The sequence below is a fragment of the Thalassophryne amazonica genome, chromosome 2 (genome assembly GCF_902500255.1).
Source record: "Thalassophryne amazonica chromosome 2, fThaAma1.1, whole genome shotgun sequence".
Lineage (NCBI taxonomy): Eukaryota > Metazoa > Chordata > Actinopteri > Batrachoidiformes > Batrachoididae > Thalassophryne > Thalassophryne amazonica.
The window spans coordinates 141,508,720-141,652,898 of NC_047104.1; the positions used below are offsets into that span (position 1 = coordinate 141,508,720).

A 144,179-nucleotide genomic window follows, 5' to 3' on the forward strand; every position below is an offset into this window, starting at 1 on the left:
ACCTTTTTAATTGAAGACATGTCTATCACTGCAAAATAAAAATGTGCAAGAAATGCAGTGACTTTGTCAAGATTTTTTTGTTTTATTAAATAATTTTGCATTATTATTTTTGCACACTCTACAAAATGTTTTCCCTGCTTATATTTGAGGTTCATTTCATGATTTTGAGATTTTTGAGATCTTGCCTGGCAGCACGGGGATCATACGTACTCTTACAGTATACCTCATGTACAACAGTCTGCACATTGTTACTGTGAATTATTCAGTGTTTAGTATATATTCATACATGCCGAAGTCAAATTCCTTGTATTCTTGTGGATACTTCTGATTCTGATTTAACCAGTGTTGTGATACACACTCCAACCCAAGAGGGGGCAGCAGTACACCTTAAAGCTTGTTGCCGCTTCTCAAGCAATACTAAATGAAGAAGAAACACAACCAGAAGTCAGCTGTCAAAAAAGTAACTCAAGTGTAAGCAACGCGTGAAAAAAGGTTAATGTTTTAAACTACGCCACTGTAGTATTCAGCCGTTATGTAATATTGCGGTGTTTTATTGAAAGATAATGCTGTTGTTCATGACTATTCTTTGTGTTTTGCTTCTGTAACTACGTGAGCTGTAGCTTGCTAACTGGCGTTTGTTGGCTAGTTCTGGAAGCTACCACAGCTACGTTAACATTAAAAGGCTAAGTGCTATTTATTTGTCCGTAACTAGTTGTTTAACGCAAAATCCCTCAGGGCAGATGTTTACGGGGAGATCTCAAAAACTATTTGTTGTCATGTTAAAAAGTACTAGCAGAATGGCTGTGTTGACATGTTGGCCCATGCGCATCTATAGTGTCGTAGAGGTGGCTAATTTATCATCAGAAATGTTGTGATTTTGTAGTTTGGACTATTTTCAAACGCGTGTCATAGCTAACGCATGCCCATGAATCGTTACTGATCAGGAGATCCGTGTTTTAACAAACTCTGTAAGTCGTGTTTTCGCTGTTTTCCTTTTAAAACCGTTTGTAGAGATGTTCAGAGGTTGTGAGCAGCTTTGAAGACTAAGCTGTGAGTCAACACACCGGCCAAGATGCCTGCAGTGTCCACTGGGCTGAAGGACCTTTACCTGTCCACATCTCTAGGAGACCTTAATAAGAAAGCTGACATTAAGCTGGACAAGAGTAGCACAAGAAGGTAATCTTTTTGGCAGTGGACATTTTGCCGGATACGGGAAGCAGGCACTTAGCGCTATTTGACCGGATCTCCTCGCTGATTGGCTAGTTCAAATGACGTCATTGCAGAATTTATTTCAACATAGCGGCACCAGCAAAATTGAACTGGACAATATTTCACCATATGTGGCACCAGCAAAATGGCAGGTTACGCTGTTTTGCCGGCCGTCTAAATTTATTCACGACGCGATGGAACGGAACGGCCGAGGTCGGGCAGGAACTTAAAGGCAATTGGAGTTTAAGATCTTATTTCACATTCATGACAGTAGCTCAATATTGGATATTAATTTTCATTATTGAAAATTGGCATATTTTACCATTTGCTATTTTTAGAGGTAGATTGATCGAAGGTTTTGCAGACATGACACTTTACAGAGGAAAAAAACAGGATGAACACACGTGCCGACATGGACTTCTGTATTTTCATTTTTATTCTGTCTTGAATTTGCAGGTTTTATTTATAATCCCCTCCCAACACAGAAGATTACCAAGACTGCAAAAATTATTTCCACCGTGCCCGAAATTATTTCCACCGCATGGCGAAAGCGCCGGTGACATAATTTTCGCCACACAGTGGAAATCATTTCGGGCACGGCTATGCCATGTTTTTGAGCTGCTTTTAGCGTCGGAGAATCCCTCGAGCTATTTCCACTGCGTGCAAATAATTTCGGGCACGGCTATGCCACGTTTTTGAGCTGTTTTTAGCATCCGAGAATTCCTTGAGCTGCTTTTAGTGTCAGAGAGTCCCTCCTGCAGTAGGTGATTTTCTGCTCCGATTCAAACAACTTCATGGCACCCAAAGCAGCATAGAATCCCTCCGCCAGTAGGTGATTTTCTGTTCTGTTTCAAATGACTTTATGGCACCCAAAACAGCATTTAAAGATGAAAAATTGGCACCAACACTCAATGCCGAGGGCGCCGCAACACGTCCTTTGAACTAGCCAATCAGCGAGGAGATCCAGTCAAATAGTGCTAGGTGCGTGTTTGCCGTATCTGGCAAAATATCCACTTCAAATCTTTTTCAGCATAATTGCGTGCAGTTAGTGAAGAGTGGTGTTTTTATCTACATTAGTGGAAATTACCTTTTGTTTTTGTGTGTGTCATAGCTATGTTCAGAGTGCTTGTAAAATCTTCAAGGCAGCTGAGGAATGTCGTCTGGACAGAGATGAGGAGAAGGCATATGTGCTCTACATGAAGTATTTAACAGTGTATGATCTCATCAAGAAAAGACAAGACTTCAAACTTCAACCGGTATAAAGTTTCAATCATTTGGAACTTTAAGTATTTGTTAAACAGTGGGATCAGCCACAACCGGGTATACCAGCAGCAGGACATAAAAGTGAAAAAATGTATATCTACAGATTTGCATAAATTAACACCCAACTATGTCCTCCTTAACAAAAAAGAGTTTTTGTGTTTGTTTTAGTGTCCGCATCCTAATTTTTCGTATTGGTTAGAGTAGTGTCCGTGGAATTTATTGTTGATTGAGCTACCATGTACATTATTACAAGTTATTCTCACAAAAATTTTACTTTTAATGCTTTCATGAATGTATCGAAGCTATCAGTAGTTCTAGTTGAAATGTCCAGGTGTATTATTTGAGCTTTCACATCTGTAACGCATGTTTAGTTGTAAAATGTTAGCACATACATGGAAAAACATCAATAGTTCTAAAGATTTACATTTTAACTACACAAGTGAGACTAGCTACAAAGATTAGACTAAGGAATACTTTTATTCAAAGTAATCTCATTATATTTCAGGTTCATATAGCAGTAAGTTGTCAGTCGTATTTTATTGAGGGACGACACTACATAGGGGCAGAAACTATGGCATAGGTTTCATGGACTTGTATGAATTAGACAAAGTCCTGCAATAACATATAACAACTCTGCTATGAAACAATATATTTATCTATACTGGTATAGAGTTGAAATTATTTTGAAGCTAATATTCTGCACATTACAGGAATGTGTAATGGGGACAGACACCTACCTAATTTTTCACATACTCGTGCATAATTGTGAAACCAGAGTTGGTGTTGCCAAGTAGGTTACCAATATCAAAAGTTGTTGTCTGAAATAAATCTAATAATGTTTTTAAAACAAAAAAGACAAAATAAGTAGAAGTTTAGATTATTAGTTTAATTTCAGATGAATGTTGTTATTGCTCATATAAAATTTTCAAATATTTTGTAACAGGAATTCAGAGTTCCATGGTAATGACTATTGTAACATACAAATACACACTTTTTTATATGTCATAAAGGAAATCTTAATTAAATGGTAAATAGACTGCATTTATATAACGCTTTTCCATCTGCATCAGACACTCAAAGCGCTTTACAATAATGCCTCACATTTACTCCGATGTTAGGGTGCTGCCATACGAGCCGCTCACTACACACTGGAAGAAAATTTAATTAACATTTTTGGTTCCCCCAAAAAGAGAAATGATTTATATAGTTCCAAAAACAATATCCATTATACAATACAGCTCAAATTGATTGATTTGAAAGCTTGTTGCAAGACAAAATGCGCCCTGATTGTGGCTGACCTTAGTGTAAGAAATTATGCATCTTGGGTATTTCTGATCAAACATTTGCCTAATTCCATGTGCACAGGACTACTTCCTAACCATGCTTGGACCATCCAACTTTAAGAAAGCCATTGAAGAAGCTGAGAAGCTTTCAGAAAGCCTGAAACTTAGGTTGGCAGTTTTGATTGTTTTTATATAACTCAAACTTAGAAAAGACATTGAAGGGGGAAAAAGTGTTGAATATTTTCTGATTTGTATTTTGAACAGGTATGAAGAAGTTGAAGTTAGAAAAAAGCTTGAGGAGGAGGAGAGACAACACGAAATGAAAAAGAGGGAAGAAATAACTGAGAAAGATGGCCAAAGCTCCCCCAAAGCAGCATCTGCTAACAAGAAAGATGTGAAAAAGGTAGAGATATCAAATAAGAATTCTGGTCTGCATTATACATGTTAAGTAACATGTATGCGACATGATTATTTTCATTTGTGTCCAGAGATCAAGAAACCAGTGACCACGTACAGATTTTATTTATTTTTATTTATGTCCAGATATCTAGGATCCAGTGACCATGTACAGATTTAATTTATTTTTATTCATGTCCAGACATCAAGGATCCAGTGACCAATTTAATATTTATTTATTTTGACTCAATAAAATGTTGTTGACATAGAAAACCTGTAAAGCCTACTTTTAGTACACATAAAATTCACAAGAGGTATTGATAAGGGACTCGATAAAAAATCTGATCAATAAGCGGAATCGATAATAGCATTGATATAGATAAAATCTTATCAATACCCATCCCTATTTATAACAGACTGCAAATATAAATTGTAAATTTCAAAAAACATGTACAAATGTAGCAAACAACAAAGTTATATATAACTATTTACATTAAAATGCAGGAAATGCTTCAGGCATTTTTTGTACAACTATTTACAAAACAAAAAGATGCCACACAAATTATTTGTGCAACTCAAAAAAAAAACCATTTCTGTCCAACACAAGCCATGTCACAGGCCTGACACATTGTCATTCCTCCTGTTGTCCTCCTGGAGGCAGCGTTGGCACCTAACTTTGTCTTTGGTGGGGTTTTTTTTTCTCAGCAATACCCCCACGTGGGGAAGTTGATCAGTCCATGTGGGGTCTGTGGTTTTGATTGGTTTACGTCATGCTTTTTTCCACCAATGATAAAGGGGAAGTCGTCGTCCCCTCCCCCCCAACCCAAGAAGAGTAATAAGGACCAACCAAACATATGGGTTGATTATCATTTTTGATTGGTTTAGGTTGTTCATTTTTCAACAAACGCTAAAGGGAAAGTCATGTTTTTTTCCCCCCTTGTAATTGCTCCTGCCAGAGAGGAGAGAGGGAGTGATGTCCCATTTGCGCGCATGCTGGATGAAGCACAGCACAAAGAACCACTCCACACATTACCATAATATTCAGGGAAAAGCCTGGTGAAAATTATTAATCATTATTCAAGTTTTACTGGATCTATCAACAGATTTTAAAATAAGATTAGCCTCCTCTGGAGCAGGCTAAAAACTTTAGTCAGCTAACGCAAAACTTTAGCTGACTCAGCGCTTTGTACAATGACTACCATCAAAAGATTAGTCGACTTAACTAAGTTTAGTCGACTAAACAAGATTAAACCACTTTATGAAACCAGGCCCTCAAGGCATCCGTTAAAATTCTTGCAGGATTATTCAAATCTGGCATTGATGTGCATGTAAAGAAAATGGTAGTTAAGTGTTTTAAATGAATGTAACCGGGATGAAAGTAACAAGCATCAATTGCATCTACATTGTTTGAGTCCCTTTTTTGTTTGGGTGTGTTTGTCAGGTGAAAGGAGAACAGAATGAGCTGATGACTGCAATTTCAAAAGGTAACGTAAATAACACAAAGCAGTCTGGTTACGCTTTGTAGTTCTTGGTGTCACATTGATCAAGCCAGAATTCTTATTTTTTGAAAAAAAAAAAAAAAAATTTTGCAGTGGGATTTTTTTTTTTTAATACAAGTTTTTCTTTTTTGTCATTAATTCATCAAAAAAAAAAAAAAAAAATTTTGCAGTGGGATTTTTTTTTTTATACAAATTTGCCTTTTTTTGTCATTAATTCATCTGACAGCACCAGGTCCCGCTGGTGGAATCACAGCTGAGAATCTTTTTCACATGATGAAGGACCAGGCTATTACAACTATTGTCATGGATGCTCGCAGCCACAGCGACTTTGAGAAATCTCATATACGAATCCCAGCTCAGACCTGCATCAGCGTGCCTGAAGAGGCCATCAGCCCAGGGTAATAAAGGAGTTTTGGTTTGAGGTCTTCAGGTCTGACTTTAGTTTTAAGGAAACTCAGTTCAAATTGCATCTAATCTGTATTTTGATGCTCTGAATATTTTATACTGAAAAATTAAATGTCGAAGCCTCTGCTGTCAGACTCTCTTAGACATCGTTAGTTTGTTTCGTCTGTGTACTGCTTTACTCTTCTTAGAATTTTTGATGATCGTGGTAATATTAATGTATTTATTAGCGTTCTGTCTTTATGACTCACTGTGTCATTAACTGTTTTTTACACAAAATTAGTCTTTACTTGATTTCATGGGTTGCACTGTAATTGGTTCTCAGAATCACTGTGAATCAGATTGAGGGGAAGCTTCCAGAGGAGTCCAAATATCATTGGAAACAGCGGGGTTTTGTGGATTATATTGTCCTGCTAGACTGGTGCAGTTCCATCACTGATCTGAAACTGGGCACCACTTTGCAGAGCCTTAAAGATGCCCTTTATAAGGTATGCGTGTCAAATGTTTTACAATTTACTGCATGCATACATGTGACTTCTAGCATTTTTGTGTCATTGTAGTTTTTGTCTTTTGAGTTTATGTTTGTGCTTTTGACAGTGGGACAGCATCACCATCCTGCGTAGTGAGCCACTGGTCCTGGAGGGAGGTTATGAGAACTGGCTTTTGTTTTATCCCATGTTCACAACCAACGCTAAAGTTCAGCCTCCCAGACAGAGCGTTATCAGCACCCTCCCTCAGTGTAAGTATCAGACCAGCACAGCATTCATCTCGTCGCTGTCACATCTGGGAATTGGAAAGTGGCGATACATGTGTAAAATTGTATCACAATATTTCATGGTATTTTTTGTGCTATAAATGATATGAAAGTAGTACCATTCATCACACTTAGCCATGGGTAAATAGGAGCAGCTGAAAGAACGTGTCCACAATACACCAGCTGTCCAAATATTTATGGACCTGACTATTTCCGTAGTTACCATCGCTTAGTAAGAAAAGCACTACAACATGTGTTTAACCTTTTTTGTAACAACTCAGTTGAAGTATGACACAGACGTGTATATTATGTCATAGTTTTTACATTGCTTGTCAGTTTTGGAACAAGGAACATTAGTCTCGTTTGAGGGTGAGTGATAAAGGGGTTAAATGAAAGAGCATATGACGTACTTCCGCGGACAGCCTCAGTATCATTATTCACATTAAATCTCCCATTTGTCTTGTTCTACTGTCTCCACTGGTAACTGGAAAAAACTGCACTTTTCATGACTGCTTCGGTGATTGCAGCCAAAAACAAATCAGTACACCATTTTTTCCATTAGAAGTGATGTTGTGTTTATGTCCCCGGAAGTGGTGAAATACCACGATATTACGCGTAAATTCAAACGAGACTGTGGTGCCCTATAGAGGATTAATCCTGGGCTGTGGATGGGGGTAATGTAATTATATGGAGAATGGGCAGAGGTGGCGTTTGGACCGGGAACCTTCTGCACTGGATCTGTTTTTGTTGCCTGTGTCACAGAAGTCTCAAACAGCTGTCATGGGTATCTGATACTTATGACAGTTACATTTTTGTGTTAAGATGGAACAAACAAGGATTATGGAAAACAAAATCTAGGTTTGAGTCTTCGATGTGCCTTCCTGCAAAATGCACCTGAATTATAACACTTTTCTTTTAAAGGTGAACTAAATGGCATTTTAAATATTAATATAATTCTATTCAGTTTATTTATATAGCACCAAGTCACAACATAAGTCGCCCCAAGGTGCTTCCCAGGGCTAAAGTCTGATCCCACTTCATCATGAAGCTGTATAATTGGTGATGCAAAGTTTGCTCTGTGCACAGTCTTTCCAGTCACAGAACACAGGTGCTTATAACTCCATGAGGGTTGTCATGGTGTCTTGGTGGCTTCCCTAACTGTGTTCTTTTTGTTATTCCTGTGTTACACACTCTTTCACTTGTCAGTTAGATAATTTGTGTCCCCTCTTATTAACAGTGAACTTCAGCTATCCATCCCTGGATGAAATAAAGCCTCCAAACCCACCAGAGCCTGAGACTAAACCTGAGCTGGAACCATCAGCTCCTTCACTAATGAATGGTGTTGCTCCAACAGACCACAACACACCTAAATCTGTGGTAAATGACAAGTTGCCAGACACCGTCTGTTCCCCCACCACAAACTCCACACATGCTGGACCTGAGCTTAGTAAGAAGAGCCCTGCAGCAGGATCAACCAGCCAGTCAGGTGCCACAGCCAAGGTCTTACCAAAGGTAAGTGCACTGAGAACTGGTTTTGCTGTGATTTAAATTTTCCTGGTGCTATAAATTGGCATCACTCACTGTATTTTAAAATTATTTAAACTTATTTATCTTTGTCACAGTTTGACCGAACCAAGAAGCCATCTGTCAGGTTGTCGGATGAAAGTAAGGCTAGTCAGAATGGTTCAGCAAAAGACTCCGCCCTTAACAGCCCGCTTGTCCCTGACCGTTCATCTAAACCACTATTCAGTCCCAGCACTACTCTGTCCAAAGAAGAACAAAGCCAGACAGACATGTATACTGTGAACGGGACAGAGAAGACCAAATATGAGCAGGAACAACACATCCAAGAGCCGCGTCCTGAAGAAGAGAGACAGGAGAAGGAACAGACGGAGGCAGAGTTGAAACAAAGGCCACAAAGGGAGGACAGTGAAAAGAGAAAGAATGAGGAGGCCAAGCAGCATCAGGAGAAGAGAATTGAGAGGCAAAAGGCACAAGAAGAGGAGGACAAGGAGAACAAAGGATGGGAGGAAAAAGAAAGAAGAGGAAAAGAGCAACACTCTGACACACCATTAAAAAGTACTTCTCTGGATTCTCCTTCTTCTAACCACACTGGCAGTGAGATGAAGGTGAGCTCTCAGAATTCTGTTATGCACCATGACCATTCTTTCCTTTCTTTATAGAAGTTCTCTCCATGTAATACGGAGGTGTATCAGAAAGGACATCGGCACAAAACTTGTGCCAACATGTAGATCCAGCCCACATCTGCTGTGGTGACCCTGAGCAAAACAAGGGAGAAGTCAAAGGGACTGACTACAGAAGTTCTTAAAACAAGTGGGAGTTAAAAGTAGAATTTTCTTTCTGTGTATCACAATTCAAACATGCATTATTCCAGTTATCAAAATGGAGTCAATGCTGGAAATCCAGCCTTGATCTGAGATCTATGGATTTAAAAATAAATAAATAAATAAAATTGAAAACCATTTTCATCAAATTAATATTCCAACTGGCAACCTAATCTCATGAATTAAAATTTTCCTAAAATATGAAAGATTTTTTCATTTATTCATTCATTTTCTGCCCCTTGCCTGGGTCTGGGTCTTGGTGGCAGTAAACCAAGCAGCTCCTCCCACGCTTCCCTATCCTCATCTAAGTCCTCGAATGTTTCCTGGGGGATCCCGGGGCATTCCCAAGCCAGCTGGGAGATATAATCCCTCCACCATGTCCTGGGGTGTGCCTGGAAGACCTCCCTAGGAAGATAACTAGGGGCATCTTCACCAGATGCCCAAACCACCTCAGCTGGCTCCGTTTGATATGAAGTTGTAACGGCTCTACTCAGAGTCTCTCCTAGTTGGTCAAGCTTCTCCCCCTGTCCTGGAGTGTAAGCCCAGATACTTGATGGAGAAACCTCATTTGTGTTGCTTGTATCTGCAACCTTGTTTGAGTCATTACCTGAAGTTCATGTGAGGTAAAGTGTAAATTAGCTGAGAATTTGAGCGTGTCACCTTCTGGCTAATTTTCATTCTTCACGATGATTCAGTACAGAGTCTGTACATCATCACCTGCAGCCCCAGTCTGGCTATCGATCTCACCCTTCAACTTGCCCCCACTCATGGACAAGAGCCTGAGATATTTGAAGGCTTGGGCTACTTGGGGCAGCACCTCCCACATGGCCCAGAGGGGACAGTCCACCCTTTTCCGACGGAGGATCATGGTCTCAGATTTGGAGGTGCTGGTCGTCATCCTAATCACTTCACTCTGCCTAAAACCTGCCCAGTGCACATCTGAACTCAGCCAACAGAACCACATCATCCACAAAAAAGCAGAGCTGCAACTCTGAGGTCACTGAGGATTTTATTATTATTATTATCATTATTATTATTATGTTTTTTACGTCAGCTGTGAAGTTTGTTTGTAAGGTATGTAAGCTAAAAGGCAACAGTTCTTAAAAATAACTGATAGACCAAAACACATCAACAGCTCAGCCAGCTATGTTGATGATATTTTTTTTTACACATAGTGCTTAAGTGTGATTCCAAATCCTTACAGTTAAAGTGCGTGTTTTGTTTGAACAAAATAATTGAATCAGAAATCCTCTTAAATAAAGGCATATGGTTTGATGATTGGTGATAAAGAATATATGGTCATACTAAAAATTCAGAAAATTAATTTAATTAATTTTAGCTTATATAGAGCCAGATCACAACAAAGCTGCCTCAAGGCACTTCACACAACTAAGGTCTAACCTGACCAACCCCTAGAGCAAGCACACGGGCGACAGTGGTAAGGAAAAACTCCTGATGATACTGAGGAAGAAACCTCAAGCAGACCAGACTCAAAGGGATGACCTACTGCTTAGGGCATTCTACCAAAAAGGTTTACAATACAGAACACAACACAACAACAATTGATGAGAGTCTATGCAGGTGTCCAGTCGAGCCACTCGTTGGATCTGTTCGCATCCATTACAGAAATCATCTAATCCAAGATCCAGCTGCATCTCAGACAGAGAGAAAAAGGAAACAATCAGTTGGCCAGAAAAACTACTCTTAAGATATAATTTGTCAGCATTTAGGAACAAGAAAGCAGAACAGATACTAAGGTGATTCACTAACTGACCCAGACTTTAGATAACATTGAAATTCAGGAAAACTTTCTAAAATTCTTTTACCCTTACATCAAAGGTTCACTTTAGAGACATTTTAAAGACTTTTGTGGTGTGTCTGTGTGCGTTTCTTGATTCTACAGAGGGATCCTCTCATAAGAGCAAGAAGTGAGGAGATGGGGCGGAGTGTACCAGGTCTGCCAGATGGCTGGATGAAGGTACAAATTACATACACATACAGTACGCTTGTGCATTAGCTGCTGTTACAATGCAGGTGAATTGTTTGAGAGAGTTATAGAAGATTGACATTTCTGGTAATTTCTGTATTTCTTGTTATCAGCTGCCTGATTTTATTTCTTTTCTTGCCTTTTTTTAATTTGACTAGTTCCTTGACACAGTGACAGGGACCTACCGATACTACCATTCCCCAACCAATCGTGTCCACCTATACCCTCCTGAGGTTACTGTTCCCCAAACCCCCCCTTCCACACCACCAACAGTCAAACAGAAACAGCAAAGACGGGCTGAGCCAGACCCCAACCGCGAGCGAGAACGGGACCAGTCCAAACTGAAACGTTCATACTCCTCCCCTGATATTAGCCAGGACCTGAGAGAGGAGTCCCAGAAGAAAGCCATCCCCCAGACCGCTGCGGCTTCCATACCAACCATCAACAGAGAGACCAAGTATGGCACACTTAGATGTATTATATTCCTAATCAGGGTATTGCATTAGTGTTTCTAGGTGAACAAAATACGAGTATGCTAAATTATAGAGTTTGTATTCAGTTTTGCACAACTGTTATTTAGAATTATATTTGAGTGAGTCCAGTGGAACTGTGCTTAGAGTTTAAAAGTTTGGAGCAATATTGTTGATACATGCGCTTCAGGTTTTCAGAATTGTGTGCATAGTTACATTTTTGTGTATATACAACCGGGGTTAGGGGGTTATTAATAGCATGAACAGCTGCACAAAGATATTTTCTTTTAATCATTACTGTTTCAATAGGGCACAAGGATACTTTCTTTCCCCCTATAGTTGATGCTGACAGTTATTACAGATAGATATAGATTCACATAAAAAAAGATAAACAAAAGCACGGATGCATTTTGATAAAAGCTGTTGCCATGTTGGACAAAGATCTCTAAATACTTTGTCCAGACATGTTGTTGAAAGCAGTGTTTGTTGCATCATGCAAATTAGATGGCTGCCAAAGATCTCATTTACCAGAGTGTGGTGTTTGAAACCACACTCTAGTGTTTGCTTTGACCTCTGAGGATTAACTGTTCAATCAGAATGGAAAATTATCTTGCATGCTGTATTTATTTATATCTAATGAGACATTCATGCCATGGTCTGCTGCTGCACTACTTTGAAATGTGGTGCTTTACAAGACAAATAAGCCAAATAGCCAAATACAGGTGAATAAATTGTTACAGGGTTGAGTCCTGACTTCTGTGTGTCAACAGAAATCATAGGTTGGAATCTAGTCTTTAGGGTTTGTATAGTAATGTATGGAAATACAGTCGGCAGGTTTATTTTTGTTTTAACTGCATTTCTAATCTACAAGGATTTTTTTTTTTTTTTTTTTCCAAGGTGAAACTCCTTCATGAACATTGTAAGATTAAATTGTTCTTTTGCCTTCTCCCCTTTATGTTTGGGGTTGTCACAAAGGATCTGGTATTGATCCACATGTTCATTTGGCAAAGTTTTTTTTTGTTTGTCGTCCCCCCACATGCCTTTTCTTACACAGCTCCATTATAAAATCTCACCCACAGGTTTTCTGCCTTTCTGCCCCATGTTAACGTGCCTGATCAAAGTGCCATGCCAGGCAGGGCACTTCAGAAGTTCTCGGCCTCACCAAGAAAATGTTACTGGAGAAAAATTGTTCTTGCAGTAGTTTTCTGAATAGTGTCCCATAAATTCAATGCACTTGGTCCACTTGGTCACTCTCTTCACGGAAGAAGCTCACATCTTGAGCTTTCAAATACTTTTGTTTCCAGGTGTGCCCGATAGCTTTTTAAAGTACCCTTGTTTGTTGCATAAAGATGTCCATCTTCCATCAATCTGAAAAGGAGGATTTGTAGCTGCTGTTTTATGAAAGATTGTAAAACATTTGTCCATTTAATGACTTTTAATAACACTGCTGCACACTGTCCATGTTGCATATACTGTATGATTTTATGAAATAGTTGCTCACTAAATCAATTTTGATTTTGAACATTTAGCATAATCAAATCAGCAGCTAAAGAAGGTTCCACAAACTGTAACTGGACACACAAGTTAGTTTTGCCATGCTAAGAAGTGTTTGCCCTTCTAATTCCACACACACATTTTTGTATATGTAGTCATGTGAAGTAGTTTGGCACCCTTGTATTACATTTGAAAATTTTGCAACATCAAGCTTAAAAAAAAAAATCAAGATTCTTTATTAAAATGTCTAAAATAATGCATTTTATACTCAAAGTGAAATAAAATGAAATAAAAACAAAATCCAAAACTGGTATGCATAAGTATTGACAGAAATAGGAACAAAGTCATGAGTAAACATATACTTTTTACTCTCCATCATTGGTACATATTAAACCACTGCATTCTTTTGTATTCAGTACTTTTCTCTTCCATCTGTTCAATCTCAATCCGTTTTCCGCTAGGCCGAATACTGCTAAAGTGTATTCTAAAGTGGAGAACGTGCGCCCATCTGCTGCCAAAATCCGCAACCTAAATCCTACATTTGGAGGTCTGGGATCATCTCTGACTGGCCTTCGTAACCTTGGCAACACATGCTATATGAACTCCATCTTGCAGTGTTTGTGCAACACTCCTGCCATGGCTGACTACTTCAACAACAATTATTACATGGAAGACATAAACAGGTCTGGCCACAGATAACTGGAATTACTTGCCATCAACTATATATTTGGTGTGATGAGGCAGCTGAATGATCACAGATATCTTCTACCTCTGTTTCCTCCTGTGCCAGGTCCAACATTCTTGGTCATAAAGGTGAGGTGGCAGAAGAGTTTGGCGTGATTATGAAGGCCTTGTGGGCAGGTCTGTACAAGTGCATCAGTCCACGGGACTTTAAGATCACCATAGGCAAAATCAACGAGCAGTTTGCTTCCTATGACCAGCAAGACTCACAAGAGCTGCTGCTTTTCCTTATGGATGGTCTTCATGAGGACCTCAACAAGGTAGTTTACACAGCTTTTAGCAGGCAAGCAGATTAGGAATTCACAGTGTAGATAGCTGCTCGCAGCACAAAAAAAAGGTTATTTAAATGTTTCATTTATAAGTAAGTATATTGTCTCTCAATGAAACATTTAAAAGTAAATTGTTCAGACAAGGTCTGCTCTGCTTTGCCTTATGCTTGCACCATATGTTGTTGCACATTTGCCTTTAATGATTATAAACTTAGTCTTTTATAATTTTCCTTTTTTCCCTCCCCTTTTTTTATTCCCTCCACTGGGTTTCATTTTGATGGCAAATTAGAGAGTAAGTAAATAGTTGTGTGTGCTTGTTTCTTTTGGATCAGTGTGGCGTTTGCATCTGTTTGGTCTGATGCGCCATCAGAACCTTTTGTGCATGTGGACCTAAGATGCGCATCATTGCCTGTACTGACCGACTTTACTGGCTTCATGTGCTCTTGAGCAGCAGGGAATAGAATGATTTGTAGGAAAGACTGAAACCTGGTTTTAATGTGGGGTAAAAAAGAGATGTTCAAAGCCATCTTTCCACCAATTTGCTATGAATGAAGTTGGTTTAGAGAAGACAAAGAAGGATGGACGTACAGTACTTCCAGACAGTATTCACAGCACTTCACTTTTTCCTTATTTTGTTACACTACAGCGTTATTCCAAAATGGATAAAATTCATTTTTCCCTAAAAATTCTACACACAATTCTCCATAGTTACAATGTAAAAAAAAGTTTTTTGAGATTTTTGCAAATTTATTAAAAATAAAAAAATCAAAGAAATCACATGTACATGAGTATTCACAGCCTTTGCCTTGAAGCTCAAAATTGAGCTCAGGTGTATCCTGTTTGAGATGATTCTACAACTTAATTGGAGTCCGCCTGAAGTAAATTCAGTTGATTAGACATGATTTGGAAAGGCACACACCTGTCTACATATAAGCTCCCACAGAATTGACCTGAATCCCATTGAACATCTCTGGAGAGATTTAAAAAATGGCTGTGACACTCCCCATCCAACCTGATGGAGCTTGAGAGGTGCTGCAAAGAGGAATGGACAAAACTCCCCAAAGATAGATGCACCAAGCTTGTGGCATCATATTCATGAAGTCTTGAGGCTGTACTTGCTGTCAAAGGTGCATCAACAAAGTATTGAGAAAAGCAAACTTTTTCATATTGTCGTTATGGGGTGTTGTGAGTAGAATTTTGAAGGAAAACATTAATGTACTACATTTTAGAAAATGGCCGTAACATAACAAAATGTGGAAAATGTGAAGCGCTGTGAATACTTGCATTGTATATTATGGCAGTCTCTACTTGCTGTCGTTTTGACCCAGTCCGTCCACCTTTACTTAACTTCTTGACCTCATGACTTAGTATGCAACACAGTTCTTATGTCGCTCCATCTCATCACCATCCCTTTTGTGTGAATTTTAGACCTGCCTGCCATCAGGGTGGCCCAGTCTGTCCACTTTGTCTCTCCACCCTAACTGATAATTAAACTCATCTATAAGATAATTTACAAATATTAACCTGACTTTATCTTACTGTTACCTGCATGCAAATGAAACTGAAAGAGATGACATAGGTGCCGAATAAAAACTACATCGTGAACAAAAATTAAGTATATAATTCCCATTGTAGTCCAGCTCTTCTTAGTGTTAATTGTAATGTTTTGCAGAAATCATATTTGGGAGCAGTGTTTCGTGCCTGCCTAAGCTCTCAGTTTGAGTTGTTTCTTTGGACCCTCATGTTGTTTGTCTGCATCTCCCAGGCAGACAACAGAAAGCGATATAAGGAGGATGACGATGACAATGATCATTTGGATGATCAGACGGCAGCAGACCTGGCATGGAGAAAACACAAGATGCTCAATGAGTCCATCATTGTTGCACTGTTCCAGGGTCAGTTTAAATCCACTGTACAGTGCCTCACCTGCCACCGCAAGTCACGCACCTTTGAGACCTTCATGTACCTGTCACTGCCTCTGGCCTCGTCCAGCAAGTGCTCACTGCAGGTCAGTTAGATATGACAAAGCGGCAGCTCTTCTTAGGGTCTTTCATCCTAAAAAAAAAAGTCTGATTGGCAAATTAAATGGGTTTTTTTTTATCAAATATTTATTAGCAAGGTTATACAGCCACGCAAATCCCTTTAAAAACAAATTCATGTCATTGGCCAGTCTTTTCAAAGTTTTAAGTGCTCAAATTTGAATTATATTTTATTATGGAGTGCAGTGAAACATTAATAACATATATATATATATATATATATATATATATATATATATATATATATATATATATATATATATATATATATATACACACTCAAAAATATAAACGCAACACTTTTGGTTTTGCTCCCATTTTGTATGAGATGAACTCAAAGACCTAAAACCTTTTCCACATACACAATATCACCATTTCCCTCAAATATTGTTCACAAACCAGTCTAAATCTGTGATAGTGAGCACTTCTCCTTTGCTGAGATAATCCATCCCACCTCACAGGTGTGCCATATCAAGATGCTGATTAGACACCATGATTAGTGCACAGGTGTGCCTTAGACTGCCCACAATAAAAGGCCACTCTGAAAGGTGCAGTTTTGTTTTATTGGGGGGGGGATACCAGTCAGTATCTGGTGTGACCACTATTTGCCTCATGCAGTGCAACACATCTCCTTCGCATAGAGTTGATCAGGTTGTCAATTGTGGCCTGTGGAATGTTGGTCCACTCGTCTTCAATGGCTGTGCGAAGTTGCTGGATATTGGCAGGAACTGGTACACGCTGTCGTATACGCCGGTCCAGAGCATCCCAAACATGCTCAATGGGTGACATGTCCGGTGAGTATGCCGGCCATGCAAGAACTGGGACATTTTCAGCTTCCAAGAATTGTGTACAGATCCTTGCAACATGGGGCCGTGCATTATCCTGCTACAACATGAGGTGATGTTCTTGGATGTATGGCACAACAGTGGGCCTCAGGATCTCGTCACGGTATCTCTGTGCATTCAAAATGCCATCAATAAAATGAACCTGTGTTCTTCGTCCATAACAGACTCCTGCCCATACCATAACCCCACCGCCACCATGGGCCACTCGATCTACAACATTGACATCAGAAAAACGCTCACCCACACGACACCACACACGCTGTCTGCCATCTGCCCTGAACAGTGTGAACCGGGATTCATCCGTGAAGAGAACACCTCTCCAATGTGCCAAACGCCAGCGAATGTGAGCATTTGCCCACTCAAGTCGGTTACGACGACGAACTGGAGTCAGGTCGAGACCCCAATGAGGACGACGAGCATGCAGATGAGCTTCCCTGAGACAGTTTCTGACAGTTTGTGCAGAAATTCTTTGGTTATGCAAACCGATTGTTTCAGCAGCTGTCCGAGTGGCTGGTCTCAGACGATCTTGGAGGTGAACATGCTGGATGTGGAGGTCCTGGGCTGGTGTGGTTACACGTGGTCTGCGGTTGTGAGGCTGGTTGGATGTACTGCCAAATTCTCTGAAACGCCTTTGGAGATGGCTTATGGTAGAGAAATGAACATTCAATACATGAGCAACAGCTCTGGTTGACATTCCTGCTGTCAGCATGCCAATTGCACGCTCCCTCAAATCTTGCGACATCTGTGGCATTGTGCTGTGTGATAAAACTGCACCTTTCAGAGTGGCCTTTTATTGTGGGCAGTCTAAGGCACACCTGTGCACTAATCATGGTGTCTAATCAGCATCTTGATATGGCACACCTGTGAGGTGGGATGGATTATCTCAGCAAAGGAGAAGTGCTCACTATCACAGATTTAGACTGGTTTGTGAACAATATTTGAGGGAAATGGTGATATTGTGTATGTGGAAAAAGTTTTAGATCTTTGAGTTCATCTCATACAAAATGGGAGCAAAACCAAAAGTGTTGCGTTTATATTTTTGTTGAGTGTGTGTGTGTGTGTATATATATATATATATATATATATATATATATATATATATATCCACCTTGGATCCTGAGTGAAAACAAGTGAGCAGCTGAAGGGACTTAATATAAATAAATACACACACATATAGTTTTTTTTTTTTTTTCTTTCACCAAACAGGGCTGTGAAAACTCCGCAGATCAGAGGAATTCCGCAGATTTCATCATGGGGAGGTGTTAGTGTTGTACTCTGTAATTATCATCATCACTGACTTTTTGAAATGCCTATTCACAACGCGTTTCTTTTTTTGTGACATCGTGCAAGTTTTATAAGTCCCCGGACACTGATCTGTGTGTTACAGATACAAATCTGTGTCCTCGGATCCGCGGAACTTCGCGGAGGAAAAGTGCCACTCAAAGCGTGGCTGTTATGACAGTTGTCGTAAAGCGGGACTGCTTGGTTACTTTGGCGATGCTGTGTGGCTCCTGTAAGACGCTTAAGCTAAATGTAGCATGTGGACATCGCAAACTTTTAGAGCTCTGAAGTTTTTAAAACAAGAATTGTGCAGCCTGTCTGTGTCACGGGCCAACGTCGGACAGAGCGAAGATGGTGAGAAAGACGGTTTGAAAGAGTTTGACAAGGATGAGAATCCGTGGAATTGTCACTGGCTTCATGAACACACCTGAAAGATAAACGGGAAAAGTGAACTGTGATATCAGGAAACACGGTAAGAATTTTTCTCTCCCTGGAAAATAAACATTGTGCTGTTCAAACAGGATTTTAGACAAGATTATGTGACTTTTTTATTATTAATCAAGACTTTCTTTTATTGGAGAACAGACATTGTGGCTTTGAATGGATTTACATGAATTTACACAAGAATCTAAATTAGTTTTTATTAATGTAGAGTTTTTTCATGGGAAAAAAAGACACTGGATTTACGGGAATTTACATAAGAATGTGTGACTTTGATATTTTTACCCTGATTTTCAAAATATTCTACAAACTTTAGCTGTGGTTTTTGAAATGCTATAACAGTCTTTTCAGTCTTCTTGAATTTCATGTAGTTTAATTGTTCTGAGTTCATGTATAATTTGGATTACAATTAAAAGGAAAATCGTACCAGGTCCTACTTCCACATCATATTCTGTTATTTCAACATGATCATTGACAGTTTAAATGAAAGGTTGAGTCTAGGATCATTTTAATATGCACTTCTTTTGAGATTTTTTTTTTCTCTCAGGAGATGCTGAAAATGTATCATTACTAGATACAAAATTAATTTGGTTTCTGCGGCCCTGCGGGCCCTAGACCCCGACTCGACCCCCTGAAAATTTTCCTCGGATTTCACAATTTTCATTTCACAGCCCTGACCAAAACATCAAATCTAGGTTTGCATCTCAGATGTACCTTCTGGCAAATTGTAGCTGAACTTTCAGGTCTTCTTTTTAATCAAACCCTCTTCTGTCCCACTTCATCATGAAGCTGTATAACTGGGGATACAAAATGCAAAACTTGCACTGTGCGCCATTTCTGCAATCACAGCCACAGAAGCCTGTAACTTCTTCTGGGTTGTCTTGGTGGCTTTCCTCACTCTTCTCCTTCTTGTGCAGTCACTGTTTTTGACAACTGTCTACTCCACACAGATTTACCATAGAGTGCCATACTGTTTGTATTTCTTCATAAATGATGTAAATAAAGTTCAAAACATAGTGACTTGGAAATGTTCATGTATCCATCCCCTGACTGGTCTGAAGAAAACTGGCAATTAAACTGATTATTTACAGGTATTATACCAAAGGGGTTGATTACTTGTGCAACCCACCAGCTTGGCTTTTATATTTTTAATTAATTTATTTGAAGTTGTAGAGATTTGCTTTCAGTTCGAGTCTAACGCTGCCTTCACACCGGGCGCGACGTGAGCGACAGCAGCTACAGGTTGGCATGTAATCCCTATGGAATGACGCGTCTTGGCACCAAGTCACGCAGCGCGACGTGAATGAAGCGACGCGAGTGAAGTGATTTTGAGCGATTGGCGCATTTGTGGCGCGATATTGCGTCGCATCACGTCGCGTTGCCCTCCTCAAGTTGAAAAATCTGAACTTTTTCGTCTCATCGCGCCGCGATGACCAATCAGGGACTGAATATGTAGTGATGTGGAGATGTCTGGAGTTTGACTGAGGATGTGAACATGTCCTGTCCCTGGTAGCAGCCTGTGAGCAGGACTTATCTCTTTTGTCCGTTATTTCACAATTATGACAGAGTTTTTGGAGCGAACAGCAGCCCCGCAGCAGGCAGCAGAGTTTCTTTTTTCTTTTTTTTTTCTTTTTCTTTTTATTGTTTACATGTGCACGGGTGAACGGGACAAGAGGTCCTCAAACTGGGTCCCGCAGAGGCAGAAGGACCGCTGAAAGCAGCCGTCATCCAGACGCAGCTCCTGCAGCAAATAATGATACTCCCTGAATTGGGAACGTCTCATGACGTTTGTCAGCTTTCCACAACAACTCGCTCTGTGTGATCAAGGTCCGTCATGTTAACTTGACTGACAACCAGAGCCAGCGAGCGGAATGGAAGCTTCTTCTATTTGATGATGCACCTTGGCGAATTTTCGCAGCAAAAGCAGAGCGACACACCGGGCTATGTGGGGCGTCTGTCGCCATGCGACCCCCGCAAATTTGTGGTGTCTGATTGCGCCCGGTGTGAACGCAGCATAAGGAAGATAAGCCTGATTTCCTTTTTGGATTTGAAATGCTATAAACAAATTAAAATGTGTGAAATACCAAGAGGCTGAATATTTTTGCAAGCCACTGTACATATATGTGTGTGTGTGTGTTTGAAATTATGGTACTTTATAAAATATCTGTAAAAAATAAACTTTAATCTTATAGCTATTTACCATACATTTTATTTAATACAGTGTTGGTCAGCTCCCCTCTTCTGGACCCAAGTTGGAGCCCACCTGCAGACCCAGATATTTTATGCCCCACCCCTGACAGAACAAATGTCTTACTGAACTGGGATGTGGTCCCCTGGTCATTTAGTGGAGATAGGCTCTGCCTAGGGTAAAGCAGTAAGAGGTGTAAATTTGGCTGAGGTTCAGGATTGAGAGCCATTTAAAGTCAGCTGAATTCAACGTTTCATTCTGCATGGCAGGATTGTCTGAGGCTGTTCTCCAAGGAAGAGAAGTTAACGGACAACAACAAGGTGTTTTGTCGACATTGCAAGGCCCACCGAGATTCCACCAAGAAATTGGAGATCTGGAAGGTCCCTCCCATTCTGCTGGTCCATTTAAAACGGTTGGTGGTTATGGATGAGCTTGTTTTTATTATTATTATTATTATTATTATTATTATTATGCAGCCCAGAGAACTGCAAATTAGCTGATTTACAGAATAAAATCTTTAATTTAGTTTTAATGCATGTAGCATGGATATGGAACATTTCAATTATTTCTTGGTTTGAGAATTTCTAGCATCTTTATGTGTTCCACTTTTTTGAAAGTAGAATTTATCACTTCCTAAATCAGTTTATTTACAGTGCTACTGAAGGAGTGGGGGGAAACTGTTAAACTGCCCTTCTTGCACATACTGAAACGGTAATCAAAATGAAAGTTGATGTACAAGATATAAGGTGCATTAAATAAACACTGAAATACAGTTTTGCCTTCCAAGTAATTTTAAATAGGCATTTGTTTTGATGAATGTTCCATAAGGAGTCCTACTTCTACTTATTGTGTTCTGTAATCGGCTCTCCTGGCCTAGAGGCTAAAGCAGCCTGCTCTGCTGGTTCTTAGTGTTGTCATGTCTTTAGTTCTGAGCAATTACATCTAAGAAAAGGTTGCTCAACTCATAGGAATGATGAACAAGACTGTTGGGCGGGGGGGGGGTGTCATTACAACACTACTACCGGGAAAAGAAAAACAAGTGACTCTGAAATTAGGGAAGTTCCGCATATCAATTTAATTGGGCAGCGCAGTCTCCTTTGAGGGCGGGTGTTAAAGGGGTAAAATATGACACATATGATGTAATTTCTCTACTTCCAGGAACAGGTGCGGCACTTTGTCTGAGATTTTGGGTGAATTACATGCAAAGAAAGTGAAAATGCAAAGAAAAAGTGACAGTGCGGTGGGAAAGTGGACACATGTGGTTTGTTTATGACCCGGAGCTCAAGCATGTCGAGGCGGTTTTGCAGGCGACAAAACATAAATACTCTGATTAGCTGTGTAGGCTAACACTCACCAACACGACCTCTTACATTTGCCTCGTCTTCTCCACTGGGAACTGACAAAAAAACTTGACGCGACTGTTTCGGTGATTACAGCCGAAAACAAAACAGTACACCAGTTCCCGTTAGACTTAACACTGTTTGTGGGAAGAGACTAATCCCTGGGCAGAGTGTGGGAGTGTCAGCACAAACCATTTGGAGGATGGGGGTTTCAGTGGAAACCATTTTAAACCGGCACGTTGTAAACCGGCAGGTCCGCTAGGTGACAGTAAGTATGCTTTTAAATTTACCGAGCCAGGCTGAATGGTTTGTGCTGAAACTCCCACACTCCACCCAGGGATTCTCTGCCGTGTTCATGCAGGTGTTGCAGACTGAACGGTCTGCCCCTAATAATTGGTCCGCCCTATGTGGAAATGATTGTTGTAGGAAAGCTTCAGATATCTGTCGCTGCGATAGATGACTGGAGTGCAGTTTGAAGCAGAAACGAGATGGCAAGCCGTGAACCACTGCTTTATGACGTATGCGCAGTGAAAGCAGGGTGGACCGATTTTTTGGGGGGGGGAGCTATTCAGTCAGCGACACTGGCTGTCCCCAGACGTGGCCAAATCCCGCGATATGGGTTCAGACGAGACTGTGCTGCCCTATTTATTAATAAGGCACCCAATCACAACATAGGTTGCCCCCAAGGCTTATCTAGGACAGATGTGTTTTTATAGTGTTGCTGTGCTCTGACTTTGTCTTTTACGTAATGTCTGCAGCTTTTCTTATGAGGGCAGATGGAAGCAGAAGCTGCAGACGTCTGTAGACTTCCCTCTGGACAGTCTGGACCTGGCCCAGTATGTCATTGGACCTAAAAACAACCTCAAGAGATACAATCTTTTTGGAGTTTCTGTAAGTAGTTTATCCAACTGAATTATAAGGGTTTGTAACATCATAAAAGTTAGAATAATTTTCACATGTACAGTGTGCTAAAAAATAAATTAAAAAACATAATTGTGGCAGCTCCAGTTTTGGTGGTGTTGTGTATTTCTGATATGGGTCCAGTCCTGATACGAACACTCAGCCATCAAATGTTAAATCAGTCAGAAAGGTTTACTGATGAAACCTTGTGACTTGATATTTTCTGTGCACACAGAATCAGTCTGATTTTTTTCATTGATGACATATTTCTTAGAAATATAGTGAAACAGTATTCAGTGATGATTAATTAAATAATTTAATTGTGCCCTGTATACATTTTATGTCACTGTTTATTTTTGTCATTGTTGTTTACTGAAGAGTAACAATACAAAGCATGACACTATTCACCACTTGTGCACCAATTGGTCCCTTTTCCCCAACAGTGCATTGGGCAGAGTGACCACTGAGCAGCACCCACATCGTCATTGCCACTTGAGGCTCCAGTGTTGAGCTCTCTACTGGGTGTTATACAGTATTTTTTTTTTTTTTTTTTTTTTTTTTTTTTTTGAACAAAAGGATGAACATGTCTAATCTAAACCCAGGTGGTTTGTGGGCCTGGTATTTATTTATAACACACAACATTTGGTCACTTATCATGCTACATCTCTTTCATCACAGATTATTGAGGGCCATATTCCCACACGCTGTGAAAAATTAAGATTTGACTGAATCTTTCTCAAGAAATTATTTTACAGATAGTTTGTAAATAGAAATAACATCAGACAGGCAGCATAGTCAGGAACTTTACAGTTTAATTCATCTAGATTGGTTTGGAACAAAAAAGTATGTTGTTCACATTTCTTATTGCTGTGTTAAATTATTTGCTCAGTAAGAGACTTTTTTATTTGGCACAACCGCTGTAAACGTTTTTGCGGACTATAAGTCACGTATGAGTCATACCTGCCAAAAAACTGTGGAATCAACAGGAAAACTGGCCTGTCAGTTACATATATTTTTAAAAAATGCTACTGCTTCATCCAGCAACAAGCAAAATTAAATACAAGCATTATTTATTTCTAGCGCAAGCAGAAACTAACCAGCTAATTAATGTTACTGTACAAGGCACAAATAATGAGTAAACTGCTTATTGTGGCCATTGAACAGAAGAAAACATTGGCGAACAACTAATCCTGTGTATGTTTACCGAACAATGTAATTAAATTAATTTTTTTTTAAATCCTAAACATTTTTAAAGTATAGTTGTTAGATTTACCTTTGCCTTGTCCTTCTTGTTGCTTTTCTGTCTGTCCCACAAAGTCTAAACAAATGGAGTGCCAAGTAGAAGGTTATTCTCTTTATCAAAGAGTGTGGTCTTTCAGTTTGAGGGCATAATTTATTAATTTTGCTTGTTCTCTAATACCCAGTCCATCCTCATTCACATCCTGTTCTTCTTGTTTTATGGTGGATGGCATCCAGCTCAATGGTGCATTACATGGACCTTCTGCTTCAATGTGAATCTCAGTACCTCATTCAGATCATACAGCAGATTGACACACGTGTAGATGGTGTCAGCTTGTGACTACAGATGACAGCACAGTATTTTGTCATATAGAGGTTGCTTAAAAATAAGTCACAGGACCAGCCATACAAGTAAAATAATGTCACATAGTCGTACTCCTGTTTTGAGTCCTTTTTTAAATGCCCAAATTCTGTCAATAAACTGAATTCCTCTAAGTTATGGACAAAATGGAATATTTAAGGCTACCATCTTGGGCTTTGAGAAACACTGATCGTTTTATGGACCGAACAACTAACAGATTAGTCCAAAAAACAATCTACAGATTAGTCGATAATTAAAATGTTAGTTTGCAGCTGTGTGAAATATCTTAGAAATTTATTTTCTGTCTTTTTGTATCTCAGCTGTGTGCAAGATTTCGGGAGTGCCGATAAGAAATTCAGGAGTTTTATTGTTGCACACATCCAAGGTGCAAAATAACACTCATTCCTTTTCTGCTCGACTTCCAGAACCATTACGGGGGTTTGGATGGAGGCCACTACACGGCGTACTGTAAGAATGTTCTCAAACAGCGCTGGTTCAAGTTTGATGACCACGAGGTGTCCGACATCACCACCTCATCCGTCAAGTCCTCTGCAGCCTATATCTTGTTTTACTCCGCGCTGTGACGGAGCTGTAGGACTTTATGATGGCGCTACACCAGAGCAACGACACTCAAGCCTCGAGGTTGTTTGCGTTTTCTTCTTAAATCACAGCTCTGGCGACCTGTGCACTTGGTATGAGGTTAGATGAGTACGTGCACGCACACGAGGATGCACTCATCTAGCTTGTTTTGGTTGGGGGAGAGGTGCAGGTACACCGTGCGATGCTTGAGCTGCTAGAGCTGATAAACATGCTGCCTGTTCATATTACTGATCATGCTGAGACTTAACAGATACTCCTTTTACTCTGACTTCTACACCTTGAGGTGTTGTAGGACAAACAGCTAGTTCAGGTGATCTTTAATTTTTGTTGCACTTGGTGTGGACGACTGTTGCAGAAGTGATCTTCAGCTTTCTGGTACTGTGTATGCACAGGTTAACACTTAGACAGCATGTACATATTTAACATTGCTAATGTTGCACATTCTGTATGTACATATTTTTCTGTTCTGTGGCCAAATTTACCTTGTGTTTTGGAAGGAAGAGTAGCGGCCTTCATCATACCATCTTGTTTATGAGGATGTTTCGTATGTTTCTAAGGTAACATTAAAGGCATGAAAGCAGATTAAATGGTATTAAAATGGATTTACGAGGCTGTGAGCACAGAAAGTAATTTGGGCGTCCTAAAAGGCAGTTGGCTTGTGCTCATTGATATTACCCACATTCTTACACTTACATCATATGCAATCTGTTTAAAATGTTTATGTAAATACAAAGTTTGGTCCATAGTGACACAATTTGTCATTTTTGCATCTGTACGCCAACGAAATGGAGATGAATTGAAACAGTCGCGATGCTTTCATAGTGTAGATGTCCAGCTTTAATTCAAGGGATTTAACAACAATATCACAGTAACCATTTAGGATTTACAGCCAGTTTTGCACATAGTGCCTCCATTTTCATAGAGTGTGAGTAATTAGACAAATTAAATGTGAGGATTATTGTTGATTCAAATCACATTCATCTTTAGATAAATTGCAGTGGACACATCAACGGTTCCAACTCACTGAACATGTCTTGGATTTAAATTTCAACACTCAATAAATACATAGTAAATCTGTCAGAAGTAGCTGCTTTTCAAAAGTAAATGGCCATACTAGAAAGAGATGAGTGATGAATGCTACCAAGGTTCCCATAACAATTCTGAAGGAGTTATAGGCTTCTGTAAATAATAAATGGACTGCTTGTATGGTCAAAGCTCTTTACAGTGATGCCTCACATTCACCCATTTGCACACAAACACACACAGAATAATAATAAATGTTGTGTCTGATGATTTGCAGATGTCCATGCTGGATTTGACGGTCGCAAATTGAGTTTTACCAGTGACGCGTTAGCAGAGCCGGTAAAACGGCTAGTTGTCGTGAACATCCGCAAATCATCAGACACAACTGGGTTATTCCCATTCTAATCCAATTCCATTGTTTGCACAATTTATTTTTCTAAGTAATTCGGTCAACGAATTGTTGCGAAAGGGCGTGGGCGGCTTGTCAAAGCTTACCGTACCAACAGTGTGTTCATGAAAATTCTGTGAGCAGACAGACAGATTTCTCCATCTCGTCAGCTGCATTGAGTTAAATCCATCAAGCGATCCAGTTAAATCCATTAAATCCACACATTTCTGCATCACCGTCCCTGCACTAGTTTCTGTCGCTCTTTGCTGACAGCGCCATTCATGACACCTGCGCACTAACACGGTCAGGGGGCAGAGTAACACATCAAATGTGAAACGGTTTTAATATTTTGCTACCGTCAGTGTGATATTTCATGGTCTGAAATCTCACACAATTAACCAATCACATTCGTGGAAAAAATGGAATTGGATTAGAATTTAATTTAGAATACACTTTACATTCGTAATAAATCTCAAAGTGCTACAGAAGTCAGGGTGCTCCAATGCAAGGTGTTCACTACACACCGGGAGCAATTTTGGGATTAAGAACCTTGCCTAAGGGACCCGAGTGTTTTGTTTTTGTCACCTCCTCAGTCTGACAGGGATTTGAACCGACAGTCCCGGGAGCCCATCACAGTTTGACCATCACCTCCCCTGGAGCTGATGAAACTGTGCACATTAGAGAAGTGGAAAAAGATCTTAATACAAGAAAACAAAGTCTGGGCTTGAGTCTAAAGTTTGTAGTAAATTTGCAAGATTTCACATATCTTTAGGGAAAGTCCTTCTGTCACTCCACCATGAAGTGATGTAACTGGTGATGCAACAGACAAAAGTAGCTCTGTGCAGTTTCTCCAGTCACAGCCACAGAATTCTGTAACTCTGAGTTTCATAGGTGTCAGAGTCGCTCAGTTTTTGTCATGTTCATGTATCCATCCCCTGGCTTGTCTAAAGAAAGGCATCTGTAAATGGGAGGATTTTAATTTTTTTTAAAAAACAACACAACTTGTATTTAGTTTTATGACCCCTGAAAATCTCGGGACTGTGTACAAAAATGGCAGTAATTCCGAAATGGCTAATGTGATATTTTATTGTTTCCCTTTAATTAAAGCTGAAAGTCTCACACTACAAGCACATGTTTTATTTCAACTCCATTGTAACATTGTTCAGAGGCAAACTTTACAAAAATGGCATGACTTCCCGAATACGGACCTGACTGAATTGTTCAAAATCTGATGATTAATAATGATGGTGAAGTCTCGTCAGTCTTGGTTGGTTCAGCTGGATCCGTTATCGTGTTGTTATTGGAATCTTCTTGAATGACGTGTGATGCAGAACTCTGGAGAGGAAAGTTTTGGTTTGGTGTCTTCATTCAAAAATCAAAATCATCTAAATCTGCAGTTTAGATTGAGTTTTGAACAGCCTAATTGTAATTAAGATTATATTTAAATTCAGTGCTGAGAGACAGAAGGCCTGAAATAGACTTTATTTGCTTAAATTAGTGCATTACTGTCTGTGTTTGCTGTCAGGTTTCATTGAAGAACAAGCAAAATCACAATACAAATAAAAAATAAGTACTCCTGGGAGGACCATAGATCTAAAGGGGCCAGGATCTGATTCTCTGCTTCCTGACTAGTTACTTTTGCTGAACTGAGATCATAGTAATATCTTTTCTTGTACATTGTTTTTTTTATTATTTCTTGTTTAGTTTCACATATAACAAATATATTAACCTCAAACTCAAACTATTTATTAAAAATCTTTCAAATTAGTGTTTGTGTGTGTGACTGTTTCATGATTATTTTCAGCCTTCACCTTTAACACATTCAAACATGAAATGAGTCAAATATGATGTTATTGTGAAGGAGAATTAAAATGCTAGTACATATTACAGAAAGAAAGAAGAGCAGAGCGCAGACCGCCAACCCTGCCAAAACCTGTCCACAAAGTTCAGGTTAATGGTTTCATCCGGCCCTTGAATTTTTTTTTTTCCTTGTTTTTGCGAGATCATTTGGTAAAAGTGTCCACATGAATCTCTAGTGTTTGTTCAGTTACAGTGCCGCTGTATGTGCTAACAAGCTGGCTTTGTTAAAGCTGCCCTGAATTAAGGAATAACCCTGTTGTGTCTCAATTTGCGACCGTAAAATCCAGCATTACCATCCGCAAAATCATCAGACACAAGGGAGTTATTCCCATTCTAATCCAATTCCAACATTTGCATGGATCCGTGTCCACTACTGAAGGCTACATCTTAATCCACAATATAATATAGTTTGATAAAACTTACGCAGACAAAGGGTGTGGTCTGCTCATCAAAGCTTACCGTAGCAACAGCGTCTTCATGCCAAACTGAAAATTCTTTGAGCAAAATCCAAATCAATACTTTCGTACGGTAGCTTAAATTCACCCATTTCTGCATCGTCATTGCTACGCCACTTTCCTTCGCTCTCAGTTGATGCCATTATTGGCATCTGCATAGTAGCTTGCGCGCAGCCAAGGTGCGGAGTAATGCATCAAATGTGAAACGGTCAGATATTTTGCCACCGTCTACCTGATATTTTATGGTCTGAAATCTCACGATTAACCAATCAGATTTGCGGGAAAAAAATGTAATTGGATTGGAATGACATTTTAAATATTAATATAGCGACCAACAAGTTTTCTTCTTCTCCAGGAAGCAGAATTGTTCAGGGAATTTGCAGTGACAGCACACTGCCATAAATCAACACTCAAAACTTCATGCAGATGTTTTTATCAGATTTTATTTGATGGTGAAATCTCTGTTGATGTTATCTGGCACTGTTTTTGCCTTTTTTTCTCTCTCTCTTCAACACAGACATCAAAGTGTTGCATATGGGCGTCTCGCTGATTCAAACCACTATTGTTTACATACCAATACGTAACAAGCAGGTACTTTTAATTTTTAAAGGTTTTTTTTATTTTATTACTTTAATAATGTGGAACTTACTGTAGTCCTGTCACAGAAATGATGATTTAATCTTTAGAATAAACTGCCCCAATCCCAATTTTTTATTTATTTTTTTCATTGGAATGTGCTGCAGGCTTTAAATGCTGTACTGGATTTATATTAACATATGAAATAAAGTTGACCACACAAAACACATTGTCTGCAGTGAAATAGAAGTCAATATAAGGATCACGTTTTGTGTTTTCCATATCGCTCCAACTTCTGATTTGTCATTGTCAACGACATATTTGTACTGCATTTGACTGTAATCCTTACAATTGTTGATGTATCTCATTTATTAAGAAACATAAATACACAGTAGAGCAGTCGTAGCTACTAATAGCCAGCCACACACTCAATGATACAATGTGATAGTGCCATATCGACGCAATGCAGCAGTGTATTGCAAATAGAACTGCAGATCACAGTGTAACCATTATAATGTATGCGGGGGGGGGGGGTACACAGCCCTTCACAGGTTGTCCCATCTGCGGCCATTGCAGTTAAATCCCAGGTAAATATGGAATGAGGACACAATTTATTACTAAGTCCCTTCGGCTGCTCCCTTGTTTGCACTCGGGGTCGCCACAGCAAATCCAAGGTGGATCTGCATGTTGATTTGGCACAGGTTTTACGCCGGATGCCCTTCTTGACGCAACTAAAAATGCTCATCTGTAAAATAAATCTGATAAAATTATTTCCCACATTTGATTATTTTCTGCAGGCATGATAAACATCTGCATGATGCCAAGTTGACAGCTGCACAGAGAACTGACACAAGACCATGCGTGAGAGAAGTTATTACTGGATGTGTATCTGGATGACTATAAACACAGAGATGCTGAGCAGAGCGTAGATTTTGTTTGCTCAGAGAGAAAGGTGCAATCATCTAGCACTGTGGGGTTTCAACAACACAACTATGCATGTGCACCTCACAAATCCTCTACAGAAAACCAGTTTACTTTGGCCATGGGTGAGTGTGCAATTGCATTCTTGGCGTGCATTCTTGTCTCGTCATTTTGTAGCGCAAGGCTGGATTTAAGATATTTTATGGAAATTGGGTGCTGGGTGGTGGATTCTTCAGAATCCATGGATCTTTGGCCTTCTGAAGGGCTTGCAGCTGTAAAGAAGTATGTAGGCATGTGGTGACTGTACAACTCGGTCCTGGACTTCTTGGACAACTGCGTCATCAAAACAGTTCCAGATCCGGGTTAGTGCATTACGGCACAGAGCTGTGTAGTGGCCCATGTTTAGATGACCCGTGTGGTTCTGGAGAAAGAAAAGATGGTTAATAAGACAATATCCTGCGCACACAAAAACGAACTGGGGACTGTGTCCAAAATCTACACAAACATTTGCCACTTCACAATATCTATGTATTATATCCATCATCTATCAGTTATATCTATGTGATATATATGAGGTGAGATTGAGAAGTTTTGAGCCTGACCCAGAAATAGTAGGCCGTGGCTCTCCATTTCTGGAGAATGTGTGAAGCTTTGGCTCAGTGGTGGAATACTGAGAAATGTTGGTTTCTCAGAATGCAAAGGCTCAGAACTTCTCAGTCACCCTTCAATTTCAGTTTATTACATTTTATACAGCTCCAAATCACAACAAAGCTGCCTCAAGGTGCTTCATACAAGTAAGGTTGAACCTTACCAACCCCTAGAGTAAGCACACAGGTGACAGTATAGAAAAAAAACCCCTCTGATGATTTGAGGAAGAAACCTCAAGCAGACCAGACTCAAAGGAGCGACCCGCTGTTTAGGCCATTCTAACAGTTACAAAGTTTTTACAAAGTTTTACAGAGCTGGAACAAATTCAGAAACATGAATCCCTTCTTCCTCCAATCCTCCAAACTGTGACTATCCAGGGTTGGGACCAGGAAGCAGAGTTGTAGTCTTACACACCTCTCTGCAGCTTCTCTCCCCCTGCCATCCCCTCATTACCCCATCCCCGTAGAGACGGTGCCTGCTCCCAGACCACCAATAACCAGCAAAAATCTATTTAAGCATAAAAATTCAAAAAGAAAAATAATATAGCACCTTCAACTGCACCACAGACTAAAACAGTTAAATGTGGTCTATTAAACATTAGATCTCTCTCTTCTAAGTCCCTGTTAGTAAATGATATAATAATTGATCAACATATTGATTTATTCTGCCTTACAGAAACCTGGTTACAGCAGGATGAATATGTTAGTTTAAATGAGTCAACACCCCCGAGTCACACTAACTGCTAGAACGCTTGTAGCACGTGCCGAAGCGGAGGATTAGCAGCAGTCTTCCACTCCCGCTTATTAATTCATCAAAAACCCAGACAGAGCTTTAATTCATTTGAAAGCTTGACTCTTAGTCTTGTCCATCCAAATTGGAAGTCCCAAAAACCAGTTTTATTTGTTGTTATCTATCGTCCACCTGGTCGTTACTGTGAGTTTCTCTGTGAATTTTCAGACCTTTTGTCTGACTTAGTGCTTAGCTCAGATAAGATAATTATAGTGGGCGATTTTAACATCCACACAGATGCTGAGAATGACAGTCTCAAGACTGCATTTAATCTATTGTTAGACTCGATTGGCTTTGCTCAAAATGTAAATGAGTCCACCCACCACTTTAATCATACCTTAGATCTTGTTCTGACTTATGGTATGGAAATTGAAGACTTAACAGTATTCCCTGAAAACCCCCTTCTGTCTGATCATTTCTTAATAACATTTACATTTACTCTGATGGACTACCCATCAGTGGGGAATAAGTTTCATTACAGTAGAAGTCTTTCAGAAAGCGCTGTAACTAGGTTTAAGGATATGATTCCTTCTTTATGTTCTCCAATGCCATATACCAACACAGTGCAGAGTAGCTACCTAAACTCTGTGAGTGAGATAGAGTATCTCGTCAATAGTTTTACATCCTCATTGAGCACAACTTTGGATGCTGTAGCTCCTCTGAAAAAGAGAGCCTTAAATCAGAAGTGCCTGACTCCGTGGTATAACTCACAAACTCGCAGCTTAAAGCAGATAACCCGTAAGTTGGAGAGGAAATGGCGTCTCACTAATTTAGAAGATCTTCACTTAGCCTGGAAAAAGAGTCTATTGCTCTATAAAAAAATCCCTCCATAAAGCTAGGACATCTTACTACTCATCACTAATTGAAGAAAATAACTATTAGAGAAAAAATTACTCATAACCATCCCAAAGACATATCGTTATCTTTGGCTGCTTTCAGTGATGCCGGTATTTGGTTAGACTCTTTCTCTCCGATTGTTCTGTCTGAGTTATTTTCATTAGTTACTTCCTCCAGTCCATCAACATGTCTATTAGACCCCATTCCTACCAGGCTGCTCAAGGAAGCCCTACCATTAATTAATGCTTCGATCTTAAATATGATCAATCTATCTTTATTAGTTGGCTATGTACCACAGGCTTTTAAGGTGGCAGTAATTAAACCATTACTTAAAAAGCCATCACTTGACCCAGCTATCTTAGCTAATTATAGGCCAATCTCCAACCTTCCTTTTCTCTCAAAAATTCTTGAAAGGGTAGTTGTAAAATAGCTAACTGATCATCTGCAGAGGAATGGTCTATTTGAAGAGTTTCAGTCAGGTTTCAGATTCCATCATAGTACAGAAACAGCATTAGTGAAGGTTACAAATGATCTTCTTATGGCCTCAGACAGTGGACTCATCTCTGTGTTTGTTCTGTTAGACCTCAGTGCTGCTTTTGATACTGTTGACCATAAAATTTTATTACAGAGATTAAAGCATGCCATAGGTATTAAAGGCACTGCGCTGCGGTTTTTTGAATCATATTTATCTAATAGATTACAATTTGTTCATGTAAATGGGGAATCTTCTTCACAGACTAAGGTTAATTATGGAGTTCCACAAGGTTCTGTGGTAGGACCAATTTTATTCACTTTATACATGCTTCCCTTAGGCAGTATTATTAGACAGCATTGCTTAAATTTTCATTGTTACGCAGATGATACCCAGCTTTATCTATCCATGAAGCCAGAGGACACACGCCAATTAGCTAAACTGCAGGATTGTCTTACAGACATAAAGACTTGGATGACCTCTAATTTCCTGCTTTTAAACTCAGATCAATCAATCAATTTTTTTTTTATATAGCGCCAAATCACAACAAACAGTTGCCCCAAGGCGCTTTATATTGTAAGGCAAGGCCATACAATAATTATGTAAAACCCCAACGGTCAAAACGACCTCCTGTGAGCAAGCACTTGGCTACAGTGGGAAGGAAAAACTCCCTTTTAACAGGAAGAAACCTCCAGCAGAACCAGGCTCAGGGAGGGGCAGTCTTCTGCTGGGACTGGTTGGGGCTGAGGGAGAGAACCAGGAAAAAGACATGCTGTGGAGGGGAGCAGAGATCGATCACTAATGATTAAATGCAGAGTGGTGCATACAGAACAAAAAGAGAAAGAAACAGTGCATCATGGGAACCCCCCAGCAGTCTACGTCTATAGCAGCATAACTAAGGGATGGTTCAGGGTCACCTGATCCAGCCCTAACTATAAGCTTTAGCAAAAAGGAAAGTTTTAAGCCTAATCTTAAAAGTAGAGAGGGTGTCTGTCTCCCTGATCTGAATTGGGAGCTGGTTCCAGAGGAGAGGAGCCTGAAAGCTGAAGGCTCTGCCTCCCATTCTACTCTTACAAACCCTAGGAACTACAAGTAAGCCTGCAGTCTGAGAGCGAAGCGCTCTATTGGGGTGATATGGTACTACGAGGTCCCTAAGATAAGATGGGACCTGATTATTCAAAACCTTATAAGTAAGAAGAAGAATTTTAAATTCTATTCTAGAATTAACAGGAAGCCAATGAAGAGAGGCCAATATGGGTGAGATATGCTCTCTCCTTCTAGTCCCCGTCAGTACTCTAGCTGCAGCATTTTGAATTAACTGAAGGCTTTTTAGGGAACTTTTAGGACAACCTGATAATAATGAATTACAATAGTCCAGCCTAGAGGAAATAAATGCATGAATTAGTTTTTCAGCATCACTCTGAGACAAGACCTTTCTAATTTTAGAGATATTGCGTAAATGCAAAAAAGCAGTCCTACATATTTGTTTAATATGCGCTTTGAATGACATATCCTGATCAAAAATGACTCCAAGATTTCTCACAGTATTACTAGAGGTCAGGGTAATGCCATCCAGAGTAAGGATCTGGTTAGACACCATGTTTCTAAGATTTGTGGGGCCAAGTACAATAACTTCAGTTTTATCTGAGTTTAAAAGCAGGAAATTAGAGGTCATCCATGTCTTTATGTCTGTAAGACAATCCTGCAGTTTAGCTAATTGGTGTGTGTCCTCTGGCTTCATGGATAGATAAAGCTGGGTATCATCTGCGTAACAATGAAAATTTAAGCAATACCGTCTAATAATACTGCCTAAGGGAAGCATGTATAAAGTGAATAAAATTGGTCCTAGCACAGAACCTTGTGGAACTCCATAATTAACTTTAGTCTGTGAAGACGATTCCCCATTTACATGAACAAATTGTAATTTATTAGATAAATATGATTCAAACCACCGCAGCGCAGTGCCTTTAATACCTATGGCATGCTCTAATCTCTGTAATAAAATTTTATGGTCAACAGTATCAAAAGCAGCACTGAGGTCTAACAGAACAAGCACAGAGATGAGTCCACTGTCCGAGGCCATAAGAAGATCATTTGTAACCTTCACTAATGCTGTTTCTGTACTATGATGAATTCTAAAACCTGATTGAAACTCTTCAAATAGACCATTCCTCTGCATATGATCAGTTAGCTGTTTTACAACTACCCTTTCAAGAATTTTTGAGAGAAAAGGAAGGTTGGAGATTGGCCTATAATTAGCTAAGATAGCTGGGTCAAGTGATGGCTTTTTAAGTAATGGTTTAATTACTGCCACCTTAAAAGCCTGTGGTACATAGCCAACTAACAAAGATAGATTGATCATATTTAAGATCGAAGCATTAAATAATGGTAGGGCTTCCTTGAGCAGCCTGGTAGGAATGGGGTCTAATAAACATGTTGATGGTTTGGATGAAGTAACTAATGAAAATAACTCAGACAGAACAATCGGAGAGAAAGAGTCTAACCAAATACCGGCATCACTGAAAGCAGCCAAAGATAACGATACGTCTTTGGGATGGTTATGAGTAATTTTTTCTCTAATAGTTAAAATTTTGTTAGCAAAGAAAGTCATGAAGTCATTACTAGTTAAAGTTAATGGAATACTCAGCTCAATAGAGCTCTGACTCTTTGTCAGCCTGGCTACAGTGCTGAAAAGAAACCTGGGGTTGTTCTTATTTTCTTCAATTAGTGATGAGTAGAAAGATGTCCTAGCTTTACGGAGGGCTTTTTTATAGAGCAACAGACTCTTTTTCCAGGCTAAGTGAAGATCTTCTAAATTAGTGAGACGCCATTTCCTCTCCAACTTACGGGTTATCTGCTTTAAGCTATGAGTTTGTGAGTTATACCACGGAGTCAGGCACTTCTGATTTAAAGCTCTCTTTTTTAGAGGAGCTACAGCATCCAAAGTTGTCTTCAATGAGGATGTAAAACTATTGACGAGATACTCTGTCTCACTTACAGAGTTCAGGTAGCTACTCTGCACTGTGTTGGTATATGGCATTAGAGAACATAAAGAAGGAATCATATCCTTAAACCTAGTTACAGTGCTTTCTGAAAGACTTCTAGTGTAATGAAACTTATTCCCCACTGCTGGGTAGTCCATCAGAGTAAATGTAAATGTTATTAAGAAATGATCAGACAGAAGGGAGTTTTCAGGGAATACTGTTAAGTCTTCTATTTCCATACCATAAGTCAGAACAAGATCTAAGATATGATTAAAGTGGTGGGTGGACTCATTTACTTTTTGAGCAAAGCCAATAGAGTCTAATAATAGATTAAATGCAGTGTTAAGGCTGTCATTCTCAGCATCTGTGTGGATGTTAAAATCGCCCACTATAATTATCTTATCTGAGCTAAGCACTAAGTCAGACAAAAGGTCTGAAAATTCACAGAGAAACTCACAGTAACGACAGATAAAACTGAAGTTATTGTACTTGGCCCCACAAATCTTAGAAACATGGTGTCTAACCAGATCCTTACTCTGGATGGCATTACCCTGACCTCTAGTAATACGGTGAGAAATCTTGGAGTCATGTTTGATCAGGATATGTCACTCAATGCGCATATTAAACAAATATGTAGGACTGCTGTTTTGCATTTGCGCAATATCTCTAAAATTAGAAAGGTCTTGTCTCAGAGTGATGCTGAAAAACTAATTCATGCATTTATTTCCTCTAGGCTGGACTATTGTAATTCATTATTATCAGGTTGTCCTAAAAGTTCCCTGAAAAGCCTTCAGTTAATTCAAAATGCTGCAGCTAGAGTACTGACAGGGACTAGAAGGAGAGAGCATATCTCACCCATATTGGCCTCTCTTCATTGGCTTCCTGTTAATTCTAGAATAGAATTTAAAATTCTTCTTCTTACTTAGAAGGTTTTGAATAATCAGGTCCCATCTTATCTTAGGGACCTCATAGTACCATATCACCCCAATAGAGCGCTTCGCTCTCAGACTGCAGGCTTACTTGTAGTTCCTAGGGTTTGTAAGAGTAGAATGGGAGGCAGAGCCTTCAGCTTTCAGGCTCCTCTCCTCTGGAACCAGCTCCCAATTCGGATCAGGGAGACAGACACCCTCTCTACTTTTAGATTAGGCTTAAAACTTTCCTTTTTGCTAAAGCTTATAGTTAGGGCTGGATCAGGTGACCCTGAACCATCCCTTAGTTATGCTGCTATAGACTTAGACTGCTGGGGGGTTCCCATGATGCACTGAGTGTTTCTTTCTCTTTTTGCTCTGTATGCACCACTCTGCATTTAATCACTAGTGATTGATCTCTGCTCCCCTCCACAGCATGTCTTTATCCTGGTTCTCTCCCTCAGCCCCAACCAGTCCCAGCAGAAGACTGCCCCTCCCTGAGCCTGGTTCTGCTGGAGGTTTCTTCCTGTTAAAAGGGAGTTTTTCCTTCCCACTGTCGCCAAGTGCTTGCTCACAGGGGGTCGTTTTGACCGTTGGGGTTTTTCCGTAATTATTGTATGGTTTTGCCTTACAATATAAAGCGCCTTGGGGCAACTGTTTGTTGTGATTTGGCGCTATATAAATAAAATTGATTTGATTTGATTTCTTATCTTCATGATATTTATTTAAATTGTACAACTTCAGACTTTTGTGATTTTTTTTTTCAAACTCATAAGTTTTATTTTGAATCACAAAAACAGCAGCTATTTGGCTTCTGAACAATTCTGTTGATGATCCTAAACTTATATATACTGTAAATGCCATTCTGTGTAGATTTACTCTCGGTCTGGCGAGAGCAAATCTACACAACTCTTAATCATGACCACAATCATAATACAGGGAGTTTCAAACAGGAAGTGCCAAATTTTGAGTTCAATGTGAAACAGGAAATGTCAAATGTTGAACACTTCCTGCATCTACACTTCCTGGAATGACAGTAGGTGAGATCTCATGGGATGTCAGGAATTCAGTGACAAATTGTCACTGAAACAGGAAGTGCCAAATTTTGAGCCCACAGTGAAACAGGAAATGTCAAATGTTGAACACTTCCTGCATCTACACTTCCTGGAATGACAGTAGGTGAGATCTCATGGGATGTCAGGAATTCAGTGACAAATTGTCACTGAAACAGGAAGTGCCAAATTTTGAGCCCACAGTGAAACAGGAAATGTCAAATGTTGAACACTTCCTGGAGCTGCAGCCAGGCCCCCAGACCGCCTTTTTAAGTATTCGTCTTTTTTTGCCTTTCAGCTTCTGGGGGAGCTCCACCCCCCAGACCCCCCTAATTACAGTTCTCTTAACCCCCTGCCACTTTAAGCATTTTTTTTCCCCATGTCAATCCAGGAAGTGTCGACCTAGGAAGTGTTCAAGATTTGACATTTCCTGTTTCACTGTGGACTCAAAATTTTGGCACTTCCTGTTTGGGACCCTGTACCATGAGCGAGCTTCGTGCCACTGAACGTCGCTTCGCTCATATTAAATATTTATTATACAAAAAAATTGCAGATTTTTTTTTATGTCTGCTGATGGCTTAGATTGCTGATGACAACAACAGTTATGCCGACGGTGAACACGACGAATGTGTTTCTTTTACTCACCACTACAGCGTATAAATAGTATGAAGACGACGAGGTGGTCTTTCCTGAACTGGACAGAAATGGTGTGAGGTCAAGTTTTCCCGTGGAGAACGTGACATTTGTCCTCAGTTTCACCTGGTTCTTCCCTTTACAACCAAATCTGCAGTGGATGAAAAGAGTGCAGTGAATAAAATCTGTAGCATTGATTGACTGTTTTTCCAATATAAATGATAATGCCGACACTTCTCCAGTCTCTCCAGACTTTATAATGGGTTAAAATACCCGCAGCAAATCTCTGCTAAAATACTTCATAAATAATGCATGCCTTCTCATGAATCAATCCAAACAAATATGGTGCATGTCTGTGGTTTTTCCAGCTCATCATTTGTGTTGAATTAATGTCGTGGCATCACATGTTTTTAAGCATTGTGCTCCTTGGTTTTGATATTTTGTCATCATCCACACATGCATTTTGTAAAGCTTTTAAGTTACAGTCGATGCACAAACACCAACTACAGAGCTGTTCCAACATTACTGCTGCATTCAGCACATATAAAACAATATTAACTTCTTTGTGCAAGTTTTCCTGTTTTGCTTGGTTTCCGAGCCGTGTAATGGCAACATTATATGTCATACCAATGCCATGTCGTCATGGCACTGGTTTGGATTCAGTGGATCAATTAAAAAAACATATAAAATAGAAGACGTTAAAAATCCAACAAAGGGAGGTGCGTTTTATTATTCAGGTTAGTGACACGCTTCTGCACGGGTTTGGAGTCACTGGGTTGCATGATATTAAAGGTAATGAGACAAATCAATAACTCCATACAAAAGTGATTCATTTTCATAAAAACCATATGAAAAATAGAAGGTACACTAAAACCCAGTAAAAACAGGTGTGTGGTATGATTGTAGATAGATTTCAAGTCACTGGAATAAATAACATAGAAGGTATTAAAACTAGCAGAGCAGGTAGCTGAGTGGTTAAGTGCCCTGCCGATGTGTAGACTTGGGTTTGAATCTTGCTTATGCTACATTCCTGTGTCCTTGGACAAGATGCTTAATCTGCAATGTCTCTGTCCACCTACCTGTAAATGGGTATAGCAGCCTTGGCTGGGAAGTAACCTGCTATGGACTGGTGTGGAAGAACTCTTACGGATAGCTTACAAATGCCTATGTTTCATAATGCGTCATTTTCATGCCCTCATAGAAAACCGAAAGCTAAACGGCGTTTTGTCTGTGTGGAACAACCTTGCATGCTTGGCCAAGACTTATGTTCCAGACAGTAATCAGCAATGATATTATTTTGTTCCCAACTGCTTTCCCTGGGCTCGTATTTTCTAACTGCTGGGATGCCTCTCTGAGCTCAGTGCCTGTAACCACACCCCTGGGCCGGGTTATGCTTTCGGGACTTAAATGTGCTAACTGGGGGAAGGTTTGCCTTTTCACCCTCCTGCAGACTACTTTTGTACTGTATGGGACCGGTGGGGACTTCAAGTTGGATAAATTATCAGAAGACCATCGGAAGACTTGGTGTTTATTTCATAGTGTCAACAGGATGGGGAAAACATTTTTTCACAACACTGGCATCCTGTCCGAGGGGACCCTCGTCCACTTCATGCCACAGACACCAGAGATCAGCACTGGCCTCCGGACCTGTAAGGACTTACAACTAACTATATTGAAACTAGAGAGTCAATAACGTAGACCTCATCTAATTTTATTCTTCAAACTATTTTACCACACGATGTAACTGAAGAAACCTATGACTTGCTGTCAGTCGGGGGAGCTTGGGGGGGGCTTAAGCCCCCCAATAATGCTGCCAATAATGTGAATAGCGAATGACATATTTGTGGATCTCAACTGCAGTTTTGCGCTGAGAATGTGTCAATATTGCGTAACTGAGCAAAGTGATGAATGTGTGTGTTCAGTGATCCACCGATGCTGAATCACCCTTCGCAAACAGATGTTTCAGTTTTGCAAATAAACATTTATTTGTAAAAACCCACACACAAGTTACAAATCAGAAATTTGTGTTTGTGGATCACAAAGCACGTGTACAAATCAAAGGATATTTGTAAATCACCCTCTGTGCATTTGCAAGCATTAATGAGACAAATTTAACTCCATACTCCAATAATTTAGGTTTCCTAAATATTTATTACGGCCACTCTTAAAACTTCACTTATCTTTATTTATACCTATGTGCAAGTTTACCGAACTTGCAATCATTCTAAGTGATGTGTGTGTGCATTGATACCACATTTTAGAGGAGCACGGGTGACTAAAACATATACCTTGTTATTTATAAAGCAGTTTACTATATATTGTTCATTTCAACAACATTTTGTGGAGCTCCTCCAACTTTTACCACAGCTCCCCCTCAGCCCCCACCCCAACAAAAATTTCCTGTCATTTTACCATTTACACCATTGACCATTGACTACGGATGGAAATGAGCATTTTGCTATAATCTGGCATATTTACATGTAACAATGTTCATTAATATGCATTGTCCCATTTCAAATAAATAAACATACACTATTGTGTAAATACTTCTGAATGAAACCTGAACTACCAGGTAAAATGTTTATGGCAGTGTGTAAACTGTCTTGGGGGAATGTGATTTACACACTGCTGTGAATATTTTTGCTGTTAGTTGAGGTTCTCTTCCAAAATCTTCATGAGAATTTGTAAATTTTCTTACTTTCATGAGTGTTTTTCTCAGCAATTATGCACCCCAGGAACATGCCCTATTTGGGTGAGTTTTCCTGTTTAGGTCCACATTTTCCCAGTTCTTCAAAGACAAATTGCGAACAGTGTTTAAATGATGATAACAAAAAAAATCAGAAATAAAATCTATCAGAAACTAAATGAGAATAGGCACTTTTGGGTGAATTCCAATGTTTTCATTACCAAGTCAATGTTTCCCCCAAATTCAAAATTTCATGAGGAGGAATTGTGAACAATCAAAATGATCTAATTCTAAATCCATCAAGAACTGAAGGAGATGGAGCATTTTAGGCGAGTTTCATTGTTTTCACCACAAACAGTCTATATTTTTCCCAAAATACAAAATTTTTAAATTCTATGAGGAAGAATTGTCAACAATGCTTAAATGAAACAAACAAAACCATCTGACAAAATCCTTCAGGAACTGCAGCAAAGGAGCATTTTGAATGTGTTTCAGTTTTCACCACAAAAGTCTATATTTTCCAAAAAGTTCAAAATTTTGCATAAAAGAATTATGAAAAGATTTGATTAGATGAAGCAACAAAACCAACAGAATCAAAATCCATCAAGAACTGTAATTTCTCCCGGCTCTTTATGTAATTTACTGCCCCTTTCCAAAAACCAAACCATTGTATTCCTCATTTTGGATTTATTAAAGGTCACAATGAAAACCAGACCGGGACCTTCACAGACAATGTCCATCTTGTGAAAAGGCACACGAAGTAGCTTGTGCAACACTTTTGTACAATGTGGGTGTTAACAGTGGGTGTAGTTTAGTCTCACATTTCTAATATTACTGGCTCTCACAGATAGGGGGAGCCCTTCCTCTATCGAAAACTTAGACATAAATGATAGAAGTAACACTTAAATTTCTCAGAACTTCCAAACAAATAACACAAATACTTGATAGCGAACATAAAATAAAGAATTAGCACAGATTTTATCTAACAGAACTGAAGGAGGAGAAACATTTGGAGTCAGTGTCACAATTTCCACCATGAAAAATTCCACATTTTCCTGAAAATTTAAAATGCAAAACATGCACTGTGTACAATTTCTCCAATCACAGCCACATTAGTCTAGAACTTCGTCTGGGTTGTCTGGCTGTCTTGGTGGCTTTCCTCACTCTTCTCCTTCTTGCACAGTCACTCAGTTTTTGAGAACTGTCTACTCCATGCAGATTTACCACAAAGTGCCATACTGTTTGTATTTCATCATAACTGATGTAAATAACATCCAAGTTTTACCATCAGAGAGCCTCGTCCACAACCACCAAAAGACTCCAAGCTGTCATTGATGTTAAAGGGGGTAATACACGGCAGCCTTTCTTCACCTTTGGACGGTGAAGAAAGAGTGTATTAATCGTGAGTCACTGACTCGGGAAAGTGTGCAGCAGTATACTGAGACATCGTATGAGCTTCCAAAAGAAAGCTTTCAAACCATTTTGAAGTAGTAGCAATAACAGACACACTGAGCCCTTATTTAAGAAGGTTAAACTTCATCTTTTTTTAAATCCTAATAATTATGAAATTACTGACTCTGTAGTGTAATGAAAATGGATGTAACTTTTAATTTTTCTGATTATGTTATGAAGTTGTCAATAAAATTTATGTATCACATCAGGTGGCAGTAAAAGACATTTGCAGCAGTAACAGCGCCACCTAGTGTATACTGAAGTATGATGGGAATGACAGATTATAATAAAGTGAGACTGCACGAAATTCAAGGCAAGACTGGAAAGAAAGTGTAATAAAAACATGTTGACATCTGTTTGCAGTAATTAAGAAGCAATGCTTTCACAAAACTATACTGTTTTTATGCTTTTGGGGGGGGGGGGGGGGGGGGGGCCCTGCCTGAGCTCTATTTTCGGCATCAAAACGGGGCCCATAGCACCTGAACCATAATGGCTGGCACAAATGTGATGGCAGATTTAAAAATCATGGAATCATGGCTCAGAAAACATCTTCAGATCATTTTCAGTGACCTACCTTGATGAAATATGGATGAATAAAGCAGTGCTCAGTGACAATGCATTGAATGTTATACATGGAAGCTGGACAGATTCATACTCGCGAGGCGAAAAAATGGCATCTGGCGGAAATTGGTGGTATATCACAGATTGGCGGTTCTAATTAACCGCAAACTGTGGGCAAATAAGGGGATTTGTGAAAGAGACATGATGTGCGTCCATAACTACAGAGGACATGAGAAGATCGAGAGCGTAGAGATGATGAGTGAGGTGAGCAGATCCAGAGAATATTGAGGACAAAAAAATGGAACCCCCACACTTAGTATATAGATTGTGGCCAGCCTAAGGCACACCTGTGCAATAATCATGCTGTCTAATCGGCATCTTGATATGCCACACCTGTGAGGTGGGATGGATTATCTCAGCAAAGAAGATGTGCTCACTAACAGATTTAGACAGATTTATGGACAATATTTGAGAGAAATAGGTCTTTAGTGTAAAATGTTTTAGATCTTTGGGTTCGGCTCAAGAAAGAAAATGGGAGCAAAAACAAAAGTGTTGTGTTTGTATTTTAGTTCAATATATCTGTGGTGAAAATTTTGTCAAAATCCATGCAGTAGTTTTGACGTAATCCTGCTAACAGACCGACAGACAAATAAATACACAAGAGCAGTCAGAGATTTCTGACTTCCGCCAATCTGGATCCGGATCAGCTCCAAAAGTCAATGGAGTCTTCCATGCCCTAATATCTATCTGTGGTGCAAATTTGATGATAATCCGTAGTTTTGATGTAATACTTCAAAGCCTATAAAGTTCAATCCTGAGCCAGAATCCTGATGCGGGTCACCTCCAAAATTCAGTGGAGTTTTCCATGCACTAATCTGTGCTGAAATTCACTTAGGGTACCAAAATAACACTGCATGGAAAAATAAGCATAAAAATGTTCTGCTGGTCAGTATTAAGTTAATTTTACGTTGGGTACAAGTCCAGGCACCTATAACGTACCAATTGGTGAAGTAGTTTTGATGTAATCCTTCAATCCAGAATCCAGATCCAGATCACCTCCAAAATTTAATGGAGTCTTCCTTGGCCTAATATGTACCTGTGGTTTAAATTTCAACAAAATCCATGCAGTAGTTTTGACGTAATCCTGCTACAGACAAATACATTTTTAAAAAACACCAATGATTTTATTACATTCATGGCGGATGTAAAAATTCTATTTAAGTATTTTGTCAAGTCAAGTTTATTTATATAGCACATTTACAACAAGCAAAGCTGCCCCACAGGTACAGAATACAAAATCCAAACACTAATAAATATAATAAAAATTTAATACAGAAGTGCAACTCTGCCGAGGTAATGAGGGCGTGTGCAAAGAGATCAGTCTTCAGGCGCAGCTCAAATATTAAAAGGAAGACTGTTCCACAATTTGGGGGGCAGCTACAGAGAAGGCCGTGTGTCCTCTGGTTTTTAAACGTGTTCTTGGCACGTTTAGAAGCAGCTGATTGGTGGACCTCATCATCCTTAAGGAAGCATAAAAGGACAACAGCTCAGAAAGATAAGGTGGAGCCAAACCATTCAGGCATTTAAAAAACAAGAAAAACATAAACACAACACAATTTTGTGTGTATGTTTTTGCTGAAATCAATCTGTTGACTTTGAGATTAAGGAGGGTGTTTTTTTTTGTTGTTTGTTTTTAAGAAAATGCATAACGACACACTGCCCATTCTCCATGAAATATAGAGTTGCATCTGGTGTAAAACTTGTGCCAAATCAACATGTAGATTTACATCATATCTGCTGTAGTGACTCTGAGCAAAACTTGAGAAGCCAAACTTTTTTTTTCATAAGATCAAATGAAGGGTTATCAGGAGTTGGTAGGTAGAGGTGGGCAGATCGATCCTAATCGATAATATCAATACCAATGCTGGTATTAATATTGAACGATCCTCGTGTAAAAAGGTCGATACTCTAGCTTTTTTTTTCTCTCCTGCACGCACTGACAGCTGCACACGCAGATTCATCAAAGTCTACTCTCTGTCTGTAAGAGCAGCGCTGCGCTGTGTCATACAACACAGAGCAGTGCACCCTCCCCCCTCTGGTCTTTTGTTGTTGCGCCATCACGTGGCTCAGCGGCACCAGCCAACAGCCATGCAGGTAGGCTCAGCCTGGCCCGCCCACTCAGCGCTCTCCTCGAGTCAGCCCTCTACCTCAGGAGATTTTGTTTTAAGTTGTGTTGAGTGATATTTTTTAAACAAAAATGTTGATTGTGATAATAAAGTATTTTGTTGTCACGTACAATGTTTGGCGAAATTCTATCCTAGGTCTTTTGAATCCTTTGGATCTATGAAGCTTAAATATGAAAAAGTATCGGTATCAATATCAGCGATACTGGGCCTGTATTTACTTGGTATTGGATCAATACCAAAATTCCCGGTATTGCCCACCTCAAGTGGTAGGTTTTAGGGTCATGATGTCATCAGAACACGGACTGTCAGCAACCGTCTGTGATTGAGGGGCAACATCAACTGACCTCACAGGGGCACATTTTAAACACAGTCACAAAGATTACATTAGTAACACATGATGCCATCATGGTTTAAAATCCTGCGGGGCAGCAAGGTCCCCCTGCTCAAGCCAGCACATGTCCAGGCCCGTTTGAAGTTCACCAGTGACCATCTGGATGATCCAGAGGAGGCATGGGAGAAGGTCATGTGGTCAGATGAGACCAGAATAGAGCTTTTTGGAATCAACTCCACTTGTCATGTTTAGAGGATGAGAACAACCCCAAGAAAACCATCCCAACTGTGAAGCATGGGGGTGGAAACATCATACTCTGGGGAGGCTCTTCTGCAAAGGAGACAGGACGACTGCACCGTATTGAAGGGAGGATGGATGGGGTCATGTATTGCGAGATTTTGGCAAATAACCTCCTTCCCTCAGTAAGAGCATTGAAGATGGGTCATGGCTGGGTCTTCCAGCATGACAATGACCCCAAACACACAGCCAGGGCAACTAAGGAGGGGCTCCGTAAGAAGCATTTCAAGGTCCTGGAGTGGCCTGGCCAGTCTCCAGACCTGAACTCAATAGAAAATCATTGGAGGGAGCTGAAACTCCAAACCTGAAAGAGCTGGAGAAGATGTGTATGGAGGAGTGGACCAAAATCCCTGCTGCAGTGTGTGCAAACCTGGTGAAAAACTACAGGAAACGTCGGAGCTCTGTAATGGCAGACAAATGTTTCTGTACCAAATGAGATGGTGGGGAGCTTCATTCATTAATGTCGCTAAAATAGACATATTATTTAATGTTGTTGTAAATTACATTGATCATTCAATAAATCTATCAATCTCAAGAATATAGAAGTTTCTCTTCTTGATATTCTCCTTGAATTCTAATGATATTTTCATGTTAATACCTTTAATAAACCCATCTATATGTACTATTAAAGCCTACAATAGTTTGTCATTAACAAATCACGTCAGGCTATTTAAAATACCTTCATCTCAAGACCTTCATACACCCAAGTAATTATGAACTGTGGCTGTATCACATACAATCGACATTATATATTTACATCAGCCTACGTCGATGTTTGGTCCAAGGCTTTGCCTTAAGTATATTAATAATAATAACAACACTAGTGTGTATATGATAACAAGAACCTAAACAATTTACAAATACATTAAGACAATAAATTAACATTACAATATTACAAGGCTAGATTTTATTAATTATTAATTACAGATAGATATTAGGGCATGGAAGGCTGCCACTGCATTTTGGAGGTGATCCAAATCCGGATTGGCAGATGCCAGAAATCTCTGATTGCTCTTGTTTTAATAGAACATATAACCTCAAGTGTAGTTTTGTTGGATACAAACTTTAACATCTGAATAACTTTAATTCTGAAAAGGTGAACCGAAGACCCTTTTAAAAATAAATACCTGAATGGAGCACGTGCTGCTGTCTGTTGGGATGGGCAGCGACAGCATGGTGAATTTCTGCGTGCTGTCCGCCTGGTGGTCACAGTGCATGCAGAGGGTCATGTAGCTCAAATGGCCCTCAAACAGATGTGACACAATTGTGGAATTCCCTGTTGCCTTGGTATTGTTTTCATGCAGGTCCTGCCTTGGCCGGGGTGTTGGGGGGCACACGTGGCATCTCTCAGCCTTGCACAGACATGAACACAGGTTCACTATCAATTAAATGTCATGGTTTTGCACAGAGATAAAAAGTGATGGACGCAGACCTTTTTGAGGTCATCATGGAGCGCGTTGAGGAGGAGGAGCAGCACTTCCTGGGCGTCCTGCTGGGAGTCGTTGTTGAACTGTGGGAAGACGGAGCACAGCACGGACCTGGCCTCCACAGCGGAGCAGCTGGAGCTCTTTCCAAGCCACATGGTCTCCAGCAGGCGGACAAACATCTCAGCCACCTCACACTTACACCTGCATGATGATGAAGTCAAGTCAGATTTATTCATGAAGGATGCTCAAAACTGGAAAGACACTCGAAGAGCACCGCCCTCCATCAAGGTCAGGAGGTCATTCATCTGTGTTACGTGCTTCTACTCTCACTCAAATGGGAACGTGTGTCCAAACGTTTGACCGGTAGTGTACGTCTGAATATAATAAAAGAGATCAAATCTTGGCTTCAGTGTCCTAAGTGCCTTTTGGCAAACTGAAATTTCATGTTATCAGTTTAAGAAAATCCTCTGTTTCACTCCACCAGGGCTGAAGCACACTGCATGTGTTACTGCCGCGTTGCATGTTGACGTTCATTTAGGTGGCCATGCTAACAGATCAAACCTTCCACAACACCAAAATGACGGAAGCATCCCGGACACGTGTCTCATGCCACGGGCCGGTCACCACACACCTCTGGAGCCTATTTTTCTCCACTAAAATAGACAGAAACCTGATCTGTAGATGTCATATTATTGTCAACATTAAGTAATTAACACCTTTTACTGGACTTTCTGTGACTGTGAATGAACTCTGACATGAAAAATATAAAGACATTTAAAAAAACATTTCACTGACTGATAAAAGACTGCTGTCAGGTTACAAGAGGTCAATTCTGCTCTTCACTCTTCCAGACACTCCTCAGATAAATCCACATGGAGCTCTTTGACTCACAATATTTGAATTTGTATGAAACCTGAGAAGTGTCATCACAAAATGTTTTGCATTCATTTTACTACATTGTGCGCTCATTTTGATAAATTGCAAGCTTGTTTCACTAAATTGTGCACCCATTTCAAGAAATTGTGCTCTCATTTTACTATATTGTGTGCTCATTTTGCTAAATTGTGCTCTCATTTTATATATTGCATGCACAATTTACTATATTGTGCACTCATTTTACAAAATTTTACTCTCATTTTACTATACTGTGTGCACAATTTATTATATCGTGTGCTTGTTTTACTAAATTTTGCTCTCATTTTACAATATTGTGTGCACAATTTACTATACTGTGTGCACAGTTTACTATATTGTGCACTTGGTTTTGGTCAATTGTGCATTCATTTTACTATATTGTGTGTGTACAATTTACTATATTGTGCACTCGTTTTACTATAGTGTGAGCACATTTTAGTATAGTGTGTGTTCATTTTAAGCATTGTAAAATGAATGCACAATTTAGTAAAATGATGACAATTTCTAAAACAAGGACAGGCTTTAGTAAAATGAGGGCGCGATTTAGTGAGCAGTTATAGAACATTGTGCACACAATCTACTTAAATGTGACCACAATTTGTAAAATGTGCACACAGTATTGTCTTGACACATGTAAACATGAGCACGTTGCCTACGGTTATCATCACTTACCAACATGAACTGTAATATTACAGATAGCCTGTTTGCAGCCCAAATCTCCATACAATAGCTTGCTACAGCGAACAGTGAGAAAATGTCAGAAATCACTAAATGTTAGCACAAAATATATATTTTGAGAGCTCAATTTAGGTCTATAACAGGGTCATTTTTTGTTAACTCAAGCGCTCAATTAATGGAAAAATGTGCTCAAAAATGATCATGACCAGAAAAAAATTTCACTTTAAGTGACTTTTCCCAGATTCTACAAATTAGAAAAATGAATTAACAAAGAAAAAGCTGATGGTCAGTCTCTGTGCAAATGGCGGCACGCACAGACGCATTCAACAAAACTATTCAATTTATTAATAATATTAGCTCAACCAATAATTTGCAACACTTTTTTTTTTAACCAAAATCGGAGCAACTATATCTTTGGACCCCTGTACAAACTGAAATTGACCTTTCTCACCATTTTTGCTATTTTTTACCCCATAACTCTATAGAATTCAGTCATAGATGGTCCAAACTATACATTTTTGAAATCTTATGATCAGACAAATAATAAGGAATACCTTTCAACATGACTGGAGTGTTTTTAAATTTTGGCCCCTGTGTAATTCTGCTGGCTGCCCATTGAAAATTCAAGTGGACTCTGCTTTTAAGGAGTATTTGAGTCTAAGTAATATTTGTGCCAAATTTGGTGCTTCTATCACCATTTGAAGGATTCCTCTGTAAATATTCTCTTATCTGCTGCACTAAATGTCTGGTCCATGTTTACCTTGCCAGCTCTTTGCGTGTGTCCTGGTGAAGCAGGTGTTCCACAAGGGGCGCTGTGGCACACAGACACTGTAACACAGCATTTAAGTAACAAGAATTCCCAGAGTTGTCCAAACCACACACGCCTGCTTGGCTCCACATGTGCAACCTCATCGTAGAGGTGAAGCCTTGTTTCTCGTTTTCCACAAGCCGGTTAGAGGTGTTGGTGTTTGTCCTGCAAGAACAATGACGAAACATTGAACCTAAACTTTGTGTTGCTGGCGGAAATAACCAAAAACTAGACCTTTAAGCAGAGATGAGGCTTTGACATTTCACGCAATTCTGACTCCTGACAAAGCAGCTGTAATTCTCATTTACTAAAATTTTGTTATTTCTACCTGGTTCTTTTTATGTAAAATTCTGCCCCTTACCAAAAACCAAACCATTGTATTCCTCATTTTGAGTTTATTCAAGGTCACATTAGAAACCAGGCCTGGGACCCTCACAGACAGTGTCCATCTTGTGAAAAGCCCCTAAAATGAGTCATACAACACATTTATACAATGTGGGTGTTAACAGTGGGTGTGGTTTAGTCTCACATTTCTAATGTTACTGGCTCTCACCAACAGGGGGTGGTCTCCCCTGGACACATGATAGAGTAAAACAACATATTTCTCAGACCCTCCAAACAAATAACACAAATAATAGCTAACATAAAACAAAGAATTAGCACAGATATTATCTAACAACTTCTAAAAAAGAGGCCAATAAACATGGTCGTCTTTACACGGTTGATGCTTTGGAGCATCTTCACACGTTTTGTCACTTGATCTAAACATTTTAATCCTGTTTTCTTGAACAGAATCACAGTAGCCAACAGTAACACTCACCTTTTCATAGAAGCATTTGTGACAGATGTCTCTGTGTATACGTTTGTTTGTATGCGTGACAGGATGGGAACAGAGACGTTGTTGTCCACAGCCAACTGAGATGCCAGAGTCCTGGTGAACTGTGTCAGGCTGACGTTCCTGCCGGAGCCCTGGTTCTGCAGTGTGTGGAGCACAAACGTGTTGATGCACATTACGTGTAGTGTCACACAGAAACCTGGGAGAAATAAATCAACGGCTGACCCCCTTAGGTCCGAGAGGGTAAACAGACCGGGTCCAGTCCAGCCCTGCAAGTGGGCTACGAGCTGAGACGACGGGGTATCACGTACAGGGTGCTGCTGGTGTGGAGCGCCTGACGGTGGTGAAGAACACATGGATGATCCCACCTGTTTAGCAGATGGAGCAAAGTGAACTGTGATCCCTGCATCGGAGAAGGAAGACGCGAGTCGGCCCTCTGTCCGGGCCGAGCCGTCGAGCTCAACCAGGTGCCCGGGGATGCAGAAAGGTTTCAGGAGGTGACCGAACACTTGCTCGACTACAGGCTTCCCACTGCTCCTCCAGAGCTGCATTGGACAGTACAGATACATGTTACAGATGAAACCTGAGCTTAGGTCACAGAGCAGGGCGAGATGGAGAGGACAAGGAGCGTGCTGGTAGGACAGACTGTACTTCTTCACAGTCAGGTTCTGTCCAGGTGTGTACAAGCCCCGGTAGCGTCTGACTAAGTGACCACAGAAGGCACCGAGTGCTTCCAACTTATCCCCATCCTCCAGTCGGGATAAAGAGAGAAGGCTGGTCTGGAAACTGTTCCTCTTCAGGACTCCCTGCCACCCATCCAGAGTTAGAGCCAGCTCAGAGTCTAAAGCCCCGACATGTCCAACAGTCAGGCTGCTCTGGAGGATAATGGAGACCCACGTTAATGTCTCGGCATATTGTCCCTCTGGCAGATAGGTGCTGACCTCCCGGTTCTGGCTGTGCGATGGCCGGCCACCTCCTGTCTTCCCAGGAGCAGCAGCTCTCCTGGCCAACTCCCAGACAGCTTCACGGTCCAACACCTCCAACAGAAGCTCTTTGGCTGAATGATACACCGGAGTACTGGGGGCAGACTGAAACCTGGTGACTGGATTCACTTTCTTTGACCTAAAGAGGTTTGGAAAACGCAATCTGTCCCTGTGGGCTTTTCCAAGCCTCTCGTCCACTAGGTGGCACTCATCAGACGTCCAGGAACACTCCTTCACTGACAAAGCCTTGGCCTTCATCCTCGGCTCTTCTCCCAGTTGAAGGAGGAGCCTTAGTGGTCGTTTCTGTCATAAAACAAGTTGCTTAAGCTGAAAGAACAAAGTCACTGAAACAGATGTTCTAGTTTCCATGCAGCCGGTTTGTTCCAAAAAAAGCAAGAAGACGGTCAGTACGCACAGAGAGGTGCTCCTTTAATGCTGCAGGGTGAGTGATTGCATCGATGTGGTGAAACACTCGTGAGGATCAGCTGCAGGTCGACTGTAGCTGCACAACCGTGTCATAGCAACAGATACACACACACACATACGTGTTCACTGCAGTGCAACTCTTTCTGCATCTTCTTTGTCAACATTTGCATTAGAGGAGGAACAAAGTGTGCAAGTTCTCTTTTTGCTTCATGCAAGTTATCATCAGATCTCTTTCGCTCCACTTCATGGGATTACTTTGTTTATTAAGATGACACACACACACACACACACACATACACACACACCCCTCTTTATTTAGTTATCTATCTATAGATGGATTTTGGTGGTGTACGTAAATCCATAAAAGAAATGTGGGCGTGACTGAGGCACTTTTGATTGAGATATAATGCAAAAGGTACACCAAATGGGCTTTTCAATATTAAATTCAATGCCCCACAAAATCCACAGTCCGGATCAGATCCAGATCAAAGTTTGTCAGGTGATACTGAGTGCCAGTCTGTACCTCACTTTCAAATATGAGAGTGATTGGGACATATTTGATTAAGATATAATGTAAAGTATACATTAATGGGGTTTTCAATGTTAATTTTCAAATGGCCACAAAATCTGTCATTTGGATCAGATCTGTATCAAACTGTCAGTCGATAAGGGATACCATCCCACACGACACTCTCAGATATGAAACAAATTAGATTTTTATTTATTTATTTATTTTGATGATTTTTTTTTTTTATTTGTTCAATGTTAAAGATAGGAATTTTTCCAATTTTCCAAGATTTTTCCTAACTTTGACCTTTAACCTATGACCTTGAAAATTTAATCACTTCTTGCCTATCAGGATATGAATCTTCAGTAAAAATGTCATAAAGATTTATGAAAAATTGTGGGCTCCAGGCTGTTCACAAACAAACAAACAAATGGGGCAAAAACATAACCTCCTCCAACTTCATTGGTGGACGTAATAATAATTTAATCAGTTTGAAAAATTTGACCCTCATGTCACAACTTGGTACCCTGTTGTGTGTTGGGGGGTTTGGCTGGACATTTGGGTGCTGTTTTCTTTTCTTTGCTCTCCAGGTGGTATGCAAACTGTTTTTTTCTGTGGAGAAGGTGCTGGCGGAAGAGTCCTTCACCCTCATCAGAACTATTGGCTGCACCTGTGGAGGATGTTCACGTGCAGGCCTAACAACTTGCAGCACCTGTGGATGATGCTCACGTGCAGACTTAAAGACTTTCAGCTGAAGCAGATAATGAGATGGCGTTCTGCATTTAAGCCATGAGTGATTTGAGCAGAATTGCCGGGAACTCGACCTTGTGATGTTCGGTTGTGAGACGCTGAGGACCGCGCCAGGGTTTCACACATCGTGCCTGTGAAGGAGGACGGGTGAGGGACACATGCTGTCAGCACACATCAGAGGTCATTATCGTCTGAATAATCGTTAATAGTAATTTGCCGTTTTGTTACGCAGTATATTTGAACATTGATGAGAACTGTGCAGTTTGCTTCTCACTGCCGTGGCATACGGATTGATGATCCTCCACCTGTTGTGAGAAGCTGCTCATTTACATAAGGCTTAAATTCAGACCTGAATGTGTTGCTGATAGTGTGTGCCTCTGAAGGATATTTTGACTTACCTTCTCCGTCCTTCACAGAGTCAGTTTGTCGTATTCACCTGGGGGGTGTTCGGCGGTGAATCTGAGTCCAGAAGTGCCGGGCTTTGATCCATTTGGGTGCTGGAGAGCGCGCCGTCCTTCACCTTGCCAAGACAGCTGACTATTTATGTTGTACACGGATTATTGCACATGAGGGGGAATAAATTTGTTTCTTGGAACTGCTTTCTGGTTATTTAGCACTGGGCCATTGTCAGATGCTGACAATGAACTGACAAATCTGGATGAACTGTGCACGTAGACGGGAAGACGTTGCATCAGAATTTTGGCTCTCTGTTGGAACTGTTTACACAGAGACTGCTACCTGCTGCTTTGGACTTTGAACTAACAGTCTTTTTCAAGACTTTTTTACTTTTTTTTTACTTTTTCACCGTGCTCCAACGCCTAAAGAAGACCTCTAACGGTCGAAACATCGCGACGGAGCACTTTCATCAGCTAACTTTCATCAGCGTTGGCAAGCTAACTAGCTTGCTAACGCTTTCGTTTTTATTTTATTTTTTAGCACTGTTGTCGTGCGTTACCTGTGCTGCTCCACAGCGTGTCTGGTGGATTTTTATTTTTATTTTAGCACCGTTGTCGTGCGTTCGCTGTTGCCGTGCGTTACCTGTGCTGCTTCATGGCCTGTCTGGTGCCTTAACTAAAGCACTCCTTCTGCTGAATCACCTCTAAATTAGCTACTAGCTCTTAGCTGATTTAGCATGGCGGCTTCTCCTGTCTCTCCCGTACTTTTCTGCTCTGGGTGTGAAATGTTTAGTTATTCCTCGGCCTCCTTTAGCAGTAACGGTACTTGTAATAAGTGCAGCTTATTCGTAGCTTTGGAGGCCAGGCTGGGCGAATTGGAGACTCGGCTCCGCACCGTGGAAAATTCTACAGCTAGCCAGGCCCCTGGCCCACGGTTGCTTAGCCGCCGTTAGTTCCCCCCTGGCAGATCCCGGGCAGTCGGGAAAGCAGGCTGATTGGGTGACTGTGAGGAGGAAGCGTAGCCCTAAACAGAAGCCCCGTGTACACCGTCAACCCGTTCACATCTCTAACCGTTTTTCCCCACTCGAGGATACACTCGCCGAGGATCAAACTCTGGTTATTGGCGACTCTGTTTTGAGAAATGTGAAGTTAGCGACACCAGCAACCATTGTCAATTGTCTTCCGGGGGCCAGAGCAGGCGACATTGAAGGAAATTTGAAATTGCTGGCTAAGGCTAAGTGTAAATTTGGTAAGATTGTAATTCACGTCGGCAGTAATGACACTCGGTTACGCCAATCGGAGGTCACTAAAATTAACATTAAATCGGTGTGTAACTTTGCAAAAACAATGTCGGACTCTGTTGTTTTCTCTGGGCCCCTCCCCAATCGGACCGGGAGTGACATGTTTAGCCGCATGTTCTCCTTGAATTGCTGGCTGTCTGTGGTGTCCAAAAAATGAGGTGGGCTTCATAGATAATTGGCAAAGCTTCTGGGGAAAACCTGGTCTTGTTAGGAGAGACGGCATCCATCCCACTTTGGATGGAGCAGCTCTCATTTCTAGAAATCTGGCCAATTTTCTTGGATCCTCCAAACTGTGACTGTCCAGCGTTGGGACCAGGAGGCAGAGCTGTGGTCTTATACACCTCTCTGCAGCTTCTCTCCCCCTGCCATCCCCTCATTACCCCATCCCCGTAGAGACGGTGCCTGCTCCCAGACCACCAATAACCAGCAAAAATCTATTTAAGCATAAAAATTCAAAAAGAAAAAATAATATAGCACCTTCAACTGCACCACAGACTAAAACAGTTAAATGTGGTCTATTAAACATTAGGTCTCTCTCTTCTAAGTCCCTGTTGGTAAATGATATAATAATTGATCAACGTATTGATTTATTCTGCCTAACAGAAACCTGGTTACAGCAGGATGAATATGTTAGTTTAAATGAGTCAACACCCCCGAGTCACACTAACTGTCAGAATACTCGTAGCACGGGCCGGGGCGGAGGATTAGCAGCAATCTTCCATTCCAGCTTATTAATTAATCAAAAACCTAGACAGAGCTTTAATTCATTTGAAAGCTTGTCTCTTAGTCTTGTCCATCCAAATTGGAAGTCCCAAAAACCAGTTTTATTTGTTATTATCTATCGTCCACCTGGTCGTTACTGTGAGTTTCTCTGTGAATTTTCAGACCTTTTGTCTGACTTAGTGCTTAGCTCAGATAAGATAATTATAGTGGGCGATTTTAACATCCACACAGATGCTGAGAATGACAGCCTCAACACTGCATTTAATCTATTGTTGGACTCTATTGGCTTTGCTCAAAAAGTAAATGAGTCCACCCACCACTTTAATCATATCTTAGATCTTGTTCTGACTTATGGTATGGAAATAGAAGACTTAACAGTATTCCCTGAAAACTCCCTTCTGTCTGATCATTTCTTAATAACATTTACATTTACTCTGATGGACTACCCTGCAGTGGGGAATAAGTTTCATTACACTAGAAGTCTTTCAGAAAGCGCTGTAACTAGGTTTAAGGATATGATTCCTTCTTTATGTTCTCTAATGTCATATACCAACACAGTGCAGAGTAGCTACCTAAACTCTGTAAGTGAGATAGAGTATCTCGTCAATAGTTTTACATCCTCATTGAAGACAACTTTGGATGCTGTAGCTCCTCTGAAAAAGAGAGCTTTAAATCAGAAGTGTCTGACTCCGTGGTATAACTCACAAACTCGTAGCTTAAAGCAGATAACCCATAAGTTGGAGAGGAAATGGCGTCTCACTAATTTAGAAGATCTTCACTTAGCCTGGAAAAAGAGTTTGTTGCTCTATAAAAAAAGCCCTCCGTAAAGCTAGGACATCTTTCTACTCATCACTAATTGAAGAAAATAAGAACAACCCCAGGTTTCTTTTCAGCACTGTAGCCAGGCTGACAAAGAGTCAGAGCTCTATTGAGCTGAGTATTCCATTAACTTTAACTAGTAATGACTTCATGACTTTCTTTGCTAACAAAATTTTGACTATTAGAGAAAAAATTACTCATAACCATCCCAAAGATGTATCGTTATCTTTGGCTGCTTTCAGTGATGCCGGTATTTGGTTAGACTCTTTCTCTCCGATTGTTGTTTTAGAATTCATCATAGTACAGAAACAGCATTAGTGAAGGTTACAAATGATCTTCTTATGGCTTCGGACAGTGGACTTATCTCTGTGCTTGTTCTGTTTTACCTCAGTGCTGCTTTTGATACTGTTGACCATAAAATTTTATTACAGAGATTAGAGCATGTCAAAGGTATTAAAGGCACTGCGCTGCGGTGGTTTGAATCATATTTGTCTAATAGATTACAGTTTGTTCATGTAAATGGGGAATCTTAAAGTTAATTATGGAGTTCCACAAGGTTCTGTGCTAGGACCAATTTTATTCACTTTATACATGCTTCCCTTAGGCAGTATTATTAGACGGTATTGCTTAAATTTTCATTGTTACGCAGATGATACCCAGCTTTATCTATCCATGAAGCCAGAGGACACACACCAATTAGCTAAACTGCAGGATTGTCTTACAGACATAAAGACATGGATGACCTCTAATTTCCTGCTTTTAAACTCAGATAAAACTGAAGTTATTGTACTTGGCCCCACAAATCTTAGAAACATGGTGTCTAACCAGATCTTTACTCTGGATGGCATCTCCCTGACCTCTAGTTTGATCAGAATATGTCATTCAAAGCGCATATTAAACAAATATGTAGGACTGCCTTTTTGCATTTACGCAATATCTCTAAAATCAGAAAGGTCTTGTCTCAGAGTGATGCTGAAAAACTAATTCATGCATTTATTTCCTCTAGGCTGGACTATTGTAATTCATTATTATCAGGTTGTCCTAAAAGTTCCCTAAAAAGCCTTCAGTTAATTCAAAATGCTGCAGCTAGAGTACTGACGGGGACTAGCAGGAGAGAGCATATCTCACCCGTGTTGGCCTCTCTTCATTGGCTTCCTGTTAATTCTAGAATAGAATTTAAAATTCTTCTTTTTACTTATAAGGTTTTGAATAATCAGGTCCCATCTTATCTTAGGGACCTCGTAGTACCATATTACCCCATTAGAGCGCTTCGCTCTCAGACTGCAGGCTTACTTGTAGTTCCTAGGGTTTGTAAGAGTAGAATGGGAGGCAGAGCCTTCAGCTTTCAGGCTCCTCTCCTGTGGAACCAGCTCCCAATTCAGATCAGGGAGACAGATACCCTCTCTACTTTTAAGATTAGGCTTAAAACTTTCCTTTTCGCTAAGGCTTATAGTTAGGGCTGGATCAGGTGACCCTGGACCATCCCTTGGTTATGCTGCTTTAGACGTAGACTGTGGGGGGGTTCCCATGATGCACTGTTTCTTTCTCTTTTTGCTCTGTATGCATCACTCTGCATTTAATCATTAGTGATCGATCTCTGCCCCCCTCCACAGCATGTCTTTTTCCTGGTTCTCTCCCTCAGCCCCAACCAGTCTCAGCAGAAGACTGCCCCTCCCTGAGCCTGGTTCTGCTGGAGGGTTCTTCCTGTTAAAAGGGAGTTTTTCCTTCCCACTGTAGCCAAGTGCTTGCTCACAGGGGGTCGTTTTGACCGTTGGGGTTTTTCATAATTATTGTATGGCCTTGCCTTACAATATAAAGCGCCTTGGGGCAACTGTTTGTTGTGATTTGGCGCTATATAAAAAAAAAGTTGAGTTGAGTTGAGTTGAGATGCTGGTTCGGTTCTCTGACCCGCGTCTGCACATAACAGTACCCTGTCGTAAAGAAATAATCGTTGTGTTTTTCATATCCACATCACTGTCTGTGTTACAGTCTAGAATTTGCACAAAGAGTGCAATGAAAAAGCCTTTTTATTTCACTGCATTAACACATTATGGGTTTGAAGATGGGATGGATTCCTGCAAGAGCTGCAGGGCCCTGAAGGAAACAACATGACTCTGCTACCTGCACTGACAGAAAGTGTAACGCCCTGGTGCTGCACCTTAAACAGTGAATCACTCACTGTGCAGATCAGCTGCTGGTGGTGTCTGACATAACTAGGGTTGGGATGACTAATGAAAATCTTTAGTCGATGAGTTGGGTACCATTATTCACCGACTAGTTGACGACTAAATTTGACATTGAATGAATTAAGCCAATTTTGAATCTTCATGGTGAAACTCAAATGTGACATTTATTTTAACAAATATAAGCATAAAATCACAAACACAAAAAGCAGCATTAGCATGAAGACGATACCTGCCTTCATAGACGAGCCGTTGGAGCTGATCGGTTCACCTGCCAAGATTCACACTGTCTTCACTCAGTGATAGGGCAGAAAATAACTGAAACAATACTTCACATGGTGATACAAGCACCAAATCCAGCACAAATTCTCCTTAGACATTGCTCTTTTGAAAAAAAAAGACGACGGGCAACTTGAATTTTCAATAGGCGGCCACGTTGGGATCAATTGAAGTATTACACAGGAGTTAAAATATAAAAATGCTCCAATCATATTGAAAACTATACCACATTATTTGTCTGATCATAAAGATTCCAAAAAGGTATAGTTTGGACTATCTATGACTGAATGTTATGGAGTTATGGGGTAAAAACTTTAAGAAGGTGACAAAGGTCAATTTCAGTTTGTACAGGGGTCAAAAGTTAAAGTTGCTCCAATTTTAGTAAAAAAAAAAGGTGCAAATTGTTGATTGAGCTACTTGGATTAATAAATGGAATAGTTTTGACTGTGTTGAATGTTTGGTCTCTAAAGTAAAGGTCAAATAATGTTGACGTCCATTGAATTCTATGACATGTGACATATGTTACCCCGTAACGTGATAACTAAGCATGACACATGGTTTTTGAAACCCTATTAACTCAACCAATAATTTGCATCACCTCTGAACAAAATTGGAGTAACTCTAACTTTTGACCCCTGTACAAACTGAAACTGAACTTTGTCACCATTCTTGTTGTTTTTACCCCATAACTCTATAGAATTCAGTCATAGATAGTCCAAACTATACCTTTTTGGAATCTTTACAATCAGACAAATAATGTGGTATCATTTTCAATATGACTGGAGCATTTTTATATTTTGACCCCATGTAATTCTTCAAATGACCGCTACGTGGCCGCCAATTGAAAATTCAAGTGGCCCGTCGGTTTTTTCAAAAGAGTAATATCTAAGGTGTACTTTTGCCAAATTTGGTGCTTGTATCACCATTTGAAGGATTCCTCTGTAAATATTCTGTTATCTGTTGCACTATGAATATACTCAATATAGAGCGCTCCAATGTGTACATCGGAGATGATGAACTGCAGTTAGTTAAAGAATTCAAATATTTGGGAGTGTTGCTGTACTCGACACTCTCCTTTAAAAATCATATTAAAATGATAACTAAAATAATCATATACAATGTGTTTTGTTGTGTGTTGGGGGGTTTGGCTGGGCATTTTGGTGTTCTTTTCTTTTCTTTGCTCTCCAGGTGGTATGCAAACTGATTTATTGTCTGTGGAGAAGGTGCTGGCAGAAGAGTCCTTCACCCTCATCAACGTAATGTGCAGCACCTGTGGATGGTGCTCACGTGCAACCTTAAAGACTTTCAGCTGAAGCAGATAATGAGATGGCGTTCTGCATTTAAGCCATGTGTGATTCAAGCAGAATTGCCGGGAACTCGACCTTGTGATGTTCGTTTGTGAGATGCTGAGGACCGCGCCTGGGTTTGACACATCGTGCCTGTGAAGGAGGACGGGTGAGGGACACATGCTGTCAGCACACATCAGAGGTGATTGATTGTCTGAATAATTGTTAACAGTAACTTGGTATTTTGTTACGCAGTATATTTGAACATTGATGAGAATTGTGCAGCTCACTTCTCACTGCCGTGGCGTGTGGACTGATGACCCTCCACTTGTTGTGAGAAGCTGCTCATTTACATAAAGCTTAAATTCAGACCTGAATGTGTTGCTGATAGTGTGTGCCTTTGAAGGATATTAGTTGTAGCTGCTGACTTACCTCACCTTTTCTATCCTTCGCAGAGTCGGTTTGTCGTGTCCACCTGGGGGGTGTTTGGCGGTGAACGTAGGTCCAGAAGCGCCGGGCTTCGATCCTTTTGGGGCGCTGGAGAGCGTGCCGTCCTTCACTCTGCCAGACTGACGTAGTTTTCGTTTGTACACTTTGTATTGCACAGTAGGGGGAAAAATAAAATTGTTTTGTTATTGGAACCCCTTTCTGGTTGTTTTAGCGCTGGGTTCCATCAGACGCAGGTCCGCTCCTCAACCCGCGTCGACACATAACAGTAGTTCCCGGCCATTCCATAATGGACCCAGCGGCAGAGGCGGTTCCGTTTGCCGAAAGAGTTCAAGAACACTTGGAGAAAATATGGGAGCAATTACAGTATCTCGCAAACCAAATTAAACAAACAGATGTCCGCGTTACGGAGCTTGCAGCGCAAGCCGTTCCGCTTCCTGCTGCTCCAGCTGCGGCACCATCGATACCGGTGCAGATAACTCCGTCACCCAGAGATTCGGCTTCCGAATTGATTAGTTGTCGTCCGGAGCCTTATGCGGGAAACATTGAAGCCTGTGCTCCGTTTTTGATGCAATGTTCTCTGGTTTTTGCTCATACCGTTGCCCAGCGGTTGCTGAATCTCAGGCAGGGGAGGCGGAGTGCGGCGGAATATTCTGTGGATTTCCGAATTTTTTCTGCTCAGTCCGGTTGGAATGCCGCAGCATTAAGCGGAGTGTTTGTGGTTGGTTTAAATGATCCATTAAAAGACGAGCTAGTAGTCCATGACGAACCAAACGATTTAGATGAGCTAATATCTTTGGTGATTCGTCTAGATGATCGGATAAAGGAGCGTGGACGCGAGAGAGGGCGGACATCAGAACGGGTTTTTTCGTCTCGGGGCTTTCCCCGACACAGGTCTGGGCTGCCTCTTCTTCGCCCCACTGAGACTCCTCCGACGGGACCTCTGGCTCCTCTTGCGGATGAGTCCATGCAGCTCGGACGAGCTGAAGTCGCTATATTGCCCCGTCATATAAGCGTCAAGAAAAATTTGGGAGTTTTTCTTTTCTTCCCGGGGTTGGATGGGACGGTCCCCTGGGGAGGTTTTGGGTGGGTTTTATGTTTTTTCTTGTATGTTGGGTTGTATCAGGGACTGTTTTGGGGTTTTTGTTTGAAGCCAGCCGGCCTTCCAGCTGCGGTGCCCTGTCCTGCTGTCTGCGGTGGACCTTGGGGGCGTTACGCTGTCTGCTTCCTGACGAGGACCCTGGAGGGAAATGCTGTTCTCGGGCCTGGTCTGTTCGGTCGCCGGGAGGCTTCCCGTTAAAGGGGGGGTACTGTTGTGTGTTGGGGGGTTTGGCTGGGCATTTTGGTGTTCTTTTCTTTTCTTTGCTCTCCAGGTGGTATGCAAACTGATTTATTGTCTGTGGAGAAGGTGCTGGCAGAAGAGTCCTTCACCCTCATCAACGTAATGTGCAGCACCTGTGGATGGTGCTCACGTGCAACCTTAAAGACTTTCAGCTGAAGCAGAAAATGAGATGGCGTTCTGCATTTAAGCCATGTGTGATTCAAGCAGAATTGCCGGGAACTCGACCTTGTGATGTTCGTTTGTGAGACGCTGAGGACCGTGCCTGGGTTTGACACATCGTGCCTGTGAAGGAGGACGGGTGAGGGACACATGCTGTCAGCACACATTAGAGGTGATTGATTGTCTGAATAATCGTTAACAGTAACTTGGTATTTTGTTACGCAGTATATTTGAACATTGATGAGAATTGTGCAGCTCGCTTCTCACTGCCGTGGCGTGCGGACTGATGATCCTCCACCTGTGAGAAGCTGCTCATTTACATAAAGCTTAAATTCAGACCTGAATGTGTTGCTGATAGTGTGTGCCTTTGAAGGATATTAGTTGTAGCTGCTGACTTACCTCACCTTTTCTATCCTTCGCAGAGTCGGTTTGTCGTGTCCACCTGGGGGGTGTTTGGCGGTGAACGTGGGTCCAGAAGCACCGGGCTCCGATCCTTTTGGGGCGCTGGAGAGTGTGCCGTCCTTCACTCCGCCAGACTGACGCAGTTTTCGTTTGTACACTTTGTATTGCACAGAAGGGGGAAAAATAAAATTGTTTTGTTATTGGAACCCCTTTCTGGTTGTTTTAGCGCTGGGTTCCGTCAGACGCAGGTCCGCTCCTCAACCCGCGTCGACACATAACAGTGTTTAACTTCAACCAAACAAGGAGGTCAATGACAGATCAAGCGGCTATGATGTTCTTGCACTGTATGATTTTTTCTCATGTAGGTTACTGCATAACCAGCTGGTCTCTCACAGGTGTGACAATTTTAAAACCGATTGAAAGGCTTTATAAAAGAGCACTGAAAATTTTAGATAAAAGACCATTTTCATATCATCACTGCAAAATTTTAACAAAGTATAACTTACTTAGTTTTGAAAATTTTATAAAATTTAAAAATGCTTGTCTAATATATAAAATTTTACATGGGTTGGCCCCTCCACCTCTTACAAACTATATTAAATAGAGAACAGTTGGTCCGAGGGTCACCAGGGCTATGAGTAGAGGGGACTGTGAAGTGTCTGTGCGAAAAACAGCTTTTGCACAAAATGTTCTGTCCTACAAAGGCAGTGCCCAATGGAATGCTTTGCCAACTACAGTGATAGAGGCTCCAAGCTTTAAAGCCTTCAAAAGTCGCTTAAAGGAGTGGCTCAAATCAAATAAAAAATGTGAGCATTATGAACTCAATTGTAGAAACTAAGAAGAACTGTAGGGAATGTGCAATGCACTACAGCACTTTATAAATTATTGTTTTTAAAGTTATGGTTTTTAAAATATATAAATGTATGAAATTAGACTTGCAGTTTTAATTAACTTATTCTAATTGAATTGTACATATAGTTTTTTTTGTTGTTTGTTTTTAACTGTGTCCTCCTTTGACTGAATTTGTGTAAGCTAACCTTCATGCTCAGATCATGTCAGTGTCCTTTTGTTTCCTGTTTTTTGTATAGTTAGTGTCTTGTTGTAGTAGTTGGTGACCCCTATGTAATGTAGTCTGTTGTATTGTAAGCTCCTGTGATGTTTGTGTATTTTTACTGTAAATTGTTTAATTCTTATAGTCTTTCGGGGACAACAGATGGAAATTAGCCCATGGCTATAATCTGACATATTTACACTTTATGTGTTCATTAATATGTGTTGTCCCTTTTAAATAAATAAATGAAATAAAAATGAAAATGATGGGAGTGGTGGCACCTCCAGCAGGTCTATTCTTTTAAGGGTTAAATGATTTTGACTAATCAACAACAACAACAACAAAAAAAAGCAGTTGATGAGTCGGCTGTTAGCTAGTCATAGTCGATTATTACTAACTGTCCCATCCCTCGACATAACTACCACACCAACATGATGACTGGCAGGTTTTTTCCTGCTGAAACAAACTAAACCCATCATCTCCAAGGACCAAAATGGAAATAAGTGTGAGTTGCTTTATTGTGAAGGTATTGTATTTATTTTATACAACGGCATTTTAATAATAATAATAAAAAATCAATCAATCATCAGGTTGTCTTCTGGCTGCCCCCATTTCATTCAGGGTTACCAGCAGACGCAGTACAGATATGTGTTGGGATTTCCTCAAGTTTTACACCGGATGTCCTTTATGACGCCACTCCAGTCTAACGCACACAACCGAATGATATACCTTTGTGATCACAGTGGGGTTCCAACACCAGATTAATCATAATTGAGTCAGAAAAGCCAGAAAAAGGGAATTCCCCACTGCTAGGAACATCTTTCAATCTGGACTTCATCTTGTTACGAGGACGAGGTCAAAAACAGTGGGGAAATGAAACAATGTAACAGGTGCATTGGCTGTGACTAACATATCTTTGTGGCCATGGTGAGGTTCAAACACCAGATTGCACATACCTGAGACTTGGTCTTAAGTAGGTAGTTGCCACACAGATATGTCAGGGCTTGACAATAAGGCAATTTATGCACTGGCCCACAGTTACTGAAAGTTACTGGCCCGGATGAAAATATCACTGGCCCATACTTTCACGCCTGTGCCGAACCGGGGGGTAACTGATAAAAAATTTTTAAATCAACACTCAGACATTAGAATTGGGTTTCCTTAATGTAAAAACACTTGAAAACAAACACAAAATTCTTATACTACATGATAAAAACCTTAAAGTGAGTAAACTTTGAAAAAAATGTCAGTAGGTAACTGATAGGAATTTTTTCAACACTCAGACATTAATACAAAAATAAATTTATTTCTTGATCATTTACAAAATTAATATGTTAAATTTCATAAACCAAGTTCCCTTGCTAATGTTGTCACCGTGGGGTTTCCACAAGGGCATACTGATTAGACTTTTAAACTGGCGTATACCACATTGTCTACCAGGACATGGTATATTTATACTTACTTGTTAGCATATTCTGGCATGGCCCTACAAGTTCCACAGAAGACAACCTCACTCTCCTCATCACGCTCCAGCCATGGCCGTCTTTTCTTCCAGGAAGTTTGCCAAGTTTTCCTCACCCTTTTCTTCTCATATTCAGCATCAGCAGCCTTCCTCTTCTGTGCTTGTTTTGAGGGTGATAGCTGTTCTTTCCTTTGCTTTCCTGGTTTCTGCCCAGGGACAGGAGGTTTCAAGAAATTCATAATATTCACTGCGCTCGATCTTGCTTAAGCGAAAATGACGCGTCGATGTTGAAGCGAAATTTGCGCCACATCAGAAGATGCGCCTGCAGACGAAGTTTGTCTGCACTTGGTGCAACATGTCCTGTCTCTGGTAGCAGCCTGTGAGCAGGACGTATGTCTCTTTTGTCCTTTATTTCACAACTATGACAAGAGTTTTTGGAGGAGCAGCAGCCCCACAGCAGCGGGAGCGGAGTTTCTTTTTTTTATTGTTTACATGTGCGCGCGTGAACGGGACAGTTGGTCCTCAAGTTGGGTCCTGCAGAGGCAGAAGGACCGCTGAAAGCAGCCGTCATCCAGACGCAGCTCCTGCAGCAAATAATGATACTGCCTGAATTGGGAACGTCTCATGACGTTTGTCAGCTTTCCACAACAACTCGCTCCGTGTGATCAAGGTCCGTCATGTTAACTTGACTGACAACCGGAGCCGGCGAGCTGAATGGAAGCTCCTCCTATTTGATGACGCACCGGGGCGAATTTTCGCAGCAAAAGCAGAGCGACACACCGGGTGAAGGAGGCGCGTCCGTTGTCACGCGACCCCCGCGAATTTGTAGCATCTGATCGCGCCCGGTGTGAACGCGGCATTAGACTAATAAATCTGCCCAAAGCGATTTTAAGTCTTACTGGCCCATACGGGCCAGTGAAATATGAACTTCACTGGCCCGTGGTGGCCCGGAACATGTAAAAAAGGCCGCCGGGCCATCGGACCAGTGCTATCGTCGAGCCCAGTATGTCATCTGGTCACAAACGTACGACCTACCCTGCTTAGCTCCTGAGATCTGAGAGGATCAAGAGTACACAGAGCAGGGTGGTTGTTTGAAGCTCATCCTCGTGGCAATCCCTCTGTGGTGAGGAAGATCATCTCTTGACCAATTCCCGGATGGGATGGTGGAAGCAGACAAATCTACATCCAGGGTCGATCTAGAGACGCCTGTGGGTGGTTTCTTGCTTCACCAGAGTCCTGTTAGCCATCTCGTGATCTGAGTTCCTGTTGGGACTTCATGGTTACCATAGCAACCATGGGGTACCCAAGGTCCCCACAACAGGCCATCCCCGACTTGATCTGTTACCTGCGTGCCATGACGCTGAAGAGGAGTTGGATTTAGACACCCTCTGTTTGAAGCTACCCGCTCCATAAATAGGCCAAACTGTGACATCACCCTATCGAGGTTTAACCCCGCATTAAAGTTTTGGCCTTTAACATGTTTTTGTAACTGATTTTGACCTTTTGACATAAGTTACAAAAATATTCTATTTAATGAGAAACTGATAACACTGTGTCTTTTTGATCACATACATAATAATGTCTCACGCTCAGGCGTCACCTTACCATCACTGTTAACTGTCATGCAGCTGCTCAGCATATAAATCAAAGAAAAAGAAAAAAAATACAAAGTACAAAATACAATCACACTCACTGCTAAGATGATCTCTCTGTGCCAATTCCCACCTGTCAGTGGATCTCCAACTTCCTGACGGACAGGACACAGCAGGAGAGGCTGGGGAGTGTCACATCCAGCACACAGACATTCGGCACTGGTGTCCCTCAGGGGTGTGTGCTCTCCACACTGCTTGTCTCCCTCGACATGAATGACTGCACCGCAGGGACCCCTCTATTAAACTCCTGACATCAACATCATTGGACTCGTCCAGGATGGTGATGAGGCTGCATACAGACAGGAGGTGGAACAGGTTGTCCTCTGGTGTGGTCAGAACAACCGGGAGCTGAACTTGCTCAAGACGGTGGAGATGATAGTGGACTTCAGGAGAACTCCCCCCCCCCCCCCCCAAATCCTCAACAACACTGTCTCTACTGTGGACACGTTCCGGTTCCTGGGATTCACCTAATCCCGGGATCTGAAGTGGACCTCCCACATAGACTCCATCAGGAAAAAGGCATAGCTGAGAATGTACTTCCTTAGCTTAGGAAGTTCAACCTGCCCCAGGAACTGCTCATCATCCATCACCCAGTCTGTCCTGGGCATTTCCATCCCTGTTTGGTTTCCCTCTGCCTCCAAACAAGACAGGCACAGACTTCAACCAGCCTGCACCCCATCCAGGACTTATTCCAGTCCAGGACCAGGAAGAGAGCTGGTAACATCTCTGCAGACCCCTGTCAGTACATCAAAACAACCAGACACGGGAACAGTTTCTTTCGACAGACCATCACACTGACAAACAACTTAACCTGCCAAAAAACTCACTAATTCATATACCTCATGTACAACTTCAATCTGTTTGTTTCTCCTTTGCAAACATTTTTTGTGTTATTTAGTGTTTAGTGTATATTCCGTACGGAGAGACTACAGCTCAACCGGAGTCAAATTGCTTATACTCTTTGAAGACTCTTGGTGAATAAAGGCTATTCTGATTCTCATTTCCATTACTGGACAGAGCAGTCTGTATTTTAAAGTGAGAATATGCACACCTTGAAGATCGAAAGGTCAACTTTGTTATGGGAAAACACAAGGAAGTGTTGCTGCAAGTGGGAATAGATGCAGGTGTCTGTGTCAAAAATGGCCACATTGTGGGAAATGTGGTCAGATGATTAAGCCTCTCTCTCTTACTCCTTTCCAGGCTGTCTCACTCAGAGGCCTGCTGTGTACTTACACCTCTCCGAATACACTTGGTAATGCACTGAATTCTGGTAGGATCCCACACACATAATGTCAAACCATCTGTAATATTCATACAAGTGAGAATAATTGTTTCATATAAACTAAAGTGAAATATCACATCTCAAGTATAAATCACAATGGCCCAGCTGATTTTTCATAAATATTTTATAGGGGAGCAGAAGGGTGGATTAGTGGTTAGCACTGTTGCCTCTTAGCAAGGAGGTCATGGGATCGATTCCCACCTGTGGCCTTTTTGTGTTCTCCCCGTGTTTGCTTGGGTTCCCTTCGGCTTCCTCCATTTAAAAAGACATGCAGGTTAAGTGGGTTGGAAACTTTGAATTGTGCATGCAGTTGAATGTTTGTGTCTATATGTGACCCTGCGACAGACTGGTGTCCTGCCCAGAGTGTACCCTGCCTCATGCCCTGTGACTACTGGGATAGGCTCCAGCCCCCTGTGACCCTGAATTGGAGTAAGTGGGTATAGAAAATGGATGGATGGATTTCATAGGGGCAAGTTTTAACGCAAAGCCAGTACGGTACATAATGTTTGATTGTGTTCATATATCTACTGACCATCATCGTTCACCAGTCATGAGTTCAATTCTTATACCACTTCCTGCCACTAAGAGACACTGAGTCATGACTGTCCTATCAGGTCTGAAAGTTGTGCTTCTTTTGAACGGCCACATTTACAACCCCTGGCAATAATTATGGAATCACCGGCCTCGGAGGATGTTCATTCAGTTGTTTAATTTTGTGAAAAAAAAAAGCAGATCACAGACATGACACAAAACTAAAGTCATTTCAAATGGCAACTTTCTGGCTTTAAGAAACGCTATAAGAAATCAGGAAAAAAAAATTGTGGCAGTCAGTAACGGTTATTTTTTTAGACCAAGCAGAGGGAAAAAAAATATGCAATCACTCAATTCTGAGGAAAAAATTATGGAATCACGAAAAAAGAACGCTCCAACACATCACTAGTATTTTGTTGCACCACCTCTGGCTTTTATAACAGCTTGCAGTCTCTGAGGCATGGACTTAATGAGTGACAAACAGTACTCTTCATCAATCTGGCTCCAACTTTCTCTGATTGCTGTTGCCAGATCAGCTTTGCAGGTTGGAGCCTTGTCATGGACCATTTTCTTCAACATCCACCAAAGATTTTCAATTGGATTAAGATCTGGACTATTTGCTGGCCATGATATTGACCCTATGTGTCTTTTTGCAAGGAATGTTTTCACAGTTTTTGCTCTATGGCAAGATGCGTTATCATCTTGAAAAATGATTTCATCATCCCCAAACATCCTTTCAATTGATGGGATAAGTGTCCAAAATATCAACGTAAACTTGTGCATTTATTGATGTAATGACAGCCATCTCCCCAGTGCCTTTACCTGACATGCAGCCCCATATCATCAATGACTGTGGAAATTTACGTTCTCTTCAGGCAGTCATCTTTATAAATCTCATTGGAACGGCACCAAACAAAAGTTCCAGCATCATCACCTTGCCCAATGCAGATTCGAGATTCATCGCTGAATATGACTTTCATCCAGTCATCCACATGCCACGATTGCTTTTCCTTAGCCCATTGTAACCTTGTTTTTTCCTGTTTAGGTGTTAATGATGGCTTTCGTTTAGCTTTTCTGTATGTAAATCCCATTTCCTTTAGGCGGTTTCTTACAGTTCAGTCACAGACATTGACTCCAGTTTCCTCCTATTCGTTCATTTGTTTTGTTGTGCATTTTCGATTTTTGAGACATATTGCTTTGTTTTCTGTCTTGACGCTTTGATGTCTTCCTTGGTCTACCAGTATGTTTGCCTTTAACAACCTTCCCATGTTTGTATTTGGTCCAGAGTTTAGACACAGCTGACTGAACAACCAACATCTTTTGCAACATTGCGTGATGATTTACCCTCTTAAGAGTTCGAAATCCTCTCCTTTGTTTCAATTGACATCTCTCGTGTTGGATCCATGATTCATGTCAGTCCACTTGGTGCAACAACTCTCCAAGGTGTGATCACTCCTTTTTAGATGCAGACTAATGAGCAGATCTGATTTGATGCAGGTGTTAGTTTTAGTCTTATAGCGTTTCTGAAAGCCAGAAAGTTGCCATTTGAAATCAATTTTTTTTATATATATTGAAATGACTTTAGTTTTGTGTCATGTCTGTGATCTGCTTTTTTCTACAAAATTAAACAACTGAATGAACATCCTCCGAGGCTGGTAATTCCGTAATTTTTGCCAGGGGTTGTAGAGGTGAACACATCTTTGTATTCTCAGTGAAATAATTCATGATCAGTGGGACAAGGACAAGCATATCTCTACAACCAAGAAGCCTAGATGGATGATCTAAAGCATGTATTTGTGATTGGTATGTATGACCATACGAAGTCAGTCAAAATCCACCATCACAGGCACATGTATATTTACCTCTAGATTTAGATTGTGATGTGGAGCATGCAGGGTACACATCAGCCCTCTGGTGCCTTTCATATCATTTTCAATCTTTCGTATTTTGCAGATCTTCAAAATCCACCTCATTTGTGATCCGATGTATCCAAGACTGATGTAGCTTTACAAACTTTTGCATGCACAGACTTCATTATGTTGTTCTAACTTACTGAATACTCTGTTAAACTTGTACTGTGCATAGCACTAGTTAAGCATCTCCAGCTCAAAGCTGCCCAAAGACATTCTGCTCCTAAATTGTCAGTTATGGTAAGAACATATAGTTTATCATGGTGGTGGTATAAGCTACAGTTTATTAGCCATTGAAAGTAAACTAAGGTGATTATAGCAAACATCTTATGGGTGTGTCATCCACAGACTGTCAGGTCTGTAAAATGAATGAACAGAGCGTCTTAAAGAGCAAGAAAGAAAGGAAACAGTCACCTCTTTGCCAGTAATTTTATTTATAATTTTTTGTAGAACAGGGGAACCAATGATTACAAAGAAAAAAAAAAAAGTCTTCAAGTGTTCTACATGCTACACCTTAACCTAATTCATCATGCCTGCCTGGGGGGAAGTAAATGGAAATTTTTATAAAAACGTACAATTAAAACTGATGGACAGTATACTCACCATTAACTTTACTTTAAACGTACCTCCTCCTGTCTCCATGCACGCAACTGTTTACATTTAGATAAAAAAAAAAAAAATTAAGACTTTTAGGTGCTTCTTTATACCATAAAGCATTTTTAAAGACAGAATGCACCTACAAATAAAAATCAACACAAAGAATAATATCCATGAGGATAATATGATGGAATTGGAAAGCTTCAACCTGTTACAACAAAACAGATGATTCTTCACTCACCACGAAAACAAAAAACCTGCTCGCCAATTACTGCCGAAACGAAAATGGACGCCCGTCCAATTCCTCAATCTTCAATAATCACATTGAAATAACACATTTTTGATGAAATAAATATCACACATCTACTAGAAATAAATAACGGTTACTGAAATACCTCACTATGTCAAATGCTAAAGTGAGAAATTTACTGTGGGTGACCACTTCATGGTACGAGGATGGTTGTGTGTGTAAAGCACTAGTGCGGCTTCGAGCGCCTCTCGCAGCTGTTACCTTGAGGTAGATAACACATTTACATCAACGTCTACAATAATGGCTGCTGCTGGCATCACGTGTTAGATTTACAGTATGAAAGGGTTATTAAGGAAGCCTTCTTTGGGGAAAAATGTTACAAAGTCAAAACAAACAAAGCCACCTATCTCCACCCCAACCCCTTCTGTTTTTGTATGTCCCACCCTCCAAAAGGCTGATGCCATTTTCAAAGCCTTCAGACACATTATGTCCAATGTTTCCTTTCATTGAACCCAGTGAAAACCTTACAGCTGTTATCACGGATCCTCTCCACTTATCTTCCAGCTCCTCCTTTCATCTACAGTACTCAAGTGTGTGAATGACGTGCCAGTCCAGCAATGAAGCCCCATACACAATGACCCATGAAGGCCTGGTGATCAAGGCTCAGAGTGATGACAAAAACTCTTCCAATATAAGAAATCACCCGTCCTAACGCATTAAAAAAAAAAAAAAAAAAATTTTTAAAACATAACCGTAATAAAAAGTTATGAAATGATTCAAGTATAATATTTACCATATCAAAAAAATAGAACTGCTTAAATTTTGCACTGTGAGCAATATTCTAATTAAGATGTTTGATGATGTTGCTGTATGTTTTGTGGGCAATCTGTGGTGAGCATTTGACAGGACAGGGGCTAAAAGGCGTCTGGATGGACTTGAGAGGCAAGTCGTCGGTGCCGTCAAACCCCGGCAGGGCCAGAGAGTCCAGCTGCATATTAAACACGATCTCCGTGTTCCTGCTGAGGAAGCTTTCATCCAGATCTCTCTCTCCCCCCTCTGAGGGATCAGACTCTGGGCCGGCCACTGGGTCTCCCACCTCCTCTTCCTTCCGACTGAACAGGCGGTCCAGGTAGCTGGTGTAGGTGCTCTCCTTCTGGAAGTGGTCCTCTTTGCGGATGTCCCAGCAAGCTTCGTCTATCAAGCAGCCGTTCTCCACAACCTGCTCACCACAGCCAAAGTTCTCCCACGGGCAAGCCGGCCAGACTCTGTCCCCACCGACAACCCCGAACCCCCCTCCTCCGAGCTGGGCAAGGTTAACCAGACACTTCTCTTCCTTCTCCTGACTTATGGACTTTGACATGGAGCCTGAGCGAGGAACCTCCAGCTGAGAGACTGAGAAGTTGAGCTCATTCAAGAGGCCCACATCATTCAGCAGAGCCACCTCCTGACAGGGATCTGGCTGCAGGCTCAGTTTAATGGTGCTGGCAATGAAGGAGTCAAAGTCAAAGCCTTGGTTCTGCTGGCTTGGGGGCTGCGTTTGGTATTTCTCCTGCTCTTTGTACTTCTCCACCAGACTCTGAGTATTCTCCACTTCCTGCAGTGCAATCTGCGCCTTCACCAGCCCATTCTTCTCACACTTGGTCTTGGCCTTGCGGTCAGCTCTCTCCTTGTTCTGCTGCTCTTTCCAGTTGGAAAGGTCAATGATGAGTTTGGGCTCATAGTAGTGGTTAACTTCAGTTTCCCTCCATATGAGGTTGTCCAGGTAAGAGGGAGACACGATCTTGTAGTTACATGTGTGACTGCACTGCAAATCGCAGTATTTGTTCTCGTGATGCTCGTCCTGCCAGGAGCGGTCTTGGGAGAACACAGATGAGCAGTCAAAAGATGGCTCATCGAGGAACTTCTCCCGATCGACATCACAATATTTGCGTGGATCCACCTAAAAACACAGAGCAGTCACCACTTAAACTTTTTGATCTCATACTACACACCTGTCCACTTTGGGTGGAGGCCCCAGTATTTTCCATAGTATAACTTGCCAGTTAATACTGTGGTACAACTTGAAAAATCCATGTTTGTTAGTAATCATTTTCCCAGGAATCAGCTCACTAAATAAAATAAATGCCAGTAATAAATGTAAAATCATCTTAAAAGCACTGTTAATACAGAAAAAAGTGCAATATACTCTGGAAAATACAACACACTGAATGATAATTTTGTGATGCATCTACCATAAAGCCAATTAAGTAATTAAGCTGTTCTGATATTTTGGAGCAAACCCTCCACCAGTAGTCAATCTAGTTCACACAGTGAAAGAGTAGAAGAGAATAATCCCGAGTCTAAAAGTATATGGGACATTTTAAGAAACACACCTGGACCACCTCATCGTCTGTTACATCAGAGAGGGCCCTGGGGTCAACCTGAACTTCATCTGGGTCGTGGGTGCTGTGCAGGTTCCAGTCAGCCTCTGACATCTGGCTGTCATGATACCTGTGACGGAACAACCAACGTCATTCCCCAAAGATACACGCGAGCCAACAAACTCCACCAGAAAACAGAGAAAGAGCAAATGCAACAACTGAAACTGAGGTCAAACATAGAAGGAACAAAGAAAAGTGTATATAAGACCACTCCTGCCCCCCAGAGCAGGTGTTCGGTGGTCCAGCATATACCTGTCATAGGTGTGGCTGTGGCTCTGGTCCATGAGGAGGATGTCGTCTACCTCATCCTCAATGTGGAAGGGGTGTAGAGAGACAGGCTCATCCAGGGGGAAGGAGTAGTCAGCCATGTAGGGGTGGGCCAGGGCTTCTTCAGCAGTCAAACGGTCCATGGGGTTAAAGGTCAAGATCTTCTCCAGAAAATCAAGAGCTGCAGAGAGGAAGTTGTTCGTGAGAACAAGTAGGAAACAAGATGATAATAACAGACATCTTAGAGATGAGGGCGGGGGCAGTTAACCCACCCTGAGGGCTGACGTCAGGCAGCAGCTTGGCCAGCGGAGTGTGGGGCTTGGACATATCATTATGTATGAAGACGGGGATGACAGTGTGGAGTTCCTGTCGGTCTTCATCTCGTAGTACTGGGATGGACTCCAAAATCAACTGCATCTGCTCCAATTCATGAGCTCCTGAAGCAAACAGACAGGAGTCAAGAGGAACGCACGTCAGTTACCCAACAGGTCACAAATGCAAACATTAACACTCAGCAGGAGGCTAGAACTTTGTACACATCTGATTGGGAACAGGATCATTGGGAAGGAAAAAAAACTAAACAAAACAAAAAACAGAGTAGGCAAGGCACGTACCTTCGGCAGCACTCGCCTATCTTTAATTATTAAACAAATGTTAACAGGATTACACAAGAACACTGAAGTGATTTTTCTTGAAGCTATGCAAAGGACCATTAACATTTGTAGCAGATCCAATTTAGAAAGCAGGCACAGGAATTTTTTCTCCCCTTTCTTTAGCATTGCCAAATCCAGCATTTTTCAATATTTTTATCCATCTTTTAAGATCATGTAGATATTAGCATTCTACATATGGCTGTTTTAATGCCCATATGTGCATTATCTCTTGAGATATTCATGAAGGTGCCCCTATCATGCAACGTTAAAGACAAAAAATTTCCTGGATTTTCCCCTTTAAGTAGATCCGCTACAAAAACAAATGGAATCTTCACTGGCCTATAACCCACACTTCCAAGTTAAAAAAAAGTTTTTGTGTAATCCTGCTAACACAGACAGACAAACCGCACTGAAAACATTAACTCCTTGGTGGAGGTAATTATTGAAAAGACTTTCACAATTTCTGGCTTTAAAAAAAAAAAGAAAAAAAAAAGAAAAAAAGTGCCATCATGGCCAAAATAAATGGCACTAAACCACAGATGAATTTGTGCAATGAAGCAGAGCAAGTAACGTTCAAGAGAGACCATTGCAAAATAGACCATTCTGGGTGTTGATAGAGCTATTATACAACCCCTGGCAAAAAATTATGGAATCACCGGCCTCAGAGGATGTTCATTCAGTTGTTTAATTTTGTAGGAAAAAAAAGCAGATCACAGACATGACACAAAACTAAAGTCATTTCAAATTTCCTCAGAATTGAGTGATTCCATATTTTTTTTCCCTCTGCTTGGTCTAAAAAAGTAACCGTTACTGACTGCCACAATTATTTTTCCTGATTTCTTATAGTGTTTCTTAAAGCCAGAAAGTTGCCATTTGAAATGACTTTAGTTTTGTGTCATGTCTGATGTGCTTTTTTTCTACAAAATTAAACCACTGAATGAACATCCTCCGAGGCCGGTGATTCCATAATTATTGCCAGGGGTTGTACAAATAATGAAATGTTTTTATATTGAAGCAATGGTAAGAATATTTCATGAGGTGAAAGATGAAATGTTCATCTGAAACATTTCATCTTTCACCACATGAAATATTTCCATTGCATGAAAAAAAAACAAAAAAAAAAAAAACAAAAAAAAACATGATTTGTTTTACAGAACTCCTAAAATAGATCCTTGTCATTGGATAGTTTCACCCGAGGCCAACATATGGCCATGGGGTATTGCGAAGACCTGGCATCCGTCCATGTACAGCAGGGCTATTCAACTATATTTTTCCGGGGGCCAAATTTGTCAGAATACTATGATCTGTGGGCCGGACATTCTCGTGACCTGTACTATTACTCTCGGATGTACAATTGAGACATTTCTTTTTCCCTTTTTATTTAACAGAACATCAAAAGTATATACTAATGAAGTCACTGAGTGTGAGAAAGTGCAGCAGCCTGTTAAGATCACATGCGAAAATGTCTATTTTTTATAAAAGCAGTCAGCTTTTCAACCACAGCCGCCAATGTTTTATCCCTCGCCCGAAGACTCAGACCATTCAAATGATGCATGATATCACTTAAAAAGCACATTTCTGAGACAAATTTCTCATCTCGCATTTTTGTCAGAAATGTTTCAGCTTTCTTGTGCTTGCATTCACATAGAAAGGTGATAATTTCCTCCCTCAGTTCACAGACCACCTGACGTTGTGTAAAAGTAGGTCAGAGTGCTCAGCTGACATATCAACAAGTAGTCTGCGAAACAACCTGTGCTGATGACTGGATGTTGCTCTGATAAAGTTCCCTGCAGCAATCAGAGTCCATGGTACTTTTCAACTCACCACTAAGCTGAGAGGACACTCTGGTGAACGAGACAGTGGACAGACTGTAGTTTTGGTGCAACAGCAGACAGTCGTGCAGACAGTCCTTTGACCCTTCCTGCCATCGAAGGAGCTCCATCTGTAACCAGCAGGTTAATACGCTCCAGGTCCAGTCCATTGTCTTTAAAATAGCAATAAGCTTTTGGAAAATTATTTCCCCTGTTTGTCCTTCCAGTGGAATTAGGCCCAACAGATCCTCCTTGAAACAATCACCATTGAAAAACCGCACATACAAACAAAGTTGTGCTGTATTGGAGCTGTCAGTTGACTCATCCACAGCCAGCGACATGAATTCAGCTTTCTTCAACTGAGTTAGAAGAGTCTCGAAAACGTCTGTGGCTAAAACATCCAGTCGTCTTGCAGCTGTTGTATCTGACAGAGGGATTGACTTGATTGAAGACATTACCTGCTGTTTTAGCTTGTGCGCTACCAGCTCATCGACGGCAGCTAATATGCATTCTTTCACTGTTTCGGAGTCAGCATTTTCGTTTTAGCAAGAACCCGCAACACGCAGGGATGCTGGTATTGTCTTCTGTTGCAGAGTGCATCTACGGGAGAAGATTGCAGTGCTTCACTTGTAGTTCATATTAAGTCCTTTTATTTTTATTTGATGAGCATTAGAATCCGGTGGATATTCACTGTCAAAACGGGAGTGAGTCATAATGAAGTGCTTCTGCATGTTATATTCTTTATTCACCGAGCAAGTCAAAACACAGCAGGCACATAGGATTGCCGTCAGCATTTTCTACGTGCACATATTCATCAGTCCAGTCATTATTAAATCTTCTATTTTCGTTGTCAACTTCACTTCTCTTCTCCTTTGAATGTGCCCTGTTGTCTTCTTCATTCGAGTTTATTGGCGGTTTGCAAACCAATACGGTACATTACCGCCACCAACTGTTCAAGTGCCCGCAATGCCTTCACGTGAGGTGGGGCTGTTCGGAAACAGTGCTGATGTGCCGTAAAGGATTCAACGTGACGCAAAGCACCACAAAGTGGCGTAAAATGCCGAATGTGCTTTGTAGCAGCTTTTTATCATGTATTTATTAATATTTATGGGTAAATGGGCCACGGCCGGTCCAAACTTAAAGGCCCGGTTCTGGCCCGCCAGTTGAATAGCCCTGATGTACAGCACAAGTCCAGTTCAATTACTGCCAGAGTCTTCAGATTCACAGGGAACATTCTTGGGACACAGATCTTGGACACATTCAAAGATGGCCAACCTTGACCTATTTTAAGACGTTAAAATGTCACATTCATTTTATGGCATGATCTTACGGATGTTAGTGTGGTCACGTCACTTGATCTCACGAACATTAGCACGGTGACGTTGCTTCCTGGTGTCCTTAGGTGCTAACTTCACTTTGTTTTTGGCTACAAATAACACCTTTCTCATATATTATGTAAACGCTAGGGAGAAATAAACACTTCTAAAACTGAAAATGCTATTTTTGTAACCTAATAACATCTCTGGAAGGATTTACAAAACATTTAGCGGGCCTTAGCGTGGTGACATCGCTTCCTGCTGTTGCTACGTGGTAACTTTGCTGTTTTTTTTTTTTTGGCTACAAATAACACCTCTCTCATACATTATGTAAATGCTAGGGAGAAATAAACACTTCTAAAACTGCAACTGCCATTTATGGAACCTAATAACGCCTCTGAACTGAATTACAAAACAATTCATGGACATTAGCGTGCACGCCAACACAAAACTTCTATGGATCTTATTAATACCTGAAAATGCACAGACTGATATACAAATATTCCTTGATTTGCACAACTTCCGTTCTTGCCAAAAGCTTATATATGTGCACACAAAAAGCCTCCTGCAGACACCGTTAAAATGTAAATATTGTTTTGATTGATTGACTGATAGATAGAAGGGCTTTATTGAACATGTACAAATTGTACATAAGAATAGGATCTTAATAATTAATTAAACTGCAAATTATAAAGAACACAAGGCTTACACGGCCGAGGGTATTTTAGCATTACATTATATTATTAATTTATAAACAAGAGAAAAGGGACTTACATTTTGGTGTGCCTCACTGGTTCTTTGAGGTCAAGAGGTTCCAAATAGTCCAACATGAACTTTAAATATCAAACCAACCCAATCCAAAATTAAACTTATCAGCTTTGGTAGCATTAACATCTCTCACGGTCTTAAAATGACAATGTAGTCTGTACCTGATGCCGTGCATTAACCTCTTTCGTGTACAGACTGCTTTCCTCGGTCCAGCGGAAAAACATTTGTCAAGCTCTTCATCAGACAGGACTTCTTCAGCTAGACACATCCCAGCGAATACTGCAAATGCCTCCATACAGTTTCCGGCGTAGTGGATTTGTTTTTTGTCTTAGAAGAATGAGCACCCTTAATAAGCTCGTTCAACTCATTGTCTGTCACCAAAACAAATGCCATGTTTGTTTTTAAACTACGCACCACCACCGTGTTTTAACGTTAAGTAGGTAGTTGCGATGTGCAATGGTAGAAAACGTATGGAACCAAAATTGCACAGTAAGTGGAACCAAAATTGCAAATGGGATGAATAGCCAATATCATGTGACATATAAACCACCAACCAAATGACAAGGATATATTTAGGTGTTCATATAAAAACTAATAACAGCACTTCTCGTTTGCAGTGTTCAATTCAACTGATTTAAGCAAACGAGCTTGCTGCAGTTGTGTTCACACGCACAATTTACTGGCAAAAACCTTTGAGCGCAAATACCAATGATCATGTTACACAAATCAAGACGCACTGTTAATTTAGCCTCATTCGACTAACCTTTAAAAAGTACCTACTCATATTTTTGTGAGATGTTACACCGACTCAGATGTACAGAAAACTGATCATTTACCTGCAAAAAGCGTTTTCCCCGTCAACATCTCAGCAAAGATGCAGCCAGCGGCCCACATGTCGATAGCTTTGGTGTAGTTGTTAGGAGAGAGCAACAGGTGGGGAGATCTGTACCATTTGGTCACCAGGCCTTCAGAAAGATGACCCTGTGACATCAAAAACACAATCAAATACAAATACTCATGGTTTGATATGCATTTTGTCACATTTTATAACCTAAATTTGCCTCAAGACTAAAAAAGGTAAAAACTTTGCACTTTCCCAAATATGAATAGCATCCATTTATAAAGGTTCCCCTTTTGCTCTGTATTATTGCTGGTGACAGACACCTGAGAACATGCAGGACTTCATAACTTCAGCCTTGTCTTCTTGACGGACCTGCATCTCACTATTACATATGCAGCACAAGAGCCCAGATTAAAAAAAAAAAAAAAAAAAAAAAAAAGAAAGGTGGATGAAAGGTCATGAGACACGTGCAGTACTGTCAGCAGTCTGAGAGAGAAGGATAATCCCCCACCGCCCCACACACACACAAAACTGATAATGTCCATGCTCAGGAACAACATGCAGGCTATCTGAGCAGTCATGGGACAGTCGCACTATGAACACAAAGGAAACTGACCTGTGTGCACACAGGGACGGGCTAGTGGTAAAACGACACCCGGCCTACTCCCCCTCTCCTCCAAAATGGTCAGCTCACTACTGAGATGTTTCGAACCTAATTCAGCCACAACTGCCTGATGTCAGCTATCATGAAGTCTACCTTTTCTTGATGAGCATGTAGTTCACATGCCGTCTAAGCTTGTGTAACTCCATCTGTCCAGGTAGCCATTAGACAAACTGGTAATCTATTCGCCCGTATGTTCCATACCAACACACAAAACACACACACTTCCTGACAAAGTGTTCAATATTGTTCTCGGACACCAGCAAATTAATTTTATGATCTTTGCAAATGTGGGACATGTCATCGTGTATGCCGCAGGCCTCGCAGCATTCTCAGAAAGATTTAGTTTAGCCTGAAATGAGTGTCAGGCCATTGCGTAAGGCCAATACCGCAGGCGACGGACTCTGAACTTTATGACCGGCTTAATCTGCCTTGGAGTTGAGGGTATGAAGTGCATTCAGTGAACATTCCAGCTCAGACACAAAGTGGGCCACTATCCTTAATGTCTCAGATCCAAGATAAACAGGCATCAAGACAAATCAGTCCAGCCCGACCTTTAGCTATAAGGACCCTTCATGTTTCAAACTGGAGTCAGCTACAGCAACATGGCACAGGTTTGCCAACAGTGGATTTTTTTTTTCTTTTCTTTTTTTTTTATATATGCAGAGTCATATGATCTGCAGCCCAGCTTCCATTTCCAGGATAAACACACTAGTGTAAGTCAAAAGACATGCCCAACATGACACGCTGTACAGTAGATGACTTTTTACGTCAGCCAAGGACGTAATAAAATCACCTGCATTATTTGTCTGTGTGTTAGCAGGATTGCATCAAAACTACGGTACGGATTTTGACAGAATTTTCACCACAGATACATATTAGGCCATGAAAGACTCCATTAAATTTTGGAGGTGATCTGGATTAAGTTTCATTTTATATAGTCTGAAGGATTACGTCAAAACTACTTCACAGATTCTCACCAAATTTTCACCACGGATACATATTAGGCCATGAAAGACTCCATTAAATTTTGGAGGTGATCTGGATTAAGTTTCATTTTATATAGTCTCAGAGGGTGAGAAAAAGAAAGAACAGTAACAGCACCAACAGTTTTTTATTAATGTTGTCAAAGTCCTACCATCGACATTAATGCTTGTCCGATTGTCCGGGACAAGTGTAAAATGTGATCAAGTAATAGCTCTAAATTGTTGTCCGACCGGACAAGTGGTGTTTTTTTTTTCTTGGTTTAAAACGTTTAAATCCTTCTCGCACCTCGCGAGAAAGTGTCTTCGGTTTTTCCTGCCACACTCTACGCAGCGGACAATCGGAAAACATGATAACACCGAGCTCTCCCCAGACAGTGGAACAACGACGCCACGCCATCAGTGTTCTGACAGCGCCGTCACACTCTGCCGTGCTCTCAGGTCGTTTTTAAAAATTCAGCCAGGCTGTTTGTGCAGAAGTGGCTGCCCCCCCCCCCCACCCCGCAGACGCTGCAGCGGAAAAAAAACTCTGTCAAAGTCTTCACATAAAACGAGCTCCTTCTGGATGTATAGCTCCAGAAATTCATTTATAGGCTTTATTTTACTGTTGAAAGTCTTCATGTTTCCAAAGTTTGCTCAAATACGGTGTGTGTGAGAGAGAGAAATAGTATATGTGGGATGAGTCACATGTCATTGTGAAATGACCACACAGTTTACAAGTTATACAGAGAATGTTGCACATATGAGTCAGGCTACAGTTTTTGATTTAGGTTTTATGGTTAACTGGTTATGCTAATTGCTCATTTGCAGCAATAAAATACCTCTTTTTTCACCATATACGTACACTCAACAAAAATATAAACGCAACACTTTTGGTTTTGCTCCCATTTTGTATGAGATGAACTCAAAGATCTAAAACTTTTTCCACATACACAATATCACCATTTCCCTCAAATATTGTTCACAAACCAGTCTAAATCTGTGATAGTGAGCACTTCTTTTCTGAGATAATCCATCCCACCTCACAGGTGTGCCATACCAAGATGCTGATTAGACACCATGATTAGTGCACAGGTGTGCCTTAGACTGCCCACAATAAAAGGCCACTCTGAAAGGTGCAGTTTTGTTTTATTGGGGGGGGGATACCAGTCAGTATCTGGTGTGACCACCATTTGCCTCATGCAGTGCAACACATCTCCTTCGCATAGAGTTGATCAGGTTGTCAGTTGTGGAATGTTGGTCCACTCCTCTTCAATGGCTGTGCGAAGTTGCTGGATATTGGCAGGAACTGGTACACGCTGTCGTATACGCCGGTCCAGAGCATCCCAAACATGCTCAATGGGTGACATGTCCGGTGAGTATGCCGGCCATGCAAGAACTGCGACATTTTCAGCTTCCAAGAATTGTGTACAGATCCTTGCAACATGGGGTCGTGCATTATCCTGCTGCAACATAAGGTGATGTTCTTGGATGTATGGCACAACAATGGGCCTCGGGATCTCGTCACGGCATCTCTGTGCATTCAAAATGCCATCAATAAAATGCACCTGTGTTCTTCATCCATAACAGACGCCTGCCCATACCATAACCCCACCGCCACCATGGGCCACTCGATCCACAACATTGACATCAGAAAACCGCTCACCCACACGACGCCACACACGCTGTCTGCCATCTGCCCTGGACAGTGTGAACCGGGATTCATCCGTGAAGAGAACACCTCTCCAACGTGCCAAACGCCAGCGAATGTGAGCATTTGCCCACTCAAGTCGGTTACGACGACTAACTGGCGTCAGGTCGAGACCCCGATGAGGACGACGAGCATGCAGATGAGCTTCCCTGAGATGGTTTCTGACAGTTTGTGCAGAAATTCTTTGGTTATGCAAACCGATTTTTTCAGCAGCTGTCCGAGTGGCTGGTCTCAGATGATCTTGGAGGTGAACATGCTGGATGTGAAGGTCCTGGGTTGGTGTGGTTACACGTGGTCTGCGGTTGTGAGGCTGGTTGGATGTACTGCTAAATTCTCTGAAACGCCTTTGGAGACGGCTTATGGTAGAGAAATGAACATTCAATACATGAGCAACAGCTCTGGTTGACATTTCTGCTGTCAGCATGCCAATTGCACGCTCCCTCAAATCTTGCGACATCTGTGGCATTGTGCTGTGTGATAAAACTGCACCTTTCAGAGTGGCCTTTTATTGTGGGCAGTCTAAGGCACACCTGTGCACTAATCACTGTGTCTAATCAGCATCTTGGTGTGGCACACCTGTGAGGTGGGATGGATTATCTCAGCGAAGGAGAAGTGCTCACTATCACAGATTTAGACTGGTTTGTGAACAATATTTGAGGGAAATGGTGATATTGTGTATGTGGAAAAAGTTTTAGATCTTTGAGTTCATCTCATACAAAATGGGAGCAAAACCAAAAGTGTTGCATTTATATTTTTGTTGAGTGTTATATGTTTCAATGTTGTTTTATGGCAACTCAGCACTTTGATAAAGCAATGCCATTTGAAATAATTATTTTTGTTCTTTATTATAAACTGTTTTATTCTTTATTATTTTATATTTCAACAGCCAAGGGACATTTGACAATTTGTTGATTTTCAAGTATTTTAAGTTTTCAAATAATGTTCTGTTGTTAAATAAAGTGATAAAGGGGGTGGTGGCCAAGTGGTTAATGTGCTTGGTTTCAGTGCAGAAGGTTCCGGTTTCAAATCCCACCCCCGCCACCTTTCTCCATGTAATGTGGAGTTGCATCAGGAAGGGCATCCAGCGTAAAACCTGTGCCAATTGAACATGCAGATCCACCTTGGATTTGCTATGGCGACCCCGAGTGCAAACAAGGGAGCAGCCGAAGGGACTTACTGTTAAATAAAGTGATGGAAGGAGAGAAAAATTGTTTCCCTGGCACATTTTTTTTTTAAATTCCCCGCTAATACGATTAATCGTGTCGAAACCCCATCAGATTAATCGATTACCCAAATAATCGTTTGTTGCAGCCCTAGTTTTGAGTAATAATCCCACATCAATGCACAGAAACAGCAAAGGAAATGCACGACTATAAGGAGAGCAGAAACTCAATGACTGCTTGTGAATTCTTGATCTTGAGCCACCACATTAGGCTTGCCTCGAGTATCAGTTCAGCAGAAAGATGTTCATTCTCACAATGGAAAGTTTAGACAAAAACAGAACTCTTAACCATTATGCAGTAAACACAAGACAAATCTAAGAAGGATTAACTATGAGTGTCATATTTAAAACTTAACGGCACAAGTTATTAAAAAAAAAGTGCAGTAGTAACCAGCAGCTTGTTGCCTACAACAGAAACTGAGGGTCACAGGAGGACAGTACTTTATTTAGAAAGGACGTTATTCAAATAACATGCAGCCAGCTGCTCCCTCACACCCACCATGCTAACAGGACAGAGAAGCTGTTAAAGTAAACTTGCCCCCAGTGATTCCATCCAGTGACCAGCCGACACTGAAAGCATGAAATAGGTCTAGTTCTGTTTGACAAAAATTCGGCAACTGGTGCCATGAAAATTCAGTAAGATATATCTTATATATTATATTCCAATTCTAAGGTGGAACTATGCTAGTATACTAAGGTATATCTAAATATCTAAAAAGGAAGAGTAAAATGGAAGAGTAGAGTAGAGCCACTTAGGTGCCCAGTCTTGAGAACCAGGGATGGTAGGTTTAAACCTTGTCTGACAGTACATGTTTTTTTTATATGGATTTTTCCTTTTTTCCTAAGTCTATCTTAATTTGAACTCCAATACTCTACCTTCCCATTCGTCCAATGTTCTAGTATCTACTTTTTCTTTTTTAGCCCAATGTTTTTTGTAATCCTTAATGGCTTTTTTTTTGTTTAGTTTTTTTACTATTATGAGGTTTGTGTCCCAATTAATTTTTGTTCTCTAAATGATGGTCCTTTACTAAGTTAGTAATTTTCTAAGCTTCCTGTTCTCAATTATTCTAAGATTACCGGTTATTATGCGTCCTGCTGGCTCGTATTTGAAATTAGACGAGTCGCAAAATTCAAAGGCATATAAATAATTTAACTCATGAACAGATTCAGGTTTTGAATCAAATTATTGACCATGTAGGACTTGTTTCAGAATACATACATTGGCAGGTGGCTCTCGGTAGGATTTTCCCTAATTTTGAATAAGATTTGACATGATAACAGAAGCTATTAAGTACAGCTACTTAGAATAGATTTGAGAAAGACCACTTTACCATTAAATTTATTTTCAGAAAGCATGACAAAAAAGGTAGCGCCTGTTCTGCATTATGTACACATTTTGTGGAGAAACCTGAGAAGTTTTAAACGCAAGCAGGCCTAGACTATTGTTACAAAAAGAACACAGCTCAGGGCTATAATCATCCATTTACATGGGCCTGCCTGCATGTTTGTGTCTGAAAACTTTCCACTGTAAAAAGGTACATACAAATAAAGTGTAGTTATTACACACACTGAAACAGAACTGCCTATAACATCATTCCACACAAAAAAGCGAACTCCAGACAAGCAAACTGTCCTTTTCAACAATCTGTATCAGTACTTTCCCCAATGGGGGTGGTTTCTGCTTATACAGAGGTGTGCGTGTGTGTGTGTGTGTGTGTGGGGGGGGGGGGGGGGCACATAGTGGGGCCTGGTGTCAGTGTGGGAGTGCTGTAAAAATGGGTAGGTGTTTACAGTCACACAACTGTGAGAAACTCTTCTTCCTGACAACACAAATAAAAAAGCCTTCCTAACATCAAACTCAAAGCTGATTGGAGCACTAAACCATTGCATTTGTGTACAATCATGGAAAATAAAGTATGTGTAAATGCCTCACAGTGGTTTATGCAACATGGAAGGCTTTGAAAGACGCTTTGCCAGGAAACCACATGACTCACTGTTACTACTGCCTCAACAGCCAATCGCCACTCCGAGCCACGTGTGAACGTCAGACTGCCTCACTGCTAGAACATCGGTGGAATTCCCAGAACTACGTCACCATATTCCACTGACTGCAATTTCCTTGAACTAAACCAAGGTGATAGAAAGAGGCAGACAATGCAGGCCTTCTGAGGGGCTACAATGACACTTTGTAACCAAAAACCTGTAGTAAACTATAAAGACAAAAATCAACATTTTATTATTATAGCTATAACACTGCTAATAACACATTCTGCTTTGTACACACATGATTCCATCAGATCTCAGATGTGAAACAGATTGGCCTAAGATTGCCTGGGAAGACCAATGGCTGCATGTTTCTCTGTGTAGAACTGGAGTTCCATCAGGAAGGGCATCCAGAGACAAACTTGTGCTAAATCACAACGAGAATCTGTACTGGAGCTGCTGCAGAGACCCTGAACCAGGGGCAGCCAAAAGACAAACAAGATTACAATGTATTTCTTGTGGCACTAAAGTACAATAGTGCATTACAGACGTGGAGGTTCCAAAATTTAAAGGAGAAAATAAACAAATAATTTCCACTCAGCATTTACTTTGGAATTGTTTTCATGCCTGGTGGTAGTGAAACTCAAATAGACAGAATTAAGTTATGTTAACCTGTTAAGGTTAAACATCCTGCAAATGGAAAAAAAAGGAAGGAAAAACATGCATTCTGGTATGGATCTTCAAAAACAAATCAATATTATTAAGGTTTTACCATTATTTGTTGTCATTAGGATCAACTAACAAGCACATTTGTGGGTCATTATTTAACTTTGTGGCTGAGTGTGAAGTTGTTTCTGCTTTTTTTTTTAGGTCATGTTAACATGTACTCAGCAGTGTTTAATCTTGTCAGCCAATGGAAAAGTCCAGCTAATAGGTTTGTATGTTCTACAGCCACACATATCAGTAGACTATAAATAGATGCGATACCTCCAGGAACCGTGTCCTCTGCTTCCTGCTGTGAAGCCACTTTACCTTTGGGAGTACGGCATTACAGGGTAATGTCAGCATCATGTGTTAAAGCAGCAAAAAGCAAAAAACACTGTAATGTCTGCATGTCTAGTTCATACTGCACTCCAGGCAAACAATATTTCAGTCATAAAAGCCCATAAAAAATACACACAGAACACATAGGCCAGGAGACGGCAACAAAGGACAGAAGTAGTAACTAGCCATTGCTGCCTACCTTGTGAGAGTAGTGGGGGTCCATGATGCGGGCCAACCCAAAATCCCCAATCTTCAGTACCAGGTCCTCCGTGTTGACAAACAGGTTGGCAGGCTTGAGGTCACGGTGCAGCACATTTGCAGAGTGGATGTACTTGAGGCCTCTTAGAAGCTGGTACATGAAAAGCCTAGCGTGGCCCTCTGTGATAAGACCCCTCTCCAGCAGCTGACACAGATCTGTCTCCATGTACTCTTGTACAATGTAAACTGAATTGACTTCTGTCAGAGACACCACGTCCTCAGTTAGCCTGCAACCATTGGGGCCCAATGTCTCAAACACCTGGATGATAAACAAGAAGGGCCCATATAAGAAATACTAAACCTAGATGCAAGTTCATCTAATCATCTACTAAATTCAGGTAAAAGGCTACTTATGCTTGCTACTTTACTAGATTAACTCAAGTACAAAGCCATCTCTTTGACCTTACCTTGACAATGTTGTCATGGTCAAGGCGTCTGATAATCTTGATTTCCCGAAGGGCATGCTTCACACTCTGGGGGTCAGTCAAGACAATTTTCTTTACAGCTACACGCTTGTCACAGTCGGTATCAACAGCGGAGAACACCAGGCCATTTCCTCCGTAGCCCAGAGGCTTCAAGTCCATGTAGCGAGAACCCAGGTCAAAGCCATGGATGTTCATCAGTGACTCAAACTTCTCTGCCATGTCAACCGTTTTGGGCCTTCAGCAGTTTAGTTTCAGTTTTGAAATGAAAAGAATGCGATCCAGCAGAGTGCCCCAGTAATGTGAAGACTAAAATAACGTGACCCCTGGACTGATGACCACTGATTCCACCCCAGTCTGTCACTGTCAGATGGTGGGAAGTAAACAGCAATTGAAATGTCTTTCCATGTTGTGTAAAGAGGATAAACTTCACATTTAATTTCCTCACTGAAAGCTGAGGTGTAGATATCCTTAACTCCACCCTTATTTGACTAGTGTTTAACAAGCGAATGCAGAGGGGGATTTGGTGCCAAACCACTGAAATTGCATTAAACTATGAAAGCCTGTAGTTGCATCCTCACAGTACAGATACATTCAGTGTATGACTGGTCCTGAGCAGCTTCATACAAAATGTGGCAGATGTACTTTTTCCTGATTATTTTTATCTCAAATTTCTCTGTCTCATTTGCTGGTCCAAGAAACTGAAATTAGTCTGGCCTGGAGTCTTCAAAGTAAATTTTCACCCTCAGTGATCAGGTGGCTCAAGCTCGCCACAGTCGCAATCAAAACTATCCTCCATTTTACTTGAATATAACCTGAAAAACAGAAGAGAAAGGAGAAAAAAGGCAAGAATAAATATCAAAGTCAGATGAGAGATTTTACACCCAATTTCAATTTATTTTCATTTATATAGAGCCAAATCACAACAGAGTTGCCTCAAGGCGCTTCACACAAGTAAGGTCTAACCGTACTAACCCACAGAGCAGCAGTGGTAAGGAAAAACTCCCTCTGAGGAAGAAACCTCAAGTAGACCAGACTCAAAGGGGTGACCCTCTGCTTGGGCCATACTACAGACCTCCAATCAGCTAACATTAAGATTGAGCTAAATTTTCCAAATACACAGTGAGATCCAGTCCAGGGATGCCCCGATATGCCATATGCCCCCCCCCCCCCCCGCCTTTTTTGCACCCCAGCTTGATCGACATCATTTAATACAGAGCAACAGCAGATACAGGGTACTGACTGGATACTTGCATTTCCTAAAAACAAATAAAATAAAAAAATTTGGCTACACTTAAGTCATCCATTGTACGAGGTCTGTCCAAAAAGTATCGGACCTTTTTATTTTTTGCAAAAACCATTTGGATTTGAATCACGTGTGATTGCATCAGCCAAGCTTGACCCTTCGTGCGCATGCGTGAGTTTTTTCACGCCTGTCGGGTGCGTCATTCGCCTGTGAGCAGGCTTTGTGTGAGCTGTGGTCCACCCCTCTCGTCGGATTTTTATTGCAAATAAATGTCTGAATGATTTGGAGCTTTGCTGCATCAATTTTTTCCAGAAACTGTGAAAGACCTCCAGCTGGACACCATTCGGAATATTTAGATGGCTTTCAGCGATGATTTTATGGGGATTACACAGATTAAGGAGTGCTCCAGCCAGTTTAAAGACCGCCCACAGCATCAGAGCACGGCACGCTCCGAGCGCCGATCCACAACCAGAACTGAAACAACCAGATCATTTCCAACGTGAAGGCTTTGTTGATCCGGGACGTAGTCTGACTTTCACAAAAAAGGCAGAAGTCGTGGACATAAGCACTTTTTCGGCACATTCTACTGTTACAGGAGTTTTTTTTCATGGAAAGAGAAACGGAGGATTGTGCCGCCGTGCCGCGGGACAAAACCACCTCCGTGTTGGTCTCACAGGACGGCTTTCAGGCGGCTTCCAGTTGCTTTTCAGTCGTGTGAGTATCCGAGAAATTGTGCATGAGTTGGACACGCCCCAACATGTCCTGTGAGGCTTCATCACGGCGTTGCTTTGCGCCATGCGGCTCTGCCGCGACACGCGGAATTCCTCCACACGTCTGTCTCAATGTGTCGAAAAAGTGCTGATGTCCACGTCTTCCGCAATTCCTGTGCTAGTCAGACGACATACCGGATCAAGACAGCGTCCAGTTTAGAAATGAACGGCACATTCCACTGTTACAGGAGTTTTTGTCATGGAAAGAGGAGCAGACAAACACAGAGGGACTTCTTTTATTCCAGATCTTATTTATTTCCAGATGCTGTTTTCCAAAATAAGGATTCTTCATGTGGGTAAATTTTAGAGCCCGACCGATATATTGGCCGGCTGATATTATCAGCCGATATAAGCCCTTTTCAAAGTACTCACTATCAGCCGAAAGTTTGCCAATGGAACGCCGATAATTTCTTATAAACAGAACAGTTACTGAAATAATGTTTGTGTCTGCAACGTAAAATGTCCTTGCACCGTTTGTCCAGTAGATGGAGCTCTAACTCCATTCAACTGAGAGCTGCTTACACCCCTGCTTAAATGTGTTCATCACCGGCCCCGTAGTTCGCCGTCACACTGCACTGATCGGCTGACAAAAGCATACAAGTAAGTTTATAAGGCTGTTGTTTGTAATAACTTTGCGATTACATTCACCCCACATTTCTCCCATTTCAGTTCAACTCAGTTTGATTAACTCAGTTTATGTAGTAATGTGTCAAATGTGCTTCACTGCGTCGGTCACACTTTTTATTAAGCCCACGTTGTGTAGACCTTATTTCTAGCATGAAAAACTTGTTTACTGCTAAGAGGTTGAAACATTCAGATTCACTGGTCGTCCAGAAGGGTTCTGGGAATTACTGCCGTTCACCATTAATCCTCTGGGGCCGCCGCCGTCATATACCAAGCTTTACTAAATTGTAAATAACTTTTTAATGATATGAGATAGAAACGTAGTTTTTTTTGCTGAAAAGTTAACTCCGGACTTTAGATCCACCATAGGCCATCTTGGTACTCCTCATAGAAGATATGTGACGACGTGCCCAATGTGAGTGTCCAATCGGAACTGGTTCTGTCACATGGTTTTCCAAAATCCAATCGTAGGGCAGATTTACCTCACGTGATATGGCAAAGATTATTTTCAGGAGTGATATCTTACTCGTCAGCCCATTTGAATAGCCCCATAACTGCTCCAATTGCATTTTTTGAACTTGAAAATTCTTCTCTGTTATAAAGTTAATCAATATGAGGACAAAGCTTCAGCTTTTAGCTCATACCTTTTTGTTAAGGGTCAAAAAAAGAACATTTTATTCATTAAAAAAAGAATAAAAATATCGGCTGATTTATCGGCTATCGGCAGATCAGCCGATTTATTGATTATCTGCATTTTTTTTTTCATCCAAATATCGTTAGCGGCCTCAAAAAAATCCATATCGGTCGGGCTCTAATAAATTTTTGTCAGGCCATGATGATGAATCCGACTGGAAAGTCATAACAGGTAAGCTTAAGACTTTTTTGCTCAGTGTGTGAATGGTTTAAATATCTGAAACAGAACTGTATGAAAGGTCACGTGAGCACTGCAGTTTTCACTTTAGCCAACTGATGCACAGCAGCGGGTTAGCACCTCCTTTTCGTCCCATGATTTTGGGACCCCAGCCAAAGAGTACCGAAAAAGTGTAACGGTACAGGTTGGCTATTTTGGTACCCGTTCCTAAATCTTGATGTAGAAACGCACAAATACCGAGCCGTACTGATCCGGAACACTGGATGTGAACATAGCTTATGTGGCCCTGCGATAGACAGGTGTCCTCTCCAGGGTAAGAATATGAAAATTTAAGTAGAATTTTAAAAAAGCAAGTTGTTCTTTATTAAATTTTAAAGATACTGTTTATAATGACTCAATGTCTAATGTAAGTATGCATTTATTAATAATTGACTCCTCCAGCACAAACAGTAAGCAATGAGAAAAAATAAGCTACAGAGCTCATCAAAAGGACACTTCATGTTTCACTGGGTGTTAATAATTGTCATATGGTTCTTTGGGAAGAGCAGCAACTCAAGGCAGAGCACAACCAAGCAGCAACCTGACACCACGTGAAATCAGTCTATGGTAGTTACTTAAACTGGTCACTACTGATTATCATTTAGTAGTATGTCATCTCCAAGTATAGAAGGAAGCTACCCTGAATGTCTGGTGTGTAATACAACACCTGAGCTTAACTTTACCGCAGTTCAACGCTGACTGGCTGAACACATTTATCAAGCTGCACTCTGTTGCTCTTCCTCAATGACAAAGACGTGTGTCTCTGTAAAGGAAATATGAATTTCAAGAACTGAATTCGGAAGTAGGCAAAGAATCACAATCGTCTTCAGTTTCAAGCTTAGCACACGGTGGTGCACGTGGTTCATACATTTGTCTACAAAACAGGAGGTTCCTAGTTTAGGAACACCTTTGTCCCATTCCCTATGTAGACCTGGAGTTGTGTCAGGGAGGGGCATATTCCCCGCCCCCCAAAAAAATCATATCCTGATTCATTATAAAGACCCCGACCCTCATTTATCAAAACTGTGCAAAGATAAGGTTCTAAATGCTGTTGTACAAACAAAATTTTGTAAGTTTGCAAGTCCAAAAAAGAAAAAGAAAACCAAGGTTATCAAACAGGCAGACGCCATTTGTACACAAATCAGTATCAGCTGTCAATAAATCCCACGTTCTAAAGCACATGCTTACTAGTGGTGCATTTTTAAGAACATTTTCTTACTTACTCGCTGCGTGTACTGTTTGTCAGGCAACGGCCTCCGTACTACAGCGTCCCCGTGAGGGGAGGGTCCGGCGTGCTTCAAACATTCGTGAGCTGCAGCTTAGCATGGTGAACGAAGAGCTAATTCAGCCAGCACCGTCTTTGCTGAAGGCAAATGTTTGAGCGCATTTTGGATTTTATTATTTGCTGCGTAAGGAGCTTGACATGACTTATGCAGTGTGCAAAATCTACAAAATGAAAGTCAAGTACTTCGGAAACACTTCAAATACGCAGGTCCACATGCTACGCCATCACCCGGAGATAAAAGGAGCAGACCAGCGCTATCTGCCGACTACTGACCAGCGCTTCGCTAAACTGTCAGCCAACTCTTAACGAGCAAAGCAGATAAGTAAATTTCTGTCTTTAGAATCACTTGATTAACCTTGTAAATCTGCACTGTCTATTTCTAAGAGCTCTTTCAATCGAAAATCAATTCTGAATTACTAACTAATGCTAACGGTCAGTGCATTCAGAGAAACTGTCCTTTCCTGGACAGTGACCAGGGAGCTGATAAAAGGCCTTATTGCAAGTCAAGTATGTGCCATACTATTCAGTTTCATTACGAACGATCAGAAGACTCAAAGCACAGGACAAAGAAGCCATGTACCAATGATGGTAAAATTCTTTTAGTGTTAAAATCTGTGCTTTCCTGAACAAGGACGTGCAGTTAAAGTAAGGACATGACGTGAGACAGTAATCATGTCCCTGAATGTACTCCTCTGCATGCACGTGGAGGCTTGGGACACACAGCAGCTTTTGATTTGACTCCCACTTGTGATACACCAGGATTAAAAGTGCTTCAAGACATGCACTTTCCTGAGCATGTTTGACAATGGGATTTTTTTTCTTGGTTTTTTTGCAATCTTTCCCATGAAAATGCCCAGTGTCCTGTCTTTTGGTGGAAATACTGGCACCAATATTACTTCTTTGGCATGTGTGTGTCCTCTAGGTGCCCTTCTAACTGAAGAATTATTCAGTCACTACAAACAGTTGCAAAATTTAACAATAACCTCACCTTTTTTATGCAAAACTTAAAAGGCCAAAATATGTCAAAGTTCCTGACAAGAAGGGGAGATTCTTACAACGCGAAAATCCAGCCATAGTTAAAAACATGCAGATGATACAATAACAGTATATTCCGGCTCATGCCGAACACACTAAAGTTTTCCAAACTCTCAACACTTTCAAATCATAACCTTCCAGAATGTACAGACATAAAAACATTTAAATAAAAATTTTAGAATAGGGCTGTTTGGCGAATACTTAAACTGTATTTAACCAGTTTTCAACTAGTTTAGCGCTGTATGCAAACCGGTTTCATGTAGTTTGTTAAAAGGTACAACTAATCTATCGGTGGAGAACTGTAAATTACACATTAAAACACTTCTGAACTTATCTTAAAACACTTTAAAACCCAGTCCATCGTAGGCACATAGTAGTTTAAAATTCTGTCAAACCATCTGATTAAACACCAAGGAGCAAAACTTTGCAGAAGTCTGGAACATGTTTTTTAAAAACCCAATTATTATTGATAAATGATGTCAAAGCAACGGCTATAACTAAACTTTGCTGCCACTTGAGAATTGGTTTCGAATGGTATTTTATGATATTTATTGTAGGTACACACATATGACCTAAATATGGTGTCCGCTGCTGTGGATCTGTCAGCTGTACCTGGCCTGAGAGACTTTTCAGCAGAAGTGCTGAGTTTGCACTTTGAGGAATGTGTTTAATTTCTGGTGATTGGGAATTCCCCTATTCTATGACGTAGTTGAAATCCCCCCCACCAACAAAACCTTGTTTTCGAACAACATTCATGTGAAGAGTAGAAGTTAGAAAATTCTGTGATTGAAATTTTGCGTCGAAAACAAAGAAATTTGCCTTGAAGGTGAGTAAGATCGGTTTTCAGATCATACAGAACATTTAATTAATGTAATTATCTACCTTTCTTCAAAATTTGGTGGTGATCAAAGCCTTCGCACGCATATTTTTATGCTCCTCCACAACCAACGTCAAGTCGACAAGACGGAAGATGGTTCGTAGCGAAGTCACCCCACTGCGAACTCACCCCAGGTGAAGTCACCCCACTGTACAAAACCCATATTTCAATTCTGATATGTTCATGTAATAAATTTTTTTATACACGCAAGTGGCATAACACACTGTTCTTACTGAAGTTATGTAAGTGAGACGATGTTTTAAGGTAGGGCAATGGGAGAAGCAGGGAGCACTGCGCAGTTCTATACATCACACTGGCAGGTCTAACTTTAATCTAATCACTTAATTATTAAAAAAAATAAGCATGGATATCTGGACTGGGGTGACTTCACTCGCTACGACAGCAGACATGGCGAAATTGCTGGTTTTTAAAGCTTGGAAACTACTGTCAGAAAACTGTTTAAACGGCAGATTGTTGCAAATCACAGGTTTAAATGATATAATAATTAGGTTTAACAGAGTACCATTACTTTGAGACGTAAATTATGAGAAACCGGTTGCAGCTTCTGTTTTTTCCCCTTTAAGAATCTTACGAAATTCAAATGCTCATAACTTTCTTCATATTTGACATATAACAAATATTTAAACACCATTTTGAAGGTCTCTTTAAGCCCTTTCCAACCACAATACAATTCCTTTGACTTTAATTTTTTTTGGTCACGTACCTATCTTGGTAGTTTCCCCTAAAAGCAGCATGAAGCGGCGTTCGAGTCTACATGCGGGGAAGAACCCGTCCCCGCCCGCTTTAAGCGCTTGTCGGGCCGGTTTCTTCTGGTATATCGAGAAACTCTTAAATGAGGCACACGGGCTGAGCTAAAATTAGCACCCATTACTGTGAGACAACGTTAAATAAGACAGACGGAGAAAATCGCTGTTATTTCGAGCCTTTGGTGCTAAAAAACAGCTTCGTGGCCTTCGCCGGGCGTGAAGCTAGCTAGCAGAAAACAACGACACGATTAAATCCATTTATTAGACAACTACGAATAGCCCCAATACTACATATAAACTAGTCAACACACTGACAACTTACATATTGCTAAAACAATTTTAAATTCCTGCCCAGCACAGCCCTTCTAGTGAAACTCGGTTATAGCGCGAACAAAGGAGTCGTTGTCGGCGAAGGCTGACTGCGTGATAAAACCCACTAAAACCGGCGACAAAACCGCTCAAAAACACCATAAATCTACGTTCAGATACTACATAAAACCATATAGTACACTACTCACAGTTCGTATTCGTCGCATCTGATTGATTTTAACCTTAAACAGAGCTCAGGACCGAGTGCAATCCGCTCCCCTCCACCGCTGCGGATGTGCTCCGAAAGCCATTTAGGCAGGGCAGTGAACACGTCACATGCTGCCTTCAGGCGCCCAGGAGAATCTTAAGGAAATTTCTTATCGAGATGCAGCTTTAGTTGACGAATCTTGGTTGTGTTTGGGTTTGCTGTTGTGTGTGTGACCTGTATGTTCCATCACCTATCATACAATCACTCATGCCAGCATTTCAAGAGACATTTGTCACGAAATGCCCTGCGCGCAGTACAATTTTCCATGTAAAGTGCAGTAATATGTACATGTGTGGGGTAGGTATTTGGTTGAACCCTTATGTGTTTGATGTAAACTGGGATGCACAGTGGAAAAATTGGAGATTGACATTATATTTATTTAGAGGAGGTGGCCAACAGTGACCATAAAAAGTCGTCAGCCTTCGAACAAATGCAACTATTGGTCATTTTATAAAAGTAGGGCAAGGTCACTAGACTTCGAACCCATACGAAGTACTCCTGCAAGCGATGTACCCACCAAATATGAAGTTTCTGCAAGCAATAGGTGCCGAGGTACATTGCGGCAAACAAATTTCAGGCGAAGGATTTGACAGTTGTGACCTCTGGTGACCTTGAAAAGTAGGTAAAGATCACAGGCCTTCGAACCCATGTGAAGTACTCCTCCAAAGCATGTACCCACCAAATATGAAGTTTCTGTGAGCAATAGGTGCTGAGGTACATTGCGGCGAACAAATTTCAGGCGAAGGATTGGACAGTTGTGACCACTGGTGACCTTGAAAAGCAGGTCAAGGTCACCGGCCTTCGAACCCATGTGAAGTACTCCTCCACTGCATGTACCCACCAAATATGAAGTTTCTTTTAGGACCCCCAACATATATATGTTCCACACAATCTGAAATATTCCAGAATTGGACCCAGACCATGTCACAATTCTGCTACTGTGTAAGACTTGCATAAATGCGGTAACTGTGCAAGACTGAAACCCCTCATCTGATGATAGATAAGATACCCCTGAAGGCAGCTGACAGGAACAGACTCAACAAGCTCATCAGGAGAGCTGGCTGCATCCTGGGCAACATCTCCCCTTCCCTGCATGCCACACTGACGTCCCGTCAGAGCACCTTCGACCATAGACTCAGACCACTGAGGTGCACCACGGGATGCCACAGGAGGTCTTTTCTACCTGTGGCAATCACACTGTATAATTCCTCCCCCTTCTGCAGGATGAATACATGACGAACAAAATTATTCAGTTACTCAGAGTTATGTGCAATACTGTTGAACATCTTGTGCAAATGTCTTCCAGTCATTTCGCATAAATTTGTTGCACTTATTGTAAAAAAAACATTGTTCACTGTTTACTGTTTCACTACTCTGGCAACACAATTTCCTTTTGGATAAAGTTGAGCTTATGTTATACCCAGCAAATGTATATGTTCTATGCAGTACTGGAAGCTTCTAGAATTGGACCCACACCATATCAGAATTTAGCTATTACACAAGCCTTAAGGAAGTATGCAAAGTTGTTCCATGAGTCCAGAAGTACTGTTCAATTTCCTGACCTTTTTTGCAGTTAAGACAATTTAAACACTAACCCATTTTCATAAAGTGATCTGAAAGGTTGTTAGGCCACCTAACCAGACGTAGCAGGTAGTGTCAGAAGCACAGAAACTTTGGATTTGGTTCACCTTCCCACACTGCATGGAACATTTGCATTAAATGCAGTGGTGGCGCCAGGAAATTCTTGTTGGGGGAGCTGAGGGGGAGCTGGGGTAAATATTGGAGGGGCTCCACAAAATGTCATTGAAATGAACAATACATAGTAAATTGCTTCATAAATACCAAGGTATATGTTTTTAGTCAGCCATGCTCCTCTAAAATGTGGTATCAATGTACACACACATCACTCAATGATTGCAATTTCAGAAAACTTGCACATAGGTATATAAACTGAATTAATTGAGATGGTGCTCAAGACAATGCATGGAATCAACCTTACACAAATCATCTATATCAAAGATTTATTGCCAATTTAACATGAGGTCATAACCATTCGATAAAAGTAAGTAAAAGATATAGCCTGAGAAACTTAGTTGTAAACAATATACAAAAAGTGATTCTTTATGAAGTATGTATCCAATCTAGCCCAAATATCCTTTGATTTGTACACGTGCTTTGTGATCCACAAGCACAAATTTCTGATTTGTAACTTGTGTGGGGGTTTTTACAAATAAATGTTTATTTGCAAAACTGAAAATTCTGTTTGTGAAGGGTGATTCAGCATTGGTGGATTACCAAACACACACATTCATCACTTTGCTCAGTTACGCAATATTGAAACATTCTCAGCGCAAAACTGCAGTTGATATCCATTAATATGTCAGTCGCTATTCACATTATTGGCAGAATTATTGGGGGGCTGGGGGGCTTGGCTCATTATTGGGGGGCTTAAGCCCCCCAAGCCCCCCTTGGCAAAGCCACTGATTAAATGTGCCTTCATTCAGGATAAATGTTGGCAAAACATGAAGACCTTCCTTGTAAATAACTTTATAATATTTGATTTTCCTTTTTTTTTATATAACTTTCTATATTTACAACAATTCTCAAGGAAACTGAGCTTTGGTCGTGCACAATTAGGTCTCAGCCATCAAAAGAACATAACATGCAACTATTACAAATATATTTTTGTAAATATATTTCTTCTTGCATTGTGCTTAAATGCCATTTTATAGTAAGTAAATTCTTTTGGCTTCTCCCTTTTTCACTCAGGGTCACCACAGCAGGTACAATATCAATCTGTATTTTGATTTGGAAAAAGAGAACAGACATGAGTGGATCTTGAAGGAACCGTGCCAACCCCTTGGCCACCATGTTGCACTTAAACTTTAATTTTTACTTATCATAAAATTTTGTTCTGTGTTTTCACTATTTCACTCGTTTATGTGTGGACATACTGTGTGTAATTAAGAGCTAGATTTTTAAGTAAATTAAAATATCTCAGAATGAGCACAGCTAAAGAAGTGAGGCTGTCATTTCCCTTCATATCAAGTCTTTTTCAGCCTATTACAAGAAAAGATTATACTTTTATTACTACTTTAATAGCACTGTGTGTGTTGCCAATTATTGTCGCATTAACAGTAAATCATATTGTTTACACTTAATCATTTTTTAAACTATTTTTCAGAAATTTCAAAAGGACACATGCAGGCCTTTAATAAAATAAACAGAAATATGTGAAATTGAAATGTGATTTATATATATATAGGGAGCTTTCTCCTGTTTAATTTCGGTTATACAGTATTTTCTGCGTTTTGGATTTTGGAGGAGTACCTGAACGCATCAGGAGTCATTCAAAACCACGCTTGTGTGAGTTGGAGGTCACGTGACAACAGAACGTGGAACGTGGAAGCGATGAGAAAGTAGCGTTATTTGACAAATAATAAGGAGCTTCTGCGTCAGTCTATTCGTTGGCAACAGAAAGAGCATTTTTATTTTTTTTTATTTATTTTTAAACTTTACAAAATTATCAAAAAAATGGGTGATCTCATTTCTTCCGTTTGTTTTTACAAGCCAGTGTGGAGATGATGTCACTGTGCGGTTTGTGAATTAAAGCTGATCTGTCGTGTTTCTCTGTCGCTTCAGCGGCTCCACTCTCACTTTATTATCTCCGCGGCCCAAACAAAACAAGACGGACGCATGAATGGACCTGCGCTGCCGCAGCACCACGTGTGCGCCCACGTGTACCACAGAACCGCGTGGGACTGCACGGCCTGCACAGACACACAGTGCCTGAAGGCTGCTACCAACGCAGACTTTTAAATTGACTGTCACAGATTTGCAAACTGGAGCCAGATTTAATTCTGTCTTGCAGGCCTTATTTTATTTATCACAGTTTTGATTCTCCATAAATGGTGCAGTCAGTCTATAGTTGCTGAGAGGGAATTTTATAAAGGCAGAAGTGTTTTTCAAGTGCAAAATCAGACAGTGAAATATGTTTTCCCTCAAGTTCCCACAGCTTTTCCATTTCCATTTCAATTTATTTTCATTTATATAGCGCCAGATCACAAGGTTGCCTCAAGGCGCTTCACACAAGTAAGGTCTAACCTTATGAACCCCCAGAGCAACAGTGGTAAGGAAAAACTCCCTCTGAGGAAGAAACCTCAAGCAGATCAGACTCAAAGGGGTGACCCTCTGCTTGGGCCATGCTACAGACACAAATTACAGAACAATTCACAAAACAAACATACAGGAAATGTTGCCGGTGCACAGGACAGTTTCCGGAACAGATAGCACACCCATCTCTGGATGGAGTCACACCTCAAACAGAGAAAAGAAAAAAGCAGAATCAAGCATCAGAAAGACAAATACAATATAATTTGTCAGCATTAAGAAACAAGAAAAACAGAAGAAATACTAAGGTGATCGCCGGCCACAAGCCCTAAGCTTCACTAAAAGACCCAGAATTTATATAAAAGTGAGGCCGCGGCACGCTTCGTTTACTAATAAAATGACACTTTGACACTATGTAAGTCGAAACAACTCTGTTATGAGCAAAATTCAGCCTTGAAACAACTTGGTTTAGACTCCTGAGACATATGTCACAGAAGTCCATATCTGGACTGTTGCTTGCTCTGTGTGACACGCCCACTTAGCCTACAGGGAATAGAAAAGAGGCGTGAAAAGCATCGGCACATTTCCATTTAAAGCAACAATACTAAAACCCCTGTTTGAGGCCAGTGGCTGTATTTCTACACTCTGTTTCATAATAATAATAATGATTATCTGTGGTTTTATGAGGGAAAATGGTAGCTGTGGTTGCCAGAATACTTTTGTAAAAATCCAGTGTAAATATATAAAAAGCTTTGCAGAAGATACTAAAAATTTGACAGTATAAACCATACAAAGGAAGGGATACAGGCAGCGTTGACTCGGTGTTGCCGACCGAACGGTCTCCTCAAAAAATTTGTCTGCGTCTCATGCATCTCAGTTTGATTCTCTGCACCCAAAGTGATCAAAGGGAATAATATGATTATTAACCATCAGATGACAAATTAAAATATCTTAAATCATTTTAAAGTCAGTTTTAAGCAGAAACAAGGTGATAATCTGTGAATCGCTACTGACGCTATGAAATGAAATGGGTGCAGCAGCTGCACGTCAGACGTCTGCTGTGCAGCTGCTGCGCTGTGATTGGTCCGCTGTCTTTTATGATGAAATAAAGCTGAATTTGTGCAGAAACAATTGTTGTAAAAAAGCTTCAGATATCTGTCGCTGAGATAGATGATGAGTGGAGTGCAGTTTGAAGCAGAAACAAGGTGATAATCAGTGAACTGCTGCTGATGACACATGCACAGTGAAGGCAGGGCGGGCCGATTTTTAGGGGGGACCATTCGGTTGGCGACACAGGTAATATCCTGTTTGAGATGCAAGCACACTAACTGCTTGTTGAATGTATTTTATCCTGTTGCTATTTAGCTTTCTCAATTCTAAACTGACATAATTTTGATTTGAAGTCATTATTTTAATGTGCTTTGTACAAATACAGTAAAACATGTTAATATGGTCATATGCTATACAATTTCCCACCTGTGTCCTTTCTGTGTGGAGTTTGCGTGAGTTACGTCCGAGTGCTCAGCTTCTTCCTGCTTCCAAAGACATGCAGTTTAGGTGAACAAGACAAACAGTTGACAGTACATAGCAGAGCACAAACCAAGCATGAAGTCAAAGGAATTGTCTGTAGACCTCTGAGACAGGATTGTCTTGAGGCAGAAGGGTACAGAAACATTTCTGCTGCTTTGAAGGTCCCAATGTGCACAGTGGACTCCATCATCTGTAAATGGAAGAAGTTCAGATCCACCAGGACTATTCATGGAGCTGGCTGCCTGTCAAAACTGAGCGATCAGGGGAGAAGGGCTTCAGTCAGGGAAGTGAACAAGAACCCGATGGTCACTCTGTTAGAGTTCCAGCATTCCTCTGTGGAGAGAAGAGAACCTTCCAGAAGGACAACCATCTTTCCATCAATCCACCCATCAGGCCTGTATGGTAGAGAGACCAGACAGAAGCTACTCCTCAGTAAAAGGTACATGACAACCCACCTGGAGTTTGCCAAAAAGCATCTGAAGGACTCTTAGACCACGAGAAACAAAATTCTCTGGTTTGATGAGACAAACATTGAAATGCTTGATGTCATGTTTGGAGGAAATCAAGCACCATCCCTACAGTGAAGCGTGGTGGCAGTGTCATGCTGTGAGGATGTTTTTCAGCAGCAGGAACTGGGAGACTAGTCAGGATTGAGGGAAAGATGAATGCAGTACTGTACAGAGACATCCTGGATGAAAACCTGCTCCAGAGTGCTCTTAACCTCAGGCGATGGTTCATCTTTCAGCAGGACAATGATTCTAAGCACACAGCCAAGATATCAAAGGAGTGGCTTCAGGACAACTCTGTGAATGTCCTTGAGTGGCCCAGCCAGAGCCCAGACCTGAATCTGATTGAACATCTCTGCAGAGATCTGAAAATGGTTGTGCACCAGTGCCGTGAGATGTGTTGCACTGTGTGAGGCAAATGTGGTCACACCAGATACTGACTGGTTTTCTGACACACACACACACACACACACACACACACACACACACACACACACACACACACACACACACACACACACACACACACACACACACACACACACACACACACACACACACACACACACACAATAAAAATTGCACATATTAGAGTAGCCTTTTTAGGTCCTTATTTGAACTATGATGAACTATCAAGTGTCCTGATCTGAACTGTATGTCCTCTGGCTGAACTAGCAGGTGTTCAACCCCCAAAAAAGGGCTCTATTAGTCATTCAGTCTGTCAGGGGCTTTCCAAGGCCTTTTAGGTGCTTTCCCGCAGGCCACGTGCAGGGGCCTCGGGCCAGCTGCACCTGTGGCTGAGGCCACGTGCGGGGGGCCTCAGGCCAGCTGCACCTGTGGCTGAAGGTCTTTTAAAAAAATCAGTTGTAAATCCTTCAAGTTTTAATGGGAGCGTTTGTCACATTGAAATAATGGCCTAACACCTGCTTAGGGTTCACTAGAGGACGCTTCCAATAGAAAACCATGTCTTGGGAATGAAATAAATAAAAAAGTCGAAGGAGGAGCAATGCCCGCGGGTCTCCAATAAATAGATGAGCGCAGTTGTCACATATTCAGTCTCTCTAGAGGACTCAGTTTGTCTAAGCTCTGTGTCAAAGGCTTAAATAAACTTAAAAACTCTGTGCATTTTATCTTGCTTAAGGCTGAATTATTCTAAAGTGTTGTGTCCTTTTCTAGCATATCACTTGCAATTAGTTTGTGTTATCTAAAAGACGACATCCTGAGAAGACTAAAGACGAACCACGACAGAACTTGGCGAGCCAGCCAGGAGGGTCCAGGGGCATTCCGGCAGCCTGGGGCAGTCCAGCTCATCCCTCCAGATCGTAAATAACAGTGATCACGACTAAAAGGTAAGCAGAAACCTTTTATAATTTCTGCACGATCTGGAGGAGTGAGTCGGGATTTCCGCCCAAGTTGACAGGTGATATTTTTTAATTGCCTCTTACCCAAAAGAACCTGGACTAAGAAAATTGATAAGAGACAAAAAAAGATAAGATTGAAAATTATCAGGCCTTGTAGATAAAATGCTCAGAAGGTGTGTATGTTCCCGGGAAAAAGAATGTCTGTGTGAGTGAAAGGTCAGGAATGTTCATGAACTCTGGTGCGGAAAAGAGTGCGTGGAGAACTAACCTGGATGCTTGGGGAATAATTGGTGTTGAAATTCGTTACTAACGTGCTGGCTGATAGCATGTGCTGTAGGGGTTAATTTAGGGGAGTATACTGACAAATAGATACAAGGTAATACAAGGTTATTTAAAGAGTTTAACAGAGACTGAAGTGAAATAAGTGAGAAAAAGAGTTTAACAGAGAATACGTGCAGAGGAAGCACAAGATAAGCGCCTGAGGGGGCGCAGTAGAAATACCGTACGTGATAAAGAGATTTAAAGAGAAAAGTGCAAAGTAGCACAGCTGACAGTAAGTAAAAGAGCTCAATAAAGGACGTCATTTTTTGAGAAAAGAGAAAAACTATAAAAAAAAATGAATGAAGAGTTAGTGCAGAATACATGAGAATTAATGAAGCAGAAAATAGTGCAGTAAGGCACCAAATACACGCTTGTGGGGCATGGGAGAAGAATAAGTAATTAAGTACACAGTAATATGAGTTTTTTATAAGAAAAGAAAAAGAGAGTATTTTCAGTGCAAAGGCACATTAAGCTCACGAGGAGCTCAGTAAGTGAAAAAAAAAAAGTAGAAGAAAGTGCAGAAAGGCACAGGATACGCACGCAAGGCGCGGTAAGGCGTAGAAATAAATGAAATATTGTACGCTCAAAGAGTAGCTTGTTAAGAAAAATAAATAAATAATATATACGAGTTGCTGGCAGCGCCGGAGAAGCTGTCTAACGTGAAGAAGAGATACATACTTAAACAGAACACATTGGTGTTAAGTGAATAAAAAGGTTGTTTAAAGCCGCAGAGTAAAGGGTGGCAGAGGTCTAGATAGAGATATATAGAAAGTTGTTTTTAATAATTTTTGTGTATAAAGCTTTTGAAGATTGGTGTGTGGGAGAGCAGAAAGTAAGCGGGGAGTTGCAGGCAAAGCTGTGAGGGCTTGCAGGCTGGCTGATATACAAGATTAATGTGAAAGAGTACGAGGAGGAGGAGACGTTTAGACCCAAACAGAAGGACTTGGGAGGTGCATGACAGGCAGAGAGGAAAGTGTGAAACAGAGACAGTGAAGAAAAAGACAGGAGAAGAGACTGCTATGTAAATACAGAGAAGGTAGATATTATTTCAAAGAAAGAAAACTAATAAACAAACATAGCAGAAAAAGACGAGAAGCAGAAAGTTAAAAAATTAGAAGGAAAACAGAAAGTCGGGAGCAAGGACATTAGGAAGTGTTAGGGTTGTAAGAGGAGTAAAGAAATAAAATTGGTTATAAATCAAAAGAGTTAAAGCTTAGATTATAGTGAAAAAGCTGACAGACTGATCAATGCTTGGGACAGTCATTGATGGGAGACTTAAGTGATAATGAAATAATACTCCCAGAACATTACTTGACTGACGGAGACATCGAAACCCAGGGAATCAGGACACATTTTTGGCTGGAAAGGACCTATTTTGACAGGGTAGGAGCAGAACATTGGCAGGACGAACAAGAGATCAATCAGAAATTATGGCAGATTACTAAAGTAATCAATCTGAAGCAAAAGAAAGAACAATTCCCTCTAATTAATTGGCAGCTGCTGATAAGACGTCTGTGGCATCAGGGTTTAACCCCGTGGCTGGAGCTGCTTTGTGCTGATCCTAATAAAGAAATTAGCATACCATTAAATTATTTAATAACACTGCCAACCGATCCAGGTGAAGAACTGTTTCCTAGGTTGACTCTGACTGTGGTCCCAAGGAAGGTTCGGTGGGAAACAGGTAAATTTTCGTATTTAGTTAAAGAAAAAGAAGACGGGCATAACAGTTGGAAATTTAATCCTTTTAAGGGTTTAAAATACGAAACAGGTGTTACAGCCGGCAAGTTATTGGTCTGGATCAGGACAGCCCCTGAGGGACTACCAGAGCACCATAGAAACATCTCACATAGTGTTTGTCAGGGTTACATGGGTAACTCTCAAGGTCAAGGTCGGGAAAGTACCCCGCTAGACTTAGTACTAAGAAAATATCCAGGAAAATGCATTAAGGCCAACCAATGTATGAAAAAGTGGCACAAAAGGTCACATGGGGGTAGGCAATGGCCTTTGGAGGGATCATTTGATCCGGTGATGTGTGAAGCAATTGCGGTAGAAATACAGAAAAAAGAAATTAAAGATCAGCAGAAGAACGTAAATAACAACAAAAAACGCACTGAAGAAAAAGAAGTTTTGGCCTTGTTCAAGCAGGAAGCACAGAGGCTACAGCAGAAAAGAGAAAAAATGACAGAGGAAAGATCCAAAGTGACTAAAGCCAGTGCACCCAGCTGGGAAGCAGAGCCACCCCCATATAAACGTCATGATATGGGAAAGACAGCTGGACAATTTGTATTAGGAACTCGTGAAGAGGACCAAGGCATGGATGTGGAGGGCAAATTCACACTGACACTAAAAGCTCGAGAGCCACAAGGAGACAGGTCCTCAGTCTGTCAAATGGATCATACAAGGTCTCCAAGTCCGAAAGTAAGTGGTCGCTCACCACGACCAGCAGGGGGGGCCACAAATAACAGTGACACGGAGGCAGACGAGGATAAAGAGAGAGACCTGAAGGCTCCGCCTGCACATCGAGGTCCACTGAAAACCGTCCCCTCCCACCATAAGTCAGCCGACTGGACCTTCATAGGCTATAGAGGCTCCGAAGAGTGGCACAAGAGCTTCTGTGACACACTGGATCTGGCCAGAAGAGATAATGAAGAACTAGCTGAGCAGCTTTGGCTAGCAAAGGAAAGAATACCCCATGGAGCTGGACAGACATGGTGGGGCTGGCCAACAGGCTGCCAGACATCACCCAAGGAGCTGGGAGATGGATAACTGCCTTAGAAGAAGGCACTGCAGGGGTAACCTTGTCTTTAGGTGACATAAAAGCCTTGCTAATGCATGTCATGGGAAAACATGACACTGAAGAATTAGCAGGAAAGGTTGGACTAACACAAATGATGGGCACTAATCAACATGATGAAGTCCCCTTTAATCGCTATAGAAACTCCATGTGGGAAGGACTGAGAAGAAAGTACCCTGAGGTCTTGGATCCCTCTAAATTGGATGATGAGGAGTGGACACCTGAAGAGTGCCCAAAGAAGTTCCTGCACCGATTCCAGAAGAGATGGGCGGAGGAAACAGGAAATGCATGGAACCATTCTCCAGCAACTGAAATCCTGTTTAAAATAACTGTAAAAAAAGGCTCTACCAGATGAGGTTCAGAAAGCTCTAGATGGAGTCGTGGGACTATCAAAAATGAATTGGGCTTTATACTCTGAGCATATTTGTCACCATCTTGAAATCTACAAGAAAGAAAAACAAAAAGAAGAAGATGCAGCAAAATCCCTGACGAAAAATTGGTGCAGATGCAGTTGGGAGAGCTAACCAAAGTCAAGAAAGAAAAAACAAAGACCCAGGCACCAATGATGACCCCTGTTCCTTCTGGGCCGGCAAGCCTAGGCCCTACGACAAACACTGCTGCCACCATACAGGCACCTGTGGTAACAGCCACACAGAGCCCCCAAGGAGCAGCAGGAAACACTCCTACAGGAGAAGTCTCAGCACCAGTGGAGCATCACTATCACTACCATAGCACTGGCACACCCGGGAATGGACCCATCTACAGTCATGGGTGGAGAGGAGAGTCACGGAACTTTCAAGGTCAAAGAGGAGGGTGGCGAAGAGGATCCCGCCAACCTTCATTTGGAAGCAGACTCCAGAACTCAGCTCCCAGGAACAGTCAAGCGGGACCGCCTATGGGACCAACACCCCCAATAGGGGATCAACCCTCTAATGAGTGTTGGAGCTGTGGACAACCTGGACATCGAATGAGAAATTGTCCGGCCCGACCTTGGGTTGGACCCTCTGCCTATTGGCAATAGGGGGGCCTAGAGAAGACAGAGGGGGAAACGGTGGCATTGGCTATTTCGATGATACCTAAGGAAGAGCCAACCGTCACCGTTAATATACAAAACAGAGATTTCCCTTTCATGGTGGATACAGGGGCAACATACTCTTGCATAGGGAAAATGGGCGCTCATCTCCCCCTCTCTGGGTCTGTAATTAAGACCATCGGCTTCTCTGGGAAAACTCAAATAATACCTTGTACACGCCCACTTCCTGTAATGATTGCAGGAAAAACAATTGAAGCACCCCTGTTATACTCACAAAATACACCTGTGAATTTGCTGGGAAGAGACATTTTATGTAAGCTACAAACCCAGATAGTGTGTACCCATCAAGGACTGCAAATACACTTTCCTGACGAAGCACTCACCAACATTATGGTGCTTATGGACATGGAAAACAAGGTCTGACCTGTGCAACCCATGGTATACTGGCTGAAGTTACAACCAGAAAATTCAAATCTCCAACTGGAATGGGAAAAATGGAAGCCCTGGGTAGAACAACACTATGCAGCAGTATATACACCTAGTTTACCTTTACATGTTACCCTGATGTTCGATGCCAAACAAGAACAGACTGACTATGCATGCTGCTGGGATGCATTGATGAATCAACGGCTGTTTCACATAACCACCACAGAAATTTATTTAGGCCCCCAAGGGGCCGCAGCTTCTGTCAAGCTAACTTCAGCTGAACAACAATGGCATCAAGTGCCGAATGCCATGCCTCATGTGACCCTTTTAGTCTCAGAAAAGTACGAATCCCATGACCTAGGTCCAATGGTAAAGACAGCCTCAGAAGTTGAAGAATGGCAAAACATGGAAAGTCCACAAGTACATCTGTCAAAAGACCAGCAGTTTATACGAATTAATTTAAAAGTAAATGATGAGGCTATAGCTCAAAAAATGGAGCTCAATCCTAGACCAGAGGGACAGATGGTGTTATCGGCCCAACAAGAGAAATTGTTAGAGCAAATACCACCAGTGGTGTGGTCCAAAAGCAAAACGGATGTAGGACTAGTAAAAACAGCCTTACCAGTAAAAATAAAAGTAAAACCGGGAGCAAAACTGCCTCAAAGGCAGTATCCATTAAAACCTCAGGCTATTGAAGGCATAAAACCAGTAATTAAGGGACTAATGGCAGCTGGAGTTTTAATAAAAACTGCAAGCCCATGCAATACTCCTATCTATCCTATCCCTAAAAACAATACCAAAGAGTATCGGCTGGTACATGATCTGCGTCCTATCAATGCAATAATAGAAATGGATGCACCTATAGTACCTGATCCGCATACTATACTATCAAGCATCCCTGCTGGAGCAAAATGGTACACAGTAATCGATCTGTGTTCAGCCTATTTCAGTGTGCCTGTGCACCCAGACTCACAACATTTGTTTGCATTCACATTTCTGGGACAACAGCTAACGTATACACGGCTACCTCAGGGACTGAACCTGTCCCCAGCCATCTTTAACAAAGTCCTGGCTGAAGATTTACAACACCTTGACATACCCAGTACATTGGTGCAATATATGGATGATCTCCTTATTGCATCAGAGACTCAAGAACAGTGTGAAAAAGATTCATTAACTGTATTGCATGCATTGGCAGATGGAGGTCATAAAGTAAGTAAGGACAAATTGCAGTTCTGCAAACAACAAGTAGAATACTTGGGAAGACAGTTGTGTGGGACCACGCGATGTATAGCCCCAAGCCAAGTGGAGGCTATAATCAAGGCTCCCAAACCCCAAACAGTGGGACAGATGCTTTCATTCCTTGGGATGGCAGGGTACAGTCAGCCGTGGATTTGTGATTAAGCTATAAAAACTGCACCTTTGCGTGCCATGATTAGAGCAGTGGGGCAAACAAGCAATGCAGCTCTCCTCGTCTGGACAGATGAGGCAACGGGAGCTTTTGAGGCCCTAAAAACAGACATGCAATCTGCTCCCGCGTTAGGTAACCCAGATTATGGGAAACCTTTCCATTTGTATGTTACTGAAAAAGCTGGTTATGCTTGTGCTGTACTAATGCAGGAAACAAATGAAGGAAAACAACCATTGGCCTATTATAGTACAAAGCTTGACAACATTGAAACAGGATTGCCACCATGCTATCAGGGTCTAGCAGCAGCTGCCTTTGCATTTCAAAAAGCATCGTCCATAATCATGGGATATGCAGTAACGTTGTACACGTCGCATCAGTTACATGCCCTGCTAACCAGTCAACGTTTTGTCTTAACACAAGCTAGACGCACTGGATATGAAGTTGTGTTGTCCGCTCCAGAAATAACAATACAACGTTGTCACATGGTGAATCCCGCCACCAAATTGACCACACCTTTAGATGGTACTCCACATAACTGTGTGGCAGAGACAGAGAAATTTTTGAGAGCCAGAGAACATTTGTATAATCACGCCATAGATGCAGATCTAACCCTGTTCGTGGACGGCTCATGCTTTCGGGATGCCACGGGATTGCATGCGGGTATGGGGATTGTTAGATTAAACACGGATGGCGAGACCTTTGAATTACTGGAGTCCCAAGGAATTGATCAGCCTTGTTCAGCCCAACCGGCAGAAATCAAAGCCTTAACTATGGCTTGCCAGATAGTGTAGAAGAATTTTTAGGCCCTTATTTGAACTATGATGAACTATCAAGTGTCCTGATCCGAACTGTATGTCCTCTGGTTGAACTAGCAGGTGTTCAACCCAAAAAAAGGGCTTTATTAGTCATTCAGTCTGTCAGGGGCTTTCCAAGGCCTTTTAGGTGCTTTCCCGCAGGCCACGTGCAGGGGCCTCAGGCCAGCTGCACGTGTGACTGAGGCCACGTGCGGAGGGGGCCTCAGGCCAGCTGCACCTGTGGCTGAAGGTCTTTTAAAAAAATCAGTTGTAAATCCTTCATGTTTTAATGGGAGCGTTTGTCACATTGAAATAATGGCCTAACACCTGCTTAGGGTTCACTAGAGGAGGCTTCCAATAGAAAACCATGTCTTGGGAATGAAATAAATAAAAAAGTCGAAGGAGGAGCGATGCCCGCGGGTCTCCAATAAATAGACGAGCGCGGTTGTCATATTCAGTCTCTCTAGAGGACTCAGTTTGTCTAAGCTCTGTGTCGAAGGCTTAAATAAACTTAAAAACTCTGTGCATTTTATCTTGCTTAAGGCTGAATTATTCTAAAGTGTTGTGTCATTTTCTAGCATATCACTTGCAATTAGTTTGTGTTATCTAAAAGACGACATCCTGAGAAGACTAAAGACGAGCCGCGACAATAGCTAAAGATCAACGTGTTAATATCTACACAGACTCAGCCTACGCTTATGGCGTATGTCATGTACATGCAAACATTTGGAAACAAAGGGGATTCCTGAGAGCAGATGGCACCCCTGTCACTCATGGAGAAGCGATTTCCCAACTGTTACAAGCTCTCCAATTACCGTCTGAGGTAGCCATCATTAAATGTGCAGGTCATCAAAAGAATAATAACATCATAGCTCAAGGTAACAACCTAGCAGATGACGCAGCTCGCAAAGGAGCACAAGGAGAAAATATGTTTCCCCTGCTAACCATCCAAGATTGTGCCCCACTGGTTTCACTTGACGCACTGATAGTGGCTCAAAGTAGGGCCAGTGGAGAAGAAAAACGAATGTGGGTTAAACGAGGCGCTATTGAGACACGCAGTCAGGGGCCAGCGCACAAGCTGTGGCGCAGTAGTCATGGATATTTTGTGTTACCCACCAATTTATTACGACATGCAATCATTTGGGCCCACGGACCCGATCATTGTTCGCGAGTCCAAATTATGAACAAACTAAAAGCTGTCTGGTGGTCACCATATATGGCAGCTACAGTAGACCGTTTGTTGAATGAGTGTGAGGTATGTGCACAGTACAATGTCCGGAAATCATTCACAGCCCCTTTAGCCCACATTCCGGTCCCTGATGGGCCATTCAGACATCTTATGATGGATTTCATAGACATGGGAGCTGAAAATCGAGTTAAACGAATGAGATATGTTTTGGTAGTGATATGCAGATTCAGCCGATGGATTGAGGCAGTAGCCTCTGCAAATCAAGACCATAAAACGGTAGCCAAATTCTTGTGCCGAGATGTCTTTCCAAGATTTGGCATTCCAGATACTATCTCATCTGACAACGGTAGGGCTTTTGTAGCCAAGGTTACACAAGAAACATTCAAACAATTGGGTATCAAACAGAAGTTTGGGTGTGTTTATCACCCTCAATCAAATGGGGCGGTGGAACGGGCTAATGGCATTTTAAAGAACAAACTAGCAAAAATCATAGCAGACAGCAATGGCAAACTAACCTGGCTGAATGCGTTGCCGCTTGCTTTATTGTCAATGCGCTCACAAACTAACCGACTAACCCATTTGACACCATTTGAAGCTCTTACAGGTCGGCCGATGCCTATTCCATACCTGAGAGGACCCTATGAAGGACCATCGCTGGAGCAGCTACAAGACGAATGGCATAATTATCTGAGACAGTTAACCCAAATACACAAAACTATCTTTTTGCAGGTCAAAGGTGCTACAGAAGACAGAGAAGCAGAGATTCCACTCGAAAATCAGAGCATCCAGCCTGGTGATCTGGTTTACGTCAAAGTGTTCAAAAAGAAGTGGGACAGGCCCCGCCGAGAAGGTCCTTTTAAAGTTATTCTTGCCTCACGTACAGCAGTCAAAGTAGACGGTAAGGACACTTGGTTTCATTTAAACCACTGCTGTAGGGTTGGTGGCCCAGCGCCCCTGCGGCCTCGGCAAGCTCGTCTTGGCAGAGCCGCCGGGCCAAGGGGGGAAGCAAGAGAAGCCAGAGACCCTACAGCAGCACCGAGGGACGGCCACGCCTCCCTGCAGCCAGAAGAAGCACCAAGGGAAGGCCACGCCTCCCTGCAGCCAGGCGAACACCGGCCAAGGCGCTCACAGAGACTGATTGAACAAAGACGACGCACAGCTTCAGAGAGTAGTGGATCCCTGCCAGATAGAGCAGCGACAGACTCAGATGCAGACTCAGAAACAACTGGAGATGCAGGCCAACAGACAGACAGAAATACAGACCGACAGATAGACAGGCCACAGGAGACATCAGACTCGGACAGCAACTCAGTAGATTTACCGACAGAAGAACCACAGGAAGTACAACCCAGACAAAGCACAGATACACCACACATCCCTAGTGACAGCTCATCTAGTGACGGCTCACTCAGTAGCACATCTAGTAGCACATCTCAACAGTCATCAGAGCAATGATTAAGGAATTAGTCAAGGGATTGTCCATACTACTGGTGGTCAGTATGGGAGAAAATAGACATCCAAAACATACAACGGACTGTGCCGTGGCCATGGCCGCAATAGCAGCTAAACAAGGCATTCTAAACACAGGAAAAACATAAAATTTGGTATACATTAAATCAAAAGCCTACAAGAACATAGGAATACAGGGAAAGCTGGGGGATTACATATTAGGCGAAGCCATTAGCATCAAATGTGAAGAGGAGGGAACACTCAACATAGAGGTAATTTGTGATAAAAGAGGATGCAGGGAAACCAAGCAAGACGTAACTGTTACAGTACATGAAGCCACAAAATGGGTAAAAATCAAACCAAGGAAAAAGAGGACAATTAGAAGCCTAGAAATAAGCAGTCACTTAGGGAGATGGGATCCCAGTACAGACCTAGCCCGCACACAAGGGTTGAAGACCAATTTATTTTACCAATGGTTGAAATTTTCGGCTAGGCAGATCAGTGAAAAGCCTTGCATAGCCTGTCACCGGAAAGGTGTGATACCTCAGGCTAAACCCCTACCTGATATCAACAACTGTTATAGGAGCCCCCAACATAACTCAGACCAAGCAGAATGCTATACACAATGTGTTATGAAAATGGCAGTAGGTGATGAAAAATATGCTGCCGACAGTAAACTTTGTCCAGTGCCTCTAAGTACAGAAGGAACCGTTCCACCTATGATTAAAATAGAGAAAGGGATGATACACCCATTCTGTATAGCTAAAGGCTTAGTAGCACAATACATAAGCGATTGGCAGGTAGGGACGACCCAGTCAAAACACCACATACAGTGTATGCAAAAGCAGCAAGAATACAAACCGGCCAAAACAGCATGGAACATTACCGTCTGTCACACCCTGCCAGCAGCAGGCATACAGTGTGAACAAATAGTACCGGCCACAGGGGGGTCTGTAATTGGACTGAATCTCACCCATGCTTCATGGGTATCTACTCCAAATTTAGCTAAGGGAACGGTACCCTTAGCTGACATCTTTTGGATATGCGGACAAAAAAGGAAACTCCTGTCATCGCTGTCCCCGAATTGGAAAGGCCTTTGTGCTCCTGTGATGCTCACAGGAGCAATAACAGTAATTGAAATGCCAAATGCAATACAGCCCATGCCACAGAAACTTCGTAAGAAAAGAGGAATAATGACGTTTAAAACAGACTACAACATCACAGTAAGAAACGGGATACCAGAAGGGATACCCCGACAATTAGAAGCCATAGACAGTAGCAGAGTTAAAGCAGATGAAGACGCGGATAAATGGGGATGGGCATTGGCTCTGTTCGGGGTTACTCCAAAAATCCGTTCTAGGTTCCAGGAGGTACAGTGGATTAATTACTTGTGGTATAATCAGCAAAGATACCTGAACTGGACATTGGCAGCAGTAGGAGCCTTAACCGAACAACTGCACGCCACCTCGCTAATGACAATGCAAAATAGATTAGCTATCGAGATGATGATGGCTGATGAACAAGGAGTTTGTATTATGATCAAAGCCACCGAATGTTGCACAGCTATTCCCATGCGTACAGGGGAAGACGGAAATTTGACAGAGCTCTTAATCACACTTGAAGAGATGCAACAGGAACTGTTAAGTAACTCCATAGGAGGGAGAAATGAAACTGACGATTCTGGATACATTGTAGGGAATGGAATGAATATTGGCCCACTGTTTTCACTGTTTGGGGCTCTAAGGAGAGGGTGGATATCATGGAAAGACTGGTTATACCAGATAGGTGTAGTCTTGGCACTAACAGGGGTGGCGGTCTTGCTGGTAATATGTTGTGGTATTCCCTTGATAAAATTTCTGGTCAATAAATTGATTTCATCCACAGTAGGACAGCTCCCACTGTTAGCCATCCGAGCCCTGGAAGAAAGCACAAACGAAACAGACAGAGAACCAGAATATATGGAAATGGATGAAATACCAATTATCCTCCCCGACAGCCCCCAGCTCCCTAATATTGTGGCGTATACCCCAGATAGGGAGGACTGGGATGGACCGTACTTGGTGATATTGTAGACGAGGAAGAAGACATGCACGCACATTTACATTCACACACATGCACCCACAAAAATGAGGGATAGGATAGACAATATCTGAAAGAATGACATGGAGCTGTAATAATAAACGTATATGTATATTACTAGGACACAGGAGTATGGCTGAGAGACCAGACTCCCCTGATCAGGGACCTATGCCTGATCTGCCTCTATCAAGTCTGATTGGACTCTCAGAACTGTTTGGAGAAGAGGATATACAGGAGGGATGGTCGAGCCATGATTGGTCGCCACAGCCGCCATCCATCCAGCAGCTAAACCAGTTGGCAACAGAAGGATCTTCATTGTTCCAGCACCTGGCGATGACGGCTTCACAGAATCTGCCTGCAGCAAGAGTCGGCCCAAAGACTCCACCATCACCTGAAGGACCCTTTGGACTCAGGAACACACCCCTTCCGCAGATGCCATGGAGACAGTCACATGTGCCAGTGGCAACGATACCCTCCAGGGGAGGCAGCCAAGGTCGGCCATATGCAGCAACTGCCCGAGTGCATCCTAGACCCAATTCACTGCTAGGACCTGTCCCCAGCTTTCCACCCCGAAGGCAGGAGAGATATTCTGATCAGCCCAGTGCCTCTGGAGGAGGATCAGCAGGGGTGGACCTTAGCTGAACTCACCCACCAGGACAGAGGGGAGCTTTGTACAGGCTGCTAAATGCCCAGAGTGTCCCAACCACTTGCCTGTGCGACATCAACAATACTCCCCCCACACACGAAATGCCTTCCCCCTTGTACTTCCTGTCTCCTGGACTGCACAACCTTAATCTGGTCATGGTCACCCCACTGGACATGGCAATCTTGGTTCGAGAGCTTCATCTTCCACAAGAGTCTGTTCCAAAAACCTTGGAGCAGCTCCTGCCTCTCACAAATCACATTCCCCATGGGCTATTTGAGGAAATCATGCCACAACTGAGTCAGACAGCTGCATACCTGTTAAGGATACACCGTGACAATGCCAACATCTCTTGTGCTCAGGAGGGCCTCCATACGCAACTGTGTGGTCTTCAGTCTAGTATGGACATGCTAGCCAGCATGATGGAGCATATGGAAAGGGAACAGCTAGGGCTGGCCACCACCACCCTGAATGTGGGCAAGAATTCTCTGGGGGCCCTGTACAACCTCGCCAAGCAGCACAAGGAGCTGGAAAGATCCATCAGAGAACTGCACGACTGTCTGAAAGCCAGAATTCCTGATCCTTCCCCCACTACCCCTGAAAGGCCAACCTCCCCATATTCCCCAACTTCTCCCAAAACTTCAGACGCTGAGTAAATGCTGAGGAGCGCGGACTGACGTAATGGCACTGAAAACGGACTATGATCTTGGTTCTTGAGTTTGAATTGCGGACTGGTTCCAGAAATCCGAGTGTAAATAAAAACAAAGAAGGATATATGTTAGTAACGAAGGTCGGGTAAATGTCTGTCCTTACCATCATCTGCGTAACACAGATAAAGCTAAATGCGTACACATAGATATCACATTGCAAAGTTATAAAAAGGGGACCCTTACACGGCGTGTTTGTAGATTTAGTAGTAAAGATGCACCATAGGGACCCCTTTTTCTTAAATTATAGCATGCCTCAAGAGACATGCATCGCCTAAATTTGGCGTCTGGCCAAAAAGGGCATTAGAAAACAAGCTGAAAAAGAAGAAAAACAAAGTGGAAAATGTTGAGAAATGGCCTATAATGAAAACCATTATATGATTGACTAAGGCAAATGACTTAAGGACGGACATGAAGGGAAACCATTTATTGTGTTTATCATTTAACTAGACATAGCTGCGCTAACCTTAGAATAGGTTCTTGATTGGTTGACTAAATAGTGGTAACGTAGGGGTTATTTGATGCATTTAAGTAATAAATGTGTGACTCTTTAACAAAATAATATGTAGAACCAAGTATAATGGGTTGGAGCCTCTGGTTGAGTGAGACAATAGATGCCAGAAGATGATTGGTTGCACTGATGTCAATGTAAAGCCTTTACTTTGCCATGATTAAGAGGTTGCTGTAACTTGTTTTATGTGGCCATTTTCAGTGCCTTGAATTACACCAAACTCAATGTTTGAATGTCACCTTGCGTTGATATAATCCAGCTAATTGATCACCTTGTGCCTTAGTATGTAGGTGCACCTGCACTTCAATATATTTACCGTGTGAAGTATCACTGATATTCATATCTGCACCAGAGTTATCAGTAATTCGAGTGATGTGTTTTTCTTTTTTATTGCAATGCATAAATGAGGATGTCTTGTCAGTAAACAACCCAAGAGTATAGTTGATGTAATGGGACTCTTTTGAGTCCCAGAGGAGGGACTGTAGAAGAATTTTTAGGTCCTTATTTGAACTATGATGAACTATGAAGTGTCCTGATCTGAACTGTATGTCCTCTGGCTGAACTAGCAGGTGTTCAATCCAAAAAAAAGGGCTCTATTAGTCATTCAGTCTGTCAGGGGCTTTCCAAGGCCTTTTAGGTGCTTTCCCGCAGGCCACGTGCAGGGGCCTCGGGCCAGCTGCACCTGTGGCTGAGGCCATGTGCGGGGGGCCTCAGGCCAGCTGCACCTGTGGCTGAAGGTCTTTTAAAAAAATCAGTTGTAAATCCTTCAAGTTTTAATGGGAGCGTTTGTCACATTGAAATAATGGCCTAACACCTGCTTAGGGTTCACTAGAGGACGCTTCCAATAGAAAACCATGTCTTGGGAATGAAATAAATAAAAAAGTCGAAGGAGGAGCAATGCCCGCGGGTCTCCAATAAATAGATGAGCACGGTTGTCACATATTCAGTCTCTCTAGAGGACTCAGTTTGTCTAAGCTCTGTGTCGAAGGCTTAAATAAACTTAAAAACTCTGTGCATTTTATCTTGCTTAAGGCTGAATTATTCTAAAGTGTTGTGTCCTTTTCTAGCATATCACTTGCAATTAGTTTGTGTTATCTAAAAGACGACATCCTGAGAAGACTAAAGACGAACCACGACACCAGCCTAAGGCACACCTGTGCAATAATCATGCTGTCTAATCAGCATCTTGATATGTCACACCTGTGAGGTGGGATGGATTATCTCAGCAAAGGAGACATGTTTACTAACACAGATTTTAGGCAGATTTGTGTACAATATTTGAGAGAAATAGGTCTTTTGTGTATATAGAAAATGTTTTAGATCTTTGAATTCAGCTCATGAAAATTGGGAGCAAAAACAAAAGTGTTGCTTTTATATTTTTGTTCAGTGTACTTGGCTGGGAGACTGCTTAGGAAGACCAGGGGCTGTGTGTGTGTGTGTGTGTGTTGAAGTTGTAGCGTGCGCGCACACGCATGGACAGTTTCAGACATAATCCACCAAGTCATACATTGTTCCGAAAGGAAATGCAGCCACTTACAATAACACTGAGTTTCCTGCCAGGGACATGTGTCTCACCTCTGTTGATCAAACCCTTTCTCTTATCGTGCCCCTGTTCTGTGGAATGATCTCCCTGCGTCAATAAAACAGTCAGATTCTGTTGAGACTTTCAAGTCCAGACTTCAGATGCACTTATTTTCCCTTTCGTATGGCTCGCATACTGGCATAGTATAGTTCTACGCTTTTTACTCTTTTCAATTCATTTTATATGGAAACGGAGCAGCCGTGGCCTCAACTTTACCTAAATTCTGGGTCTGTTAGTGAAGCTTAGGGCTAGTGGCTGACGATCACCTTAGTATTTCATGTTTTTCTTGTTGTTTAATGCTGACAAATTATACTGTATTTCTTGTTTTTCTGATGCCTGATTCTGTTTTTTTCTCTCTGTTTAAGGTGCAGCTCCATCTAGAGATGGGTGTGGTGTTTGTGCTGGAGACCCTCCTGTCCTGTGCACCAACAGCATTTCCTGTATATCCGTTTTGTGAATAAGCGAAGAGCACAATGCATCTGCACATGCTTGGGTCAAAGGGGGGCAAAAATTCCAGCTACCAAACTCACACTGGTCCCATTGAATTTCGTATACAGTAGCATTAGCGGACTGTGAAAGTTAAGGTTTACAGGGATTGTTTCAAAGGCTTTAAGCCTTAAGCGACACATACAATAATGACAGGTGCGCATTGTGCTGTTTTCAAATGCACGAATGGAATTTATAGGCTTGAAAGTTGGCTGAAAACTCACAATTGCAAGGTTCCGCCGGGTCCACCCAAAGATGGAAAGAAGAAGAAATGTGGTTGTAAACCTCCATTCATTCTGCACAATTTCCCCACAGAAAAGAAAGATCCAGACGGACGTAAAGGACGGACTAAAATTGTAAGTTTCTTGCGCACATTTATTTTGTCAATATCCTGAAACTGTGCCGAATTATAATGTGGCTGATGACGCCGTTTTTGTGCATCGGCTTATGACTGTAATACCGCGCCATGAATGATGTGGCGCGTAATATTGTAATATTGTAATACTGACATGTTCTATAAACAAACTGCATGCATGCACATATCATATGTCTGTCAACTTATCAAACAAACATGACACCAAAGAGGTTATATGTGAGACCCACCTTCCTTGTAGCCATTACGAAGCCAGCGGAGTAGCGATTTCTCATCCCTGCTTAGCAAATATTCTGCAATATCCACAGTTTCAGACTCTGGACTTCATCTATATCATCTGTCAGTTGCCTTCAAGGGGTCAGAAATTTGTTTGTCTCCAACTATCAACAAGGACCGGTCATTTTCGACAGCAGCTCTCTCTTCCTCCTTTGTCAGCACCAGCGGTATTTTCTGTAACGATGCAGCACACGCAAGCGCAGCCAGCTCTTCTTTCTGTTTCTGTCCACTGCCGTACGTAGTCCTGGTTATAGCAGGCAATCCATGGAGCTTACAAAAACGTTTTAAATCGTCAACTTTCCAGCAGTTGAAATGATCCAAATCATAGCACTCCTCGCTGCTTTCCACTGTCATAGCATGTGGATTGGTAGCTGAAAAATTTAGCGTACCCGTAGTGCACCGTGCGGTCCAAGATGTGCACTTCGCTTATTGTTCTGTAATTTATGTTTGTAGCATGGCCCAAGCAGAGGGTCACCCCTTTGAGTCTGGTCTGCTTGAGGTTTCGTCCTCAGAGGGAGTTTTTCCTTACCACTGCTGCTCTGAGAGTTAGCCCTTACCTGTGTGAAGCGCCTTGAGGCAACTCTGTTGTGATTTGGCGCTATATAAATGAAAATAAATTGAAATTGAAAAGTTCTTCACACGTAAATGTCCTCTGCTACTGATTGATCAAACCTGTTCACATCTCAATGCTCAAAGTCACATGGTTCTGCGGATTGCCACAAAAAAGGCTTTTCATGTGCTGTATGCAAAGCTTTGATTTTGCCTGCTTTGTTTTTGGCTGCAGACGGATGTGTGTGTGTGTGTGTGTTTGATCAGCCCGGTCTTTTGTCCTGTACAGTTACACCCCCTGCAGAGTACAAGCCGGGCAAACAGTATTTAAGATGTGAGGCTGAAAAGTGATTTTTTTTTTTTTTTTTTTTTACTTTTCTGTGAATAAAGCACACGCCGTGTGTTTGACTGTAGAGCTCATCTCCTTTTATTGCTTCTGAAGTTCCACCTCAGTTTCTACAAGGTCACTGCAACCCCAGGTTAGAGCTCAGGAGACGGTGCACAAACTCCATTTTATGAAGGGCTTTCACAAGAAAGAGATTAGATCTAGGTTCAAGTCTCCCCTGTGGCTTCTATCTGAAATGTAATTTTTTATTTTTTTTTTAATCATTCTCTTCCACTACACTGTGATGCTACAAACGGCAGATAAAAGTTGCACTATGGACAGCCTCTCCACTTAAACCCACTGTTTGATGGCTTCCTTCACCTACATGGTCATTTAGTTTTGAAGAACTCCCTACTCCAGACACAGATTTACCACACAGTACCATACTGTTGGTATTTGTTAGTGATCAATGTTAACAAAAAGTTCAGAACATATTCAGTGACTTGGAAAGCTTCATGTGTCCACCCCCTGCCCTGTATCAAGAAAACCGCCAGTAAAAATGATGATTTACTTTAAGTACATCAAAGGAAAAAGTCAAATCAAAGCTCTCGATTTACCAATCGATCTACGTTCCGATCCTCACCTATGGTCAAGAGATTTGGCTCATGACCGAAAGAACGAGATCGCGAGTACAAGCGGCCGAGTTGAGTTTCCTCCGCAGGGTGGCTGGGCACTCCCTTAGAGATAGGGTGAGGAGCTCGGTCACTCGGGAGGAGCTCGGAGTCGAGCCGCTGCTCCTCCACGTCGAAAGGAGTCAGTTGAGGTGGCTCGGGCATCTTTTCCGGATGCCCCCTGGACGCTTTGCTGGAGAGGTGTTCCGGGCACGTCCCATTGGGAGGAGGCCCGGGGAAGACCCAGGACACGCTGGAGGGACTACATCTCTCGGCTGGCTTGGGAATGCCTTGGGGTTCCCCCGGAGGAGCTGGGGGAGGTGTGTGTGGATCGGGAGGTCTGGGCGGCTTTGCTTGAGCTGCTGCCCCCGCGATCCGACTCCGGATAAAGCGGAAGAAAATGGATGGATGGATGGATACATCAAAGGATGCTAATAACCATGTCACATGTTGCTGCAGTTGTATAATAACAGGATGTTTTATTAAATTTAGTGATTGTACAAAACGGGGTCATTGACATTTTTAAAAAATCAGGATGCAGAACTGTAAACATCATCTTCTTCTGTCTGATCTGTTCATTTTTTTTTGTGGTTCAAACCCGTCGCCTAACCACAGCTGTTTCAGTGTGCAGTAGAGACAGCATGTTGCTAAGAGTCGCGAAAGCGCCTTCTTAGCTTCACAAAATGCCTCTGCACTGTTTTATTACCCATAATTCGGTGTGTTGTCCAGCACACAAAAGTGCAGCAGTGCAGAAGTAAAAGGTTCATGCTATAATTTGAGTGCTTGTGTGTGTTTTTTTCCTGCCGTTGGTCTGATTTCCACCAAATATTATATGTGGAGGAAGGTTGAGCATGGGTTTGTTTTGGCATTGGTCAAGGTCATTGGGGTCAAAGGCTAAAATTTCATTTTTCACTCCGATGGCCACCAAGCTTGACTCACATATGTCCGTGGGTTCTTGAATTGCCCGGATGAGTTCAAATTTACCATATGTTAATCACTGGGTCAGGGTCATTGGGGTCAAAGTTCAGAATTACAATTCCAATGGCCACTGAGTGGAGTTTGCAGATTAGGTTCCCTCTGGGTGCTCTGGCTTCTTCCCATTTCCAAACACATGGAGGTGAATTGGGAACTTTAAATTAATTGAATGTGTTTGTCTGTCTATATGTGACCCTGCGATAGACCCGTGACTGTTGATTGGAGTAAGCAGGAATCGAAGATGAATGAATGTCCATCAAGCTTCTCACACAAAGGTTATTGTCAAAATTTACCATTTTCAGTTGAATTTGAACCAAACTTTGCAGACATATAGATGGGATTATGGAATTGGCAAGGGGCCTATCCCGGCAGTCATAGGGCGTGAGGTGGAGTACACCCTGGACAGGACACCAGACTGTCCCAGGGCCACATATAGACAAACACATTCAGAACTGCACGCACACCAACAGACAATTTTAAAGTTTCCAGTCCACTGAACCTACATATCTTTGAAGTGGGAGGAAGCCGGTGTCGCCGACCGAATGGTCACCCCTCTAAAAACTGGTCCGCCATGTCTTCACTGCATCTGAGTCTGACTCTCTACACCCAAAGCGATCAAAGGTAATAATGTGATTATTAACCATCAGATGACAAAGTAAAACCTCTTACATCATTCTAAAGTCAGTTTTAAGCAGAAACGAGGTGATAATCAGTGAATCACTGCTGACGCTCCGAAATGACATCGGCGCAGCAGCGGCTGTCTGTGTTTCTCCAGGTGAAACTGGAGTTGCGTCAGGAAGGGCACCCGGCATAAAACTTGTGCCAATTACCAATGCAGATCTGGCTATATCAATCAATCAATCAATTTTATTTATATAGCGCCAAATCACAACAAACAGTTGCCCCAAGGCGCTTTATATTGTAAGGCAAGGCCATACAATAATTACGTAAAAACCCCAACGGTCAAAACGACCCCCTGTGAGCAAGCACTTGGCGACAGTGGGAAGGAAAAACTCCCTTTTAACAGGAAGAAATGATTTGCCCGTGGAATTTAACGGCACTTTCAGCGGAGTATGTCCAGCTGCTGTCAGTCACAGTGGTGAAGTCATGTGTTCCACTGTGTTGTTGTTGGAGGCTTTGTGCGTTCAGCACAACATGTTCTTGTGGAGTCACACTGTTTTCCTCCGTCCACGTGTGAAGGACTGTCTCACACAAACACGTCACCCCGGCTGTGTTCTGCACCGCTGTGCGCTATATGCAAGCGTCACATGTTTGAGCCCAAAACATCACATTCATCTTCCATTGCTGTGTTTAAAAAGTGAGACTGTCCAGTAGGAATGCATCAGCAGACACTTACCGAGGCCAGAATCCATCAGATCTGTCTTGATCAAGAAAATAACTGTCCATTCAGAGAGAGGTTGAACAGTGTGCCGACAGGTGGAGGGGATCAGTGCTGTCCAGTAGCTCCTTGTCTGTGCGTATGATTATAGTCTCAAAGTCTCGCCGATGTCTTATCCTGCTCCATGTGTCTGTGTGTGCGAGGTAGAGCTCCATGGAGAGTTAATATAGGCCAGGCCAGGGAGGGGAGGCAACTGCTTTGTGTGTGGCTCAGCCTGTCAGTGTGTCAGACCTACAACAGTTCACTGACACCACCTCCTCACCTCAGATCTCCATTCCTGCTTGCTTAACCTGCAACATCTCATCTCTAATTAGTTGTGAATGATCTACTTTCGAATGCACTAAAAATACACCTTCATCTGATATGACAACACATGCACATGTGTTCAGATCACAGGAGCTGAAAGTGAGAATTTGTGCACAGAGGGTTGTGGGTTGATGGGAGGCATCGGTGCTGACTCGTCTGCAGGATGATGGTTGTGTGTTTTCCTCACTCATCTGATTTCTGCCGCTCGTTCTGCTGGTGCTGATGTCACTTGTTTGTCTTGATCAACTTGTTAGGGCAGGTGGTGGCATCTCAACAGTCAGGTGTGTTTGGATTGTATATGTAAAGAAATTAGGCGTGTGTGTTTCAGGTTCCATTCAGTACTTGTTTTCCATAATCCTCCTGCGTTTCCCAGAATGCACCGCGGCGCAAGCAGAGTTCCAGCATTTTCAAAGCCATCTATAAACAATGGGTCGCGAGGATGTGGATGGCGCAGATTCAGCGAGTTCAGGAGTGATTATGATGATGACACGTTCTCCCAAGTTGAGAAGGTTATCTAGAAGAGGTGTAGCACTTGTGTTGGACTTCTGCCGTGCTCTGATGTTGTCTTGTTGTCCATACTTCACGAGGTGTGTTTACATTGTGCCTTAACCCGGAACTCTGCTGGAACTGACCTCTCGAATGAGTCACAGACTGCGTGACGGCTCGAGATTCACAACTGCAAAACAGCGAATATGTGAGTGGATGTTTTTGAAGCAGCATTTCATGTTTCTGACCAGATTCGGGGTTTTTTTGTTTGTTTGTTTGGTTTCTCAATAATTTCAGTCTCCCATACAATTGTATTATTGGTTACAAAACCAACCTGACGTTTTTCATATTATTCATTTATACCCATTTACTCCAATTAAGGATCATGGGGGGGGGGGGGGGGGGGGGGAGTGGAGCCTATCCTAACACTCATAGGGCAAGTGGTGGGGTACACCCTGGAGAGGACACCAACCTATCGCAGGGCTACATATAGACCAGGGGTGCCCAAGTTCGGTCCTCGAGATCTACCTTCCTGATACTCTTAAGTTGTCTCCCTGTTCCAACACACCTGAATCCAATGAAAGGCTCATTAAAAGCCTGTTAACTAGTCTTTCATTGGATTCTGGTGTGTTGGAGCAGGGAGACAACAAGAGTATCAGGAAGGTAGATCTCGAGGACCGAACTTGGGCACCCCTGATATAGACTTACAAACTCATTCACATGCACACCGACAGTCAATTTAAAGTTCTAAATTCATGTCTTTGGAAGTGGAGGAACCAATGGCAATGGTACCAAACGTATGGAACCAAATTGCACTCTAAATGCAAATAGATGAATAATCCATGTCAGGTGACATACAAAGCACCAATCAAATGACAAGGATCTACTCAGCCGTTATATAAATACATATAACAGATTTAGTCCGTTTTATACATATAATGGATTTCCATTATAATGGACAAAATTCGCTGGTCCACCTGAATCCTTTATATGTGAGTTTTACTGTGAATTACTGCACTGTGGTTCTCTGTCGTTTAGCCGATAGGACACTGAAGACGTCACTACACTTAAGGCTGGTTCACACGACAGGATTTTAAAATTATCTTTAGGTTTCCAAAACCTGAGAGACCACACGTGAAGATAAAAAAATCATGAATCTAACAGAATTGGTCGTACAGTGTGTGGTGTTCAGCCACACGGTAATAACAACAACACCACACACGAACAGATTTAACACACGAACATTTACAGTTCAGACAGGAAATTGAGATTAAACGTGACTTCAGAGTAAACAAACGGAGGTACTTTGTGGACTATTTAAAACTACGGAAGCGTATTGCATTCACTGGATAAAAAAAAAAAAATAGACCACTGATCAGTAATTACGAGATCTTTTCTCATAATTACGAGAAAAGATCTTGTAATTATGAGATCTTTTCTCGTAATTACGAGAAATTACGAAATCAGTGGTCTACAACTTCCCCGTATGCGCGCTTCCTCAATGATCAGCGGGCATGATGGCGCTGTTGCAATTAATCTGCTGTTACCACCTTCTCGGTCTGAGACACTGGGAAATACTGATATTTCTTAAAAATGAGGATGATATTAATATTAGTATGTCAACACTGCAGGCATCTCAAGTCCTTGGGATTGTTCCGGAGGAAAGCCCAGTCTGACGTGCTGGACGTTGCTCTCTTTCTTACGTACGGAAGCTCTGAGCTGCCAAGCCCTAATATATATTTGGCTCAGTATCATGCAATTACGTGAAAAGTTTCATGTTATAACGTGATATTTATCATGTTATAACGTGATACTTACACGTTATTTCATCATATGAAATTATCATGTTATTTCATGATGCGGTATTTTCACGTTATAACGAGAAATTATCACGTTATAACAAGAAATTATGCTCCACGTCGCCGTAATTATGAGATCAAGCTATTGTTTTTATTTATTTATTTTCTGTGTGTGTGTGTGTGTAAAATCGCTTCCGTACTTCCAGTCCAAGCGTGAGTGCCCGAGTCATAATCGAAAATAGGCCAATTTGTAACCTCCGACACTGCATTGTGAGCCACACCATGGCGCGCACAAAGTGTGGATTTCCCACTAAACTGTTGCTGGATGAATGAAACTCCTCCAGCGAGGCGAGGCACAGCTCGGGCACACAGACTAGCATGTGCCCGGGTGGGAGTGAGCCCCGCAGTCTCCCTCAGTGGTCGGTGGGTCTGTGTGAGTGAAAGCTGGAAGTCGCCCCGTGCTCCTCCCTGGACATTCATCCGGGAGCACTTCAGGGGGAAAATCCACACTTTGTGTTTGATTATAGTGTGTTATCATCGGCTGAGCTCAGCTCACATCTGTGCTGAGGGACTGGAAGTATGGAAGTATATACATAAAATTATTTACACACCTGATCTTTTCTCATAATTACATTTCTCATGAATGCCATCCCCTCATTACCCCATCCCCGTAGAGACGGTGCCTGCTCCCAGACCACCAATAACCAGTAAAAATCTATTTAAGCATAAAAATTCAAAAAGAAAAAATAATATAGCACCTTCAACTGCACCACAGACTAAAACAGTTAAATGTGGTCTATTAAACATTAGGTCTCTCTAAGTCCCTGTTAGTACACTGTAAAAACGGTAACTAGTATTTCTTGATTTCATTTAAGTTTTCAAATTAAACTGAGTCAGAAATAAAGCTTTCCATTTGCAACCTACAAAAACTTGTCTGCCCAGGAAATTTCCCTCATTGTTGTCATAACTAGGATTTTCTAAACAGCAGAACAAAGATTATCAACTTTTGAGTAGATTTTTTGAGTGAAGGCGGGAAGCCGTGGGAAACCCCGCAGATGACTGATGTGCGCATGCGCACATTGAACAAGCCCTGAAGGACATGCCAGAAGATTCTTTACAGAAGTGGGAGCGTGACCATTTTGCACCAGCAGGTAAGCTACTTAAATGTGTTGTTAGCGTTTTCCACAAGTGCCTAACAACATTTCCAGCCTTTGACCTACTTCTGTGCTAAAGTCCGTTTCACACCGGCCAGCTTCGAGTTGCGTTGGGCGCCGTCATGACGATGCCACATGGAAGCAACCCAGTGCTGAGATGAAGTACTTCAACGCCAGAACAGTGACGGACGCAAAGGACGAAGCGAATCAGACACCAAAAATTAAACGTGTAATTTTTTTCTGCGTTGAGCTCCGTGCTTTTAAATTCTCTCACAACTGTGTTTAAAAAAAAGTCCATAAAAGTCCTGCTCACAGACTGATATCAAGCAAAAAGTCCTGACATCTCCAGTCCAGTCACAGACGATTTGTTGGCTCGCCCACATGTGAACAATTAAAAGAAAAAAAAAAATGTCTGGCTGCTGCAGTTCTCACTCTCCGCTCCAACTCTTTCATAATTGTGTTAAAGGAAAAAAGGACATACGTCCTGCAGACTGATTGCCACAGACAGGACATGTCCACATTTATACACGGACGTTCGTTCGCACGCACATTTCTTGGTCAAAGGAGGAAAGATGAGCGCGGACCTGCAGCTTGGCACAAGAACAAATACGAACGAGGAGAGAAATCAATGCACAGTGGCGCAGGTCAGATTGTCTGCAGCTTCTCCTCTCCCCTCCCCTCCCCCGCTGCGCGCACCTGACGCACACATTCCTGCGTTGTCATGAAACCACACAAGCTGCTCGAAGCAGACCCGGTGTGAAAGTTAATTGTCACATACAAATTAAAGTTGTGCTTCATGCTCTGTGTTATAAGATTGCTACATTTTCAGAGCTTTTTAAATAAGCGGAAAGGAGACAGAATAATTGAGGAATAATAGTGTTGTTAATGTTACATTACAGATAGTATTTATTTTTTCACAATTATTGTATTTTTATCATAGTAACAAAGACAAATGTTTGAATTCACGTTTGCATTTATGTTACATGTCATGTATGTTATCATGATATAGTATGGTCATAAATAAGTTAATATGATTCCCTACATACTTTTTACGTGTTGTCTTTGGATTTTGGCTTGTTGATGTATTTGGCTCCTGCATCTAGGGATTCCTTCTGTGTGTTATATGTGGATATTTTAAACCATATTGGCTGTTAGAATAGTATTTCAGACAAGTAGGGCTGCAAGCAATATTGATTACATTCTTATGACTTTTTTTCATAACAGTAGATATCAATCCCAATAAGTTTAACCTAATAGTTTAATATGTAATATTTTAAAGTCTTTTCAAACTTAAACTTCCATCAGGTTTTCTTATAAGAACATTCAGAATATATCACAATGTTTTTGACCAAATACCTTTATCAATATTGCAACAATATTGTAGTGATGACTAGGGCTGGCTCGACTAGTCACGACTACGCTGATTATTGAAACCATCGACAACTAATTTAGTAGCCGACGAGTCATTAATTTTATTTAAAGGACATGTCGCATGTGTTTAATGTCCCAGTTAGCAGCACAGCAAAGTAGTAATGATTGTAAATCTCTGCACACATGCGCTCATAATTAGTGGTTTCTGATGCTTTTTATTCCTCTCCTGAAGCAGGGAAACAGGTGCATTTCCAAAAAACATCTCACTCAGCAATTCTCTACATTACTCTGTGTGTGATGAAGATCACAGCATAACAGATTAATCCCACACAGAAACAGAGCAAAACGAATCTGTTTCTGTCCAAAAATTACATTGGCCATTTGATAAATCCTCATCTCCCTGTATGACAAATTCATCCTGGATATTGCCTGTTCAGTCATGGAATGTCACACAATAGAGAGAAATATTGTTATTTTATGTTTATAAATTACAGGGACTGTTGCAAAAGTGCTTTTACCAAAACTGATTGTGTCCTATTTGTCTCTTCTGTCAGAGGTGGATTTCATGCAGTGCAGATTTTGCAAATTCACAAGCTCCAGTCAAGAGACTCTTCTGAAACATTTTCGCCTTCATCACGGACAAGGTGCACATTGGCCTTGCATTCACACAGACTGTGTATGTGTATTTAAAACATCTGGAGCATTACGATCACATCTTTCAAGATCACACTCAGTAGTGAAAATCCACAAAAATTCAACATTTCAGTGCGAATTGTGTGATTTTAAGGAGATTTGCAGTGAAAAGACTTTTTGGAACCATCTTGGACATCATTTAAAGAACCAAGAAACTGTACAATGTCCCTTTCTAAGGTGTACCTTTAAAACAAACATTCGCCCAACCTTCAGTTCTCACAGAAGTCGAAACCATAAAAATTGTACACTAGCTTATAATATTGTGAGACCACATGAGGTTGAAGAGATTGTAGAAGATGTGGATAGTGAGATACTTGAACACAAATTGGCTTCTCTCTTTCTGTGTATGCAAACAGTGTTGCATGTTTCTCGAGCTGCAACACAAAAGATTGTAGAGGATTTGCGTAACCTGCTGTCTTTCTCTAACATTCATACTCTCAGAAGTGTCAAAGAGATCCTTTCAAAACATGAAACTGAAGTAAATGATTGTGTTTTGCAAGAAATTTCTAATGCTATAGTTCAAACTAATCCACTCCTTTTAACAATAGAGAAGGGTTCCCTATCTACAGATCACCGAAGGAATATATATTTCAAAGAGCACTTTTCTGTTGTAGAACCCACAGAATATCTGTACAACACAGCTCATAAAAACTCTTTTGTTTATGTATCTGTCACTAAGATACTTGAGACTTTACTCAGCCGGGCAGATTTTTTTTAACCAAATTGTATTTAATCAAGAAGCTTTATCTGGACACCTTAAGTCTTTTCAAGACGGCAAGTATTACAAGGACAATAAGCTACTGGGACAGCAAAACCTCTGTATCAGTTTGGCATTATATATTGATGATTTTGAAGTTTGTAACCCACTGGGCACGTCTAGAAAACTTCATAAGATTACTGCAGTATATTGGGTAGTTCTAAATTTACCAGCCAGATTCCGATCGAATCTCAGTTCAATTCAGCTAGCTCTCTTAGGTAAAAGTGTGGATGTCAAACAGTATGGTTATGAAAAGTTTTTTGAGCCATTGATTAAAGATATAAGGTGTCTAGAACAAGAGGGAATTTTTGTTGAAGTTGTGGGTCAGTTTGTTAAGGGCACTGTATATTGTGTAAGTGCCGATAACCTTGGTGCACACGGTCTGGCAGGCTTTTATGAAAGTTTTACTGTTGACAAGTTCTGTCGCTTTTGTTTGATAAGTCGGGACCAAATTGCAACCACTGAAGTTAATGATTTCCAATTGAGGGGTGTTGATCAACACAATAAATTTCTGGAAGAGCTTAGGCAGAATGACAACCTCCAAAGTATTAATGGGGTAAAAAGGGAATGTGTACTGGGCAAACATCTACTGTTCTTTCACCCAATAACTGGATTTCCTCCAGATGTTTTGCATGACCTTTTTGAAGGAGTCATCCCTTTGGAATTGTCCTTATGTTTGAAAAATCTGATTTCAAAAGGTTTCATTACATTTGATGCATTGAACAACTGCATAAAATCATTTCCCTATAAATATTCAGACAAAGTAAACAAGCCTAAGAAAATTCCCAAAGCAAGCTTTGAAAAAGGAACAGTTGCCGGTAATGGACATGAAAATTGGACACTGCTGCGCTTACTTCCTTTTATAATTGGATGTAAGATACCAGAACAGGAGCCAGCATGGGAGATTTTAATGGACCTCAAGGAAATTGTTGACATTGTTGTGTCAAACAGACTCTCTGAGGAAGCATTAGGTTATTTATCTTGCAAACTACTGGATCATCGCCTGTTGCTCACCCGTACCTTTCCAGAATTCAGACTGAGGCCAAAACACCACTTCATCGACCACTACCCACATCTTATTCGCTGCTATGGGCCTTTAGTGGAATTGTGGACAATGAGATTCGAAGCAAAACATAGCTTCTTTAAAAAGGTGGTCCATGACACAACTGGAAAAATGTGCTGCTCACTCTTTCCTCAAAACACCAGCAGATGATGGCATACCATCTGGATAGTGGAAACCTTTTCAAGCCAAAACTCTATGTTGAAAATGTGAAAGTGGACAGGGTTTCAGAATTGGATCCATCACTCAAGTGTGAAATACAGAAGAAGTACCCTCATCTAGACAGTGTGTCTCTGTCTAAAACGATTCACCTGCGTGGGACACAGTATGTGGCGGGCATGATTTTATCTGCTGGACAATACAGTGGCCTCCCAGAATTTCATAAGATTGTGACCATTCTTGTCAATGCAGAGGAGGTGACATTCATTTGTAAAAGACTGTTTTCCTGGTACATTGAACATTTCAGGTCCTATGAGCTTGTTGAACACACCATTGCCGACCTTCTTGCCCTGGATCCAGATGTGCTGAAGGATTACCACCCTCTAACAGCATACACAGTTGGTGGAAAGCTGATGGTGACCCCAAGGACGTTCCTTCTCCATTAAAGCAACTCAAAATGGTATGTTCTCTCTCATCCACCCTCTTTCTCTCCTTTACTCTATTGTCCTCTGCTCCCCTTCCTCAGTCCTTTCCTGTTGCTATTTTTTTTCTTCTCCACACTCTTCTTTCTTCTCCTTACTATTTCTCTTCTCCCCACTCACCCCCCTCTGTCTCTCTTATCTCCTTTCTTCTCTCATTAAGTATTAGTTTTGTGCTGATTGAATTGAAGGTCTTTCCCAAGTATAGGCCAGTTGAGTACAGTGATATGGACTGTGGCTTTATTTTATTTTATTTTTTTTTTTACAGTTGTCAGCTAAATTATTAGCAAATCAAACATAATCAGCAGATTGATCTGGAAAAAGGTCCTCATTTGCAGCTGTATGGTATCGGTGTCCACTGTCTTCTAATCAACTTTGACTATTAAATTTCTCCGACCTTTTCTCTCTCCTCTTTTCAGACTTTGCTACTTCGGGTAGTTCTTTCCTCCAGAGATGCCCAGCGAGTCCACCTTCCTGAAGTACCAGCATCTGTGGGGCAATTGATTGATATACTTAAAGAGAGACTTGAACTTCCAGGTGATTTCTCACTACAGTTCGAGGATCCAGAATTTGGAAATGCACTATGCAACTTGACGGCAATATCTGAATTACCATCTGAGCATGCAGTCCTGCATATAATGTGGAATTGTGATTCATCTCCACTTAACCAATCCACTGCTTCAGTGTCCTCTGCTTCAGTCTCCTCCCAGAACACAGTAAGTGTTCACTCTGAAGATTTCAGGCCTAGCTGGACCGATTCTATCCAGATGAACTTAAGGCATACCTCAGAGTGGCCCTCTCCATTTCCTATCCCAAAGTTTTCATATGATGTTGAACTGAAATTGTGTAAGGCTAATGTGATATATGAAAAATCTAAGAAGGGCCTTGTAGTGACAAGAGACATGAAGACAGAGATTTTGGATGAAGAGGGCAGTACTTTCACCCTTAAAAAGCCCAAACGTGGAGAGGTCAATCATGTCCCAGATCATCCTCAACACCATGATGATTCTACTCTTGAAAAGGAAAGAGTTGCTTTGGTTTATGAAATGAAGAAGAAACAAAAGAACATAACAGTCATACAGCAGAAGATGGCACTGACATTTTCTCTCAGGCGGAGAGAGGTCGTGGAGTGTCAACCTATGGTATCTGAGGTCCAGGAGAGATGGCCTGCACTGTTTTCCTCTGAGGAGGTAAGGCTGTCCTAATCTATTTAGTAATTCTGGTATTCAAATTAGGCACAAGTTATTACACTAGATCAGAGGTGGACAGCTTGTTCCAGAAAGGGCCAAGAGGGTGCAGGTTTTCTTTGCAGCCACTGACTCCACCAGGTGATTCCAATGATTAATATCACTTTGAGCAGGTGGAATCAGTTAATCAGTGAAATCATCTGGTGGAGTCAGTGGCTGCAAAGAAAACCTGCACCCTCTTGGCCCTTTCTGGAACAGGTTGCCCTCCCCTGTACTAGATTGACTATAATTGAAGAAGTACAGTATTTGCTGGGGTAATGTATTGGCAACCTTTATTATACCTTAGCCCTACCACTTCACTCAAGGCCTCTCCAACACAGTGCACCTACTACATCATCAGTCCAAAAATTTGTAGTGCCAGTGTTTTTGTTTTGTTATGTCCTCCCAAGGAGTACATCACTTACTGCAACTGTAATGGGTGTCATAGTCATATTTTATTGAACTGGCCATCTTCAAGGTCCTTGTTTACAAATGCCGTACTTTCTTACCAGTGTTACATCAAAATCTGTGACTCATTAGATTTGACCTGTCCTAATATTCTTACCTTAACCATTTCACTCCTGTGGAAGCCCATTTCTGCCATTTACAAGAAAAAAAGAATCTCCATGCTAAATCGAAATTGTGAAATAAAAACTTCATTATGAGACGATAATTTAAAGTAGTTATAATTTGGACTCGGTCTCATAATTTTGATTTAGCATGGAGTTTGTTTTTCTTTTACTGGTGGAAATAGGGTTTCTATAGACTGAGATGTTAGGGAAAGAATACTAAGGCAGGTCACAAAATCTGATCATTGCAGGTTTAGGCGCAACACTGGAACGTGATAATATACATTTGCATATTGATACTGGTTTTTGTGGAGGGCATTTCCATTCCTGTGAAAAAGATGTATTCATGAGAGCTTTTTGAAGTAGGTTTTGCTGTTGATAACATGGTCAGGAATTGAACATGGTGCAGACTGCACAAGACAGCTACCCAGGAATTTTCTGTGCTGAATAAATGCAGTATTTTGTTGATTGCCATGTTTATATATCTGAAGAATTCCATCGCATCACGAGCAAAGACCTCCAGGGGACTTTCAATGCATCCCTTGACAAATTTGTGCATGGCCTGCTGAAACTGTACCGTCTAAGAAGGGAGCTCTTGGTGAGAAGATGGAAGACCTCCTGGATAAACTTGATGAACAGGTGAGTGAAGTACTCCTGTGCCTGGCATTTTTAAAAGAGTTTGAACATACTTTCTCATAAAAGAAACAGAAAAAGATGTTGGCGGCAGCAAAAACACATTAGTGGACGTGTCATTAAAAATGAATGTCAGCAGTCATTGCTTTATTTTCTTATTTGGCGGTATTTGATTTGACAGAATTTTTATTGTAAAAGTAAAGTAAAATTGTTAACATGGTTGCAGTGTTTTAGTTTTACACGTTACTGGGTCTGACCTATGCTTTATCTTCATTACTATAAAGAGTTCTGATTTTGCATTGTGTATAAGTACACTACGTTACTATACTAATTGAAGTGCTTGTTTTCTGCTGGACACTCTTTAGACATCCAACATTGTGTCCCATCGAAAGACAGCAGCACTGAGAGGCCTGCCCATTTTCCTCCGAGAAGATGCAACAAAGGTTTTCCTGAAGTGCTTGGTAAGTACAAAAAGACAAGTAATGCAAGTACAACTACGAGGTCTGTTAGAAAACAATCCAACCCTTTTATTTTATGCAAAAAATATATGGATTTGATTCATATGTTTTTACGTCAGCCAAGCTTGAACCTTCGTGTGCATTCGTGAGTTTTTTCACGCCTGTCAGTTGCGTCATTCGCCTGTGGGCAGGCTTTGGGGGAGGAGTGGTCCAGCCCCCTCTGCGGATTTTCATTGCGAGGAAATGGCGGAATGATTTGTGCTTTGTTCCATCAGATTTTTTTCAGAAACTGTTAGAGACAGGCACCTGGAAACCATTTGAAAAATTGAGATGGCTTTCGCTGAAAATTTTAAAGGGCTTCACAGAGATTAAGGCGTGTTACTGTCGCTTTAAGGACGGCCCAGAGCACCTCAGGGCGCGCCACGCTCCGAGCCGCGATCGACAGGCTGAAAAGACCATTTCATTTCTAAACGAATTGCTTTATGGATCCGAGACCATCGTGTGCAATTTCTCTGGTTATAACAAGAGTTGGACATCAGCCATTTTCCGGCAGATTTCACTTTTAACAAGAGATTTTGTCCTGGAAAGCCGCGTGGAGGCCTCGCGCGTCATGACAGATTCGCCGATGGAGCGAGACAAAAAACACCTCCGTTTTGGAGTTTCAGAGGACTAGTTGGGACATGCCCAGCTGTCCACAATTTCTGTTATACTCACTCGACTGGTAAGCCACTGAAAGCCGAGATAGGCATGTCCCAACTTGATGTTCAGCTCTTGTTATAACCAGAGAAATTGCACACGATGGTCTCGGATCCATAAAGCAATCCGTTTAGAAATGAAATGGTCTTTTCAGCCTGTCGATCGCGGCTCGGAGCGCAGCGCGCCCTGAGGCACTCTGGGCCGTCCTTAAAGCGATAGTAACACTCCTTAAACTCTGTGAAGCCCTTTAAAATTTTCAGTGAAAGCCATCTCAAGTTTTCAAATGGTTTCCAGCTGCCTGTCTCTAACAGTTTCTGAAAAAAATCTGATGGACCAAAGCACAAATCATTCCGCCATTTCCTCGCAATGAAAATCCGCCGAGGGGGCTGGACCACTCCTCCCACAAAGCCTGCCCACAGGCGAATGACGCAACCGACAGGAATGAAAAAACTCACGCATGCGCATGAAGGTTCAAGCTTGGCTGACGTAAAAACATATGAATCAAATCCATATATTTTTTTGCATAAAATAAAAAGGTCGGATTGTTTTCTAACAAACCTCGTAATTCCTTATTCCCATGAGATGTTTTAAAGGATGAGTTCATCAAAAATGGAATTATACAGCTTGGGACTCCGACGAGGGCTGTTGTCTCTCCTCCACTCTCTCTTATCTCTTTGCTTTTAACCTTCAAGTCCCTACTTCACCAGACTGTGAATTCCTCAAAAACTATATTGGATTCCGGATCTATTGGACTACTATTGGATTAACCATGGAATTCATCAGCTGGTCTCTGAACGCTATTGACACCATTTTTTCTACAAGAAGGTCAGGACCGGGGACTCCTGCCTGCCCAGATGGAATGTACGAGTTCCTGGCATGTGGCATGCTTGGCGCCTTTCTCCGTTGAGGATGTTGAGGATTTATTCATTTTCATTCATTTTCATGGCAGCAGGGCTGGTACTTTTTGTCTTATGTACTGCCCTGATCTACCGGAAAACTGGCAAGACGGCGGTATCAAGAACCACGGGCCCTCGTTTGTCTGTCATGATTAACAAGGTTGGCAAGGCAGTGCATTCTCAGACTGCGTTGACTCTTGAACTCAGACGCAAATTGGATGACACCTTGGAGCTGATGCGTGCCTTGCAGTTGAAGCTGAAGGTTTCGGAGGCCGGTGAATATTCATAATTGGGATTTGGCTGTTCAAGTGGAACTGTTAAAAAGTGTTTTTCACTGCTCAGCTGCAACACTACAGGCTTGTCTAGCCTCAAGGTCAATTGCCCACTGTTTACCTCCAGAGGAATTTATTTAGACCTTGGTGAGATTATTCAGCTCCATTCTTATCTCAACCCACAAAGACAATAACTGACTTACACATGGACTGAAGCATGCTCCAGTTTCTCCTTTTACCTCTCTTCCTGCCCAGCTTGGCATTGTTGGCGGGTGTTCCTTAGCAGAAAATAGTTTTGTACAAAACTCATCACAAGGTTGGTGGGTGAAAGCTACTGTGTCATTAATTAAAGAAAAATATGTTTTTTTCTTTTTAAAACCCCCATGAGTCAAATGACAAGCATGGTACAGAAGTTTAAGTTCAAATCAGTACAAATGTATTTTGTCTTTCGTTTTTCTTACCTCTCAATAATGCATCTGTTACTTTTCTTCAGGACACTGACATTTTGGAACCAGTGCTAAACGGTGCATCTGTTGCCATCCTCACCATCCTACAAGATGACGATGCCGGGATGTCTGTGCGAGACCAGGCAGTTGTGTTGGAAGGGGACATCGTGCTACATAACATTCCAGACCTCTCTACTGCCTTGACATACCTCTTTGGCCTTCTGTATGCCCTCAACATTGATTATCCAAAGCAGATGAGGTATACCTTTAAAGCAAGTCAGGCCATCTTTTTTGAGCTCGGTGGCTCTCGATGCTCACAGCGCATAAGGTCCCTGAAAACAAAGCTTTTGCTGTGACTGTTAATTGGGAAGCCAGACACGACTTTAACTTGTGTTCTTTAGCCTGTTCAAGTGCTTTGTAGTTGGGTCATGTAACAGACAGTAGTTAACCCTCTTTGCCTCTGATAATCGTTTGACAGTTACCAAGAGTTGCATATTTAGTGTTTGAACTGTTGATATTCATTATTGTTCAAGTAAAACTAATGTATGTGTTATGTGTCGGACGCAGCTCGGAGAACCGACCAGCGTTTGAAGGACCCAGTATGAAATAAGCAGAGCACGGTACAAAGGCTAACTGAATTTAATACATAACAGTGAAAATGTAATAACAGAAAGGTGCGGCCTGGCGTGGTGCGCTCCCAGCAGCGCTAACGGTCCGGAGCCAGAAGCTGTTTCGGACCCAAGGACCCCGCCGACACCCCCCAGGTGGCCGCAACAACCGAGTCTGTGAAAGAAGGAACCATTATGTGAGTCCACACTCTACACACAGAACACTTAAAGGTGTACAAACAGCAAACACTTCCTGGCTTGATTACTGATCAGCTTCCCAACCTGCAGGCATGGAACATCCCGTTCACAAAACTCCACCGCAGTGGAAGCTGATACATGACTAACATACAGCTCAATACAATAAGGTGTGAGGGACACCACATTTACTGACTGTATAACTGTTAGTCACAAAATCCAACGTACCTCAGGAAGTGTGCTGACGAGCGTGAGACCTCACCCCCTCCTCTTTCACAGACCGTGCATCAAACCTGGACATTCTCAGCGTCCGCTGCTGATGAGATGGCTCCCAAGACGACGATCTCACCCGTCTGGTCACAAGGTCGAGTCTCTGGCAAATACACACTGTGCACTCCAGTCTTAAATGCCAACATGCTCCAATCCATCCAGATGCACCTCAGCTGTGAGTCCTGACGAGTCGCAGGTGATCAGGGTGAGGTCCTGACAGCCTCAGCAACACAGCCACTCAGTCCCAAATGCACGCCACCTGGGAGGAAAACAAAAAGACAAACAAACCGGCAGCCAGGCCCCCCCAGCCATATAACAGTATGTTTGTAAAAAAGAAAAAAAACCCTTAATCTCTCTTTCAGCTGGCATAAAGATGAGGAGGTGATGGAAAGTTTTATTTTAAAGTGAACTGTTCTTTAACCCTCCTGTTGTCCTTGGGTCAAGGAATGAAGAAGGAGGGAGGGAGGAAGGAGGGGAGAAAAGAAGGAAGGAGGGGGAGAAGGAGGAAGAAATGAACAGTCAAAACAGAATGGGTATTTTGACCTGGTTGGACACTATGAAGGTTAAGTGGGTAAATCTTTATTAGAAATATCAATTTTAGTCAGAGGAATCTATGTTGTTGACAGTATATGGTGAAATTTTGTCATGCAGTATTTTAAAAGATATGTTGTAGTGTTGGTCACAAGAAGCACTGAACTGGTGTTTTACTTGTTGTTTCCCTGTTCATTGATTGTAAAATTTCTAAGGACTTTTAACTGCTCTAGTTTATCATAGTTATGCCCATGTAAAACTTCAGTGTCTGGGTACACAGCCAATCATTTGTGCCACTATTTTATTTAACGTGTAAGTCACTAAGTTCAACTTATACAAGACAGTCAGGGTGTGTGTGTGAATGAGTGACTGTGTTGCTGGACACTTTTTTCCACATACTTTGTTTTTCTTTTTGGTTCTGAACTTTAATTTTAACGTGTCTGCTGGAGTGCTCGAAGTACCCAAAAAAACAGAAGCCGGCAATACTTTTTTTACAGAAATTGACCGGACTACCCATGACATTATGTTGTTGTTGAGGCACTGTTCAATCAAATAAATAAGATTTCAGATAATATTCAGTTGTGCTTTGTTTTATTCAGTATTTATTGAGCATATTTCCAATATAATTACAGCAACATACATTTTCCTTTATTTATATAGCTAAATTTTCAACTCACTGGAGTAAGAATTGTATGATTATTCAACAAGAATATCTGTTTGGTGAATTTAGGAATACATGGCATTGAAGGAATAATTGTATGTTTATTCAACAAGGATATCTGCATTTGGTGAAGGCAGAAATACATGGCATTGAAACTAGAATTTCTTCGTTAGCCTTCCAGGATTATCCTAATTAGGTGAACAAGAAGATCCAAGTTGGCAGAACTCTTGTCAGAACTTGTAAACCTTAGTTAAGTCAATGACAGTAGGCAAAAGTTGAGAAAACTCAAAAATGTCTTGCATCATGTTGCCTTGATATTTTGCGTTTTCTCAACTTTTTCTTTTTTACAGTGTAAATGATATAATAATTGATCAACATATTGATTTATTCTGCCTTACACTAACACACAATGGCAGTCACACTAACTGCCAGAATGCTCGTAGCACGGGCCGAGGCGGAGGATTAGCAGCAATCTTCCATTCCAGCGTATTCATTAATCAAAAACCCAGACAGAGCTTTAATTCATTTGAAAGGTTGACTCTTAGTCTTGTCCATCCAAATTGGAAGTCCCAAAAACCAGTTTTATTTGTTATTATCTATCGTCCACCTGGTCGTTACTGTGAGTTTCTCTGTGAATTTTCAGACCTTTTGTCTGACTTAGTGCTTAGCTCAGATAAGATAATTATAGTGGGCGATTTTAACATCCACACAGATGCTGAGAATGACAGCCTCAACACTGCATTTACAGTGGCAGAGTGACGCAGACACCCACTTGGTGTGTGTAAAAACTCCACTGAACAGATAAAACAAGGCAACTGTTTTCTAGTATTGCATGACCCGCTATATTGTAAACTGAATTTTCGACTGGTTGTCCAGCCTAAATTTTGGTGTGAAATGATTTACAGTTGTGACCTATGTACACCTTGCCTCCAGAGTGGATCGTGTCTCTTCTTCCCTTTTTTGCCTCGGCTAAAACCTTAAGCTGTGTTTACACATAATGACGACAAGTCACAAATGCCACAAAATATACATTCTTGGCCGCTGATCACGAATGTGATGATTTGGGGCAGAGGCATCAGGTGTCCTCAGGAACTGCTGCGAGGTGTTACCACATGTTACGATTAATGCCACGTATTGCTGGAGAATTATCAGGAACCATTACACATGGTCGCCCTGTTGCGCGTGAAAGCAATAATGTTCCACCCTGTTGCGCAAAAGCACGCAACAGGGTGGAACATTATTGCTTTCGCGCGCAACAGCACATGGTTACGTTCTGTCACGTTGTGAATGAGGCGAATTGTCTCCATACACACCCCCATATTCATCCAACCATCAGTTGCTGAAAAATTCAGATCGCTCCAGTTTGCTCCTCAAAATCCACAGCAGAACTACTTTGTGACTGCATGCTTTGTTGGGCTCTAAGCCATGGAGTGGTGAAGAGAGGAGGAGGAGACTGAGAGAACCAGAAGTGTGGCTCCACGTGGCTCTCATGTCGTTCATTTTCCCAAACATCAGGCACAGCAACAGCAGGTGGAACACCTGCAGGAGTGCGCTGATGAGCATTGGAATGAAACTTTTAGCAGACTTGGCGTCACTGTTCTTCTTCAGTTGTAGTCTTACACACCTCTCTGCAGCTTCTCTCCTCCTGCCATCCCCTCATTACCCCATCCCTGTAGAGACAGTGCCTGCGCATAAAAATTCAAAAAGAAAAAATAATATAGCACCTTCAACTGCACCACAGACTAAAACAGTTAAATGTGGTCTATTAAACATTAGGTCTCTCTCTTCTAAGTCCCTGTTAGTAAATGATATAATAATTGATCAACATATTGATTTATTCTGCCTTACAGAAACCTGGTTACAGCAGGATGAATATGTTAGTTTAAATGAGTCAACACCCCCGAGTCACACTAACTGCTAGAATGCTTGTAGTATGGGCCGAGGCGGAGGATTAGCAGCAATCTTCCATTCCAGCTTATTAATGAATCAAAAATCCAGACAGAGCTTTAATTCATTTGAAAGCTTGACTCTTAGTCTTGTCCATCCAAATTGGAAGTCCCAAAAACCAGTTTTATTTGTTATTATCTATCGTCCACCTGGTCGTTACTGTGAGTTTCTCTGTGAATTTTCAGACCTTTTGTCTGACTTAGTGCTTAGCTCAGATAAGATAATTATGGTGGGCGATTTTAACATCCACACAGATGCTGAGAATGACAGCCTCAACACTGCATTTACTCTATTATTAGACTCAATAGGCTTTGCTCAAAATGTAAATGATTCCACCCACCACTTTAATCATATCTTAGATCTTGTTCTGACTTATGGTATGGAAATTGAAGACTTAACAGTATTCCCTGAAAACTCCTTTCTGTCTGATCATTTCTTAATAACACTTACATTTACTCTGATGGACTACCCAGCAGTGGGGAATACGTTTCATTACACTAGAAGTCTTTCAGAAAGCGCTGTAACTAGGTTTAAGGATATGATTCCTTCTTTATGTTCTCTAATGCCATATACCAACACAGTGCAGAGTAGCTACCTAAACTCTGTAAGTAAGATAGAGTATCTCGTCAATAGTTTTACATCCTCATTGAAGACAACTTTGGATGCTGTAGCTACTCTGAAAAAGAGAGCTTTAAATCAGAAGTGCCTGACTCCGTGGTATAACTCACAAACTCGCAGCTTAAAGCAGATAACCCGTAAGTTGGAGAGGAAATGGCGTCTCACTAATTTAGAAGATCTTTACTTAGCCTGGAAAAAGAGTCTGTTGCTCTATAAAAAAGCCCTCCGTAAAGCTAGGACATCTTACTACTCATCACTAATTGAAGAAAATAAGAACAACCCCAGGTTTCTTTTCAGCACTGTAGCCAGGCTGACAAAGAATCAGAGCTCTATTGAGCCGAGTATTCCTTTAACTTTAACTAGTAATGACTTCATGACTTTCTTTGCTAATAAAATTTTAACTATTAGAGAAGAAATTACTCATAACCATCCCAAAGACGTATCGTTATCTTTGGCTGGTTTCAGTGATGCCGGTATTTGGTTAGACTCTTTCTCTCCGATTGTTCTGTCTGAGTTATTTTCATTAGTTACTTCCTCCAAACCATCAACATGTCTATTAGACCCCATTCCTACCAGGCTGCTCAAGGAAGCCCTACCATTAATTAATGCTTCGATCTTAAATATGATCAATCTATCTTTATTAGTTGGCTATGTACCACAGGCTTTTAAGGTGGCAGTAATTAAACCATTACTTAAAAAGCCATCACTTGACCCAGCTATCTTAGCTAATTATAGGCCAATCTCCAACCTTCCTTTTCTCTCAAAAATTCTTGAAAGGGTAGTTGTAAAACAGCTAACTGATCATCTGCAGAGGAATGGTCTATTTGAAGAGTTTCAGTCAGGTTTTAGAATTCATCATAGTACAGAAACAGCATTAGTGAAGGTTACAAATGATCTTCTTATGGCCTCAGACAGTGGACTCATCTCTGTGCTTGTTCTGTTAGACCTCAGTGCTGCTTTTGATACTGTTGACCATAAAATTTTATTACAGAGATTAGAGCATGCCATAGGTATTAAAGGCACTGCGCTGCGGTGGTTTGAATCATATTTATCTAATAGACTACAATTTGTTCATGTAAATGGGGAATCTTCTTCACAGACTAAGGTTAATTATGGAGTTCCACAAGGTTCTCTGCTAGGACCAATTTTATTCACTTTATACATGTTTCCCTTAGGCAGTATTATTAGACAGCATTGCTCAAATTTTCATTGTTTGTTGTGAAAGTGTAGTGACACGGACCCACAACAGGGGGCGCAAATGAACGGCCAATAGATGAGCCAAAAGGTAACAATTTAATGTTGTGAAATGTGCACAACGAACATACAGACAATCTCAGAATATAATTACAGTCAATCCACAAAGGTGACGTGTAGTCAGGCTCGAGGATAGAAGACGTCTGTCCTGAGAAGAGCCGGAACCACACGATTTCCGCCGCCACAGAACCTGGTGAATACTGGAGCCGCCAAGTCCCGAATTCCCAGGTGATCACCGTCCCCGACTGTCGGATCTAGTACTGCTGGCGAGAACAAAGACAGTCAAGTGTGGGTGTGTGTACCCCCAGTAACAACAGCGGTGGGAATGCCACCTCCACCTCTCACTCAATAACTGCAGAGTACTGTAGATTCCTCAGGGGAAAAGAGTGCCTTCAACGCTCTCTCAGCTTTCACCGACGGAGGTACCAGTACTCCTGCAAACACTCACAATATACAAATATTGCAATCACAAATGGCTGAGGATATTACCTCCAATGAAGTATGATATCTCGGCAACGAGGTGGAGATGACGTCTGGTCTTTATGGAGTGAGAGGACGTTGAGTAGATGGGTGACAGCTGTCAAGAGGTAATGAGTGACAGCTGTCACCCCCGGCTGTGTCCATGGCGGCAGTGCCCTCTCGTGCCTGAAGCCCGCACTTCAGGCAGGGCGCCCTCTGGTGGTGGGCCAGCAGTACCTCCTCTTCTGGCGGCCCACACACAACAGGACCCCCCCCTCAACGGGCGCCTCCTGGCGCCCGACCCGGCTTGTTGGGGTGTCGACGGTAGAAGTCGGCCAGGAGGGCCGGATCCAGGATGAAGCTCCTCTTCACCCAGGAGCGTTCTTCGGGTCCATACCCCTCCCAGTCCACCAAGTACTGGAACCCCCGGCCCATCCGAC

At 41.6% G+C, this 144,179-nt stretch overlaps 4 protein-coding genes and 1 long non-coding RNA gene across 13 annotated transcripts; 2 read left to right on the plus strand and 3 right to left on the minus strand.

Annotated features, from left to right (window-relative positions):
• The first annotated feature begins 401 nt into the window (after positions 1-401).
• usp8 (ubiquitin specific peptidase 8) lies at positions 402-28,525 on the plus strand. Of its 4 annotated transcripts, none has more exons than XM_034195051.1 (19): positions 402-492; positions 1,012-1,176; positions 2,321-2,465; positions 3,838-3,923; positions 4,020-4,158; positions 5,593-5,635; positions 5,877-6,048; positions 6,378-6,540; positions 6,650-6,791; positions 8,044-8,318; positions 8,429-8,935; positions 11,055-11,129; positions 11,297-11,595; positions 13,564-13,785; positions 13,893-14,106; positions 15,878-16,120; positions 21,176-21,318; positions 23,005-23,137; positions 25,172-28,525. In XM_034195051.1, the coding sequence occupies exons 2-19, from the start codon at positions 1,073-1,075 to the stop codon at positions 25,328-25,330; spliced, it is 3,264 nt and encodes a 1,087-aa protein (XP_034050942.1). In that variant the 5' UTR covers positions 402-492; positions 1,012-1,072; the 3' UTR covers positions 25,331-28,525. The 4 variants fall into 4 exon arrangements, with proteins under 4 accessions (XP_034050942.1, XP_034050962.1, XP_034050956.1 ...); XM_034195071.1 differs by having other exon boundaries at positions 5,880-6,048; XM_034195065.1 differs by having other exon boundaries at positions 13,893-14,103; positions 25,172-25,330.
• A 1,274-nt stretch (positions 28,526-29,799) lies between these two features.
• On the minus strand, positions 29,800-39,135 carry LOC117531887. The gene is made up of 2 exons (XR_004566755.1): positions 38,905-39,135; positions 29,800-30,990 (listed from the first exon to the last, which is right to left on the minus strand). It is a non-coding gene; the product is annotated as an uncharacterized LOC117531887 (long non-coding RNA).
• A 6,901-nt stretch (positions 39,136-46,036) lies between these two features.
• On the minus strand, positions 46,037-63,109 carry LOC117504333 (putative ubiquitin carboxyl-terminal hydrolase 50). Its single transcript, XM_034163772.1, has 5 exons — positions 63,074-63,109; positions 50,186-50,398; positions 47,838-48,033; positions 47,533-47,757; positions 46,037-46,093 (listed from the first exon to the last, which is right to left on the minus strand). Exons 2-5 carry the CDS (start codon positions 50,335-50,337, stop codon positions 46,037-46,039), a joined length of 630 nt encoding a protein of 209 aa, XP_034019663.1. The 5' UTR covers positions 50,338-50,398; positions 63,074-63,109.
• Positions 63,110-72,344: 9,235 nt separating this feature from the next.
• On the minus strand, positions 72,345-123,888 carry mapk6 (mitogen-activated protein kinase 6). Of its 2 annotated transcripts, none has more exons than XM_034195093.1 (8): positions 123,695-123,888; positions 88,131-88,960; positions 87,665-87,982; positions 79,878-80,022; positions 74,766-74,930; positions 74,479-74,674; positions 74,179-74,296; positions 72,345-73,745 (listed from the first exon to the last, which is right to left on the minus strand). In XM_034195093.1, the coding sequence occupies exons 2-8, from the start codon at positions 88,365-88,367 to the stop codon at positions 72,648-72,650; spliced, it is 2,277 nt and encodes a 758-aa protein (XP_034050984.1). In that variant the 5' UTR covers positions 88,368-88,960; positions 123,695-123,888; the 3' UTR covers positions 72,345-72,647. The 2 variants fall into 2 exon arrangements, with proteins under 2 accessions (XP_034050984.1, XP_034050980.1); XM_034195089.1 differs by lacking the exon at positions 123,695-123,888 and adding an exon at positions 96,178-96,323.
• Positions 123,889-127,083: 3,195 nt separating this feature from the next.
• LOC117531911 lies at positions 127,084-137,861 on the plus strand. Of its 5 annotated transcripts, XR_004566757.1 has the most exons (7): positions 127,084-127,478; positions 129,407-129,496; positions 131,829-131,981; positions 132,420-133,190; positions 134,287-134,434; positions 134,794-134,889; positions 137,244-137,861. XR_004566757.1 is itself a non-coding variant. In XM_034195118.1 (6 exons), the coding sequence occupies exons 1-2, from the start codon at positions 127,427-127,429 to the stop codon at positions 130,261-130,263; spliced, it is 909 nt and encodes a 302-aa protein (XP_034051009.1). In that variant the 5' UTR covers positions 127,084-127,426; the 3' UTR covers positions 130,264-131,981; positions 132,420-133,190; positions 134,287-134,434; positions 134,794-134,889; positions 137,244-137,861. The 5 variants fall into 5 exon arrangements, 3 of the variants coding, with proteins under 3 accessions (XP_034051009.1, XP_034050993.1, XP_034051001.1); XR_004566756.1 differs by having other exon boundaries at positions 127,084-129,496; XM_034195118.1 differs by having other exon boundaries at positions 129,407-131,981.
• Positions 137,862-144,179: the final 6,318 nt, after the last annotated feature.

What these genes read in the sequence shown, in the direction of transcription:
- LOC117531911 (XM_034195110.1), top strand. Translation starts at nt 130,208, where the DNA reads ATGTATCTGTCACTAAGATACTTGAGACTTTACTCAGCCGGGCAGATT.
- LOC117504333 (XM_034163772.1), bottom strand. Translation starts at nt 50,337, where the DNA reads ATGAGGTTGCACATGTGGAGCCAAGCAGGCGTGTGTGGTTTGGACAAC. An exon ending in TCCATGATGACCTCAAAAAG is followed by an intron (nt 47,758 to 47,837) that starts GTCTGCGTCCAT and finishes TGTCTGTGCAAG; the next exon opens with GCTGAGAGATGCCACGTGTG. An exon ending in GCAGCACGTGCTCCATTCAG is followed by an intron (nt 46,094 to 47,532) that starts GTATTTATTTTT and finishes CCTCAATCACAG; the next exon opens with ACGGTTGCTGACAGTCCGTG.
- mapk6 (XM_034195093.1), bottom strand. Translation starts at nt 88,367, where the DNA reads ATGGCAGAGAAGTTTGAGTCACTGATGAACATCCATGGCTTTGACCTG. An exon ending in CACAGCCACACCTATGACAG is followed by an intron (nt 74,297 to 74,478) that starts GTATATGCTGGA and finishes GTTCCGTCACAG; the next exon opens with GTATCATGACAGCCAGATGT. An exon ending in CAGACGATGAGGTGGTCCAG is followed by an intron (nt 73,746 to 74,178) that starts GTGTGTTTCTTA and finishes CTGTGTTTTTAG; the next exon opens with GTGGATCCACGCAAATATTG.
- usp8 (XM_034195051.1), top strand. Translation starts at nt 1,073, where the DNA reads ATGCCTGCAGTGTCCACTGGGCTGAAGGACCTTTACCTGTCCACATCT. An exon ending in CAGCCAAGGTCTTACCAAAG is followed by an intron (nt 8,319 to 8,428) that starts GTAAGTGCACTG and finishes TCTTTGTCACAG; the next exon opens with TTTGACCGAACCAAGAAGCC. An exon ending in TGCCAGATGGCTGGATGAAG is followed by an intron (nt 11,130 to 11,296) that starts GTACAAATTACA and finishes TAATTTGACTAG; the next exon opens with TTCCTTGACACAGTGACAGG.